The following is a 140,397-nucleotide window of genomic DNA, read 5'->3' on the forward strand; positions in this document are numbered from 1 at the left end:
ATGTGAAACAGAGCAGTGTTTTTTTCTGTACCCTGCAAAAACAATGTACCTCCAGAGGTCATGTCTGAAAGTGTCTATACAGTCCTCAATTAATGAATATTTCAATGTAGAGCACGCTGCTGTCTCACCTGCTGCTGTTCATTATGTTCTCTCCATCATATTCACAGCTTCTCCTCCAGCTGTGTTTCCCTTCTAGTGAAATATTAAATAAAATAATCAAATTACCTTCATCAAGCAAGTATTGTCATCAAGCACTGAACATATAAACAGAGTCAGAACATACACTGTGAAAAAGAGAGAACAAACGTACCTCTGTGGGATTTCTTTTTTTTCCTGTTACAGAAAGAAACAGATGAAAACCCTCTAACTCGATGACATCATGACTTGATGGATTCTTATCATCCATGAGAACATTTTCTTTGATCACACACACATCGTACCTGAATGACATGTTTTCCTCTTCCAGCAAACGAAGGCGATGGCAGATAAAACAAAAAAAAACAAAACCACTGAAGTGATGATTCCCACTGTGACAATTAAACTGGTATTTCCACATTCAGCATCAGTTGAAGTTGTTCCTGGTCGCTTCAGCTGGAGGTTTAGTGGTTCACATCTGGAACGACAGGGGGACATGTTCACAGGACCGTGAGAGACACCACAGATTCACTGCAGGTGTAAGAAACCAGGCACGTCCACGTGTGGTGTGACTCTTCACTTACTGTGTGTGTGCTTGACAAGATGTACGGGTCCCATCAGAAAATGTTCCGTTACTGCAGTCAGAGCATTCAGAGTCTGTGAGGGCTGTTCCTGTACAAACACAAACTATACAGTTACTATTGTACACGTCATATTAGGATTATAGAGCAAAGTGGTATTTGATTATTGAGGTTTTTGATCAGCAAACATTTCCTTGTTCAAATTCCCTCCTTTTGATGTGAGATGTGATGAAATGTAGAGCAGCATGTCACTAAACTTACAAACATATTTCTATTAACTAAGGAACATTGACAGAATTTCAAAGATACAGAAACTATTTGACATTAGTTTCTCTCATCACACCTGGATCACTGCAACAGTCTTTTATGACTATATTCATTATTTGTTTTTATATTTTTTGTGTTGTATAAAGAAAAGACAAGGTCAGATGAGATGCACCTTTAATGATCCTCCATGGAGGAAGTTCAGTCGACGCAGCAGCACAGTGAAAGCAGCAGTGCATGGACACAATGTAGTCAGAATAACAATAAGAATACAACTTTGAAATAACACTGAATATATTAGGCTGTTTATCACAACTGTCCACTTCTTGTAGAATGTGACAGGCTGCCACTCAGCCACATTATTATTATTATTTCTCTTATGATTATGATTATTATCACAGTTGCACAGGAAGATTGGATTTTGATTAGTTTTGTTAAGATAATCAGACTCTCTCAGTCCAATGTGGTGAAATTAAAATCATGAAATCATCAAAATGATCTGGCAGTGATTCTGACTGAACGTTTGATCATTCATAATACAGATGTCATGTGTGAAGCATGAAATGAACAATTTGCCACATATCATCCAAATGCTTCACAATTGACTGGATGACTGAAATAACCTGCTCTGTGTTCTTTTTTTACAGCTGAGAAAACTTCAATCTTAAAGTCAGAATTGGAAAACGCACCTCTATGTTTGATGAACTGCCCTGGTTTACATTGTGTGTGTTTCTTTGCTGCTGCACAGTTGTTCCTTGTGCGGTCTGTACAGTAGAATCCTTCCAGAGGTTCACAAACTGAATCTGTTGTTGCTGTGCATGAAGTGTTTATCTTCAGACCAGAATCTGTGGACACATAGAGGTTACATATGGAGGGAACATATGAAGATACAAACTGCTGTATAAACAACACAGTGGACTGATCTGCTGGTGGCAGGAACAAGGAGATATGGAGTGAACAACTGACTTTTGTAAGAACATTCACTTCTACCATTAATGCAAGTCTCACTGATAGAAACTACAGAGCAAAGCAGTCTCTTATAATTTGATGGCAAAAAAGAAGAACTAAAATATGAACACACAATTTGTGACTTGTGTTTTGTGACACAGAAAACGATTCTAAACAGACAAACACAGTGACGAAGTAAAAACCATCAGAAAAGCTCAGTTCCATCTCAGTCTCAGCTCATACACTGTTGGACTTACTGATTTTAAACCTACAGTAAATGTTTAGACAGAAATCTACCTGGACCACAGGTCGTGCAGGGTAAACAAATTCTACGTGCAGTGGGAAGATTCATGAAGGTGTCCTTCTCACAGGGCAGACAGGAAGTGATCCAGAACACTGTGCAGTGTGTTTCAACACAATTTCCTGTTGAAAAGAAAACAATTGAATTGCATGAAATGTTTCTGTTGAACAAAGACAAATCATCTTGAGAGTTAAACTCACGTTATATGCGAGTTATCGTAACATGCGCTGCAGTTTCATTCTTACTTACAACAAAAGAAGCCAAAACATAAAACAACCCATTCCATCTTATTCTTCTCGTTCAGGATCTTACCAGGTGGACAGAAAGAACAGCATCTGTTCCCTATCAGATACTCAGTTGGATGACAAGTCAGAGTATTCACACAGAAGACTTTGATCAGAAGTATCTGAAGGACAGAGCAAAAGTTTAAACATGTTAACATTGTCATGAACAGAGAGAGGAGAGGAGACGACTGGACACTTAAATGACCAAATGTTTCTTCTTTCCAGTTTCAGTTTTTTGTCATATATTTGTGACAACATTTGAGTTAGTATTCAGATCTTTGTAAGTTCATTCAATGAAAGATGGATGTATATGGGTTTATTTTATAAAAACAATGGATGAGAACCCCAGAGACCTGCTCATCTGTTTAAACAGACTCAACACTGGCTTGATTGTTTCTGGAGTCAGATTGTTAATTAACAGTATCCAGCCCAAATACTCCTCCTCAAGTTAATAGCTGAGTAGTCTGCATCTGTTAAGGTGGAGCTCCACCAGTGAAGATTTTTGTATTTACTGTTTCTTTGATTTACAACTTTGAGGAAATATTACTGAAAGTGCAGCCTGTCACAATTCTGCTAACACTGATCAATTCTGCAGAAGGTAAAATGTGTTTGTTGCTGTTGTGAACTTGTCTGAGCGAGAATCTCCTGCTGTGTTGTGCATGTGTGTGTGTGTGTGTTGTGCATGTGTGTGTGTGCTTCCATTAGCATACTGACACCAAAATACAGAAATAAATAAATGAGGAAATAAATAAATGTGGAAATAAATTTAAGACATTTAATTATTTATGTCCTGTTTAATTACAAACTCTTATTTATTTATTTCTTATTTGTTTGCAGAATATGTCTTCATTTATTCATGTATTTATTTATTGTGTGACAACTTTACCAACAAAGATGCAGCTTCCAAATGTTTACTTCTCAAATTCATCTTGAACGGCAGGTTGGTAGTTTTCTTGAGCTGAAGTCACCATCACTGAGATCTGGGTTGAGGTGAGTTTTTAATCCAAAAAGGAGAAACACATCTGGAGACAAAGACAAAGAAGACTCAGCTGCAGTTGCCACAGTCAATGAGGCGACATTTTCAAAGAAGGCAACAGGATTGGCACATTGTGTGTTGTGTTGTTTTTGTTGACTGGCTTCAGTTTGTTTACCCCCCCACCAAAAAAATAATAAATTCATTTTATGGTCAGCTGCCACTACTCAGCCGTTCACAACAGGCGCGGCGCCAGGATTTCAGTTCTGGGTGGGCCAACGTAATTTTGGATGGGCCTTTAATTACAGAAGTTAATACTAACAGTAATAGAGCTGAACATTATTCCTGCCCAACCTGATTGTCTATGTACTGTAGTGTCTGAAAGCATACACCGTTCATGTTGAGACACGAGCAGTTGCGAAGAGCTTTGACAGCGCAGTGTGCAGCTCTCTCTCCTGTTAAAAGTTAATGTAGCTCACCCAGTATGCGCCAAATGCGCCCTCTCCCTCTCCCTCTCTCTTCCCCGCTACAATCAAATAATAATCCAGCCAGATCATTCAAAAAAATGGTATTTACTAAATACACTTAAAATCTCAGTGAAACGAATGAATGAGATAGTCACATAATTTACAGAAAAAAAGTGATTATTTTTGCGTGTGTGTTAGTTATTCACTGGTCTGACGGACCCGAGGGTCCGGTCGTGAATACAAATGCATGAAAAGCCAAATCCTTTCATTACAGATGCCGTATTTATTTTCAACTCATTGACAGTGACACATTTCGTTCACGTTTGGCATTCTTAATAAAATATCTCATAAACACAAGAAAACCAGTAGGCTGGCTCATTAATCAATAGTTAATTTTAATAATTAGAATTATTTTAAATTAGAAATTCAGAAAAAAATAGATTCTGTCTGTTATTTAGGGTGGGCCATTAGTAAAAGTGGGTGGGCCCAGGCCCGTCAGGCCCAGTCACGCCGCGCCTGGTTCACACCACACAGGCCAGAAGGTGACCTGGCAACATTCCTGCTGCTAGTCTGATCAGGTCTGTGTGTCTTTGACTTTCAGTGAGTGATAACATTCATCATTAAACCTTCTACAGCCCATTGCTCTGCTCAAAGTTCAGGTCTTAGTTCTGTTCCCTTTCAAAGCCCACGTTTCCTACAGTTCAGTGAGATCCTGTTGATTTCAGAATCAGGAATACTTAATTAATCCTCGTAGGGAAATTTAAAAAATAAGTATAGATAAAGTGGTTGAGTGTCAGGAGCACAAGTAACAGGCAGCACTTCGATTAGTGGGCTCATAACAAGGCGTTTCCTACATGTGTCTTTGACTGTTTCAAGATACTGAAACTGAGCTCTGGACAAATACACAACACACCACGGTCACACAGCTAAGAGTTGGTATCATATGTGAGCAGATGGTGGTTTTTTTATGACATGATAACTGATCACATGATTACTGCAGAGGGGAGGAGCGAGTTTTCACCTAAATCCTGATGTGGGTGTGTTCATGTGATTTTAGTTTTTCAGATGATTCAGATTCCACACTTCCTCATCCAAACCTGAAGGTTTAACACAACTCAGACTCAGACCATGTTTGCAGTAGTTCTCTGACAGTGACACTTTGTTGATAACACCAGTACACAGCGAACAACTTATTGGTTCATCTCCACAAACTCACGGTGTCGATTTATCAGCGACATCACAACAATCTACTGGTTCACTCCTGCTCTGTAATATGCAACATTCAGAGGTTCTATAGAAATTCACTCAGCTTACCGTCGTTAACACGATCAGACAAACTTCCATGTTCCGTCTACAGGCAGTGAGCTCTCGGGTTCAAAGTGAGTGTCCTCGGAGCTGGATCAGAAAAATGATGAAACATATTCACTTCATGGAAAAAGATCTCTCGACGCCACACAGCCGCTGAGGGAAGTTGGAAACATATTCACAGATTCGAACTTCGGATCAATAATTCACAAGCGAAACGTTGTTAAAACACAAAAGCCTCTTTCCCAGTGTGGTCAGGTAGAAAACGAGCTCCGAGCAAACTTCAGTATGAATCATCCTCCACGACCGAGAAGAGATATGACAGAACAACCTAATGTTTGGCTGAAGGTTCAGCAGTGGGTGGAGTTATAACCTCTTTATATACAGTCTATGGTTAGAAGGAGAGTGTGATCAGGAAGTATCAGTGTGAGTTGTGGCTGTGACAGCAGCTCGTGTTCAGGGACTCATATTGTGGGTGAATAAAACACTGAGGCAACGACTCGGGCTCTCTCCTTCCTTCACCAGAGGTATTACAGAATCATTCTGGGGATAAGAATTTTCTGGAATGCTCATACTAACAGATCATCTCATGGCTGCCTCATGGACAATGGACTTTAACCCAGACATGTCAAACTCAATGCCCGCAATAAAATATCACATGTCTATCTCAACTGCTCCGCCGGTAAGAAGGAAAAAAAGCTCCATAGGCCGAGCCACGGTGCGCGATGCCCGGCGAGATCCACACGGAGCGAGCGCTGTTTTAAATTAAAATCACTTTTACATGAACATAAAAATGTGTTAAACAATTTAATTGAAAGATATAAGATGTTCTTATTTTCTGCATCATAACATTCATCTGCAGGCATGTGCACAGATAGACCCCTAGTGGTGCTCAAGCACCTGCCCCTTTGCCCTGGATGAGAAAAGTGCCCTTTCTGCTGGAGCCCAACAGTGTTTTGATATCTGATGGCATTTATTTGAGTTCTTGTGAGAATTTTGCTCCTCCCTCCTCCTCCTCCTCCTCCCTCCTCCTCCTCCCTACTCCTCCTCCACTGAGCTCTCGTGCAGAGCTGAGCACTAAACCGCTGCAGCCTGCAGGTCTCCTCTGACCCGCAGCATCAGACAGACAGGTAATGGTAGTGTTTGTGCAAAATGAACCACAATACTTAACATTATAGCTGAAACAGTACGTGGCTACTGGCCCCACGTTTCCTGAACAAACAAACAAACAAACAAAAAAAAAAAACAGTGTTGTGGGGGGGGGTTGCAATGAAGCTACATTGTGATGTGCTGCAAAAAGCATTGGTTTCCTGGAAATGTGCTGATTCAATGCATTGTGTCAGTTGTCTGCTTTTTCTACCTGAAGATATAAAAGCAGAAAGGAGTGGAGAAAAGGGATCAGAAAGGGGAATAGTGCTCTTGAAAAAATCAAGCAGCACTCTGTCACAGAGGTCCACATGACAAGCATGGTGAGGTGGACCAATTACCAAAAGGCTCTCCAGACTTCATCTGATGTTGATGATGATCAGATGTAAAGGGAGTGGAAGCCAGAGAGCGAGAGAGGCCGACAAACAGAGAGATACTGACCAGGTTAATAGATCTCACAGTGTAGATCATAAAGAACAGGCTCAGGAGTCTCTGTGGGGAAGAAAGACTCTCTGACCTTCTCCTCCTGCCATTGAGCAAGACATACAAATAAACCAGAGGTCATAAGAATCTTCCAAGAGATGGCACCAAGGAGGATGCTCCTGTGAAGAAGCTGAACGATCCTGCTCCCCTCACCTCCTCCTTAAATAGATGTATTTTATAGAATATATTGGATGCTTTATTTTTATTTAATTTATTCAGAGCAGAGTTTTGATAAGTTTTAACTGAGAATATTTTTATGATTATTTTTTGCCTGTTATTTATTTATTTAAAAAATTAAAAATATGAGTTTTAATATATCCGACTGTGTTTTTTCTTAATTTTATGAATAATTTTGGCGATGGCTGCCCTTTTTTTTTTTGGCTTGAGCACCTGCTTCCAAAGATGTCTCTGCTCTGTGTATGATAAAAATTACTTATCAAAATGAAGATTCATAATTACTAACAAACTCCAAGTAGCAGATTAAATAACACACAGCATTTTGTAGTAACAGCACTTCAAAAATATTTGATTGTAGAATTTAAACGTACAAGTCACATACACATTACAGAGCCAAAAGATTTTCTAGGTGTTCATCAACTTCAATGAAAGAAAACCCTTTTTCAGATCAGGCTGTATGTAGCAATGGAGTTTGCGCTGGAACACAGTCAATGCATAGACCAATTTTAATATTGATTCTCTGACTGCCATTTTACCATATCTATTAAAACAAAGTTTGAAATGCTTTAGTATTATTTTATTTGTTTGTTTTCACAGCTTGCATCTGAAATTGATCACTCACATGCACAGTCAATGTTCAAAGTTGTTTACATGTATATCAGATATTGAATGGTTGAAAACTGGGATTTCAGCTTCAGAAGACTATACAAATATTTATTTAATTAAAAAATGCATTTTTATTAATATGCATACACTCTTTATTAGTTTTGACATCATTCTTGTGGAATTCAAACCTTGTAAGTCATACCCATATTAGCATAGCTTTTGTAAAACTAGATCTAAATGTTAAATATTATATTAATAAGTATTGTAACTGTTTTCAACAGGACTGATCCAGACGGGAGGTCACCATTCATCCTTGAAAAGCAAAGCTGAATCATGATGCCTTTCAGGAACACCAACCTGTATAAAAAATCACTTTATGTATATAACATATATATTCAAAATAAATCTGTTTAATGTCCCTTTTATTATTACACTTTTCATTACAGTGTTAACTTGTTATATTTGAACAAATATTTATAATGGGAAATGTGAATATATCCATTACAATCAAATTAAAAAGATACAACAGAAGTAATAGTCATAACCCTAATTATATCCTTATACATCTATATGCAGGTGTGTGAATACTTGTGGTACTGTATGAAGCCTTCAGAGGGACAAATACAGCAGCTGGGGATGACAAGATGGGTTCCCTGGCCTAAAGAGCCATGTTGACAATAAATCAAATGTTGATATGCTGAGGTAACAGTGTTGTCATCCCCACGCTCTCTAATGTGGTCTAACACCGTAACATCCTCCTGGTACTGCCTGTGAATATGTAAAAAACTTCTAGGCAGTACTGGGAGAAGTACGGTGGTAGACTCACAGCTTTCAGGACCCTGACCACAGCATTTCCTCTGACTGTCTGAAAGGTGTGTCCCTACAGTTCATAAGAACACCATGACACTCCAGCAGAAGGTGGGTCACCATGTCTGCAGCTGTCAGCTCCTGTGCTGCTCCACACTCATCTCTTCTATAAGTGTCTGAAAACATAAACAAAGGAGAAACTCAGAGAAGGCTTTATTATGAGCTCTATATTATGTTGGTTATATGATAATGCCAGTTATTAGGATGGGTTCAATACAGAAGTCAAATTTCCCCATGTTTGCATGTTGCATGCTGTGTGTGGGACAATGAAGAGGAATCTTAATGTTAAAAAACTAAAATCAATTAAAAGTCTGGCTTTTACCATTTTTGCAAACAAGTAAACCACATCAACATTCACTTCTTCTTCTATTTCTCTTTTACGGCTCACATACACCGCCATCTTTGCCTGAGCTACAACAAAGTTTAAGAGCTGACACTTGTGTTTTCTCTGGCGAGTTTAATTAAAACCACAGATAAAAACTGTCTTCTTGAAAAATCCCTCGCATTAAATAGAGTGGAGAGATGAGAACACTCTAAAAAACTGTGAAACACAGTTTCTCTCTGGCTGCAGAACGGACATTTGTCTTCTACAGCAGAGTTGATGACCGAGATAACAGAGTTCACTGCTACGATTCCTTGTAGGATTCTCCACTGCAGGTCTCTGCGTCTCTTTATTACAGGATGTTTGTTCAAAGACCTCCATGATGGTTTCAGGATCTAGTTTAAAGTAGGCCCTCCATGGATTGTCACTGTGCCCGTTCAGTGTCTTCTGGTTAAGTGTCTTCACCATCAGTCCATAGAGGGTTTTTCTTGAGGCGCCTTTCCGAGAAATACTTACAGGGATGACAAGCTCCAGCAGGGAGCCAGAACAGTTTTTTTTCCAAGACAGGAAGTAATCTGGTAGCAGGGTATGGGTCTGTGGAGTCTGGCAGCAGTGAACCTTCACAGAAGTCTTTTAAAAGAAGGTGTTCATGTCTCGTCAGTTTTGATTTCCAGTGATGAAGGAGCTGATTCATGACCCGCATGGATCTCACTCCCAGTTTAGAGGCTAATCCTGCAGGATCGTCCAGCCAGGGTCCAGCCAGCTTCACCACCTGCTCCAGTGTGGAAATCCCTGCAGCGTGGAGGGTTCTGGACAGAGTAGGTCCACTCAGGTTGGAATAATCCAGACGTTGTCCATACAGTACTGGTTCCTGTAAGAGCCAGTGTAGAGAGGCCATCTGCTCCTGTCTCTGCTTTTTCTGCAAAGACCACACTGAAAAAAGGTTCCGATTAAAGTCTGGCAGAGAAAAGGTGTTCAGCTTCCTAGGTCCATAAAAAACAAGGTTAAGTCCAGTCCCAAACCACCAACATGTCTCAGGATGCAGCAGGACAGAGGTCGCCATGCCAGGTCAGCTGGTCCAGTCAGCAACCTCTGAACAAACCGGAGATGAAAAGCTGCACCTCTGCTGGCCAGGTGAATCAGCCCCTGTCCACGCTCCTCCTTATGAAGGAACAGGACACTCTGTGGTATCCAGTGCAGCTTGTCCCAAACACAATCAAATAAAACCCTCTGGATTTGTGACAACAGAGAGGCTGGGGGGTCAACACAGGCCAACCGATGCCACACAGCAGAAGACACAAGATTGTTAATTATAAGCACTCTGTGTTTGTAGGATATTTAAAAAAAAACCCAGGTCCATTTCACGAGACGACCTCTGACCTTTTCTATCACGTTTTCCTAGTTTTTGCATTGTTTCACTTCAAAAATGTGGATCTGCTTACTTTGTATGTACATGCTCACTTGTCCCAGGGCAGGTATACAATTGTAGGATTTAATCACTTAAGCCTTTTGAGGTTACTGTGTATAAAACAGTCAGTATCTGAGCAGACCCTCACTGTGTTAGAAATACGGATGAGTTATTGGATGTGTTTGCAAGCAAATGACATGGCTCTCACTGTCGGTGCTTCACACACAATACCTCAGAAACCATAGTTCTAATTATGACAGTGTTTAAAGGACGATGTATCTCGCCATTGTGTTGTTAATAATAGATTTAAAGAGATTTGTCTGAAAAAGGCACTTTTATTTTTACCAGGACCATCAAGTCTGACCAGCTAGATGTTCCATCATTTAAACAAGTAGAAAAAACTCCTAATATGAATCTTTCATATTTCTCTGTTTGTATTTCAGTATCACTGGTTACAGATTATATTTGTGGAATTCATGTTCTTGTCCTGCTAATACTTGCAGTGTCAAGATGCATAATAAGTGTTTTACAAGGTTTATTGTTTTATCCCATTTAATGAACATACTGGTAACTGTCATGTTCTGTTATGCATAGCTTGAAATCTCCAACTGTAATGGACAACTTTGTTTCTATCAACAAAAAACAAACAACCTGCTCCTCCACCATGTTCTCTGTCTTTCCAGATCACTGTAAATCCATTCACTCAACTCAGTGAAGGTTTTAACCAAATTTATGAAACACAAACATCTGGATTTATGGACATTTCTTTGATAGACAATATAACAAGCTGTTAAATCACATTGTTAAAAACTAAACCAGTGGTTTTGAAAATGTTTTGCATCTGAAAAAGAAATCTAGTTATTTCAAATGTCTGAAATTTTCAAAAGCTCTCATAATATATCTTACATCGCTCTATACATGACTGTTTATAATGTGTTTTACTGCAGCTTCACTTGCAGCTTACATACCTGCTTCAGTATAATGATCTTATGGTGTCATAGAGCTTAATACAATCATATAATGATCAGTTAACCAAGTTGCTTTACTTTAAACTTGAACTAGTTAACTCACCTATATCTGACAGTGCAGGTGAACTTCAATTTAAATATTTCAGCCCAGAAACTGTAGCTAAATGGTCCAAAAACATTTGGAGTTTAAAAGAGCCCCTGAAAACATTTAACATGCAAGACCAGTTACATACACTGTAAGTATAAACAGGAAGCAGAATGTGTACTCTGCCTTTGGTTGCTTAGTAACAGATACTACTACGAACCAGACTCTGGTACTACATCTACTCTATTTTGTCCATCTGCGCTGAATGTCCCCCAGTGTTACACTCTTCTGTTTAGAAAAGACATCTGTGTTTCAAACAGATGTTTAGAGGTAAAACCCAGAATCTTCACTCAAACACACATTTAGAAAGTTAAATATACAACACTTAGCTATTCCTTATGTATTTTCATAATACAAGTCCAAAGAATGCTTCAACCTAACCGAGCATTAAGATCTGTACAGCTTCATAAACACTGACAACTCCAACATCACACCACTGTGCTGATACCTCACAGTGAAACATACTTACATGGTAACATGCTATTTAATGCTTGTCCTTCCAAGATACAAGTGTCTGTTGTGAAGAAAATAAAACAAAATAAAATATGAAGAGAATAATCTCAGTTCATACACTGAGGGTGGCCATTTGTCCCATCATGCCACTGTGCCAGCACTTAGAAATGATATTCCAGATCCAGCTGTGAGTTATCTCTCCACAGAGGATCATGAAGTCTGAGTGTTGAGGCACGTGCAGCTCACTCACTGTCAGCAGGAGATTCAGGCAGTTTTAATAAACATGCTCCAAGTTTCATATTCCCAGCTCACTGTAGTTTGGGTGCAGTGACATCTGTGAAGTGATGTGAAACAGAGCAGTGGTTTTTTCTGTACCCTGCAAAAACAATGTACCTCCAGAGGTCATGTCTGAAAGTGTCTATACAGTCCTCAATTAATGAATATGTCAATGTAGAGCACGCTGCTGTCTCACCTGCTGCTGTTCATTATGTTCTCTCCATCATATTCAACGTTTCTCCTTCAGCTGTGTTTCCCTTTAAGTGAAATATTAAATAAAATAATCAAATTACCTTCATCAAGCAAGTATTGTCATCAAGCACTGAACATATACACAGAGTCAGAACATACACTGTGAAAAAGAGAGAACAAACGTACCTCTGTGGGATTTCTTCTTTTTCCTGTTACAGAAAGAAACAGATGAAAAACCTCTTACTCGATGACATCATGACTTGATGGATTCTTATCATCCATGAGAACATTTTCTTTGATCACACACTTCGTACCTGAATGACGTGTTTTCCTCTTCCTGTAAACGAAGGCGATGGCAGATATAACTAAAACAAACGAAACCACTGAAGTGATGATTAATACTAATATTGGGACAATAAAACGATTTCCACATTCAGCATCAGTTGAAGTTGTTCCTGGTCGCTTCAGCTGAAGGATTGGTGATTCACATCTGGAACGACAGGGGGACATTTTCACAGGACCGTGAGAGACACCACAGATTCACTGCAGGTGTAAGAAACCAGGCACGTCCACGTGTGGTGTGACTCTTCACTTACTGTGTGTGTGCTTGACAAGATGTACGGGTCCCATCAGAAAATGTTCCGTTACTGCAGTCAGAGCATTCAGAGTCTGTGAGGGCTGTTCCTGTACAAACACAAACTATACAGTTACTATTGTACACGTCATATTAGGATTATAGAGCAAAGTGGTATTTGACATGAGACCTGTCTGATTATTGAGGTTTTTGATCAGCAAACATTTGCTTGTTCAAATTCCCTCCTTTTGATGTGAGATGTGATGAAATGTAGAGCAGCATGTCACTAAACTTACAAACATATTTCTATTAACTAAGGAACATTGACAGAATTTTAAAGATACAGAAACTATTTGACATTAGTTTCTCTCATCACACCTGGATCACTGCAACAGTCTTTTATGACTATATTCATTATTTGTTTTTATATTTTTTGTGTTGCATAAAGAAAAGACAAGGTCAGATGAGATGCACCTTTAATGGTCCTCCATGGAGGAAGTTCAGTCGACGCAGCAGCACAGTGAAAGCAGCAGTGCATGGACACAATGTAGTCAGAATAAAAATAAGAATACAACTTTGAAATAACACTGAATATATTAGGCTGTTTATCACAACTGTCCACTTCTTGTAGAATGTGACAGGCTGCCACTCAGCCACATTATTATGATTATTTCTCTTATGATTATTATCACAGTTGCACAGGAAGATTGGATTTTGATTAGTTTTGTTTTTAGTTAGTGAGTCCTCTTCAAACTGTTCTACAATATACTGTCACTTTTTATTGTTTGTGTGCAGAACTTTTTATAAACAGTCTAAGTGTGTGGTTTATAAACCTCACACATGAAGAGTAACAAAGTAAAATCAGTTTCATTGTGTGAAAAACATTGACTACTCCACTGTAGATAAACCAGGTGGGTGAAACACAAAGTTTTCTAACTTCACTAACGTCACCTTAGAAAAACCATATATATATATATATATATATATATATATATATATATATTATGGTTTGTCACTACTTCAGAAGTCTGTTACGTATATTCAGACCTATGATACAGACCAAAGTTCATTACTTTTCAAAATAAAAGATCTGTAATTTCACTATAAAGGCATTGCAGCAACAAATGTTTTACTTTGAAAACAAATTGGTAAAAAGGAAGTGATTCTCTGACTTCTGTTGCCATGACGGAGATCAGATAATCAGACTCTCTCAGTCCAATGTGGTGAAATTAAAATCATGAAATCATCAAAATGATCTGGCAGTGATTTTGACTGAACGTTTGATCATTCATAATACAGATGTCATGTGTGAAGCATGAAATGAACAATTTGCCACATATCATCCAAATGCTTCACAATTGACTGGATGACTGAAATAACCTGCTCTGTGTTCTTTTTTTACAGCTGAGAAAACTTCAATCTTAAAGTCAGAATTGGAAAACGCACCTCTATGTTTGATGAACTGCCCTGGTTTACATTGTGTGTGTTTCTTTGCTGCTGCACAGTTGTTCCTTGTGCGGTCTGTACAGTAGAATCCTTCCAGAGGTTCACAAACTGAATCTGTTGTTGCTGTGCATGAAGTGTTTATCTTCAGACCAGAATCTGTGGACACATAGAGGTTACATATGGAGGGAACATATGAAGATACAAACTGCTGTATAAACAACACAGTGGACTGATCTGCTGGTGGCAGGAACAAGGAGATATGGAGTGAACAACTGACTTTTGTAAGAACTTTCACTTCTACCATTAATGCACGTCTCACTGATAGAAACTACAGAGCAAAGCAGTCTCTTATAATTTGATAGCAAAAAAGAACTAAAAATGAGACAGAAATCTACCTGGACCACAGGTGCAGGGAAAACACTTTGCATCTGTAGTGGGATGATTCATGAAGGTGTCCTTCTCACAGGGCAGACAGGAAGTGTCACTGAACACTGTGCAGTGTGTTTCAACACGATTTCCTGTTGAAGAGAAAACAATTGAATTGCATGAAATGTTTCTGTTGAACAAAGACAAATCATCTTGAGAGTTAAACTCACGTTATATGTGAGTCATCGTAACATGCGCTGCAGTTTCATTCTTATTACTTACAACAAAAGAAGCCAAAAAATATAAAACAACCCATTCCATCTTATTCTTCTCGTTCAGGATCTTACCAGGTGGACAGAAAGAACAGCATCTGCTCCCTATCTGATACTCAGTTGGATGACAAGTCAGAGTATTCACACAGAAGACTTTGATCAAAAGTATCTGAAGGACAGAGCAAAAGTTTAAACATGTTAACATTGTCATGAACAGAGAGAGGAGAGGAGACGACTGGACACTTAAATGACCAAATGTTTCTTCTTTCCAGTTTCTGTTTTTTGTCATATATTTGTGACAACATTTGAGTTAGTATTCAGATCTTTGTAAGTTCATTCAATGAAAGATGGATGTATATGGGTTTATTTTATAAAAACAATGGATGAGAACCCCAGAGACCTGCTCATCTGTTTAAACAGACTCAACACTGGCTTGATTGTTTCTGGAGTCAGATTGTTAATTAACAGTATCCAGCCCAAATACTCCTCCTCAAGTTAATAGCTGAGTAGTCTGCATCTGTTAAGGTGGAGCTCCACCAGTTAAGATTTTTGTATTTACTGTTTCTTTGATTTACAACTTTGAGGAAATATTACTGAAAGTGCAGCCTGTCACAATTCTGCTAACGCTGATCAATTCTGCAGAAGGTAAAATGTGTTTGTTGCTGTTGTGAACTTGTCTGAGCGAGAATCTCCTGCTGTGTTGTGCATGTGTGAAAGGAAAACTGTGGAGAAAGTCCGGCCCCCAATTCTCTGGAGCTCCTCCACAGGACATGTCTACAAAACGGCTTATGAGTGACAGAGAGAGGAAAGAAGAAGCAGAACTGTAGGTGAAGAGGAGTATGGAGGAGGAAAAATACTTTATTTATTTCCACATTGATTTATTTCCATATTTCTTTGGCCATATGTAAATGAGGTAGGAGGTCCTAACCTCAGTCTGGAGCAGGATTGGTCAACTGAGCGATCCAGACAGAAGCAATGTTTTCCTCGTGAATCTTCACTGTAGTGTAGTTAGCAAACGAGCAACAGAAGCTAGTCCTTGGGTGCATGGTTCTCTACATGGTTAGCTAATGACCTAACCTCATTTGCAATGCCTCATAAAAACTGACATTTATAAACCACTAGTAGATAAAATACAATATGTAAAACTTAGCTACTTAAGCAGGTTTAAGGCAAACAGCCTGTGTTGTGCATGAACACTGTTCATATTTTTCATCAACGATGAACTGAACAAATCACTTTTCATATGATGAACGTGAGTGACATTTACTTTTAAAATCATCATCGTATCAGGCATCAAGTGAAATACCAGGAGCGAGAGAAAATGTGTGTGAGTACACGTGTGTGTGTTTGTGTGTGTGTGTGTGTGTGTGTGCTGCCATAAGCATATTGACACGGAAATACATAAATAAATAAATGAGGAAATAAATTCAAGACATTTAATTATGTATGTCCTGTTTAATTACAAACTCTTATTTATTTATTTCTTATTTGTTTGCAGAATATGTCTTGATTTATTAATGTATTTATTTATTGTGTCACACAACTTTACCAACAAAGATGCAGCTTCCAAATGTTTACTTCTCAAATTCATCTTGAACGGCAGGTTGGTAGTTTTCTTGAGCTGAAGTCACCATCACTGAGATCTGGGTTGAGGTGAGTTTTTAATCCAAAAAGGAGAAACACATCTGGAGACAAAGACAAAGAAGACTCAGCTGCAGTTGCCACAGTCAATGAGGCGACATTTTCAAAGAAGGCACCAGGATTGGCACATTGTGTGTTGTGTTGTTTTTGTTGACTGGCTTCAGTTTGTTTACCCCCCCACCAAAAAAATAATAAATTCATTTTATGGTCAGCTGCCACTACTCAGCCGTTCACACCAGGCGCGGCGCCAGGATTTCAGTTCTGGGTGGGCCAACGTAATTTTGGATGGGCCTTTAATTACAGAAGTTAATACTAACAGTAATAGAGCTGAACATTATTCCTGCCCAACCTGATTGTCTATGTACTGTAGTGTCTGAAAGCATACACCGTTCATGTTGAGACACGAGCAGTTGCGAAGAGCTTTGACAGCGCAGTGTGCAGCTCTCTCTCCTGTTAAAAGTTAATGTAGCTCACCCAGTATGCGCCAAATGCGCCCTCTCCCTCTCTCTGCGTTTTTGGTGTTAGTTATTCACTGGTCTGACGGACCCGAGGGTCCGGTCGTGAATAAAAATGCATGAAAAGCCAAATCCTTTCATTACAGATGCCGTATTTATTTTCAACTCATTGACAGTGACACATTTCGTTCACGTTTGGCATTCTTAATAAAATATCTCATAAACACAAGAAAACCAGTAGGCTGGCTCATTAATCAATAGTTAATTTTAATAATTAGAATTATTTTAAATTAGAAATTCAGAAAAAAATAGATTCTGTCTGTTATTTAGAGTGGGTCATTAGTAAAAGTGGGTGGGCCCAGGCCCGTCAGGCCCAGTCACGCCGCACCTGGTTCACACGCCACAGGCCAGAAGGTGACCTGGCAACATTCCTGCTGCTAGTCTGATCAGGTCTGTGTGTCTTTGACTTTCAGTGAGTGGTAACATTCATCATTAAACCTTCTACAGCCCATTGCTCTGCTCAAAGTTCAGGTCTTAGTTCTGTTCCCTTTCAAAGCCCACGTTTCCTACAGTTCAGTGAGATCCTGTTGATTTGAAATAAGAAGTGACCTCTATGTGTCTTTGACTGTTTCAAGATAATGAAACTGAGCTCTGGACAAATACACAACACACCACGGTCACACAGCTAAGAGTTGGTATCATATGTGAGCAGATGGTGGTTTTTCTGACATGATAACTGATCACAGGATTACTGCAGAGTGGAGGAGCGAGTTTTCACCTAAATCCTGATGTGGGTGTCTTCATGTGATTTTAGTTTTTCAGATGATTCAGATTCCACACTTCCTCATCCAAACCTGAAGGTTTTACACAACTCAGACTCAGACCATGTTTCCAGTAGTTCTCTGACAGTGACACTTTGTTGATAACACCAGTACACAGCGAACAACTTATTGGTTCATCTCCACAAACTCACGGTGTCGATTTATCAGCGACATCACAACAATCTACTGGTTCACTCCTGCTCTGTAATATGCAACATTCAGAGGTTCTATAGAAATTCACTCAGCTTACCGTCGTTAACACGATCAGACAAACTTCCATGTTCCGTCTACAGGCAGTGAGCTCTCGGGTTCAAAGTGAGTGTCCTCGGAGCTGGATAAGAAAAATGGTGACTCATATTCACTTCATGGAAAAAGATCTCTCGACGCCACACAGCCGCTGAGGGAAGTTGGAAACATATTCACAGATTCGAACTTCGGATCAATAATTCACAAGAGAAACGTTGTTAAAACACAAAAGCCTCTTTCCCAGTGTGGTCAGGTAGAAAACGAGCTCCGAGCAAAGTTCAGTATGAATCATCCTCCACGACCGAGAAGAGAAATGACAGAACAACCTAATGTTGTTTGGCTGAAGGTTCAGCAGTGGGTGGAGTTATAACCTCTTTCTATACAGTCTATGAGGAGAGTGTGATCAGGAAGTATCAGTGTGAGTTGTGGCTGTGACAGCAGCTCGTGTTCAGGGACTCATATTGTGGGTGAATAAAACACTGAGGCAACGACTCGGGCTCTCTCCTTCCTTCACCAGAGGTATTACAGAATCATTCTGGGGATAAGAATTTTCTGGAATGCTCATACTAACAGATCATCTCATGGCTGCCTCATGGAAAATGCCTTTAACCCAGACATGTCAAACTCAATGCCCGCAATAAAATATCACATGTCTATCTCAACTGCTCCGCCGGTAAGAAGGAAAAAAAGCTCCATAGGCCGAGCCACGGTGCGCGATGCCCGGCTAGATCCACACGGAGCGAGCGCTCCTCTCCACTCACCCGCAAAGTATTTGATGATATTAAATGAGTTTTCCAGAGTTCCAGAGATCCCAGTTCCAGATACCTCGTCAAGTTCACCGTGTCTCTCAGGCTTATCTCTCTCTCTCTTTCCTTGCGTCTTCCTCTTTCCATGTCGCTCTGGCCAGAGAGTCAGGCGGAGTGCAGGGGCTCCACTGGGGCAGAGTGCGCGATGCCCGGCGAGATCCACACGGAGCGAGCGCTGTTTTAAATTAAAATCACTTTTACATGAACATAAAAATGTGTTAAACAATTTAATTGAAAGATACAAGATGTTCTTATTTTCTGCATCATAACATTCATCTTACCAGGCATGTGCACAGATAGACCCCTAGTGGTGCTCAAGCACCTGCCCCTTTGCCCTGGATGAGAAAAGTGCCCTTTCTGCTGGAGCCCAACAGTGTTTTGATATCTGATGGCATTTATTTGAGTTCTTGTGAGAATTTTGCTCCTCCCTCCTCCTCCTCCTCCTCCTCCCTCCTCCTCCTCCTCCTCCTCCCTACTCCTCCTCCACTTAGCTCTCGTGCAGAGCTGAGCACTAAGCCGCTGCAGCCTGCAGGTCTCCTCTGACCCGCAGTATCAGACAGACAGGTAATGGTAGTGTTTGTGCAAAATGAACCACAATACTTAACATTATAGCTGAAACATTCATGGCTACTGGCCCCACGTTTCCTGAACAAACAAACAAAAAAAGGGGCGGGTTGCAATGAGAGCTACATTGTGATGTGCTGCAAAAAGCATTGGTTTCCTGGAAATGTGCTGATTCAATGCATTGTGTCAGTTGTCTGCTTTTTCTACCTGAAGATATAAAAGCAGAAAGGAGTGGAAAAAAGGGATCAGAAAGGGGAATAGTGCTCTTGAAAAAATCAAGCAGCACTCTGTCACAGAGGTCCACATGACAAGCATGGTGAGGTGGACCAATTACCAAAAGGCTCTCCAGACTTCATCTGATGTTGATGATGATCAGATGTAAAGGGAGTGGAAGCCAGAGAGCGAGAGAGGCAGACAAACAGAGAGATACTGACCAGGTTAATAGATCTCACAGTGTAGATCATAAAGAACAGGCTCAGGAGTCTCTATGGGGAAGAAAGACTCTCTGACCTTCTCCTCCTGCCATTGAGCAAGACATACAAATAAACCAGAGGTCATAAGAATCTTCCAAGAGATGGCACCAAGGAGGATGCTCCTGTGAAGAAGCTGAACGATCCTGCTCCCCTCACCTCCTCCTTAAATAGATGTATTTTACAGAATATATTGGATGCTTTATTTTTATTTCATTTATTCAGAGCAGAGTTTTGATAAGTTTTAACTGAGAATTATTTTTTTGCCTGTTATTTATTTATTAAAAAAATTAAAAACATAAGTTTAATATATCCGACTGTGTTTTTTCTTAATTTTATGAATCATTTTGGCGATGGGTGGCCTTTTTTTTGGCTTGAGCACCTGCTTCCAAAGATGTCTGTGCACATGCCTGGGTATGTGTCTTGAAAAGCAGCACACAATGCTAGCAAAGTATTCTGTGGCCTAGTCACACTGACTTTAGCAGATGAGCTAACAAGACTGTACAAAGTAAATTAAGCATAAACCTACCCCAGTGGCTCCACATCCATAAACTGTCTTATCAAATGAGTGATACAATCCTCCAGGAGATGTCCTGGGTCAGGTGCTGCTGCTCTGGTAGTGTCTCTCCTATTGTGTGAAAGAAGAACAAACTGTCTACTGAGTCACTGGCTGAGCAGGAGGTGGTTTCAAGTGTCACTTCCATCACAAACATTTCATTGTGTCGGGTTGTGCAGTCAATACAGAAGGTGAGTTAATGTCACTTGGCGTGAATGATAAAAATGACTTATCAAAATGAAGATTCATAATTACTAACAAACTCCAAGTAGCAGATTAAATAACACACAGCATTTTGTAGTAACAGCACTTCAAAAATATTTGATTGTAGAATTTAAACGTACAAGTCACATAAACATTACAGAGCCAAAAGATTTTCTCAGTGTTCATCAACTTCAATGAAAGAAAACCCTTTTTCAGATCAGGCTGTATGTAGCAATGGAGTTTGCACTGGAACACAGTCAATGCATAGACCGATTTTAATATTGATTCTCTGACTGCCATTTTACCATATCTATTAAAACAAAGTTTGAAATGCTTTAGTATTATTTTATTTGTTTGTTTTCACAGCTTGCATCTGAAATTGATCACTCACATGCACAGTCAATGTTCAAAGTTGTTTACATGTATATCAGATATTGAATGGTTGAAAACTGGGATTTCAGCTTCAGAAGACTGTACAAATATTTATTTAATTAAAAAATGCATTTTTATTAATACGCATGCACTCTTTATTAGTTTTGACATCATTCTTGTGGAATACAAATCTTGTAAGTCATACCCATATTAGCATAGCTTTTGTAAAACTAGATCTAAATGTTAAATATTATATTAATAAGTATTGTAACTGTTTTCAACAGGACTGATCCAGACGGGAGGTCACCATTCATCCTTGAAAAGCAAAGCTGAATCATGATGCCTTTCAGGAACACCAACCTGTATAAAAAATCACTTTATGTATATAACATATATATTCAAAATAAATCTGTTTAATGTCCCTTTTATTATTACACTTTTCATAACAGTGTTAACTTGTTATATTTGAACAAATATTTATAATGGGAAATGTGAATATATCCATTACAATCAAATTAAAAAGATACAACAGAAGTAATAGTCATAACCCTAATTATATCCTTATACATCTATATGCAGGTGTGTGAATACTTGTGGTACTGTATGAAGCCTTCAGAGGGACAAATACAGCAGCTGGGGATGACAAGATGGGTTCCCTGGCCTAAAGAGCCATGTTGACAATAAATCAAATGTTGATATGCTGAGGTAACAGTGTTGTCATCCCCCCCCCACGCTCTCTAATGTGGTCTAACACCGTAACATCCTCCTGGTACTGCCTGTGAATATGTAAAAAACTTCTAGGCAGTACTGGGAGAAGTACGGTGGTAGACTCACAGCTTTCAGGATCCTGACCACAGCATTTCCTCTGACTGTCTGAAAGGTGTGTCCCTACAGTTCATAAGAACACCATGACACTCCAGCAGAAGGTGGGTCACCACGTCTGCAGCTGTCAGCTCCTGTGCTGCTCCACACTCATCTCTTCTATAAGTGTCTGAAAACATAAACAAAGGAGAAACTCAGAGAAGGCTTTATTATGAGCTCTATATTATGTTGGTTATATGATAATGCCAGTTATTAGGGGCTGTAGGTTTACAGTCAGTGACTGACGTGCACTGCACCGCTAATGTTACAGTAACATTACTCAGTATGTGAACACAGATATGTGGTATGAAAACACTTTGGGAGCCAGAGGGTGGCCGGTTGGAGAGGTGCCAGTTCACATCCTGGGCACTGCTGAGGTGCCCTTGAGCAAGGCACCGAACCACCCAATTGCTCCCCGGGCGCCTTCATGGCTGCCCAGTGTGTTCCGTGTGGTCACTGTGTGGATTGTGTTCTGTGTGTTCAGGCCGTGTGTGAGTTGTTCACATGGATGGGTTCAATACAGAAGTCAAATTTCCCCATGTTTGCATGTTGCATGCTGTGTGTGGGACAATGAAGAGGAATCTTAATGTTAAAAAACTAAAATCAATTAAAAGTCTGGCTTTTACCATTTTTGCAAACAAGTAAACCACATCAACATTCACTTCTTCTTCTATTTCTCTTTTACGGCTCACATACACCGCCATCTTTGCCTGAGCTACAACAAAGTTTAAGAGCTGGCACTTGTGTTTTCTCTGGCGAGTTTAATTAAAACCACAGATAAAAACTGTCTTCTTGAAAAACTCCTCGCATCTGTTAAAAATGGTGTCCAGTGAACTAAATAGAGTGGAGAGATGAGAACACTCTAAAAAACTGTGAAACACAGTTTCTCTCTGGCTGCAGAACAGACATTTGTCTTCTACAGCAGAGTTGATGACCGAGATAAAAGAGTTCACTGCTACGATTCCATGTAGGATTCTCCACTGCAGGTCTCTGCGTCTCTTTATTACAGGATGTTTGTTCAAAGACCTCCATGATGGTTTCAGGATCTAGTTTAAAGTAGGCCCTCCATGGATTGTCACTGTGCCCGTTCAGTGTCTTCTGGTTAAGTGTCTTCACCATCAGTCCATAGAGGGTTTTTCTTGAGGCGTCTTTCCGAGAAATACTTACAGGGGTGACAAGCTCCAGCAGGGAGCCAGAACAGTTTTTTTTCCAAGACAGGAAGTAATCTGGTAGCAGGGTATGGGTCTGTGGAGTCTGGCAGCAGTGAACCATCACAGAATTCTTTTAAAAGAAGGTGTTCATGTCTCGTCAGTTTTGATTTCCAGTGATGAAGGAGCTGATTCATGACCCGCATGGATCTCACTCCCAGTTTAGAGGCTAATCCTGCAGGATCGTCCAGCCAGGGTCCAGCCAGCTTCACCACCTGCTCCAGTGTGGAAATCCCTGCAGCGTGGAGGGTTCTGGACAGAGTAGGTCCACTCAGGTTGGAATAATCCAGACGTTGCCCATACAGTACTGGTTTCTGTAAGAGCCAGTGTAGAGAGGCCATCTGCTCCTGTCTCTGCTTTTTCTGCAAAGACCACACTGAAAAAAGGTTCCGATTAAAGTCTGGCAGAGAAAAGGTGTTCAGCTTCTTAGGTCCATAAAAAACAAGGTTAAGTCCAGTCCCAAACCACCAACACGTCTCAGGATGCAGCAGGACAGAGGTCGCCATGCCAGGTCAGCTGGTCCAGTCAGCAACCTCTGAACAAACCGGAGATGAAAAGCTGCACCTCTGCTGGCCAGGTGAATCAGCCCCTGTCCACGCTCCTCCTTATGAAGGAACAGGACACTCTGTGGTATCCAGTGCAGCTTGTCCCAAACACAATCAACTAAAACCCTCTGGATTTGTGACAACAGAGAGGCTGGGGGGTCAACACAGGCCAACCGATGCCACAGAGCAGAAGACACAAGATTGTTAATTATAAGCACTCTGTGTTTGTAGGATGTTTAAAAAAAAAAAACAGGTCCATTTCAAGAGACGACCTCTGACCTTTTCTATCACGTTTTCCCAATTTTTGCATTGTTTCACTTCAAAAATGTGGATCTGCTTACTTTGTATGTACATGCTCACTTGTCCCAGGGCAGGTATACAATTGTAGGATTTAATCACTTAAGCCTTTTGAGGTTACTGTGTATAAAACAGTCAGTATCTGAGCAGACCCTAATCCTCCGCTTTATTTCACTGTGTTAGAAATACGGATGAGTTATTGGATGTGTTTACTCCATGCATGTCACTTCTTGGTCTTCCATGCAAGCAAATGACATGGCTCTCACTGTCGGTGCTTCACACACAATACCTCAGAAACCATAGTTCTAATTATGACAGTGTTTAAAGGACGATGTATTTCGCCATTGTGTTGTTAAATAATAGATTTAAAGAGATTTGTCTGAAAAAGGCACTTTTATTTTTACCAGGACCATCAAGTCTGACCAGCTAGATGTTCCACCATTTAAACAAGTAGAAAAAACTCCTAATATGAGTCTTTCATATTTCTCTGTTTGTATTTCAGTATCACTGGTTACAGATTATATTTGTGGAATTCATGTTCTTGTCCTGCTAATACTTGCAGTGTCAAGATGCATAATAAGTGTTTTACAAGGTTTATTGTTTTATCCCATTTAATGAACATACTGGTAACTGTCATGTTCTGTTATGCATAGCTTGAAATCTCCAACTGTAATGGACAACTTTGTTTCTATCAACAAAAGACAAACAACCTGCTCCTCCACCATGTTCTCTGTCTTTCCAGATCACTGTAAATCCATTCATTCAACTCAGTGAAGGTTTTAACCAAATTTATGAAACACAAACATCTGGATTTATGGACATTTCTTTGATAGGCAATATAACAGGCTGTTAAATCACATTGTTAAAAACTAAACCAATGGTTTTGAAAATGTTTTGCTTCTGAAAAAGAAATCTAGTTATTTCAAATGTCTGAAATTTTCAAAAGCTCTCATAATATATCTTACATCGCTCTATACATGACTGTTTATAATGTATTTTACTGCAGCTTCACTTGCAGCTTACATACCTGCTTCAGTATAATGATCTAATGGTGTCATAGAGCTTAATACAATCATATAATGATCAGTTAACCAAGTTGCTTTACTTTAAACTTGAACTAGTTAACTCACCTATATCTGACAGTGCAGGTGAACTTCAATTTAAATATTTCAGCCCAGAAACTGTAGCAAAATGGTCCAAAAACATTTGGAGTTTAAAAGAGCCCCTGAAAACATTTAACATGCAAGACCAGTTACATACACTGTAAGTATAAACAGGAAGCAGAATGTGTATTCTGCCTTTGGTTGCTTAGTAACAGATACTACTACGAACCAGACTCTGGTACTACATCTACTCTATTTTGTCCATCTGCACTGAATGTCCCCCAGTGTTACACTCTTCTGTTTAGAAAAGACATCTGTGTTTCAAACAGATGTTTAGAGGTAAAACCCAGAATCTTCACTCAAACACACATTTAGAAAGTTAAATATACAACACTTAGCTATTCCTTATGTATTTTCACAATAAAAGTCCAAAGAATGCTTCAACATAACCAAGCATTAAGATCTGTACAGCTTCATAAACACTGACAACTCCAACATCACACCACTGTGCTGATACCTCACAGTGAAACATACTTACATGGTAAATATGCTATTTAACCCTTGTCCTTCCAAGATACAAGTGTCTGTTGTGAAGAAAATAAAATATGAAGAGAATAATCTCAGTTCATGCACTGAGGGTGGCCATTTGTCCCATCATGCCACTGTGCCAGCACTTAGAAATGATATTCCAGATCCAGCTGTGAGTTATCTCTCCACAGAGGATCATGAAGTCTGAGTGTTGAGGCACGTGCAGCTCACTCACTGTCAGCAGGAGATTCAGGCAGTTTTAATAAACATGCTCCAAGTTTCATATTCCCAGCTCACTGTAGTTTGGGTGCAGTGACATCTGTGAAGTGATGTGAAACAGAGCAGTGGTTTTTTCTGTACCCTGCAAAAACAATGTACCTCCAGGGGTCATGTCTGAAAGTGTCTATACAGTCCTCAATTAATGAATATTTCAATGTAGAGCATGCTGCTGTCTCACCTGCTGCTGTTCATTATGTTCTCTCCATCATATTCACAGCTTCTCCTACAGCTGTGTTTCCCTTTTAGTGAAATATTAAATAAAATAATCAAATGACCTTCATCAACCAAGTATTGTCATCAAGCACTGAACATATACACAGAGTCAGAACATACACTGTGAAAAAGAGAGAACAAACGTACCTCTGTGGAATTTCTTTTTTTCCTGTTACAGAAAGAAACAGATGAAGAACCTCTAACTCGATGACATCATGACTTGATGGATTCTTATCATCCATGAGAACATTTTCTTTGATCACACACACTTCGTACCTGAATGACATATTTTCCTCTTCCAGAAAACGAAGGCGATGGCAGATAAAACAAAAAAAACCAAAACCACTGAAGTGATGATTCCCACTGGGACTTTTAAACTGGTATATTCACATTCAGCATCAGTTGAAGTTGTTCCTGGTCGCTTCAGCTGAAGGGTTAGTGATTCACATCTGGAACGACAGGGGGACATTTTCACAGGACCGTGAGAGACACCACAGATTCACTGCAGGTGTAAGAAACCAGGCACGTCCACGTGTGGTGTGACTCTTCACTTACTGTGTGTGTGCTTGACAAGATGTACGGGTCCCATCAGAAAATGTTCCATCACTGCAGTCAGAGCATTCAGAGTCTGTGAGGGCTGTTCCTGTACAAACACAAACTATACACTTACTATTGTACACGTCATATTAGGATTATAGAGCAAAGTGGTATTTGACATGAGACCTGTCTGATTATTGAGGTTTTTGATCAGCAAACATTTCCTTGTTCAAATTCCCTCCTTTTGATGTGAGATGTGATGAAATGTAGAGCAGCATGTCACTAAACTTACAAACATATTTCTATTAACTAAGGAACATTGACAGAATTTCAAAGAAACTATTTGACATTATTTTCTCTCATCACACCTGGATCACTGCAACAGTCTTTTATGACTATATTCATTATTTGTTTTTATATTTTTTGTGTTGCATAAAGAAAAGACAAGGTCAGATGAGATGCACCTTTAATGATCCTCCATGGAGGAAGTTCAGTCGACGCAGCAGCACAGTGAAAGCAGCAGTGCATGGACACAATGTAGTCAGAATAAAAATACGAATACAACTTTGAAATAACACTGAATATATTAGGCTGTTTATCACAACTGTCCACTTCTTGTAGAATGTGACAGGCTGCCACTCAGCCACATTATTATTATTATTTCTCTTATAAATTATTATCACAGTTGCACAGGAAGATTGGATTTTGATTAGTTTTGTTTTTAGTGAGTGAGTCCTCTTCAAACTGTTCTACAATATACTGTCACTTTTTATTGTTTGTGTGCAGAACTTTTTATAAACAGTCTAAGTGTGTGGTTTATAAACCTCAGACAAACCATATATATATATATATATATACACAACTTTTCAAAATAAAAGATCTGTTCACTATAGGGCATTGCAGCAACAAATGTTTTACTTTGAAAACAAATTGCTAAACAGGAAGTGATTCTCTGACTTCTGTTGCCATGACGGAGATCAGATAATCAGACTCTCTCAGTCCAATGTGGTGAAATTAAAATCATGAAATCATCAAAATGATCTGGCAGTGATTCTGACTGAACGTTTGATCATTCATAATACAGATGTCATGTGTGAAGCATGAAATGAACAATTTGCCACATATCATCCAAATGCTTCACAATTGACTGGATGACTGAAATAACCTGCTCTGTGTTCTTTTTTTACAGCTGAGAAAACTTCAATCTTAAAGTCAGAATTGGAAAACGCACCTCTCTGTTTGATGAACTGCCCTGGTTTACATTGTGTGTGTTTCTTTGCTGCTGCACAGTTGTTCCTTGTGCGGTCTACACAGTAGAATCCTTCCAGAGGTTCACAAAGTGAATCTGTTGTTGCTGTGCATGAAGTGTATATCTTCAGACCAGAATCTGTGGACACATAGAGGTTACATATGGAGGGAACATATGAAGATACAAACTGCTGTATAAACAACACAGTGGACTGATCTGCTGGTGGCAGGAACAAGCAGATATGGAGTGAACAACTGACTTTTGTAAGAACTTTCACTTCTACCATTAATGCAAGTCTCACTGATAGAAACTACAGAGCAAAGGAGATGATGTGCACATCTTGTGACTTGTGGTTTGTGAAACTCAGACAATCACAGTGACGATGTAAAAACCATCAGAAAAGCTCAGTTCCATCTCAGTCTCAGCTCATACACTGTTGGACTTAGTGATTTTAAACCTACAGCAAATGTAAAGACAGAAATCTACCTGGACCACAGGTCGTGCAGGGAAAACACATTCTACGTCCAGTGGGAAGATTCATGAAGGTGTCCTTCTCACAGGGCAGACAGGAAGTGCTCCTGAACCTGCAGTGTGTTTTAACACGATTTCCTGTTGAAAAGAAAACAATTGAATTGCATGAAATGTTTCTGTTGAACAAAGACAAATCATCTTGAGAGTTAAACTCACGTTATATGCGAGTCATCGTAACATGCGCTGCAGTTTCATTCTTATTACAACAAAAGAAGCCAAAACATAAAACAACCCATTCCATCTTATTCTTCTCGTTCAGGATCTTACCAGGTGGACAGAGAGGACAGCATTCATCCCCTATCTGATACTCAGTTGAAGGACAAGTCAGACTATTCACACGGAAGACTTTGATCAAAAGTATCTGAAGGACAGAGCAAAAGTTTAAACATGTTAACATTGTCATGAACAGAGAGAGGAGAGGAGACGACTGGACACTTAAATGACCAAATGTTTCTTCTTTCCAGTTTCTGTTTTTTGTCATATATTTGTGACAACATTTGAGTTAGTATTCAGATCTTTGTAAGTTCATTCAATGAAAGATGGATGTATATGGGTTTATTTTAGAAAAACAATGGATGAGAACCCCAGAGACCTGCTCATCTGTTTAAACAGACTCAACACTGGCTTGATTGTTTCTGGAGTCAGATTGTTAATTAACAGTATCCAGCCCAAATACTCCTCCTCAAGTTAATAGCTGAGTAGTCTGCATCTGTTAAGGTGGAGCTCCACCAGTTAAGATTTTTCTATTTATTGTTTCTTTGATTTACAACTTTGAGGAAATATTACTGAAAGTGCAGCCTGTCAGAATTCTGCTAACACTGATCAATTCTGCAGAAGGTAAAATGTGTTTGTTGCTGTTGTGAACTTGTCTGAGCGAGAATCTCCTGCTGTGTTGTGCATGTGTGAAAGGAAAACTGTGGAGAAAGTCCGGCCCCCAATTCTCTGGAGCTCCTCCACAGGACATGTCTACAAAACAGCTTATGAGTGACAGAGAGAGGAAAGAAGAAGCAGAACTGCAGGTGAAGAGGAGTATGGAGGAGGAAAAATACTTTTATTTATTTCCACATTGATTTATTTCCATATTTCTTTGGCCATATGTTAATGAGGTAGGAGGTCCTAACCTCAGTCTGGAGCAGGATTGGTCAACTGAGCGATCCAGACAGAAGCAATGTTTTCCTCGTGAATCTTCACTGTAGTGTAGTTAGCAAACGAGCAACAGAAGCTAGTCCTTGGGTGCATGGTTCTCTACATGGTTAGCTAATGACCTAACCTCATTTGCAATGCCTCATAAAAACTGACATTTCTAAACCACTAGTAGATAAAATACAATATGTAAAACTTAGCTACTTAAGCAGGTTTAAGGCAAACAGCCTGTGTTGTGCATGAACACTGTTCATATTTTTCATCAACGATGAACTGAACAAATCACTTTTCATATGGTGAACGTGAGTGACATTTATTTTTAAAATCATCATCGTATCAGGCATCAAGTGAAATACCAGGAGTGAGAGAAAATGTGTGTGTGTGTGTGTGTGTTTCCATTAGCATATCGACACGGAAATACATAAATAAATAAATAAGGAAATAAATTCAAGACATTTAATTATTTATGTCCTGTTTAATTACAAACTCTTATTTATTTATTTCTTATTTGTTTGCAGAATATGTCTTCATTTATTTATGTATTTATTTATTGTGTGACAACTTTACCAACAAAGATGCAGCTTCCAAATGTTTACTTCTCAAATTCATCTTGAACGGCAGGTTGGTAGTTTTCTTGAGCTGAAGTCACCATCACTGAGATCTGGGTTGAGGTGAGGTTTTAATCCAAAGAGGAGAAACACATCTGGAGACAAAGACAAAGAAGACTCAGCTGCAGTTGCCACAGTCAATGAGGCGACATTTTCAAAGAAGGCAACAGGATTGGCACATTGTGTGTTGTGTTGTTTTTGTTGACTGGCTTCAGTTTGTTTACCCCCCCCACCCAAAAAAATAATAAATTCATTTTATGGTCAGCTGCCACTACTCAGCCGTTCACACCACACAGGCCAGAAGGTGACCTGGCAACATTCCTGCTGCTAGTCTGATCAGGTCTGTGTGTCTTTGACTTTCAGTGAGTGATAACATTCATCATTAAACCTTCTACAGCCCATTGCTCTGCTCAAAGTTCAGGTCTTAGTTCTGTTCCCTTTCAAAGCCCACGTTTCCTACAGTTCAGTGAGATCCTGTTGATTTCAGAATCAGGAATACTTAATTAATTCCCGTAGGGAAATTTAAAAAATAAGTATAGATAAAGTGGTTGAGTTTCAGGAGCGCAAGTAACAGGCAGCACTTCGATTAGTGGGCTCATAACAAGGCGTTTCCTACACTGTAAAGAATTTCACTGTACAGTGCAACTACTGTTATTTATTTTAACAGTATATTACCATATTTTGGATTACAGTATATGACCGTAGAATAACGGTGGGTGTTGTTGTTATTTTACAGCACATCTACCGTAATTTATCTAACAGTATATTACCGTATTTTGGATTACAGTACATGAAAGTAGGAGAACTGTGGGTTATGGTCATTTTACAGTAGATGCCAGTGTGTTATAAAATCTGCTATTTTTGCACATTATAAATCCTCACCCATTTAAAACCAAAGTATGCAGGGCCTTTTAAATACCCAGCCCTAGGTTACCACATTCATCCCGACAGCCAGTCAACATCCAGAAGTCCTACAATAAACACAAAGCTTGACTTTCCTTGTATTTTAATAATGTTTAGCCTTCTAGTGCTTAGAGCGGATCAGAAACACATTCAGCAACAACATGCATTCATCACTGTTCATCTGTCTGTGCTCAAATGAAGAAGAGTAGCAAGTTAAGCTAGCGGAGGATACATAGGAGGAGAGTAGCAAAGAGTGGACAGTACAAGGAGCGCTTACTCTTTCTGTTTTCAAGAACCAGAACTCACAGAGCAGAGCATTAACTTTAACACCGTTTCCCAGAACCGATAGTATAGAGCTCTCACTTTAATCTTATTCAGCTGATATTTTATTTCACTTAATAACTTATTTCACTTAATAACTTCTACCAAACTGTCTGAGCTGTGTCTGCCTCAGTTTCTATCTAACATAGGGTTTCTATGCATGCTGGCTCAATGAAGAGACATAATCATAAATGAAGTGATTACATTTTGTTGTTTTTGCCAATCATTCCTAACCTCTGACCTTGAATAAAATCAGATGCAGACCTTTAAGTAATAAGTTTGAGAACCCTGGTATAGAACACAAGAAAATATACATTCCATAACATTGCTGTAGTTTATTACAAAGTGCTCATTTGTACAGCAGACTTTGTAAGATTAGTAACATTGAGAATAATGACAAGGTATTGCATTACCATATTTGGAAGAAACTGTCTCCAATTCAATCATTAGTGACAGAATTACTGAACTCAAGAGCATAACCTCAGACGCTGAATTAAAGTACCATCTAGAACAGTGTAACACTGCATTAAAGTACCATCTAGAACAGTGTAACAGTGCATTAAAGTACCATCTAGAACAGTGTAACAGTGCATTAAAGTACCATCTAGAACAGTGTAACAGTGCATTAAAGTACCATCTAGAACAGTGTAACAGTGCATTAAAGTACCATCTAGAACAGTGTAACTGAACAGTCTAGCTTGAAAACAAGTCTTCTGCATGTGAACTATAACAGTGGGAGTGGAGAGAGAAAAGGGGGGGAAAGAAAGAGTCTCCTCAGTCACCAATGACAAGTGCCTGTAAAAAAATAAATGAATACAATTAGCAACACAACTTCTTGCAGAAAATGGTTAAAGACAGGACGAAAAGTTCAAAGAAGAGAAAAGCAAGAGACAGAAAAGAGAGAGGGTAGTTAGTTTAGAGAGGGTTACCTCCCTAAACTAACTAGAGATAGAGAGAGAGAGGCAAGATATCAGACATCCGACATCTTTGTCATATATATATATATATATATTGCTATATTGCTTTAGTTAAATGTCTGTCTTTGACAAAAAAAATGTATTTTCAGCTTTAGTGTGATAAAAGAATAACTTCTGGCACTTAAGAAAAACAAAGTAGGCTACTGTATGTTTGCATAACACAGCAATACTTGGCTAATATGACAATATCATGCAGTTTAAATGTGCAGACTTGCCTATATGATGAAATGATTAAGCAAAGTTAAGGAAGCTGATTTTTTTCCTTCTTCAATTTCACTGAGAAAGACAGACATTACTACAATGGAGTACATAATAAAACGTGTGTGATGTTTTGAATGTTGCTCCTGGCAGGAACAGACACACCTTACTTCTGCATTTGGTGAGACACTTTAGGTCGTCACTCACCCCCTTCAGAAAATCCTCCATTCCTTCCTGTTTGTGTTTGCACAGTCAGCTCTATATACCACAAGTTAACACAAGTTAGTTATATCTTCACAAAATTCGTGATTAACTTTAATAATGTAACAATCTCTGAGATCTTAATGACATGCATTTTACGATTAAAAAAAAACTTTATGAAGGTCAGCAACACCTACAGCTAATTGAGCTCAAGCTAGCTACAGAGCTAGCTTACACTTAGCCAGGCAACCTGAACTAATGAAACAGACCTAATAAAACATCTGAAATGTCAACAGTTCAATAATCATGCAGACAAAGCAACACTGGACACTACCAATTTCAGGAGATAAGCATAACTTTACTTTACCTGCTCTGATGAACTCCACATGGACTTCTCGAATGATATGACGGAGCTGTGCTCTCCAAAGTCGAGTTCGGGAATAGCCAGTTAGTATATTGTCACTCAAAAATGAGGAGTTTGAGGAGTTTGATCAGTAAAGAAGTGCTATCATGAAAATAGAAACATAGGACTGCAATCATCAGTAAGATGCTGATGGATAATGACTGGACTTAAGAAGGGGTGTTTCCACTGCTTGACAGAAAATACTGTTTTATGCTGTTAAATTAAAGTTTAACTGTAATTGTAACTCTAGTTCAACTGTAACTGTCATTTAACTGAGCATTAACTGTTAATTTACATGTTAGCATGAATATTTAACAGTATTTTACAGTTATTTTAAAATACAGTAAGATACTGTTGTAATCCACCGTAAATTTACAGCAATTCATTACAAATACTGTTTTATGCTGTTAAATTACAGTTATCTACTGGTATTGTTAAATTACTGATTTAACTGTTAATTTACATGTGAGGGATGAATAGTTAACAGTATTTTACAATTATTATAAAATACAGTAGGAAACTGTTGTAATCCACCGTAAATATACAGCAATTTGTTACAGTGTACAGTTCAGTGAGATCCTGTTGATTTGAAATAGGAAGTGACCTCTATGTGTCTTTGACTGTTTCAAGATACTGAAACTGAGCTCTGGACAAATACACAACACACCACGGTCACACAGCTAAGAGTTGGTATCATATGTGAGCAGATGGTGGTTTTTCTGACATGATAACTGATCACAGGATTACTGCAGAGAGTGGAGGAGCGAGTTTTCACCTAAATCCTGATGTGATTTTAGTTTTTCAGATGATTCAGATTCCACACTTCCTCATCCAAACCTGAAGGTTTTACACAACTCAGACTCAGACCATGTTTGCAGTAGTTCTCTGACAGTGACACTTTGTTGATAACACCAGTACACAGCGAACAACTTATTGTTTCATCTCCACAAACTCACGGTGTCGATTTATCAGCGACATCACAACAATCTACTGGTTCACTCCTGCTCTGTAATATGCAACATTCAGAGGTTCTATAGAAATTCACTCAGCTTACCGTCGTTAACACGATCAGACGAACTCCCATGTTCCGTCTACAGGCAGTGAGCTCTCGGTTTCAAAGTGAGTGTCCTCGGAGCTGGATAAGAAAAATGGTGAAACTTATTTACTTCATGGAAAAAGATCTCTCGACGCCACACAGCCGCTGAGGGAAGTTGGAAACATATTCACAGATTCGAACTTCGGATCAATAATTCACAAGCGAAACGTTGTTAAAACACAAAAGTCTCTTTCCCAGTGTGATCAGGTAGAAAACGAGCTCCGAGCAAACTTATGAATATGAATCATCCTCCTGAACACATGGCTCTGGTCTTTAGCTGTAGTTACAGTCTGTGCGCGTGCGCAGGGACTGTCTATGATTGGCTGCAGGTTCGGCAGTGGGTGGAGCTAAGGGGTAGGAGAGACAGAGTTATAACCTCTTTATATACAGTCTGTGGTTAGAAGGAGAGTGTGATGAGGAAGTATCAGTGTGAGTTGTGGCTGCCTCATGGACAATGCCTTTAACCCAGACATGTCAAACTCAATGCCCGCAATAAAATAGCACATGTCTATCTCAACTGCTCCGCCGGTAAGAAGGAAAAAAAGCTCCATAGGCCGAGCCACGGTGCGCGATGCCCGGCGAGATCCACACGGAGCGAGCGCTCCTCTCCACTCACCCGCAAAGTATCTGATGATATTAAATGAGTTTTCCAGAGTTCCAGAGATCCCAGTTCCAGATGTCTCGTCAAGTTCACCGTGTCTCAGGCTTCTCTCTCTCTCTTTCACTCTCTCTTTCTCTCTTTCCTTGCGTCTTCCTCTTTCCATGTCGCTCTGGCCAGAGAGTCAGGCGGAGTGCAGGGGCTCCACTGGTGCAGAGTGCGCGATGCCCGGCGAGATCCACACGGAGCGAGCGCTGTTTTAAATTAAAATCGCTTTTACATGAACATAAAAATGTGTTAAACAATTTAATTGAAAGATACAAGATGTTCTTATTTTCTGCATCATAACATTCATCTTACCAGGCATGTGCACAGATAGACCCCTAGTGGTGCTCAAGCACCTGCCCTTTGTTCTGGATGAGAAAAGTGCCCTTTCTGCTGGAGCCCAACAGTGTTTTGCCACTGATGGCATTTATTTGAGTTCTTGTGAGAATTCTGCTCCAACCTCCTCCTTCCTCCTCGCCCGCAAAAAGCAGCACATCACAATGTGGTTTCCTGCAGGAAACCACATTGTGATGTGCTGTGATGTGCTGTGATGTGCTGTGATGTGCTGTGATGTGCTGTGATGTGCTGATGTGCTGATTCAATGCATTGTGTCAGTTGTCTGCTTTTTCTACCTGAAGATATAAAAGCAGAAAGGAGTGGAGAAAAGGGATCAGAAAGTGGAATAGTGCTCTTGAAAAAATCAAGCAGCACTCTGTCACAGAGGTCCACATGACAAGCATGGTGAGGTGGACCAATTACCAAAAGGCTCTCCAGACTTCATCTGATGTTGATGATGATCAGATGTAAAGGGAGTGGAAGCCAGAGAGCGAGAGAGGCAGACAAACAGAGAGATACTGACCAGGTTAATAGATCTCACAGTGTAGATCATAAAGAACAGGCTCAGGAGTCTCTGTGGGGAAGAAAGACTCTCTGACCTTCTCCTCCTGCCATTGAGCAAGACATACAAATAAACCAGAGGTCATAAGAATCTTCCAAGAGATGGCACCAAGGAGGATGCTCCTGTGAAGAAGCTGAACGATCCTGCTCCCCTCACCTCCTCCTTAAATAGATGTATTTTATAGAATATGTTGGATGCTTTATTTTTATTTCATTTATTCAGAGCAGAGTTTTGATAAGTTTTAACTGAGAATATTTTTATGATTATTTTTTGCCTGTTATTTATTTATTTAAAAAATTAAAAATATGAGTTTTAATATATCCGACTGTGTTTTTTCTTAATTTTATGAATAATTTTGGCGATGGCTGCCCTTTTTTTTTTTTGGCTTGAGCACCTGCTTCCAAAGATGTCTGTGCTCTGTGTATGATAAAAATTACTTATCAAAATGAAGATTCATAATTACTAACAAACTCCAAGTAGCAGATTAAATAACACACAGCATTTTGTAGTAACAGCACTTCAAAAATATTTGATTGTAGAATTTAAACGTACAAGTCACATAAACATTACAGAGCCAAAAGATTTTCTAGGTGTTCATCAACTCAAATGAAAGAAAACCCTTTTTCAGATCAGGCTGTATGTAGCAATGGAGTTTGCACTGGAACACAGTCAATGCATAGACCGATTTTAATATTGATTCTCTGACTGCCATTTTACCATATCTATTAAAACAAAGTTTGAAATGCTTTAGTATTATTTTATTTGTTTGTTTTCACAGCTTGCATCTGAAATTGATCACTCACATGCACAGTCAATGTTCAAAGTTGTTTACATGTATATCAGATATTGAATGGTTGAAAACTGGGATTTCAGCTTCAGAAGACTATACAAATATTTATTTAATTAAAAAATGCATTTTTATTAATACGCATGCACTCTTTATTAGTTTTGACATCATTCTTGTGGAATTCAAACCTTGTAAGTCATACCCATATTAGCATAGCTTTTGTAAAACTAGATCTAAATGTTAAATATTATATTAATAAGTATTGTAACTGTTTTCAACAGGACTGATCCAGACGGGAGGTCACCATTCATCCTTGAAAAGCAAAGCTGAATCATGATGCCTTTCAGGAACACCAACCTGTATAAAAAATCACTTTATGTATATAACATATATATTCAAAATAAATCTGTTTAATGTCCCTTTTATTATTACACTTTTCATTACAGTGTTAACTTGTTATATTTGAACAAATATTTATAATGGGAAATGTGAATATATCCATTACAATCAAATTAAAAAGATACAACAGAAGTAATAGTAATAACCCTAATTATATCCTTATACATCTATATGCAGGTTTGTGAATACTTGTGGTACTGTATGAAGCCTTCAGAGGGACAAATACAGCAGCTGGGGATGACAAGATGGGTTCCCTGGCCTAAAGAGCCATGTTGACAATAAATCAAATGTTGATATGCTGAGGTAACAGTGTTGTCATCCCCCCCCCACGCTCTCTAATGTGGTCTAACACCGTAACATCCTCCTGGTACTGCCTGTGAATATGTAAAAAACTTCTAGGCAGTACTGGGAGAAGTACGGTGGTAGACTCACAGCTTTCAGGATCCTGACCACAGCATTTCCTCTGACTGTCTGAAAGGTGTGTCCCTACAGTTCATAAGAACACCATGACACTCCAGCAGAAGGTGGGTCACCATGTCTGCAGCTGTCAGCTCCTGTGCTGCTCCACACTCATCTCTTCTATAAGTGTCTGAAAACATAAACAAAGGAGAAACTCAGAGAAGGCTTTATTATGAGCTCTATATTATGTTGGTTATATGATAATGCCAGTTATTAGGGGCTGTAGGTTTACAGTCAGTGACTGACGTGCACTGCACCGCTAATGTTACAGTAACATTACTAGATTTGAACACAGAGCTGTGGTATAAAAACACTTTGGGAACCAGAGGGTGGCCGGTTGGAGAGGTGCCAGTTCACATCCTGGGCACTGCTGAGGTGCCCTTGAGCAAGGCACCGAACCACCCAATTGCTCCCCGGGCGCCTTCATGGCTGCCCAGTGTGTTCCGTGTGGTCACTGTGTGGATTGTGTTCTGTGTGTTCAGGCCGTGTGTGAGTTGTTCACATGGATGGGTTCAATACAGAAGTCAAATTTCCCCATGTTTGCATGTTGCATGCTGTGTGTGGGACAATGAAGAGGAATCTTAATGTTAAAAAACTAAAATCAATTAAAAGTCTGGCTTTTACCATTTTTGCAAACAAGTATACCACATCAACATTCACTTCTTCTTCTATTTCTCTTTTACGGCTCACATACACCGCCATCTTTGCCTGAGCTACAACAAAGTTTAAGAGCTGGCACTTGTGTTTTCTCTGGCGAGTTTAATTAAAACTACAGATAAAAACTGTCTTCTTGAAAAACTCCTCGCATCTGTTAAAAATGGTGTCCAGTGAACTAAATAGAGTGGAGAGATGAGAACACTCTAAAAAACAGTGAAACACAGTTTCTCTCTGGCTGCAGAACGGACATTTGTCTTCTACAGCAGAGTTGATGACCGAGATAACAGAGTTCACTGCTACGATTCCATGTAGGATTCTCCACTGCAGGTCTCTGTGTCTCTTTATTACAGGATGTTTGTTCAAAGACCTCCATGATGGTTTCAGGATCTAGTTTAAAGTAGGCCCTCCATGGATTGTCACTGTGCCCGTTCAGTGTCTTCTGGTTAAGTGTCTTCACCATCAGTCCATAGAGGGTTTTTCTTGAGGCGTCTTCCGGAGAAATACTTACAAGGGTGACAGGCTCCAGCAGGGAGCCAGAACAGTTTTTTTTCCAAGACAGGAAGTAATCTGGTAGCAGGGTATGGGTCTGTGGAGTCTGGCAGCAGTGAACCTTCACAGAATTCTTTTAAAAGAAGGTGTTCATGTCTCGTCAGTTTTGATTTCCAGTGATGAAGGAGCTGATTCATGACCCGCATGGATCTCACTCCCAGTTTAGTGGCTAATCCTGCAGGATCGTCCAGCCAGGGTCCAGCCAGCTTCAGCACCTGCTCCAGTGTGGAAATCCCTGCAGCGTGGAGGGTTCTGGACAGAGTAGGTCCACTCAGGTTGGAATAATCCAGACGTTGTCCATACAGTACTGGTTCCTGTAAGAGCCAGTGTAGAGAGGCCGTCTGCTCCTGTCTCTGCTTTTTCTGCAAAGACCACACTGAAAAAAGGTTCCGATTAAAGTCTGGCAGAGAAAAGGTGTTCAGCTTCCTAGGTCCATAAAAAACAAGGTTAAGTCCAGTCCCAAACCACCAACACGTCTCAGGATGCAGCAGGACAGAGGTCGCCATGCCAGGTCAGCTGGTCCAGTCAGCAACCTCTGAACAAACCGGAGATGAAAAGCTGCACCTCTGCTGGCCAGGTGAATCAGCCCCTGTCCACGCTCCTCCTTATGAAGGAACAGGACACTCTGTGGTATCCAGTGCAGCTTGTCCCAAACACAATCAACTAAAACCCTCTGGATTTGTGACAACAGAGAGGCTGGGGGGTCAACACAGGCCAACCGATGCCACAGAGCAGAAGAAACAAGATTGTTAATTACAAGCACTCTGTGTTTGTAGGATGTTTAAAAAAAAAACCAGGTCCATTTCACGAGACGACCTCTGACCTTTTCTATCACGTTTTCCTAGTTTTTCTTTAGTGTCATTACTCTAAAAAACTCCCAGATATTTAAGCCCTGTCTTTTTCCAGATTAGACGTCCTGGTAGCCTGAGCTGACCCCTCAGCCTGTCCCCGACCAGCACGGCCTCACTCTTCTCCCAGTTTACCTTGACAGAGCTCTGCTGTTCTGGAGCGTCATCAGGGCAGCGATCTGCTGTAGAATCTGCAAAACCCTGCAATTCTACCACCTGAGTCTCCAGGTCCTTCACAGATCCGGTTAAATCTCTAGTGACATTATGATTGAACTGCTGACACAGCTGTTTTATCTGAGTCTTTCCACCACTGTTGGTCATTGGCAAACTCAGATTTAGTTTGCCTGTGACTGTGCCTGAAGTATTTGAAGGTTTCTCTACAAACCTTATCCTGAAGCAGGTTATTAAAATGCCAGTACGCAGAGTAAACAGACATTCTTTATAAAAACAGAGCAAGAGACAAGGCAGTGGTCAGAGAACCCTACAGGAACAATGTGACAGTTTTTAAAAATGTTGGCGTGATGTTTAAAAGAGTACAGACGGTCCAGCCTGGCCAGAGATAAAGCATTTTGTTTGCAGTGGCTCCAGGTGTACTGCCTGAGCTTCTTATTAAAAAGCCTCCACACGTCTGACAGCTCGTGTGCTTCAGTCAGCTGTCTGAACCTGTGTGAAGAGGCTGGATGAGGTTCGGAGTGAGGTAAAATCAAATATATAAATACGTTAAAACCAATCAGGTTAACTTTAGGAAAGTTGTAATGAAAAGAGCAGTTTTGGGCAGGTTCCACAGAAGGAACAGAACACATCCTTAGAAACTGAAAAAACAAAACAGTAAAAGTACATTACTGTTAAATTAGCAGGAAGTGTTCAACATAATTATTGAGTATTTTGAACAACATCTAAACCTTTCAGAATGTCTTCTGCCATATCTCTTCTTAGGTTTTGAAAAGATTGCTTTGATGAGTCAATGTGAAACACTGTGGTATATTAGGAAATGCCTTCACCATCATCTTGGCCATCTGTACGGAGCACAAAATAACACATGGCAGAGTCTGATCTTACACAGCAAACATGTTTTATCCATCACAAAAAATTACATGTTGCATAGAATCACCTGCATGACAAAAATCCCACAACTGGTGCCATCCTTCTGGAAGGTGTGAGTTATCTCGCCAGGCTTGATGATAACCCAATACTCTATTCCAAGTCTTTTCTGGCACTTCTTGAAATACTGTCTACAGGACAAAATGAAAATCCAGTTTTACATTTGCACTTACTCTGCATGTGTGTGTGTGTAACCAATTTATTTCTCATAATCTATTTAATATCACTCACATCTGTAGCCAGCCTTTCTGGAGTCCTCAACTTCATTTGACCGTTGCAGAGGATCAACCACAAAGATTGTGAAAGGGCATGAAGATACTGTTTGAAAAAGTAACATATCATTAGACTCTTCAAATATGTCAGCAACAACAGCAGCAAGGATGAAATACTTTTTTATGTCAAACTTGAAAACCCCACTTTACAAATTGATACACAGCATTGAACTGACAGACGTACAAGTTTGAGTAAATAAAAGTAAAAAGCTATTTTAGATTTTAACATTCTACTTAGCATTGAGAGAACCGACTGCTGTCAGATCAGTTTGAATTGAGTTCCACAATTTTGGGTCATAGTGAATGAAAGAATACTCCAAACATCAGATGAACAGAAGGGACCAACAATTAGATCCTTTGGGATGATCCGAGTGCTGTTTTCACAATAATTGTAAGTCATTTCACTAAGATAGGGATGAAGACATTGAAAACTAAAGGAGGATCCTGAGGCACTGATAACCAATAAAGTCATTTCTCTCTCATTTTGTAATTCTGTACATGCTACAGCATTGAGGTAGTTATAAATCTTTATTGCAGTTATAAGGCTGATAACCTTTAAATGCACAAACCATAAGCTATACTGTACATAATGCTGTAAAGACATTCAGCACTACATGAGTAGCTGTATACTCAAGGTTCAAGGTTCAAAAGGTTCAAATGTTTTATTGTCATCTGCACAACAGATACAGCGTACATGTTGGCAATGAAAATCTTAAATGCCAGGCACCTCAAGCAGCTCAACATGTAATAGTGTCAGAAAAAAATAAATAAAATAAGAGTAACTAAAAACTCACCACAAAAGTACAGTGCACATTTCTTATATTTACAAATCCAATGGCTCCATCATTTTAATCAAATGTAACCTGAATGAAAAAATCCAATAAAATGATAAAAGAACTGTATTGCCTTTTGAGGTTACTGTGTATAAAACAGTCAGTATCTGAGCAGACCCTAATCCTCCGCTTTATTTCACTGTGTTAGAAATACGGATGAGTTATTGGATGTGTTTACTCCATGCATGTCACTTCTTGGTCTTCCATGCAAGCAAATGACATGGCTCTCACTGTCGGTGCTTCACACACAATACCTCAGAAACCATAGTTCTAATTATGACAGTGTTTAAAGGACGATGTATCTCGCCATTGTGTTGTTAATAATAGATTTAAAGAGATGTGTCTGAAAAAGGCACTTTTATTTTTACCAGGACCATCAAGTCTGACCAGCTAGATGTTCCACCATTTAAACAAGTAGAAAAAACTCATAATATGAATCTTTCATATTTCTCTGTTTGTATTTCAGTATCACTGGTTACAGATTATATTTGTGGAATTCATGTTCTTGTCCTGCTAATACTTGCAGTGTCAAGATGCATAATAAGTGTTTTACAAGGTTTATTGTTTGATCCCATTTAATGAACATACTGGTAACTGTCCAGATCACTGTAAATCCATTCACTCAACTCAGTGAAGGTTTTAACCAAATTTATGAAACACAAACATCTGGATTTATGGACATTTCTTTGATCGACAATATAACAAGCTGTTAAATCACATTGTTAAAAACTAAACCAGTGGTTTTGAAAATGTTTTGCTTCTGAAAAAGAAATCTAGTTATTTCAAATGTCTGAAATTTTCAAAAGCTCTCATAATATATCTTACATCGCTCTATACATGACTGTTTACAATGTATTTTACTGCAGCTTCACTTGCAGCTTACATACCTGCTTCAGTATAATGATCTTATGGTGTCATAGAGCTTAATACAATCATATAATGATCAGTTAACCAAGTTGCTTTACTTTAAACTTGAACTAGTTAACTCACCTATATCTGACAGTGCAGGTGAACTTCAATTTAAATATTTCAGCCCAGAAACTTTAGCAAAATGGTCCAAAAACATTTGGAGTTTAAAAGAGCCACTGAAAACATTTATCATTCAAGACCAGTTACATACACTGTAAGTATAAACAGGAAGCAGAATGTGTAACTCTGCAGTCGGTTGCTTAGTAACAGATACTACTACGAACCAGACTCTGGTACTACATCTACTCTATTTTGTCCATCTGCACTGAATGTCCCCCAGTGTTACACTCTTCTGTTTAGAAAGAGACATCTGTGTTTCAAACAGATGTTTAGAGGTAAAACCCAGAATCTTCACTCAAACACACATTTAGAAAGTTTAATATACAACACTCTGCTATTCCTTATGTATTTTCACAATAAAGGTCCAAAGAATGCTTCAACCTAACTGAGCGTGAAGATCTATACAGCTTCATAAACACTGAACAGTGTTTTTGAATCATTCAAAATTATGAAGTTCAAGTTTCAAAGGATTCATGTTCATATGTGTAAAAGCTTAAACATGTCTATTCTGTCACCTAGCACATGCATTCATTAACTTTCCAACTTTGGATCCCAGTAATACAGTAAACATAAGCATGTAAGATAAACAAATACAGCATTTCACAAAATATTCTCTAACTCGGCTTACTTCTAATATAATGATAATATATTGCAACTCACAATTTAGAACAGTACACTCAGTCAGTAACGCAAACATTTCAGCAAACATAAATATAGAATAGTCTACTTGAAACAACACTGGTCACATAGTTTTTCCACAGACACGAAGAACTACTATTCCACAGAGACACACAGTTAGCATTGCAGGAGATTAATGTGGCTAATGTTAGCTTCATGGTTCGAGTCTTAACGTCATTAGAAAGAGAGGTGACTCTTAATGTTGTTTAAAAGCTCTGTGCTCCCTCTGCTGGATCCCTCTGGTAACTACTCCTGCTCTTAGTGCTGCTTGTGTTAGAATAACTTTTTAAACATAAAACACAAGAATACACAAAAATACTGTTCTCTAACTGCTGCAACTGACAGCAAACATTATAACCATAACATGAATATAACCGCTTCCATGGTAATATGCTATTTAATGCTTGTCCTTCCAAGATACTTCAAACTGATTGATGATTGTGGCGGTGGGGTAGGGTTAGGGCGCCAACTGGTGGACAACAGGGAGGAGTGGCTCAGCCGGTGATCCGACAGCTGTGCAGAATCAGGTGATCAGGGCAATCAATAAAAGCATGCTGGTAACCTGGTTCTGCTCTCTTGTAGTAGGCTGGCGTCCTGGGACCAGAGGAGCGGCAGACGTGTGTGTGTGTGTGGGTTGGAAGACCCCGACAAGATATCTATCTGTACATATATATGTGTGTGTGTGTGAGTGGTTGCCAGGGGAGGCAACTGGAAAAATGACATGCACTGGACTCCAGACAATCTCCTGACATTCTCCAGAGGGGCTGGATGTTTCCCTAAAACTCTACCTAATGTGTCGATACAGCAGGATAGGTGTGCTGATGATGCTTCAAACATGCTACAGACGCAAAAATACAAATACAGAGAGAAAGCAAATATCCCTGCATGAAAAAGAGTAAAGATGAAGATGATGCCAAGAGAGCCTTTGGTGATGTGATCTCTGCAGCAGTTATTATGTTACATCCTGCCTCTGACTATTGGGCCACCCCTCACCTGAACGCTCCAGAGATTTGTGTTGATGTGAACAAGTTCTATAAAAGAATCTCTTGCTGCGTTGTTCATGTGTTAAAGACAAAGCTGGAGAGAGTCTGGACCCAATTCTGCAGACGTTCTCCAGAGGTCATGTCTGAAAGTGTCTATACAGTCCTCAATTAACTAATATTTCAATGTAGAGCACGCTGCTGTCTCACCTGCTGCTGTTCATTATGTTCTCTCCATCATATTCACAGCTTCTCCTCCAGCTGTTTCCCTTTAAGTGAAATATTAAATAAAATAATCAAATGACCTTCATCAAGCAAGTATTGTCATCAAGCACTGAACATATACACAGAGTCAGAACATACACTGTGAAAAAGAGAGAACAAACGTACCTCTGTGGGATTTCTTTTTTTTCCTGTTACAGAAAGAAACAGATGAAAAACCTCTAACTCGATGACATCATGACTTGATGGGTTCTTATCATCCATGAGAACATTTTCTTTGATCACACACACATCGTACCTGAATGACATGTTTTCATCCTGTAAACGAAGGCGATGGCAGATATAACAAATAAAACTAAAACAACCAAAACCACTGAAGTGATGATTCCCACTGTGACAATTAAACTGGTATTTCCACATTCAGCATCAGTTGAAGTTGTTCCTGGTCGCTTCAGCTGAAGGATTGGTGATTCACATCTGGAACGACAGGGGGACATGTTCACAGGACCGTGAGAGACACCACAGATTCACTGCAGGTGTAAGAAACCAGGCACGTCCACGTGTGGTGTGACTCTTCACTTACTGTGTGTGTGCTTGACAAGATGTACGGGTCCCATCAGAAAATGTTCCGTTACTGCAGTCAGAGCATTCAGAGTCTGTGAGGGCTGTTCCTGTACAAACACAAACTATACAGTTACTATTGTACACGTCATATTAGGATTATATAGCAAAGTGGTATTTGACATGAGACCTGTCTGATTATTGAGGTTTTTGATCAGCAAACATTTCCTTGTTCAAATTCCCTCCTTTTGATGTGAGATGTGATGAAATGTAGAGCAGCATGTCACTAAACTTACAAACATATTTCTATTAACTAAGGAACATTGACAGAATTTCAAAGATACAGAAACTATTTGACATTAGTTTCTCTCATCACACCTGGATCACTGCAACAGTCTTTTATGACTATATTCATTATTTGTTTTTATATTTTTTGTGTTGCATAAAGAAAAGACAAGGTCAGATGAGATGCACCTTTAATGATCCTCCATGGAGGAAGTTCAGTCGACGCAGCAGCACAGTGAAAGCAGCAGTGCATGGACACAATGTAGTCAGAATAAAAATAAGAATACAACTTTGAAATAACACTGAATATATTAGGCTGTTTATCACAACTGTCCACTTCTTGTAGAATGTGACAGGCTGCCACTCAGCCACATTATTATTATTATTATTTCTCTTATGATTATGATTATTATCACAGTTGCACAGGAAGATTGGATTTTGATTAGTTTTGTTTTTAGTTAGTGAGTCCTCTTCAAACTGTTCTACAATATACTGTCACTTTTTATTATTTGTGTGCAGAACTTTTTATAAACAGTCTAAGTGTGTGGTTTATAAATCTTAGACAAACCATATATATACACAACTTTTCAAAATAAAAGAACTGTTCACTATAAGGCACTGCAGCAAGAAATGTTTTACTTTGAAAACAAATTGCTAAAGAGGAAGTGATTCTCTGACTTCTGTTGCCATGACGGAGATCAGATAATCAGACTCTCTCAGTCCAATGTGGTGAAATTAAAATCATGAAATCATCAAAATGATCTGGCAGTGATTCTGACTGAACGTTTGATCATTCATAATACAGATGTCATGTGTGAAGCATGAAATGAACAATTTGCCACATATCATCCAAATGCTTCACAATTGACTGGATGACTGAAATAACCTGCTCTGTGTTCTTTTTTTACAGCTGAGAAAACTTCAATCTTGGAAAATTGGAAAACGCACCTCTATGTTTGATGAACTGCCCTGGTTTACATTGTGTGTGTTTCTTTGCTGCTGCACAGTTGTTCCTTGTGCGGTCTGTACAGTAGAATCCTTCCAGAGGTTCACAAACTGAATCTGTTGTTGCTGTGCATGAAGTGTTTATCTTCAGACCAGAATCTGTGGACACATAGAGGTTACATATGGAGGGAACATATGAAGATACAAACTGCTGTATAAACAACACAGTGGACTGATCTGCTGGTGGCAGGAACAAGGAGATATGGAGTGAACAACTGACTTTTGTAAGAACTTTCTACCATTTCTACCATCACTTCTACCATTAATGCAAGTCTCACTGATAGAAACTACAGAGCAAAGGAGATGATGTGCACATCTTGTGACTTGTGGTTTGTGAAACTCAGACAATCACAGTGACGATGTAAAAACCATCAGAAAAGCTCAGTTCCATCTCAGTCTCAGCTCATACACTGTTGGACTTACTGATTTTAAACCTACAGCAAATGTAAAGACAGAAATCTACCTGGACCACAGGTCGTGCAGAGAAAACACATTGTACGTCCAGTGGGAAGATTCATGAAGGTGTCCTTCTCACAGGGCAGACAGGAAGTGCTCCTGAACCCGCAGTGTGTTTCAACACGATTTCCTGTTGAAAAGAAAACAATTGAATTGCATGAAATGTTTCTGTTGAACAAAGACAAATCATCTTGAGAGTTAAACTCACGTTATATGTGAGTCATCGTAACATGCGCTGCAGTTTCATTCTTATTACTTACAACAAAAGAAGCCAAAACATAAAACAACCCATTCCATCTTATTCTTCTCGTTCAGGATCTTACCAGGTGGACAGAAAGAACAGCATCTGTCCGCTACTGCATACGCAGTTGGAGGACAAGTCAGAGTATTCACACAGAAGACTTTGATCAAAAGTATCTGAAGGACAGAGCAAAAGTTTAAACATGTTAACATTGTCATGAACAGAGAGAGGAGAGGAGACGACTGGACACTTAAATGACCAAATGTTTCTTCTTTCCAGTTTCTGTTTTTTGTAATATATTTGTGACAACATTTGAGTTAGTATTCAGATCTTTGTAAGTTCATTCAATGAAAGATGGATGTATATGGGTTTATTTTATAAAAACAATGGATGAGAACCCCAGAGACCTGCTCATCTGTTTAAACAGACTCAACACTGGCTTGATTGTTTCTGGAGTCAGATTGTTAATTAACAGTATCCAGCCCAAATACTCCTCCTCAAGTTAATAGCTGAGTAGTCTGCATCTGTTAAGGTGGAGCTCCACCAGTGAAGATTTTTGTATTTACTGTTTCTTTGATTTACAACTTTGAGGAAATATTACTGAAAGTGCAGCCTGTCACAATTCTGCTAACACTGATCAATTCTGCAGAAGGTAAAATGTGTTTGTTGCTGTTGTGAACTTGTCTGAGCGAGAATCTCCTGCTGTGTTGTGCATGTGTGTGTGTGCTTCCATTAGCATACTGACACAAAATACAGAAATAAATAAATGAGGAAATAAATAAATGTGGAAATAAATTTAAGACATTTAATTATTTATGTCCTGTTTAATTACAAACTCTTATTAATTTATTTCTTATTTGTTTGCAGAATATGTCTTCATTTATTTATGTATTTATTTATTGTGTGACAACTTTACCAACAAAGATGCAGCTTCCAAATGTTTTCTTCTCAAATTCATCTTGAACGGCAGGTTGGTAGTTTTCTTGAGCTGAGCACCATCACTGAGATCTGGGTTGAGGTGAGGTTTTAATCCAAAAAGGAGAAACACATCTGGAGACAAAGACAAAGAAGACTCAGCTGCAGTTGCCACAGTCAATGAGGCGACATTTTCAAAGAAGGCAACAGGATTGGCACATTGTGTGTTGTGTTGTTTTTGTTGACTGGCTTCAGTTTGTTTACCCCCCCACCCCAAAAAAATAATAAATTAATTTTATGGTCAGCTGCCACTACTCAGCCGTTCACACCAGGCGCGGCGCCAGGATTTCAATTCTGGGTGGGCCAACGTAATTTTGGATGGGCCTTTAATTACAGAAGTTAATACTAACAGTAATAGAGCTGAACATTATTCCTGCCCAACCTGATTGTCTATGTACTGTAGTGTCTGAAAGCATACACCGTTCATGTTGAGACACGAGCAGTTGCGAAGAGCTTTGACAGCGCAGTGTGCAGCTCTCTCTCCTGTTAAAAGTTAATTTAGCTCACCCAGTATGCGCCAAATGCGCCCTCTCCCTCTCTCTCTCTCTTCCCCGCTACAATCAAATAATAATCCAGCCAGATCATTCAAAAAAATGGTATTTACTAAATACACTTAAAATCTCAGTGAAACGAATGAATGAGATGGTCACATAATTTACAGAAAAAAAGTGATTATTTTTGCGTGTGTGTGTTATTCACTGGTCTGACGGACCCGAGGGTCCGGTCGTGAATAAAAATACATGAAAAGCCAAATCCTTTCATTACAGATGCCGTATTTATTTTCAACTCATTGACAGTGACACATTTCGTTCACGTTTGGCATTCTTAATAAAATATCTCATAAACACAAGAAAACCAGTAGGCTGGCTCATTAATCAATAGTTAATTTTAATAATTAGAATTATTTTAAATTAGAAATTCAGAAAAAAATAGATTCTGTCTGTTATTTAGGGTGGGCCATTAGTAAAAGTGGGTGGGCCCAGGCCCGTCAGGCCCAGTCACGCCGCGCCTGGTTCACACCACACAGGCCAGAAGGTGACCTGGCAACATTCCTGCCGCTAGTCTGATCAGGTCTGTTTGTCTTTGACTTTCAGTGAGTGGTAACATGCATCATTTAACCCTCTACAGCCCATTGCTCTGCTCAAAGTTCAGGTCTTAGTTCTGTTCCCTTTCAAAGCCCACGTTTCCTACAGTTCAGTGAGATCCTGTTGATTTCAGAATCAGGAATACTTAATTAATCCTCGTAGGGAAATTTTAAAAAGAAGTATAGATAAAGTGGTTGAGTGTCAGGAGCGCAAGTAACAGGCAGCACTTCGATAAGTGGGCGTTTCCAACGGTTCAGTGAGATCCTGTTGATTTGAAATAAGAAGTGATCTCTATGTTTCTTTGACTGTTTCAAGATACTGAAACTGAGCTCTGCACAAATACACAACACACCACGGTCACACAGCTAAGAGTTGGTATCATATGTGAGCAGATGGTGGTTTTTCTGACATGATAACTGATCACAGGATTACTGCAGAGTGGAGGAGCGAGTTTTCACCTAAATCCTGATGTGATTTTAGTTTTTCAGATGATTCAGATTCCACACTTCCTCATCCAAACCTGAAGGTTTTACACAACTCAGACTCAGACCATGTTTCCAGTAGTTCTCTGACAGTGACACTTTGTTGATAACACCAGTACACAGCGAACAACTTATTGTTTCATCTCCACAAACTCACGGTGTCGATTTATCAGCGACATCACAACAATCTACTGGTTCACTCCTGCTCTGTAATATGCAACATTCAGAGGTTCTATAGAAATTCACTCAGCTTACCGTCGTTAACACGATCAGACGAACTTCCATGTTCCGTCTACAGGCAGTGAGCTCTCGGTTTCAAAGGGAGTGTCCTCGGAGCTGGATAAGAAAAATGGTGAAAGTTATTCACTTCCTGAAAAAAGATCTCTCGACGTCACACAGCCGCTGAGGGAAGTTGGAAACATATTCACAGATTCGAACTTCGGATCAATAATTCACAAGCGAAACGTTGTTAAAACACAAAAGTCTCTTTCCCAGTGTGATCAGGTAGAAAACGAGCTCCGAGCAAACTTATGAATATGAATCATCCTCCTGAACACATGGCTCTGGTCTTTAGCTGTAGTTACAGTCTGTGCGCGTGCGCAGGGACTGTCTATGATTGGCTGCAGGTTCGGCAGTGGGTGGAGCTAAGGGGTCGGAGAGACAGAGTTATAACCTCTTTATATACAGTCTGTGGTTAGAAGGAGAGTGTGATGAGGAAGTATCAGTGTGAGTTGTGGCTGCCTCATGGACAATGCCTTTAACCCAGACATGTCAAACTCAATGCCCGCAATAAAATAGCACATGTCTATCTCAACTGCTCCGCCGGTAAGAAGGAAAAAAAGCTCCATAGGCCGAGCCACGGTGCGCGATGCCCGGCGAGATCCACACGGAGCGAGCGCTCCTCTCCACTCACCCGCAAAGTATCTGATGATATTAAATTAGTTTTCCAGAGTTCCAGAGATCCCAGTTCCAGATGTCTCGTCAAGTTCACCGTGTCTCTCAGGCTTATCTCTTTCTCTCTTTCCTTGCGTCTTCCTCTTTCCATGTCGCTCTGGCCAGAGAGTCAGGCGGAGTGCAGGGGCTCCACTGGTGCAGAGTGCGCGATGCCCGGCGAGATCCACACGGAGCGAGCGCTGTTTTAAATTAAAATCACTTTTACATGAACATAAAAATGTGTTAAACAATTTAATTGAAAGATACAAGATGTTCTTATTTTCTGCATCATAACATTCATCTTACCAGGCATGTGCACAGATAGACCCCTAGTGGTGCTCAAGCACCTGCCCCTTTGCCCTGGATGAGAAAAGTGCCCTTTCTGCTGGAGCCCAACAGTGTTTTGATATCTGACGGCATTTATTTGAGTTCTTGTGAGAATTCTGCTCCTCCCTCCTCCTCCTCCCTCCTCCTCCTCCTCCTCCTCCTCCACTTAGCTCTCGTGCAGAGCTGAGCACTAAACCGCTGCAGCCTGCAGGTCTCCTCTGACCCGCAGCATCAGACAGACAGGTAATGGTAGTGTTTGTGCAAAATGAACCACAATACTTAACATTATAGCTGAAAACAGTACGTGGCTACTGGCCCCACGCATTGGTTTGCTGGAAATGTGCTGATTCAATGCATTGTGTCAGTTGTCTGCTTTTTCTACCTGAAGATATAAAAGCAGAAAGGAGTGGAGAAAAGGGATCAGAAAGTGGAATAGTGCTCTTGAAAAAATCAAGCAGCACTCTGTCACAGAGGTCCACATGACAAGCATGGTGAGGTGGACCAATTACCAAAAGGCTCTCCAGACTTCATCTGATGTTGATGATGATCAGATGTAAAGGGAGTGGAAGCCAGAGAGCGAGAGAGGCAGACAAACAGAGAGATACTGACCAGGTTAATAGATCTCACAGTGTAGATCATAAAGAACAGGCTCAGGAGTCTCTGTGGGGAAGAAAGACTCTCTGACCTTCTCCTCCTGCCATTGAGCAAGACATACAAATAAACCAGAGGTGATAAGAATCTTCCAAGAGATGGCACCAAGGAGGATGCTCCTGTGAAGAAGCTGAACGATCCTGCTCCCCTCACCTCCTCCTTAAATAGATGTATTTTATAGAATATGTTGGATGCTTTATTTTTATTTCATTTATTCAGAGCAGAGTTTTGATAAGTTTTAACTGAGAATATTTTATGATTATTTTTTGCCTGTTATTTATTCATTTAAAAAATTAAAAATATAAGTTTAATATATCCGACTGTGTTTTTTCTTAATTTTATGAATAATTTTGGTGATGGCTGCCCTTTTGTTTTTTTAGCTTGAGCACCTGCTTCCAAAGATGTCTGTGCTCTGTGTATGATAAAAATGACTTATCAAAATGAAGATTCATAATTACTAACAAACTCCAAGTAGCAGATTAAATAACACACAGCATTTTGTAGTAACAGCACTTTAAAAATATTTGATTGTAGAATTTAAACGTACAAGTCACATACACATTACAGAGCCAAAAGATTTTCTACGTGTTCATCAACTTCAATGAAAGAAAACCCTTTTTCAGATCAGGCTGTATGTAGCAATGGAGTTTGCACTGGAACACAGTCAATGCATAGACCGATTTTAATATTAATTCTCTGACTGCCATTTTACCATATCTATTAAAACAAAGTGCAGTAGCCGTTTGTCAAAAATAAAAGTTTCAAATCAAACCTTTAAATTAGAAAAATCAAAGGGCCACTGTTGCACCATGGGTTGTGGTGTACGCGGACGGGAAAAACAGCTGTCCAAACAAGTATCCAATTTCAGTAGAAAACCGTGGTTTATTTGACCAGAAAAGCGAGCAAACATTAACAAAGACAAATTCTCCGTTTCTCTCCCGCTCCGGTAAAAACCACATGCCCACCCCGGTGCATCCTGGTCCAGTACCGGGATTCTAAATATAATCTTACGTGCCCCCTAACGTGCCCAAATGAAACAAAACACAAATAGTAAACACCAAAAAAACACCTAACCTAAACAAATAATAGAACAAAATACTAACAGAAATGAAATCAAATAAATTGCTTCAGAATAATCAAATCTAAATACTTACTAAACTAAATACTAAACTAAACAACACTAAAAAATGCATTTTTATTAATATGCATACACTCTTTATTAGTTTTGACATCATTCTTGTGGAATTCAAACCTTGTAAGTCATACCCATATTAGCATAGCTTTTGTAAAACTAGATCTAAATGTTAAATATTATATTAATAAGTATTGTAACTGTTTTCAACAGGACTGATCCAGACAGGAGGTCACCATTCATCCTTGAAAAGCAAAGCTGAATCATGATGCCTTTCAGGAACACCAACCTGTATAAAAAATCACTTTATGTATATAACATATATATTTGAAATTAATACAGCAAATCTGTTTAATGTCCCTTTTATTATTACACTTTTCATTACAGTGTTAACTCAATTTAACAAATATTTATAATGGAAAATATGAATATATCCATTACAATCAAATTAAAAAGATACAACAGAAGTAATAGTAATAACCCTAATTATATCCTTATACATCTATATGCAGGTGTGTGAATACTTGTGGTACTGTATGAAGCCTTCAGAGGGACAAATACAGCAGCTGGGGATGACAAGATGGGTTCCCTGGCCTAAAGAGCCATGTTGACAATAAATCAAATGTTGATATGCTGAGGTAACAGTGTTGTCATCCCTACGCTCTCTAATGTGGTCTAACACCGTAACATCCTCCTGGTACTGCCTGTGAATATGTAAAAAACTTCTAGGCAGTACTGGGAGAAGTACGGTGGTAGACTCACAGCTTTCAGGATCCTGACCACAGCATTTCCTCTGACTGTCTGAAAGGTGTGTCCCTACAGTTCATAAGAACACCATGACACTCCAGCAGAAGGTGGGTCACCACGTCTGCAGCTGTCAGCTCCTGTGCTGCTCCACACTCATCTCTTCTATAAGTGTGTGAAAACATAAACAAAGGAGAAACTCAGAGAAGGCTTTATTATGAGCTCTATATTATGTTGGTTATATGATAATGCCAGTTATTAGGGGCTGTAGGTTTACAGTCAGTGACTGACGTGCACTGCACCGCTAATGTTACAGTAACATTACTCAGTAAGATGTGAACACAGAGCTGTGGTATAAAAACACTTTGTGTTGTGTTGTTCTTGTTGGTGTCAAGCAGACCATGTAGTAATATAAGAAAAATACAAACCTGTAGCTTCATTCTGCTCCCAGTGGTTCAGTCTCTCCTCCTCCTCACTGCTGCAGCTCCAGGATCTCCCCCTCTTCTCTTGCTCTCCTCAGTACAGCTCTCAGATGTTTCAGTGTGTAAACGGAGAAGACATGTGTCTCCCGCATATTTTTATAATATATATATATTTTAAACTTTGTGTGTAGAGTTGCGTTGATGATTGTTGCTGATGGTTTTATTTGTATTTCATGTAGGGCCTGCCACTGAGGAGTTGCCCCTAATTTCAGCTGTGTGATGATAATAAAGGCATTCAGTTCTATTCTATAATACAAGTGTCCCAAACTACAGACGATTAGGGCTGCACGATATTAGGAAAATGTGTGATATGTGATAATGTTGTGTAATATTGCGATGAAGATATGATTGTTTTACTCAAACTGAGTTTATACACACGTCGGATCACAGTGTGTAAACAATAGCGAGTCAGAGACGTCAGCTGAGAGAGAGATTTAATTTTTATTTTTAAAACCATCCTTTATTTGTCACTATTTACACTGTATAAAAAACGTAATAAATTACATTTATACATTTTTTTTCTCAGAGAAATTATAAATTTATTATATCTCCGTAGACCAGCTGTTGGTCTATGACGGAGCAGAGAACCTCTGTGTCCCCACATCAGCCTGAAACTCTCCAGGGCATGGGTGGCTCTGAAAAAACTAAAATCAATTAGAAGTCTGGCTTTTACCATTTTTGCAAACAAGTAAATCACATCAACGTTCACTTCTTCTTCTATTTGTCTTTTACGGCTCACATACACCGCCATCTTTGCCTGAGCTAAAACAAAGTTTAAGAGCTGACACTTGTGTTTTCTCTGGCGAGTTTAATTAAAACCACAGATAAAAACTGTCTTCTTGAAAAACTCCTCGCATCTGTTAAAAATGGTGTCCAGTGAACTAAACAGAGTGGAGAGATGAGAACACTCTAAAAAACAGTGAAACACAGTTTCTCTCTGGCTGCAGAACGGACATTTGTCTTCTACAGCAGAGTTGATGACCGAGATAACAGAGTTCACTGCTACGATTCCTTGTAGGATTCTCCACTGCAGGTCTCTGTGTCTCTTTATTACAGGATGTTTTAAAGACAGGAAGTAATCTGGTAGCAGGGTATGGGTCTGTGGAGTCTGGCAGCAGTGAACCTTCACAGAAGTCTTTTAAAGTGTTCATGTCTCATCAGTTTTGATTTCCAGTAGAGATGTGATTTATGGCTCTTTGGAGGGAGCCGGATCTTTGGGATCCGTTCATTTCAAAGAGCCCTTCAAAAGACTGGCTCATTTGGCTCATTTTTATATTTATTCACTTTTAAGAAGTAAGAATAATAATTTCGAACTCAGATTTCCCACCAATATTTGAGTTTGAATTATTCTGAAATATTGATTATAGCTTCATTTGACATGTGTGGACAAGATTTTAAAGTCTGATATGGATTCATTGTAAATATTCCACTGCCATATCCCTCTGAGTTGACAGTGAGATCACTATTTATTTCACTAAGTGTGTGTAAAACTACTTTGACTTATATTATTCATGCAACACCGAAACACTTAGAAATACACAATAAAAAACTAAGCAGGCTACAAAAAACTCAAAACAATATTTTAATAAAGGCTTATAATCAAGATTAAAGGTGCTGTAAAAAAATACTAAGTTGTTGGTCAGTAACATATTGTCTTGTTTTAGTGCAAATTTTAGAGAAAAACGTGTCACACAAGTTTTAACAGTGGGGTGTTGAGTTTGAAAATGCCTGTGCAAATTGTTTGTGGAGCCAGATTAAATGAAATGATCTTCTGGCAAATACTGCACTTAGCCTCACTGTCTGCCTCAAGCGAAAAGTGCTCCTTTTGCTTTGGCTCATTTTGCAGAATGATGACGGACAGCCCCCCCCCCTCTCCTTCAGGCTGCTGTTGACTGCACTGCCGACTCTGAGGCGCTTTTTTTTTTTTTCTTTGCTTTTCACTGTGGCACTCCCGTGAAGGGAGCGTGCAAATATTGCAGTTGTTGTCTCATGCAAATATTTGCATTACGCAATGCATATGAAACAAGCGCTCCTCCCCGTTCTCTCTCCGTCTCACTCAGTGGAGGAGCAAGGAGGACCTTGTGTGAGCATCTGTGTGAACCATAGGTGTAAACTCAGGGAGAGAAAAAAAAAAAGAACGGCTCCCAACCAAACGCTGCCAGACTCCACAGACCCATACCCTGCTACCAGATTACTTCCTGTCTTTAAAACATCCTGTAATAAAGAGACGCAGAGACCTGCAGTGGAGAATCCTACATGGAATCGTAGCAGTGAACTCTGTTATCTCGGTCATCAACTCTGCTGTAGAAGACAAATGTCCGTTCTGCAGCCAGAGAGAAACTGTGTTTCACTGTTTTTAGAGTGTTCTCATCTCTCCACTCTGTTTAGTTCACTGGACACCATTTTTAACAGATGCGAGGAGTTTTTCAAGAAGACAGTTTTTATCTGTGGTTTTAATTAAACTCGCCAGAGAAAACACAAGTGCCAGCTCTTAAACTTTGTTGTAGCTCAGGCAAAGATGGCGGTGTATGTGAGCCGTAAAAGAGAAATAGAAGAAGAACTGAATGTTGATGTGATTTACTTGTTTGCAAAAATGGTAAAAGCCAGACTTCTAATTGATTTTAGTTTTTTCAGAGCCACCCATGACCTGGAGAGTTTCAGGCTGATGTGGGGACACAGAGAGGTTCTCTGCTCCGTCATAGACCAACAGCTGGTCTACGGAGATATAATACATTTATAATTTCTCTGAGAAAAAAAATGTATAAATGTAACTTATTACGTTTTTTATACAGTGTAAATAGTGATAAATAAAGGATGGTTTTAAAAATAAAAAATAAATATCTCTCTCAGCTGACGTCTCTGACTCGCTATTGTTTACATTGTCGGGGCAGCACGAGCAAAAACGGTTTTCTATTTCTTTTACAGCCGCTGCTGACAGAGGGTGTACTGTTTGAGGATGTGTCAGCGTATCTTCAGTATGGTTTCATATGCCTGCTTCAATGTTTCCTCTGTCGCAGCAAAATCAACATGTTAACACTTTACTGTCTGAAGAAAAAGTTTTAGATGTCATTTAAATAAATAATGCAAATCCTACTGTCTACATTATAAGTGCTATGTTCATAAACTAAATAACGTACAGTTAGATGCACATATTAAAAGCAATATTCTTAAAGAAACTTGTTGATTAAATTACTATTTTTTGGAGTGTTATCTGTTCACACAATTGGACTTGAGGTCCTAATGAAACTCTGCAGACATGAGTCAGCATTTCAGGGGATTGCCCTCCTCTAAGCTGTACAACGTATGATGTCATGACTTGAGTTGTGGTTTAGACCCTTGAACCACAGGATGTTAGAAAAGCCACGGTTCACTCTTCTAACCACACATGCGTTTTATGACTCCGCTCCTTGATCTCCTGATGCAGCTGTTTTTAAGTTTTCATTCTTTCTCTGCAAGATTTTAAGTCCTTCTCTGGTTTTTGGAAACTTGTAGAAACAACGAGAAAATAACCAAGTATATAGGAGAGAACCAACAAATGATTAATGAAATACAAGTGTTATTGTCAATTGGTAATTATCAAGCGGGTCTCGCCAGTAACTCAATGTATCCCGGGACAGACAGACGTGCAATGGATGTCACGTGTACAGAACAACGCAACAGAAACATATTGTACAATTACAATGAAAGAAAATGATTACTGTAGTAGTGGTTAGCAGTGGTGGTAATATATATAGTGGTGGGTCATAACAATGCTACAATGATATAAAAGTTAATATTAATGTCATAGAATTATGACTAATAGTAATAACTAGAGTGGATGTCAGGCAGGGCCATGGCAGTAGAGGAAACCATGATTCATTACCAGGAGCAGCCATGATCCATGAGAACCTGCTGGACGAGAGAGCACAGAAACTCCTACGAGGGCTGTACCTGTTGGGTTCATTCATTTGATTGGAGGGAGGCAACGCTTCAAGTGTGCTGCATCAGACCACGGTCGGTCCCTGCCCTCTTTATATACAGTCTATGGTCCCTGCGCACAGGAGAGAGCTCTGCCATGTGCTCCGCTCGCAGGTTGATTCATACTGAACTTTGCTCGGAGCTCGTTTTCTACCTGACCACACTGGGAAAGAGACTTTTGTGTTTTAACAACGTTTCGCTTGTGAATTATTGATCCGAAGTTCGAATCTGTGAATGTGTTTCCAACTTCCCTCAGCGGCTGTGTGGCGTCGAGAGATCTTGTTCCATGAAGTGAATGAGTGTTCACCATTTTTCTTATCCAGCTTCGAGGACACTCACTTTGAACCCGAGAGCTCACTGCCTGTAGACGGAACATGGAAGTTCGTCTGATCGTGTTAACGACGGTAAGCTGAGTGAATTTCTATAGAACCTCTGAATGTTGCATATTACAGAGCAGGAGTGAACCAGTAGATTGTTGTGATGTCGCTGATAAATCGACACCGTGAGTTTGTGGAGATGAACCAATAAGTTGTTCGCTGTGTACTGGTGTTATCAACAAAGTGTCACTGTCAGAGAACTACTGGAAACATGGTCTGAGTCTGAGTTGTGTAAAACCTTCAGGTTTGGATGAGGAAGTGTGGAATCTGAATCATCTGAAAAACTAAAATCACATGAACACACCCACATCAGGATTTAGGTGGAAACTCGCTCCTCCACTCTGCAGTAATCCTGTGATCAGTTATCATGTCAGAAAAACCACCATCTGCTCACATATGATACCAACTCTTAGCTGTGTGACCGTGGTGTGTTGTGTATTTGTGCAGAGCTCAGTTTCAGTATCTTGAAACAGTCAAAGAAACATAGAGATCACTTCTTATTTCAAATCAACAGGATCTCACTGAACCGTTGGAAACGCCTTTTTATGAGTCCACTAATCGAAGTGCTGCCTGTTACTTGCGCTCCTGACACTCAACCACTTTATCTATACTTCTTTTTTTAATTTCCCTACGGGGATTAATTAAGTATTCCTGATTCTGAAATCAACAGGATCTCACTGAACGGTAGGAAACGTGGGCTTTGAAAGGGAACAGAACTAAGACCTGAACTTTGAGCAGAGCAATGGGCTGTAGATTGATCAGTGTTAGCAGAATTGTGACAGGCTGCACTTTCAGTAATATTTCCTCAAAGTTGTAAATCAAAGAAACAGTAAATACAAAAATCTTAACTGGTGGAGCTCCACCTTAACAGATGCAGACTACTCAGCTATTAACTTGAGGAGGAGTATTTGGGCTGGATACTGTTAATTAACAATCTGACTCCAGAAACAATCAAGCCAGTGTTGAGTCTGTTTAAACAGATGAGCAGGTCTCTGGGGTTCTCATCCATTGTTTTTATAAAATAAACCCATATACATCCATCTTTCATTGAATGAACTTACAAAGATCTGAATACTAACTCAAATGTTGTCACAAATATATGACAAAAAACAGAAACTGGAAAGAAGAAACATTTGGTCATTTAAGTGTCCAGTCGTCTCCTCTCCTCTCTCTGTTCATGACAATGTTAACATGTTTAAACTTTTGCTCTGTCCTTCAGATACTTTTGATCAAAGTCTTCTGTGTGAATACTCTGACTTGTCATCCAACTGAGTATCTGATACGGAATGAATGCTGTCCTCTCTGTCCACCTGGTAAGATCCTGAACGAGAAGAATAAGATGGAATGGGTTGTTTTATGTTTTGGCTTCTTTTGTTGTAATAAGAATGAAACTGCAGCGCATGTTACGATAACTCACATATAACGTGAGTTTAACTCTCAAGATGATTTGTCTTTGTTCAACAGAAACATTTCATGCAATTCAATTGTTTTCTTTTCAACAGGAAATCGTGTTAAAACAGACTGCACAGAGTTTAGGAGCACTTCCTGTCTGCCCTGTGAGAAGGACACCTTCATGAATCTTCCCACTGAACGTACAATGTGTTTTCCCTGCACGACCTGTGGTCCAGGTAGATTTCTGTCTAAACATTTGCTGTAGGTTTAAAATCAGTAAGTCCAACAGTGTATGAGCTGAGACTGAGATGGAACTGAGCTTTTCTGATGGTTTTTACATCGTCACTGTGTTTGTCTGTTTAGAATCGTTTTCTGTGTCACAAAACACAAGTCACAAATTGTGTGTGTTCATATTTTAGTTCTTCTTTTTTGCCATCAAATTAGGAGACTCTCCTTTGCTCTGTAGTTTCTATCAGTGGGACTTGCATTAATGGTAGAAGTGAAAGTTCTTACAAAAGTCAGTTGTTCACTCCATATCTCCTTGTTCCTGCCACCAGCAGATCAGTCCACTGTGTTGTTTATACAGCAGTTTGTATCTTCATATGTTCCCTCCATATGTAACCTCTATGTGTCCACAGATTCTGGTCTGAAGATAAACACTTCATGCACAGCAACAACAGATTCACTTTGTGAACCTCTGGAAGGATTCTACTGTATCAAACACACAAGGAACAACTGTGCAGCAGCAAAGAAACACACACAATGTAAACCAGGGCAGTTCATCAAACAGAGAGGTGCGTTTTCCAATTCTGACTTTAAGATTGAAGTTTTCTCAGCTGTAAAAAAAGAACACAGAGCAGGTTATTTCAGTCATCCAGTCAATGTGAAGCATTTGGATGATATGTGGCAAATTGTTCATTTCATGCTTCACACATGACATCTGTATTATGAATGATCAAACGTTCAGTCAGAATCACTGCCAGATCATTTTGATGATTTCATGATTTTAATTTCACCACATTGGACTGAGAGAGTCTGATTATCTGATCTCCGTCATGGCAACAGAAGTCAGAGAATCACTTCCTGTTTAGCAATCTGTTTTCAAAGTAAAACATTTGTTGCTGCAGTGCCTCATAGTGAACAGTTCTTTTATTTTGAAAAGTTGTGTATATATATGGTTTGTCTAAGGTTTATAAACCACACACTTAGACTGTTTATAAAAAGTTCTGCACACAAACAATAAAAAGTGACAGTATATTGTAGAACAGTTTGAAGAGGACTCACTCACTAAAAACAAAACTAATCAAAATCCAATCTTCCTGTGCAACTGTGATAATAATCATAATCATAAGAGAAATAATAATAATAATAATGTGGCTGAGTGGCAGCCTGTCACATTCTACAAGAAGTGGACAGTTGTGATAAACAGCCTAATATATTCAGTGTTATTTCAAAGTTGTATTCTTATTTTTATTCTGACTACATTGTGTCCATGCACTGCTGCTTTCACTGTGCTGCTGCGTCGACTGAACTTCCTCCATGGAGGATCATTAAAGGTGCATCTCATCTGACCTTGTCTTATCTTTATACAACACAAAAAATATAAAAACAATAATGAATATAGTCATAAAAGACTGTTGCAGTGATCCAGGTGTGATGAGAGAAACTAATGTCAAATAGTTTCTGTATCTTTGAAATTCTGTCAATGTTCCTTAGTTAATAGAAATATGTTTGTAAGTTTAGTGACATGCTGCTCTACATTTCATCACATCTCACATCAAAAGGAGGGAATTTGAACAAGGAAATGTTTGCTGATCAAAAACCTCAATAATCAGACAGGTCTCATGTCAAATACCACTTTGCTATATAATCCTAATATGACGTGTACAATAGTAACTGTATAGTTTGTGTTTGTACAGGAACAGCCCTCACAGACTCTGAATGCTCTGACTGCAGTAACGGAACATTTTCTGATGGGACCCGTACATCTTGTCAAGCACACACACAGTAAGTGAAGAGTCACACCACACGTGGACGTGCCTGGTTTCTTACACCTGCAGTGAATCTGTGGTGTCTCTCACGGTCCTGTGAAAATGTCCCCCTGTCGTTCCAGATGTGAATCACCAAAACCTCAGCTGAAGCGACCAGGAACCACTTCAACTGATGCTGAATGTGGAAATACCAGTTTAATTGTCACAGTGGGAATCATCGCTTCAGTGGTTTTGGTTGTTTTAGTTTTATCTGCCATCGCCTTAGTTTACAGGAAGAGGAAAACATGTCATTCAGGTACGATGTGTGTGTGATCAAAGAAAATGTTCTCATGGATGATAAGAATCCATCAAGTCATGATGTCATCGAGTAAGAGGTTTTTCATCTGTTTCTTTCTGTAACAGGAAAAAGAAGAAATCCCACAGAGGTACGTTTGTTCTCTCTTTTTCACAGTGTATGTTCTGACTCTGTGTATATGTTCAGTGCTTGATGACAATACTTGCTTGATGAAGGTCATTTGATTATTTTATTTAATATTTTACTAGAAGGGAAACACAACTGAAGGAGAAGCTGTGGATATGATGGAGAGAACATAATGAACAGCAGCAGGTGAGACAGCAGCGTGCTCTACATTGAAATATTAGTTAATTGAGGACTGTATAGACACTTTCAGACATGACCTCTGGAGGACGTCTGCAGAATCGGGTCCAGACTCTCTCCAGCTTTGTCTTTAACACATGAACAACGCAGCAAGAGATTCTTTTATAGAACTCGTTCACATCAACACAAATCTCTGGAGCGTTCAGGTGAGGGGTGGCCCAATAGTCAGAGGCAGGATGTAACATAATAACTGCTGCAGAGATTAAACCACCAAAGGCTCTCTTGGCATCATCTTCATCTTTACTCTTTTTCCTGCAGGGATATTTGCTTTCTCTTTGTATTTGTATTTTTGCGTCTGTAGCATGTTTGAAGCATCATCAGCACACCTATCCTGCTGTATCGACACATTAGGTAGAGTTTTAGAGAAACATCCAGCCCCTCTGGAGAATGTCAGGAGATTGTCTGGAGTCCAGTGCATGTCTGAAAGTGGCCTAAGATTGATCTGACTTTACTCTGTGAAGTCTGTACACATGTACAAGAGGTTTCCATTTTAATTCAACATATTTCTTTCCTCAGCAAAAGAGATGAACCTGCAGAGAACCAGTAAACTGTCTGTGCACTGCAGAGTGAATGTGCTCTAGAATCCAGGTATATCCCTCTGGGTTCTGGTAAATTGTTTTTGCAGGGTACAGAAAAAAACTCTGTTTCACATCACTTCACAGATGTCACTGCACCCAAACTACAGTGAGCTGGGAATATGAAACTTGGAGCATGTTTATTAAAACTGCCTGAATCTCCTGCTGACAGTGAGTGAGCTGCACGTGCCTCAACTACCAGTCACCTCACTGCCATCTACAAAAGTTCTCTGACAACTCTGCTGTTATCGGCCTCATCAGGGACGGGGACGACAGAGCCTACAGAGAGCTCATTAAGGACTTTGTGGTCTGGTGCCAGTTGAACCACCTCCAGCTCAATGCCGGGAAGACCAAAGAGCTGGTGCTGGATTTCCACAGGCACAAACAACCCTGCACACAGGTGATCATCCAGGGAACGGATATAGAGATGGTGACATCTTACAAGTACCTGGGTGTTCACATGAACAATAAACTGGATTGGACTGATCACACTGCAGCTACACTGAGTAACTCAATGTATCCCGCTACTGTCTATGGACTCCTCCTCATCACTGCAGAGAAGTCAGCTCAGTGAGGTCATTCGGCCTTTTGACGCATCGATGTTCTCCTCACGCTCAGGAAAGGAGGGAGGAGTGAGGAGCAAGTCTGATACGACGTTACCAGCTTGTTACACACTGAACCTTTAACACATTATTTATTTTTATAATATATATATTTTAAACTTTGTGTGTAGAGTTGCGTTGATGATTGTTGCTAATGGTTTTATTTGTATTTCATGTAGGGCCTGCCACTGAGGAGTTGCCCCTAATTTCAGCTGTGTGATGATAATAAAGGCATTCAGTTCTATTCCATAACACAAGTGTCCCAAACTACGGACGATTAGGGCTGCACGATATTAGGAAAATGTGTGATGTGCGATAACGTTGTGTAATATTGCTTTTATTAGTTTTTTTAGCCAGTTCATGAATGTTTGGGGTTAGGTTCTGTGGAAACCCTCAAGATGGAGTGAATGTGTGCATCAGTGAGACGACTCCTGTGTGGGTTTTTGTTCATCTTCATCTCAGAGAAAAGCGTGTGGGTGAACTTGACAGGGCACAGACAGCAGCACACAGGCACTGGGATCTCTGGATCTCTGGAAAGATAATTTAATATCATCAATACTCAGTGAGTGAGTGGAGAGGAGCGCTGTGTGTGTAGCCGGGCATTGAGCACCCTGGCTCGGGCTATGGAGCTTTTTTTTTACCGAAAAAAGATATGATATGTTTACCTTGAGTTTGACGTCTCTGGACTAGAATATTGAGCCACACATCTATTCCGTCTTTCACATCAGCGCTGTATAATCACAAGGGAGCGATCATTTTATTATTATCATAGTCTTCAGTCAGAGGGGGGCCACAGGGGGGTCCAGGCTCAGTGTTGGACCCCTGTTGGACCCCCCCCCCCAAGACTGCCACAGCTCACAACACATCTAACATCGCTGTATATAAAACAGCTTGCAATGATCACCTGTCTTTCCTAAATGTACCACAAATGTCACAATAATCAAATTGTTTGTGTTATTGTTTTTTTGCATTTGAAGAAGGTACAAAAGGAAATCAGAGAAATGACATCACACGGCCAGAGGTGTAACGTGGACTATGTGTTTTTGTATAGGTATTTATTATCTAAGCTAATGTTATAAAGGGGTGAGGGAGGAAGTAACAGGAAGTGCGGCGAGCGAGGAGCGAGGAACAAACTCTCATCCGATAACCAGATCGCGGAGCCCGGATGCTGAACGGATGGGGTGAGATCGTGAGGTGTTCCAACAGAGGGTGGACCGTCACGTTTCGCCATTGTTGTCCCCTGTTAATATTATGTATCCTTAATTTAGACACACCTTCAGTGGACTTTTCACTTTGTAGGTGTTGTTCTGTGCACTCTGTCATCCCGGGAGAACTACTGTTTACTTGTTGTGGTGACCATGTTGGTATACTGCCGCCGCGGTCGTGGTTTGATATTTAATTCGTTTGGGCCTTAAATACACGGTGTTTTCCCCTCAAACTGTGTTTCTTGTTGATGATAATTTGCTTTTTAGTCAATGCGTGTTTAACGCGGATGTTTTCAGCGTTCTTCTGGCGCTATTAATCATTTTGTGTAGCCCGACCAGTTATTTGGAAGCAACTGGAGTCTGGTGAAATGAGCGTATTGTACTTTTCCTTAGAGCTGTCTGAGATAAGGTGAATTGGTACAAGCTTACACAGCTGATCAGTATTACTGATCTGATGGCGTCATAGAGCTTAATAGAATCATTTAATAATCAGTTAAACATGTTGATTTACTTTAAACTTGAACTAGTTAACTCACCTATATCTGACAGTGCAGGTGAACTGCTCCAAGAAAACGACCACATTCTGACAGTAACATTCTGTTTTCCATTAAAACAGTACTGTGCTGTAAAGAACAATGTATTCTGGGAAATATTTATGAGCTGTTTTCCTTAAGATATTGCAATACACTGTAAACAGCATTGCATTCTGGGGGTGATGTCAGAATCAACGGCAGAGAGGTCCTGCAAAAACGGAAAACTACTATTTTTCTAGAAGACACATGTGGAACACAAATTGGTGAAGCCAACTCTGGATCTTTTTTAGAGGATTATCATCTGAATCCTGCATTTTATGAACAAGTCTTTAAGTTGAAATCAACTTTTTCTGCCTTGCATCGTTTGCTTACCTTTGTGGTCTTTAAACAACCTCACACTAGAACTGTCACTTAGCTATAGCTTGCAGCATAAGCTTGTGGTCCTCTGAATTAGCCATGTGGTGACTTGTGAGTACAGCAGAAAAGCTCATTTTTAAATCGTTATTTTGTAGGTTAGGCCAATTTCTTATCAGTGCTTAAAAGTTATTCTTATTGGCTTTTGTATGGTCAGTTGGTTCACAGCTAGGTGCATTATTATGAGTTTCTCATCTTCTGTACATTTTCACCATAACCTTAACTCCACTAAAGCTTTAGTAATGTTAAAGTTTATTTGGTGTTGAAGTTGAACTAATATTATTTTGTAATTTTACTATGTTGTCCAGCTGCTGAAGGCCCACTTGACAAAGATTTGAGATGGACTCACTCGTCTAGTTTGTTTCTTTTCTCTTTTCATTTATACTGCAATGACTTGTTGCCATCTTAATCCTCATCTAATAGAGCTAATATCCTAACCACAGTTTTTTGTCTGTGCTACAGCTGTCTTCCACAGTGGTGGCGAAAGGACACTCAACCTACTTTTGACTCCTCGTCTAATATTGCTCGATATGTATTCAGAACATCTTCTATTGCATATCAGATGGGTTTTGTTATAAGTTAATAAAGGTTATCTGTATTAATAATTAATAAAGCATACACTTCTTCCTCTTAGATATATTTGCAAAAGTCAAGATACTTTTTGAGATGACTCTTGATTCCTGTTTCTCGGGGAAAGAGCCTTTGACAGTTGGACACTGGAGGATCAGCCTTGAGGATCGTCTGTGGGACATCCTCTCACCTGTTGTGACAGGGCTTGCTGCTCTGTTTACAGACTGAACATGTTTAACTGGGACGCTGTCTATACAAGCTGAGGCTTGTGCTGTCTATCTGTTATTTTCTCATTTTTTCAAAATGTTTCATTATTATTATTTTTAACCTTTACTTCATAAACACTTTATTATAGACATCATATATTCTAGACTTCATATCTGTTCAACCTCTCATCTCTTGTGTTCCTCTGTGTTTTGTAGATGCTTCTTTTGAATCAACCCAGAATGAGGAACAAAAGCTGAGGGAATCGTCTCCAAGAGAAATGTGTCACATCAACCTTGTAGACTTTGAGTGGAATTTCATAGGTCAGCGAGAGCTCTCTCCTCAGGCACTTCACATCAATGCAACCATGGTTATTTGTCCATTTTTGTCTTTAATTCTGTACATGTGATCATATTCTTGCATTGTTTCACTTCAAAAATGTGGATCTGCTTACTTTGTATGTACATGCTCACTTGTCCCAGGGCAGGTATACAATTGTAGGATTTAATCACTTAAGCCTTTTGATGTTACTGTGTATAAAACAGTCAGTATCTGAGCAGACCCTAATCCTCCACTTTATTTCACTGTGTTAGAAATACTGATGAGTTATTGGATGTGTTTACTCCATGCATGTCACTTCTTGGTCTTCCATGCAAGCAAATGACATGGCTCTCACTGTCGGTGCTTCACACACAATACCTCAGAAACCATAGTTCTAATTATGACAGTGTTTAAAGGACGATGTATCTCGCCATTGTGTTGTTAAATTAATAGATTTAAAGAGATTTGTCTGAAAAAGGCACTTTGTTTTTACCAGGACCATCAAGTCTGACCAGCTAGATGTTCCACCATTTAAACAAGTAGAAAAAACTCAATAATATGAGTCTTTCATATTTCTCTGTTTGTATTTCAGTATCACTGGTTACAGATTATATTTGTGGAATTCATGTTCTTGTCCTGCTAATACTTGCAGTGTCAAGATGCATAATAAGTGTTTTACAAGGTTTATTGTTTTATCCCATTTAATGAACATACTGGTAACTGTCATGTTCTGTTATGCATAGCTTGAAATCTCCAACTGTAATGGACAACTTTGTTTCTATCAACAAAAGACAAACAACCTGCTCCTCCACCATGTTCTCTGTCTTTCCAGATCACTGTAAATCCATTCATTCAACTCAGTGAAGGTTTTAACCAAATTTATGAAACACAAACATCTGGATTTATGGACATTTCTTTGATCGACAATATAACAAGCTGTTAAATCACATTGTTAAAAACTAAACCAGTGGTTTTGAAAATGTTTTGCTTCTGATAAAGAAATCTAGTTATTTCAAATGTATGAAATTTTCAAAAGCTCTCATAATATATCTTACATCGCTCTATACATGACTGTTTACAATGTATTTTACTGCAGCTTCACTTGCAGCTTACATACCTGCTTCAGTATAATGATCTAATAGAGCTTAATACAATCATATAATAATCAGTTAACCAAGTTGCTTTACTTTAAACTTGAACTAGTTAACTCACCTATATCTGACAGTGCAGGTGAACTTCAATTTAAATATTTCAGCCCAGAAACTGTAGCTAAATGGTCCAAAAACATTTGGAGTTTAAAAGAGCCACTGAAAACATTTATCATTCAAGACCAGTTACATACACTGTAAGTATAAACAGGAAGCAGAATGTGTACTCTGCAGTTGGTTGCTTAGTAACAGATACTACTACGAACCAGACTCTGGTACTACATCTACTCTATTTTGTCCATCTGCGCTGAATGTCCCCCAGTGTTACACTCTTCTGTTTAGAAAAGACATCTGTGTTTCAAACAGATGTTTAGAGGTAAAACCCAGAATCTTCACTCAAACACACATTTAGAAAGTTAAATATACAATACTAGGTTATTTTAGCTATTCCTTATGTATTTTCACAATAAAAGTCCAAAGAATGCTTTAACCTTACTGAGCTTGAAGATCTATACAGCTTCATAAACACTGAACAGTGTTTTTGAATCATTAAAACGAATGCAGTTCAAGTTTCAAGGGTTTTATTGTCATATGTGTAAAAGCCCTGACAAAGGGAGTATTTGAGTGAACGATACATGGACATAAACTGTTCTCAGATCAGAGAGGTGTCTCTTAATGTTATTTAAAAACTCTGTGCTCCCTCTGCTGGAACCATCTGGTAACTACTCCTGCTCTTAATGCTGCTCGTGTTAGAATAACTTTTTGAACATAAAACACAAGAATACACAAAAATACTGTTCTCTAACTGCTGCAACTGACAGCAAACATTATAACCATAACATAAATATAACCGCTTACATGGTAAATATGCTATTTAATGCTTGTCCTTCCAAGATACAAGTGTCTGCTGTGAAGAAAATAAAACACAATAAAAGATGAAGAGAATAATCTCAGTTCATACACTGAGGGTGGCCATTTGTCCCATCATGCCACTGTGCCAGCACTTAGAAATAATATTCCAGTTTCAGCCAGATGTCCAGATCCAGCTGTGAGTTATCTCTCCACAGAGGATCATGAAGTCTGAGTGTTGAGGCACGTGCAGCTCACTCACTGTCAGCAGGAGATTCAGGCAGTTTTAATAAACATGCTCCAAGTTTCATATTCCCAGCTCACTGTAGTTTGGGTGCAGTGACATCTGTGAAGTGATGTGAAACAGAGCAGTGGTTTTTTCTGTACCCTGCAAAAACAATGTACCAGAACCCAGAGGGATATACCTGGATTCTAGAGCACATTCACTCTGCAGTGAACAGACAGTTTATTGGTTCTCTGCAGGTTCATCACTTTTGCTGAGGAAAGAAATATGTTGAATTAAAATGGAAACCTCTTGTACATGTGTACAGACTTCACAGAGTAAAGTCAGATCAATCTTAGGCCACTTTCAGACATGCACTGGACTCCAGACAATCTCCTGACATTCTCCAGAGGGGCTGGATGTTTCCCTAAAACTCTACCTAATGTGTCGATACAGCAGGATAGGTGTGCTGATGATGCTTCAAACATGCTACAGACGCAAAAATACAAATACAAAGAGAAAATCTCTGCAGCAGTTATTATGTTACATCCTGCCTCTGACTATTGGGCCACCCCTCACCTGAACGCTCCAGAGATTTGTGTTGATGTGAACGAGTTCTATAAAAGAATCTCTTGCTGCGTTGTTCATGTGTTAAAGACAAAGCTGGAGAGAGTCTGGACCCAATTCTGCAGACGTCCTCCAGAGGTCATGTCTGAAAGTGTCTATACAGTCCTCAATTAATGAATATTTCAATGTAGAGCACGCTGCTGTCTCACCTGCTGCTGTTCATTATGTTCTCTCCATCATATTCACAGCTTCTCCTCCAGCTGTGTTTCCCTTTTAGTGAAATATTAAATAAAATAATCAAATTACCTTCATCAAGCAAGTATTGTCATCAAGCACTGAACATATACACAGAGTCAGAACATACACTGTGAAAAAGAGAGAACAAACTTACGTCTGTGGAATTTCTTTTTTTCCTGTTAGAGAAAGAAACAGATGAAAAACCTCTTACTCGATGACATCATGACTTGATGGATTCTTATCATCCATGAGAACATTTTCTTTGATCACACACACATCGTACCTGAATGACATGTTTTCCTCTTCCAGCAAACGAAGGCGATGGCAGATAAAACAAAAAAAACCAAAACCACTGAAGTGATGATTCCCACTGTGACAATTAAACTGGTATATTCACATTTAGCATCAGTTGAAGTTGTTCCTGGTCGCTTCAGCTGAAGGATTGGTGATTCACATCTGGAACGACAGGGGGACATGTTCACAGGACCGTGAGAGACACCACAGATTCACTGCAGGTGTAAGAAACCAGGCACGTCCACGTGTGGTGTGACTCTTCACTTACTGTGTGTGTGCTTGACAAGATGTACGGGTCCCATCAGAAAATGTTCCATCACTGCAGTCAGAGCATTCAGAGTCTGTGAGGGCTGTTCCTGTACAAACACAAACTATACACTTACTATTGTACACGTCATATTAGGATTATAGAGCAAAGTGGTATTTGACATGAGACCTGTCTGATTATTGAGGTTTTTGATCAGCAAACATTTCCTTGTTCAAATTCCCTCCTTTTGATGTGAGATGTGATGAAATGTAGAGCAGCATGTCACTAAACTTACAAACATATTTCTATTAACTAAGGAACATTGACAGAATTTCAAAGATACAGAAACTATTTGACATTAGTTTCTCTCATCACACCTGGATCACTGCAACAGTCTTTTATGACTATATTCATTATTTGTTTTTATATTTTTTGTGTTGCATAAAGAAAAGACAAGGTCAGATGAGATGCACCTTTAATGATCCTCCATGGAGGAAGTTCAGTCGACGCAGCAGCACAGTGAAAGCAGCAGTGCATGGACACAATGTAGTCAGAATAACAATAAGAATCCAACTTTGAAATAACACTGAATATATTAGGCTGTTTATCACAACTGTCCACTTCTTGTAGAATGTGACAGGCTGCCACTCAGCCACATTATTATTATTATTTCTCTTATGATTATTATCACAGTTGCACAGGAAGATTGGATTTTGATTAGTTTTGTTTTTAGTTAGTGAGTCCTCTTCAAACTGTTCTACAATATACTGTCACTTTTTATTGTTTGTGTGCAGAACTTTTTATAAACAGTCTAAGTGTGTGGTTTATAAACCTCAGACAAACCATATATATATATATATATATATATACACAACTTTTCAAAATAAAAGATCTGTTCACTATAAGGCATTGCAGCAACAAATGTTTTACTTTGAAAACAGATTGCTAAACAGGAAGTGATTCTCTGACTTCTGTTGCCATGACGGAGATCAGATAATCAGACTCTCTCAGTCCAATGTGGTGAAATTAAAATCATCAAATCATCAAAATGATCTGGCAGTGATTCTGACTGAACGTTTGATCATTCATAATACAGATGTCATGTGTGAAGCATGAAATGAACAATTTGCCACATATCATCCAAATGCTTCACAATTGACTGGATGACTGAAATAACCTGCTCTGTGTTCTTTTTTTACAGCTGAGAAAACTTCAATCTTAAAGTCAGAATTGGAAAACGCACCTCTCTGTTTGATGAACTGCCCTGGTTTACATTGTGTGTGTTTCTTTGCTGCTGCACAGTTGTTCCTTGTGCGGTCTGTACAGTAGAATCCTTCCAGAGGTTCACAAAGTGAATCTGTTGTTGCTGTGCATGAAGTGTTTATCTTCAGACCAGAATCTGTGGACACATAGAGGTTACATATGGAGGGAACATATGAAGATACAAACTGCTGTATAAACAACACAGTGGACTGATCTGCTGGTGGCAGGAACAAGGAGATATGGAGTGAACAACTGACTTTTGTAAGAACTTTCACTTCTACCATTAATGCAAGTCTCACTGATAGAAACTACAGAGCAAAGGAGATGATGTGCACATCTTGTGACTTGTGGTTTGTGAAACTCAGACAATCACAGTGACGATGTAAAAACCATCAGAAAAGCTCAGTTCCATCTCAGTCTCAGCTCATACACTGTTGGACTTACTGATTTTAAACCTACAGCAAATGTAAAGACAGAAATCTACCTGGACCACAGGTCGTGCAGGAAAAACACATTGTACGTCCAGTGGGAAGATTCATGAAGGTGTCCTTCTCACAGGGCAGACAGGAAGTGCTCCTGAACCTGCAGTCTGTTTCAACACGATTTCCTGTTGAAAAGAAAACAATTGAATTGCATGAAATGTTTCTGTTGAACAAAGACAAATCATCTCGAGAGTTAAACTCACGTTATATGTGAGTCATCGTAACATGCGCTGCAGTTTCATTCTTATTACTTACAACAAAAGAAGCCAAAACATAAAACAACCCATTCCATCTTATTCTTCTCGTTCAGGATCTTACCAGGTGGACAGAAAGAACAGCATCTGCTCCCTATCTGATACTCAGTTAGATGACAAGTCAGAGTATTCACACAGAAGACTTTGATCAAAAGTATCTGAAGGACAGAGCAAAAGTTTAAACATGTTAACATTGTCATGAACAGAGAGAGGAGAGGAGACGACTGGACACTTAAATGACCAAATGTTTCTTCTTTCCAGTTTCTGTTTTTTGTCATATATTTGTGACAACATTTGAGTTAGTATTCAGATCTTTGTAAGTTCATTCAATGAAAGATGGATGTATATGGGTTTATTTTATAAAAACAATGGATGAGAACCCCAGAGACCTGCTCATCTGTTTAAACAGACTCAACACTGGCTTGATTGTTTCTGGAGTCAGATTGTTAATTAACAGTATCCAGCCCAAATACTCCTCCTCAAGTTAATAGCTGAGTAGTCTGCATCTGTTAAGGTGGAGCTCCACCAGTTAAGATTTTTGTATTTACTGTTTCTTTGATTTACAACTTTGAGGAAATATTACTGAAAGTGCAGCCTGTCAGAATTCTGCTAACGCTGATCAATTCTGCAGAAGGTAAAATGTGTTTGTTGCTGTTGTGAACTTGTCTGAGCGAGAATCTCCTGCTGTGTTGTGCATGTGTGAAAGGAAAACTGTGGAGAAAGTCCGGCCCCCAATTCTCTGGAGCTCCTCCACAGGACATGTCTACAAAACGGCTTATGAGTGACAGAGAGAGGAAAGAAGAAGCAGAACTGTAGGTGAAGAGGAGTATGGAGGAGGAAAAATCCTTTTATTTATTTCCACATTGATTTATTTCCATATTTCTTTGGCCATATGTAAATGAGGTAGGAGGTCCTAACCTCAGTCTGGAGCAGGATTGGTCAACTGAGCGATCCAGACAGAAGCAATGTTTTCCTCGTGAATCTTCACTGTAGTGTAGTTAGCAAACGAGCAACAGAAGCTAGTCCTTGGGTGCATGGTTCTCTACATGGTTAGCTAATGACCTAACCTCATTTGCAATGCCTCATAAAAACTGACATTTATAAACCACTAGTAGATAAAATACAATATGTAAAACTTAGCTACTTAAGCAGGTTTAAGGCAAACAGCCTGTGTCGTGCATGAACACTGTTCATATTTTTCATCAACGATGAACTGAACAAATCACTTTTCATATGATGAACGTGAGTGAAGTTTATTTTTAAAATCATCATCGTATCAGGCATCAAGTGAAATACCAGGAGCGAGAGAAAATGTGTGTGAGTACACGTGTGTGTGTTTGTGTGTGTGTGTGTGTGTGTGTGCTGCCATTAGCATATCGACACGGAAATACATAAATAAATAAATAAGGAAATAAATTCAAGACATTTAATTATTTATGTCCTGTTTAATTACAAACTCTTATTTATTTATTTCTTATTTGTTTGCAGAATATGTCTTCATTTATTAATGTATTTATTTATTGTGTGACAACTTTACCAACAAAGATGCAGCTTCCAAATGTTTACTTCTCAAATTCATCTTGAACGGCAGGTTGGTAGTTTTCTTGAGCTGAAGTCACCATCACTGAGTTCTGGGTTGAGGTGAGGTTTTAATCCAAAGAGGAGAAACACATCTGGAGACAAAGACAAAGAAGACTCAGCTGCAGTTGCCACAGTCAATGAGGCGACATTTTCAAAGAAGGCAACAGGATTGGCACATTGTGTGTTGTGTTGTTTTTGTTGACTGGCTTCAGTTTGTTTACCCCCCCCACCCAAAAAAATAATAAATTCATTTTATGGTCAGCTGCCACTACTCAGCCGTTCACACCACACAGGCCAGAAGGTGACCTGGCAACATTCCTGCTGCTAGTCTGATCAGGTCTGTGTGTCTTTCACTTTCAGTGAGTGATAACATTCATCATTAAACCTTCTACAGCCCATTGCTCTGCTCAAAGTTCAGGTCTTAGTTCTGTTCCCTTTCAACGCCCACGTTTCCTACAGTTCAGTGAGATCCTGTTGATTTCAGAATCAGGAATACTTAATTAATTCCCGTAGGGAAATTTAAAAAAGAAGTATAGATAAAGTGGTTGAGTGTCAGGAGCGCAAGTAACAGGCAGCACTTCGATTAGTGGGCTCATAACAAGGCGTTTCCTACACTGTAAAGAATTTCACTGTACAGTGCAACTACTGTTATTTATTTTAACAGTATATTACCATATTTCGGATTACAGTATATGACCGTAGAATAACGGTGGGTGTTGTTGTTATTTTACAGCACATCTACCGTAATTTATCTAACAGTATATTACCGTATTTTGGATTACAGTACATGAAAGTAGGAGAACTGTGGGTTATGGTCATTTTACAGTAGATGCCAGTGTGTTATAAAATCTGCTATTTTTGCACATTATAAATCCTCACCCATTTAAAACCAAAGTATGCAGGGCCTTTTAAATACCCAGCCCTAGGCTACCACGTTCATCCCGACAGCCAGTCAACATCCAGAAGTCCTACAATAAACACAAAGCTTGACTTTCCTTGTATTTTAATAATGTTTAGCCTTCTAGTGCTTAGAGCGGATCAGAAACACATTCAGCAACAACATGCATTCATCACTGTTCATCTGTCTGTGCTCAAATGAAGAAGAGTAGCAAGTTAAGCTAGCGGAGGATACATAGGAGGAGAGTAGCAAAGAGTGGACAGTACAAGGAGCGCTTACTCTTTCTGTTTTCAAGAACCAGAACTCACAGAGCAGAGCATTAACTTTAACACCGTTTCCCAGAACCGATAGTATAGAGCTCTCACTTTAATCTTATTCAGCTGATATTTTATTTCACTTAATAACTTATTTCACTTAATAACTTCTACCAAACTGTCTGAGCTGTGTCTGCCTCAGTTTCTATCTAACATAGGGTTTCTATGCATGCTGGCTCAATGAAGAGACATAATCATAAATGAAGTGATTACATTTTGTTGTTTTTGCCAATCATTCCTAACCTCTGACCTTGAATAAAATCAGATGCAGACCTTTAAGTAATAAGTTTGAGAACCCTGGTATAGAACACAAGAAAATATACATTCCATAACATTGCTGTAGTTTATTACAAAGTGCTCATTTGTACAGCAGACTTTGTAAGATTAGTAACATTGAGAATAATGACAAGGTATTGCATTACCATATTTGGAAGAAACTGTCTCCAATTCAATCATTAGTGACAGAATTACTGAACTCAAGAGCATAACCTCAGACGCTGAATTAAAGTACCATCTAGAACAGTGTAACACTGCATTAAAGTACCATCTAGAACAGTGTAACAGTGCATTAAAGTACCATCTAGAACAGTGTAACAGTGCATTAAAGTACCATCTAGAACAGTGTAACTGAACAGTCTAGCTTGAAAACAAGTCTTCTGCATGTGAACTATAACAGTGGGAGTGGAGAGAGAAAAGGGGGGGAAAGAAAGAGTCTCCTCAGTCACCAATGACAAGTGCCTGTAAAAAAATAAATGAATACAATTAGCAACACAACTTCTTGCAGAAAATGGTTAAAGACAGGACGAAAAGTTCAAAGAAGAGAAAAGCAAGAGACAGAAAAGAGAGAGGGTAGTTAGTTTAGAGAGGGTTACCTCCCTAAACTAACTAGAGATAGAGAGAGAGAGGCAAGATATCAGACATCCGACATCTTTGTCATATATATATATATATATATATTGCTATATTGCTTTAGTTAAATGTCTGTCTTTGACAAAAAAAATGTATTTTCAGCTTTAGTGTGATAAAAGAATAACTTCTGGCACTTAAGAAAAACAAAGTAGGCTACTGTATGTTTGCATAACACAGCAATACTTGGCTAATATGACAATATCATGCAGTTTAAATGTGCAGACTTGCCTATATGATGAAATGATTAAGCAAAGTTAAGGAAGCTGATTTTTTTCCTTCTTCAATTTCACTGAGAAAGACAGACATTACTACAATGGAGTACATAATAAAACGTGTGTGATGTTTTGAATGTTGCTCCTGGCAGGAACAGACACACCTTACTTCTGCATTTGGCTATGCACTTTAGGTCGTCACTCACCCCCTTCAGAAAATCCTCGTTTCCTTCCTGTTTGTGTTTGCACAGTCAGCTCTATAAACCACAAGTTAACACAAGTTAGTTATATCTTCACAAAATTCGTGATTAACTAATAATGTAACAATCTCTGAGATCTTAATGACATGCATTTTACGATTAAAAAAAAACTTTATGAAGGTCAGCAACACCTACAGCTAATTGAGCTCAAGCTAGCTACAGAGCTAGCTTACACTTAGCCAGGCAACCTGAACTAATGAAACAGACCTAATAAAACATCTGAAATGTCAACAGTTCAATAATCATGCAGACAAAGCAACACTGGACACTACCAATTTCAGGAGATAAGCATAACTTTACTTTACCTGCTCTGATGAACTCCACATGGACTTCTCGAATGATATGACGGAGCTGTGCTCTCCAAAGTCGAGTTCGGGAATAGCCAGTTAGTATATTGTCACTCAAAAATGAGGAGTTTGAGGAGTTTGATCAGTAAAGAAGTGCTATCATGAAAATAGAAACATAGGACTGCAATCATCAGTAAGATGCTGATGGATAATGACTGGACTTAAGAAGGGGTGTTTCCACTGCTTGACAGAAAATACTGTTTTATGCTGTTAAATTAAAGTTTAACTGTAATTGTAACTCTAGTTCAACTGTAACTGTCATTTAACTGAGCATTAACTGTTAATTTACATGTTAGCATGAATATTTAACAGTATTTTACAGTTATTTTAAAATACAGTAAGATACTGTTGTAATCCACCGTAAATTTACAGCAATTCATTACAAATACTGTTTTATGCTGTTAAATTACAGTTATCTACTGGTATTGTTAAATTACTGATTTAACTGTTAATTTACATGTGAGGGATGAATAGTTAACAGTATTTTACAATTATTATAAAATACAGTAGGATACTGTTGTAATCCACCGTAAATATACAGCAATTTGTTACAGTGTACAGTTCAGTGAGATCCTGTTGATTTGAAATAAGAAGTGACCTCTATGTTTCTTTGACTGTTTCAAGATACTGAAACTGAGCTCTGGACAAATACACAACACACCACGGTCACACAGCTAAGAGTTGGTATCATATGTGAGCAGATGGTGGTTTTTCTGACATGATAACTGATCACAGGATTACTGCAGAGTGGAGGAGCGAGTTTTCACCTAAATCCTGATGTGATTTTAGTTTTTCAGATGATTCAGATTCCACACTTCCTCATGACCTCATCATACCTGAATTACACAACTCAGACTCAGACCATGTTTGCAGTAGTTCTCTGACAGTGACACTTTGTTGATAACACCAGTACACAGCGAACAACTTATTGTTTCATCTCCACAAACTCACGGTGTCGATTTATCAGCGACATCACAACAATCTACTGGTTCACTCCTGCTCTGTAATATGCAACATTCAGAGGTTCTATAGAAATTCACTCAGCTTACCGTCGTTAACACGATCAGACAAACTTCCATGTTCCGTCTACAGGCAGTGAGCTCTCGGGTTCAAAGGGAGTGTCCTCGGAGCTGGATCAGAAAAATGATGAAACATATTCACTTCATGGAAAAAGATCTCTCGACGCCACACAGCCGCTGAGGGAAGTTGGAAACACATTCACAGATTCGAACTTCGGATCAATAATTCACAAGAGAAACGTTGTTAAAACACAAAAGTCTCTTTCCCAGTGTGGTCAGGTAGAAAACGAGCTCCGAGCAAACTTCAGTATGAATCATCCTCCTGAACACATGGCTCTGGTCTTTAGCTGTAGTTACAGTCTGTGCGCGTGCGCAGGGACTGTCTATGATTGGCTGCAGGTTCGGCAGTGGGTGGAGCTAAGGGGTCGGAGAGACAGAGTTATAACCTCTTTATATACAGTCTGTGGTTAGAAGGAGAGTGTGATGAGGAAGTATCAGTGTGAGTTGTGGCTGTGACAGCAGCTCGTGTTCAGGGACTCATATTGTGGGTGAATAAAACACTGAGGCAACGACTCGGGCTCTCTCCTTCCTTCACCAGAGGTATTACAGAATCATTCTGGGGATAAGAATTTTCTGGAATGCTCATACTAACAGATCATCTCATGGCTGCCTCATGGACAATGGACTTTAACCCAGACATGTCAAACTCAATGCCCGCAATAAAATAGCACATGTCTATCTCAACTGCTCCGCCGGTAAGAAGGAAAAAAAGCTCCATAGGCCGAGCCACGGTGCGCGATGCCCGGCGAGATCCACACGGAGCGAGCGCTCCTCTCCACTCACCCGCAAAGTATTTGATGATATTAAATGAGTTTTCCAGAGTTCCAGAGATCCCAGTTCCAGATACCTCGTCAAGTTCACCGTGTCTCTCAGGCTTCTCTCTCTCTCTCTCTCTCTCTCTCTCTTTCACTCTCTCTCTCTCTCTTTCCTTGCGTCTTCCTCTTTCCATGTCGCTCTGGCCAGAGAGTCAGGCGGAGTGCAGGGGCTCCACTGGTGCAGAGTGCGCGATGCCCGGCGAGATCCACACGGAGCGAGCGCTGTTTTAAATTAAAATCACTTTTACATGAACATAAAAATGTGTTAAACAATTTAATTGAAAGATACAAGATGTTCTTATTTTCTGCATCATAACATTCATCTTACCAGGCATGTGCACAGATAGACCCCTAGTGGTGCTCAAGCACCTGCCCCTTTGCCCTGGATGAGAAAAGTGCCCTTTCTGCTGGAGCCCAACAGTGTTTTGATATCTGATGGCATTTATTTGAGTTCTTGTGAGAATTTTGCTCCTCCCTCCTCCTCCTCCTCCTCCTCCCTCCTCCTCCTCCTCCTCCTCCCTACTCCTCCTCCACTTAGCTCTCGTGCAGAGCTGAGCACTAAACCGCTGCAGCCTGCAGGTCTCCTCTGACCCGCAGTATCAGACAGACAGGTAATGGTAGTGTTTGTGCAAAATGAACCACAATACTTAACATTATAGCTGAAACATTCATGGCTACTGGCCCCAGGTTTCCTGAACAAACAAACAAAAAAAGGGGCAGGTTGCAATGAGAGCTACATTGTGATGTGCTGCAAAAAGCATTGGTTTCCTGGAAATGTGCTGATTCAATGCATTGTGTCAGTTGTCTGCTTTTTCTACCTGAAGATATAAAAGCAGAAAGGAGTGGAGAAAAGGGATCAGAAAGGGGAATAGTGCTCTTGAAAAAATCAAGCAGCACTCTGTCACAGAGGTCCACATGACAAGCATGGTGAGGTGGACCAATTACCAAAAGGCTCTCCAGACTTCATCTGATGTTGATGATGATCAGATGTAAAGGGAGTGGAAGCCAGAGAGCGAGAGAGGCCGACAAACAGAGAGATACTGACCAGGTTAATAGATCTCACAGTGTAGATCATAAAGAACAGGCTCAGGAGTCTCTGTGGGGAAGAAAGACTCTCTGACCTTCTCCTCCTGCCATTGAGCAAGACATACAAATAAACCAGAGGTCATAAGAATCTTCCAAGAGATGGCACCAAGGAGGATGCTCCTGTGAAGAAGCTGAACGATCCTGCTCCCCTCACCTCCTCCTTAAATAGATGTATTTTACAGAATATATTGGATGCTTTATTTTTATTTCATTTATTCAGAGCAGAGTTTTGATAAGTTTTAACTGAGAATTATTTTTTTGCCTGTTATTTATTTATTAAAAAAATTAAAAACATAAGTTTAATATATCCGACTGTGTTTTTTCTTAATTTTATGAATCATTTTGGCGATGGGTGGCCTTTTTTTTGGCTTGAGCACCTGCTTCCAAAGATGTCTGTGCACATGCCTGGGTATGTGTCTTGAAAAGCAGCGCAAGCTAAGCTAATGCTTGCAAAGTATTCTGTGGCCTAGTCACACTGACTTTAGCAGATGAGCTAACAAGACTGTACAAAGTAAATTAAGCATAAACCTACCCCAGTGGCTCCACATCCATAAACTGTCTTATCAAATGAGTGATACAATCCTCCAGGAGATGTCCTGGGTCAGGTGCTGCTGCTCTGGTAGTGTCTCTCCTATTGTGTGAAAGAAGAACAAACTGTCTATTGAGTCACTGGCTGAGCAGGAGGTGGTTTCAAGTGTCACTTCCATCACAAACATTTCATTGTGTCGGGTTGTGCAGTCAATACAGAAGGTGAGTTAATGTCACTTGGCGTGAATGATAAAAATGACTTATCAAAATGAAGATTCATAATTACTAACAAACTCCAAGTAGCAGATTAAATAACACACAGCATTTTGTAGTAACAGCACTTCAAAAATATTTGATTGTAGAATTTAAACGTACAAGTCACATAAACATTACAGAGCCAAAAGATTTTCTAGGTGTTCATCAACTCCAATGAAAGAAAACCCTTTTTCAGATCAGGCTGTATGTAGCAATGGAGTTTGCACTGGAACACAGTCAATGCATAGACCAATTTTAATATTGATTCTCTGACTGCCATTTTACCATATCTATTAAAACAAAGTTTGAAATGCTTTAGTATTATTTTATTTGTTTGTTTTCACAGCTTGCATCTGAAATTGATCACTCACATGCACAGTCAATGTTCAAAGTTGTTTACATGTATATCAGATATTGAATGGTTGAAAACTGGGATTTCAGCTTCAGAAGACTATACAAATATTTATTTAATTAAAAAATGCATTTTTATTAATATGCATACACTCTTTATTAGTTTTGACATCATTCTTGTGGAATTCAAACCTTGTAAGTCATACCCATATTAGCATAGCTTTTGTAAAACTAGATCTAAATGTTAAATATTATATTAATAAGTATTGTAACTGGTTTCAACAGGACTGATCCAGACGGGAGGTCACCATTCATCCTTGAAAAGCAAAGCTGTATCATGATGCCTTTCAGGCACACCAACCTGTATAAAAAATCACTTTATGTATATAACATATATATTCAAAATAAATCTGTTTAATGTCCCTTTTATTATTACACTTTTCATTACAGTGTTAACTTGTTATATTTGAACAAATATTTATAATGGGAAATGTAAATATATCCATTACAATCAAATTAAAAAGATACAACAGAAGTAATAGTCATAACCCTAATTATATCCTTATACATCTATATGCAGGTGTGTGAATACTTGTGGTACTGTATGAAGCCTTCAGAGGGACAAATACAGCAGCTGGGGATGACAAGATGGGTTCCCTGGCCTAAAGAGCCATGTTGACAATAAATCAAATGTTGATATGCTGAGGTAACAGTGTTGTCATCCCCACGCTCTCTAATGTGGTCTAACACCGTAACATCCTCCTGGTACTGCCTGTGAATATGTAAAAAACTTCTAGGCAGTACTGGGAGAAGTACGGTGGTAGACTCACAGCTTTCAGGATCCTGACCACAGCATTTCCTCTGACTGTCTGAAAGGTGTGTCCCTACAGTTCATAAGAACACCATGACACTCCAGCAGAAGGTGGGTCACCATGTCTGCAGCTGTCAGCTCCTGTGCTGCTCCACACTCATCTCTTCTATAAGTGTCTGAAAACATAAACAAAGGAGAAACTCAGAGAAGGCTTTATTATGAGCTCTATATTCAACCCAGGCTCATCTGAAAACGTGTAATAGCTACGTTGGTCCACTTGGAAAAACGTAGACATCTCACAATTTGACAGGCCAAATTGTGAGATGTCTACGTTTTTGTCTTCCCATAGATTAGCATTGGCCTGTGCGCACGTCACGTGACTCTCAGGTTCCCGTCTGCGAAAACGAAAACATGGCCGAGATTCCTTGCATTTTCAGATAAGAATGTCATTTTCTAACATAGTTTGGGCATTAAAATGACTTTTGATAAAATTTCTAGCGAGAAATGTGGCCTTTACTTTCACAATCTTCCACCAGTTCATGCTTATGGACTGTATCTTATTAGTTATCGCGGATGTTTTTTCGGATCACGCCAGAAAATTGTAGAAGTGTTTTAATCGTCGCTATGGAGTTGCTACGGACTCTGCGATCCCGGAAACGGCGTAGTCGCGTGTTGTTTGAATCATCGGCGTTGTGATCTTTATATACAGTCTATGGTTGTGACCTGTTAGCCTGCGGTCTGCTCGGCTTCACCTGAGCTAACAGGCTAATACCCGTCACCGAGCACGAGCGGAGTCTGTGGAGGAGTTTTCACTCATATGTGAATATTATCGTTTGTTGTTCGGCTGATGTCCTGACGGAGAAGTGGACGACGTCTGTGCTGCAGTGTCTGTGGTGAGTAAAGTACTGTCTTTGATTTACGTGTCAGTGGTGATGAGCAGGTATCATTGTGTCTTTTCCTCCCTGGTTTCCTCTACTCTTCCACCTTTATCCACCTTCTCCTCACTAGATCTCAATGATGCCACAGAATCTCTCTGCTCCACTCTAAGCTCATGCTTGGACAGTTTGTGTCCACTTTCTACTAGACCTGCGCGAGCTACCCAGTCTCATTCATGGCTGAGTGATACCCTCCGAACGCAGCGCTCCAATCTCAGAGCGGCTGAGAGAAAGTGGCACAAATCTGCAGCACAGGACGATCTTGCAAGCTACCAGACACTGCTGGCCTCCTTCTCATCCAGCATCACTGCTGCTAAGAAAACTTTTTTCAATGACAAAATCAACAGTGCAACTGATGCTCGGAAACTATTCTCCACCTTCAAAACTCTGCTCTACCCTCCACCCCCTCCCCCAGCTACTAACCTCACACCCGATAACTTTGCTTCCGTCTTCACAGAGAAAGTGGCAGCCATTGGGAAACAATTCAACCAACTGTCTTCCCCCCCTAAGGGCGCTACCATCAATAACTCATCGTTTCCCTCTTTCACCCCTCTCACTGAGAGTGAGGTCTCCAAAATCCTAGCAGGTAGCCGTCCAACTACATGCCCGCTGGACCCTATCCCATCCAACATCCTTCAAGCCATTTCCCCTGCCGTCCTACCGGCAATAACACAGGTGATTAATGCCTCTTTTAATTCTGCAACATTTCCTTCCTCATTCAAAGTGGCTCGGGTAACGCCGCTGCTCAAAAAGCCGTCTCTCGATCCCACTAAGGTGGAAAACTATCGACCGGTCTCACTTCTCACTCTCCTATCTAAAACACTTGAGAGGGCAGCCTCCAAACAGGTCACAGAGTTCCTGTCAACAAACAATCTCCTCGATCCAAACCAGTCTGGATTCAAAAGCGGTCACTCCACCGAAACAGCCCTGCTATCTGTGACAGAGGCCTTAAAAACAGCTAGAGCAGCAGCTCAATCCTCAGTTCTCGTCCTGCTTGACCTATCAGCTGCGTTTGATACAGTCAACCACCGCATCCTTCTGTCCATACTATCAAGTATGGGCATCTCAGGCAAGGCGCACTCCTGGTTTGAATCGTACCTCTCTGGGCGCTCATTCAAGGTGTCATGGCAAGGTCATCTATCTGTACCCCACCACCTCACCACTGGGGTGCCCCAGGGGTCGGTAATGGGACCACTTCTCTTTGCCATCTACACCACCTCGCTAGGCCCTATCATCCGCTCGCATGGTTTTTCCTACCACTGTTATGCCGATGATACTCAACTGGTTCTGTCCTTCCCTCCTGAGGACAACACTGTTTCGGCACGGATCTCAGACTGTCTTGCTGATATATCCACATGGATGAAAAACCACCACCTTCAGCTGAACCTGGCCAAAACAGAACTGATGGTCTTCCCAGCCAAACAGCTCATCCACCACAACATCAACATCACGACTGACTCCTTATCTCTGGCTCCATCCAAAACAGCAAGAAACCTTGGGGTCATTATTGACGACCAACTAACCTTCACAGCCCACATCGCCTCTGTCCCGAGGTCATGCCGCTTTGCGCTCTACAACATCCGCAAAATCAGGCCGTACCTAACCCAGTATGCCACCAAGCTGCTGGTGCAAACCTTGGTGAGCTCCCGCCTCGACTACTGCAACGCCCTCCTAACGGGCCTGCCGGCATGCGTGGTAATACCACTACAGATGATCCAGAATGCGGCGGCGCGCCTGGTGTTCAACCAACCAAAGAGGGCACATGTCACCCCGCTTCTCACTGAGCTCCACTGGCTGCCGGTAGCTGCTCGCATCAAATTCAAGTCACTTATGATGGCCCACAAAGTGCTTAATGGGTCTGCCCCCACCTACCTAAATGCTCTTGTAAGGGCATATGTTACACCCAGGACGCTGCGCTCATCCAGTGAGCGTCGTCTGGCACTGCCCCCGATGCAAGCAAGGCAATCCAGACTATTCTCAGTTGTAGTTCCACGTTGGTGGAACGACCTGCCTAGCACTACCAGAGCAGGAGCGTCCCTCTCTACCTTTAAGAAGCGCTTGAAGACCCAACTCTTCAAAGAGCACCTCCCTTCCTAACTGGCACCTTGGCTTAACCTGCACTTAAGCAGTAACAGGCCCGCACTTCTTTTTTATTCTTTCTATGTCGTTTTATAAGCAGTATTTTATTGTTACACCAGGTTTTTAATGCTCTTAGCTTGATTGTTCTCTCCCTTGTACGTCGCTTTGGACAAAAGCGTCTGCTAAATGACTAAATGTAATGTAAATGTAAATGTAAATGTGTCTGTACCTGGCTGGTTAGCTTAGCTCCGCTAACCTCCAGGCAAGATACCAGCAGTAACGGCGATGCTAACGGGAGGGATGGGAGTTAACCCGACATGAAGCGTCCACACAGCGGAGAGAGGAGTGTTAGAGTTTATGGTGATAAATCTTTTAAACTGAAGGCGACTGTGTGTTTAGTGAATATCATCAAGTTAGATATCTAACGTTATGTAAAGTTGTTCAGCTCCCCAACCTATTTGGCTTGACTACGTTACTGTGAGTAACTTCAGTAATAATGTTTTATTAGATTATTGTTTCAGAAATAACGTTAGTGCAGCTGCTGCAGTGTGAAACTTATTGAGCTGAACTTTATTTATGAATGAACAGTTTACCTACCAGGTATAGACCTGTTTTCATAACTTACTAACAATTAAAGCAAATTATTGCACATGATGCATTACATTATATATGCAATACTTTTAATGTGAAATAACTCCATACTGCACATTCATTGTAGTACACTGTTTAATCCCAAACCATATTCAGATACATACTTGAATATCCACAGAATATAAGGACACAGACTTTGTTTGAAAGTAACACATATCTCTGCAATAATGCCATACTTTTATGTTTCCTGTCATTTTATTAGGGACGGACGAACCTGAGGGACACAGCTGTGCTGACCGTGTTCTGTCTCTTATGGCAAAAAAGAAACGACAACACTTTTTATCTAAGGTTTATCAAATCAGAAAGTAAAAGATGAACATTGTTGTGATAGTGTTAATTTTACCAACCATAATGGATATAGAAATTGACTCAATATTATTAACATGTTGACCAGTCTGAAGCTGCTGATATCCACCATGTTGCTGCTGCCACAGTGGATTCTGAGGACATCAGGTGTTGCAGTGCTTCATGAAATGAAAAAGTCATATTAAAGGATGTTTTATGCTAAAATCATTGTCACATCTGTAGATATTAAGGAACAGAGGAGAAACATGATAATTTACAGATACTGTTGAAGACAAAAATTACAATAATTTTGACACATGTAATATCAGCTGTGTTAAGCAGCCAAGACGGGTACCTACAGTTTATTCTGTGTTCAGCAGGTGGAAGCACCACAGATTTCAGCCAAATTGATGTACTAAAAGAAATAAACATTGTACAAATATATAAAATGTCTTTCTACCACATCTGTAATATTCAAGGGTGATAATCTCTCACAGTGCTGTTGATAACAGTCCACTTCAAGTCCCTCAACTTCTCGCAGTGTTAAAACAGATACATATATAATAAATATGAGCACTGTTTACAACAGTGGTGTGTGGAGATTATAATCACATCTAAACTGTCATATAATTACACATCTGCACTGAGTCTAATTCACTGTGAATTCATAACAGGCTAAAAAAAGAGGTTGTAATAGTAATGGCGGTTATACAAGTCTGTATCACATGCAGCTCATTAATATTAACTTATTAAAATTACAATCAAATGACAAAACACAACTCTTTACTAAAGCTAGTTAACTGGCTTCAAACTTCATTAGACGTGTTCAATAAACGGTGAATTACCACAATAACATCAAAAACCACTTGAGGCTTGTAAGTATATGTGGTGTGATAATGATAATAGATAAATCAATAGGTTTTGTTGTTGCAAAGTTTCTGGGTAACTTACCTCTGTTCTCTCTCCGTCTCACTCAGTGGAGGAGCAAGGAGGAGCTTGTGTGAGCATCTGTGTGAACCATAGGTGTAAACTCAGGGAGAGAAAAAAAAAAGAACGGCTCCCAACCAAACGCTGCCAGACTCCACAGACCCATACCCTGCTACCAGATTACTTCCTGTCTTTAAAAACTGTTCTGGCTCCCTGCTGGAGCTTGTCATCCCTGTAAGTATTTCTCCGAAAGGCGCCTCAAGAAAAACCCTCTATGGACTGATGGTGAAGACACTTAACCAGAAGACACTGAACGGGCACAGTGACAATCCATGGAGGGCCTACTTTAAACTAGATCCTGAAACCATCATGGAGGTCTTTGAACAAACATCCTGTAATAAAGAGACACAGAGACCTGCAGTGGAGAATCCTACAAGGAATCGTAGCAGTGAACTCTGTTATCTCGGTCATCAACTCTGCTGTAGAAGACAAATGTCCGTTCTGCAGCCAGAGAGAAACTGTGTTTCACTGTTTTTTAGAGTGTTCTCATCTCTCCACTCTATTTAGTTCACTGGACACCATTTTTAACAGATGCAAGGAGTTTTTCAAGAAGACAGTTTTTATCTGTGGTTTTAATTAAACTCGCCAGAGAAAACACAAGTGCCGACTCTTAAACTTTGTTGTAGCTCAGGCAAAGATGGCGGTGTATGTGAGCCGTAAAAGAGAAATAGAAGAAGAAGTGAACGTTGATGTGGTTTACTTGTTTGCAATAATGGTAAAAGCCAGACTTCTAATTGATTTTAGTTTTTTCAGAGCCACCCATGACCTGGAGAGTTTCAGGCTGATGTGGGGACACAGAGAGGTTCTCTGCTCCGTCATAGACCAACAGCTGGTCTACGGAGATATAATACATTTATAATTTCTCTGAGAAAAAAAACTGTATAAATGTAATTTATTACATTTTTTTATACAGTGTAAATAGTGACAAATAAAGGATGGTTTAAAAAATAAAAAATAAATCTCTCTCTCAGCTGACGTCTCTGACTCGCTATTGTTTACACACTGTGATCCGACGTGTGTATAAACTCAGTTTGAGTAAAACAATCATATCTTCATCCCAATATTACACAACATTATCACATCACACATTTTCCTAATATCGTGCAGCCCTAATCGTCTGTAGTTTGGGACACTTGTATTATAGAATAGAACTGAATGCTTTTATTATCATCACACAGCTGAAATTAGGGGCAACTCCTCAGTGGCAGGCCCTACATAAAATACAAATAAAACCATCAGCAACAATCATCAACGCAACTCTATACACAAAGTTTAAAATATATATATATTATAAAAATATGCGGGAGACACATGTCTTCTCCGTTTACACACTGAAACATCTGAGAGCTGTACTGAGGAGAGCAAGAGAAGAGGGGGAGATCCTGGAGCTGCAGCAGTGAGGAGGAGGAGAGACTGAACCACTGGGAGCAGAATGAAGCTACAGGTTTGTGTTTTTCTTATATTACTACATGGTCTGCTTGACACCAACAAGAACAACACAACACAAAGTGTTTTTATACCACAGCTCTGTGTTCACATCTTACTGAGTAATGTTACTGTAACATTAGCGGTGCAGTGCACGTCAGTCACTGACTGTAAACCTACAGCCCCTAATAACTGGCATTATCATATAACCAACATAATATAGAGCTCATAATAAAGCCTTCTCTGAGTTTCTCCTTTGTTGATGTTTTCACACACTTATAGAAGAGATGAGTGTGGAGCAGCACAGGAGCTGACAGCTGCAGACATGGTGACCCACCTTCTGCTGGAGTGTCATGGTGTTCTTATGAACTGTAGGGACACACCTTTCAGACAGTCAGAGGAAATGCTGTGGTCAGGATCCTGAAAGCTGTGAGTCTACCACCGTACTTCTCCCAGTACTGCCTAGAAGTTTTTTACATATTCACAGGCAGTACCAGGAGGATGTTACGGTGTTAGACCACATTAGAGAGTGTGGGGATGACAACACTGTTACCTCAGCATATCAACATTTGATTTATTGTCAACATGGCTCTTTAGGCCAGGGAACCCATCTTGTCATCCCCAGCTGCTGTATTTGTCCCTCTGAAGGCTTCATACAGTACCACAAGTATTCACACACCTGTATATAGATGTATAAGGATATAATTAGGGTTATGACTATTACTTCTGTTGTATCTTTTTAATTTGATTGTAATGGATATATTCACATTTCCCATTATAAATATTTGTTCAAATATAACAAGTTAACACTGTAATGAAAAGTGTAATAATAAAAGGGACATTAAACAGATTTATTTTGAATATATATGTTATATACATAAAGTGATTTTTTATACAGGTTGGTGTTCCTGAAAGGCATCATGATTCAGCTTTGCTTTTCAAGGATGAATGGTGACCTCCGGCTGGATCAGTCCTGTTGAAAACAGTTACAATACTTATTAATATAATATTTAACATTTAGATCTAGTTTTACAAAAGCTATGCTAATATGGGTATGACTTACAAGGTTTGAATTCCACAAGAATGATGTCAAAACTAATAAAGAGTGCATGCGTATTAATAAAAATGCATTTTTTAATTAAATAAATATTTGTATAGTCTTCTGAAGCTGAAATCCCAGTTTTCAACCATTCAATATCTGATATACATGTAAACAACTTTGACTGTGCATGTGAGTGATCAATTTCAGATGCAAGCTGTGAAAACAAACAAATAAAATAATACTAAAGCATTTCAAACTTTGTTTTAATAGATATGGTAAAATGGCAGTCAGAGAATCAATATTGGTGACCCACCTTCTGCTGGAGTGTCATGGTGTTCTTATGAACTGTAGGGACACACCTTTCAGACAGTCAGAGGAAATGCTGTGGTCAGGATCCTGAAAGCTGTGAGTCTACCACCGTACTTCTCCCAGTACTGCCTAGAAGTTTTTTACAAATTCACAGGCAGTACCAGGAGGATGTTACGGTGTTAGACCACATTAGAGAGCGTGGGGATGACAACACTGTTATATCAACATTTCATATTCATATTTCCCATTATAAATATTTGTTCAAATATTACAAGTGAACACTGTAATGAAAAGTGTAATAATATAAAGGACATTAAACAGATTTGCTGTATTTATTTTGAATATATATATATATATATATATATATATATATATATATATTATATACATAAACTGATTTTTTACACAGGTTGGTGTGCCTTTGATGATTCAGCTTTGCTTTTCAAGGATGAATGGTGACCTCCCGTCTGGATCATTCCTGTTGAAAAACTAATAAAGAGTGCATGCGTATTAATAAAAATGCATTTTTTAATTAAATAAATATTTGTTTGTAAACAACTTTGAACATTGACTGTGCATGTGAGTGATCAATTTCAGATGCAAGCTGTGAAAACAAACAAATAAAATAATACTAAAGCATTTCAAACTTTGTTTTAATAGATATGGTAAAATGGCAGTCAGAGAATCAATATTAAAATTGGTCTATGCATTGACTGTGTTCCAGTGCAAACTCCATTGCTACATACAGCCTGATCTGAAAAAGGGTTTTCTTTCATTGAAGTTGATGAACACCTAGAAAATCTTTTGGCCCTGTAATGTTTATGTGACTTGTACGTTTAAATTCTACAATCAAATATTTTTGAAGTGCTGTTACTACAAAATGCTGTGTGTTATTTAATCTGCTACTTGGAGTTTGTTAGTAATTATGAATCTTCATTTTGATAAGTCATTTTTATCATACACGCCAAGTGACATTAACTCACCTTCTGTATTGACTGCACAACCCGACACAATGAAATGTTTGTGATGGAAGTGACACTTGAAACCACCTCCTGCTCAGCCAGTGACTCAATAGACAGTTTGTTCTTCTTTCACACAATAGGAGAGACACTACCAGAGCAGCAGCACCTGACCCAGGACATCTCCTGGAGGATTGTATCACTCATTTGATAAGACAGTTTATGGATGTGGAGCCACTGGGGTAGGTTTATGCTTAATTTACTTTGTACAGTCTTGTTAGCTCATTTGCTAAAGTCAGTGTGTGACTAGGCCACAGAATACTTTGCTAGCATTAGCTTAGCTTGCGCTGCTTTTCAAGACACATACCCAGGCATGTGCACAGACATCTTTGGAAGCAGGTGCTCAAGCCAAAAAAACAAAAGGGCAGCCATCGCCAAAATTATTCATAAAATTAAGAAAAAACACAGTACGATATATTAAACTTTTATTTTTAATTTTTTTAATAAATAAATAACAGGCAAAAAATAATCATAAAAATATTCTCAGTTAAAACTTATCAAAACTCTGCTCTGAATAAATTAAATAAAAATAAAGCATCCAATATATTCTGTAAAATACATCTATTTAAGGAGGAGGTGAGGGGAGCAGGATCGTTCAGCTTCTTCACAGGAGCATCCTCCTTGGTGCCATCTCTTGGAAGATTCTTATGACCTCTGGTTTATTTGTATGTCTTGCTCAATGGCAGGAGGAGAAGGTCAGAGAGTCTTTCTTCCCCACAGAGACTCCTGAGCCTGTTCTTTATGATCTACACTGTGAGATCTATTAACCTGGTCAGTATCTCTCTGTTTGTCTGCCTCTCTCGCTCTCTGGCTTCCACTCCCTTTACATCTGATCATCATCAACATCAGATGAAGTCTGGAGAGCCTTTTGGTAATTGGTCCACCTCACCATGCTTGTCATGTGGACCTCTGTGACAGAGTGCTGCTTGATTTTTTCAAGAGCACTATTCCCCTTTCTGATCCCTTTTCTCCACTCCTTTCTGCTTTTATATCTTCAGGTAGAAAAAGCAGACAACTGACACAATGCATTGAATCAGCACATTTCCAGGAAACCAATGCTTTTTGCAGCACATCACAATGTAGCTTCATTGCAACCCGCCCCTTTTTTTGTTTGTTTGTTCAGGAAACGTGGGGCCAGTAGCCATGAATGTTTCAGCTATAATGTTAAGTATTGTGGTTCATTTTGCACAAACACTACCATTACCTGTCTGTCTGATGCTGCGGGTCAGAGGAGACCTGCAGGCTGCAGCGGTTTAGTGCTCAGCTCTGCACGAGAGCTAAGTGGAGGAGGAGGAGGAGGAGGAGGAGGAGGGGGAGGAGGGAGGAGGAGGGAGGAGCAGAATTCTCACAAGAACTCAAATAAATGCCATCAGATATCAAAACACTGTTGGGCTCCAGCAGAAAGGGCACTTTTCTCATCCAGGGCAAAGGGCAGGTGCTTGAGCACCACTAGGGGTCTATCTGTGCACATGCCTGGTAAGATGAATGTTATGATGCAGAAAATAAGAACATCTTGTATCTTTCAATTAAATTGTTTAACACATTTTTATGTTCATGTAAAAGTGATTTTAATTTAAAACAGCGCTCGCTCCGTGTGGATCTCGCCGGGCATCGCGCACTCTGCACCAGTGGAGCCCCTGCACTCCGCCTGACTCTCTGGCCAGAGCGACATGGAAAGAGAAAGACGCAAGGAAAGAGAGAGAGAGAGAAGCCTGAGACACGGTGAACTTGACGAGACATCTGGAACTGGGATCTCTGGAACTCTGGAAAACTCATTTAATATCATCAAATACTCGGCGGGTGAGTGGAGAGGAGCGCCCTGAACACGAGCTGCTGTCACAGCCACAACTCACACTGATACTTCCTGATCACACTCTCCTTATAACCATAGACTGTATAGAAAGAGGTTATAACCATAGACTGTATATAAAGAGGTTATAACCATAGACTGTATATAAAGAGGTTATAACCATAGACTGTATATAAAGAGGTTATAACCATAGACTGTATAGAAAGAGGTTATAACCATAGACTGTATATAAAGAGGTTATAACCATAGACTGTATATAAAGAGGTTATAACCATAGACTGTATAGAAAGAGGTTATAACCATAGACTGTATATAAAGAGGTTATAACCATAGACTGTATAGAAAGAGGTTATAACCATAGACTGTATATAAAGAGGTTATAACCATAGACTGTATAGAAAGAGGTTATAACCATAGACTGTATATAAAGAGGTTATAACCATAGACTGTATATAAAGAGGTTATAACTCTGTCTCTCCGACCCCTTCACTCCACCCACTGCTGAACCTGCAGATAAGCCAATCATAGACGGTCCCTGCGCACGCGCATAGACTGTAAATAGAGATAGAGACCAGAGCCATGTGTTCAGGAGGATGACTCTCTGAACTTTGGAAAGAGGCTTTTGTGTTTTAACAACGTTTCGCTTGTGAGTTATTGATCCGAAGTTCGAATCTGTGAATATGTTTCCAACTTCCCTCAGCGGCTGTGTGGCGTCGAGAGATCTTTTTCCATGAAGTGAATATGTTTCACCATTTTTCTTATCCAGCTCCGAGGACACTCCCTTTGAAACCGAGAGCTCACTGCCTGTAGACGGAACATGGAAGTTCGTCTGATCGTGTTAACGACGGTAAGCTGAGTGAATTTCTATAGAACCTCTGAATGTTGCATATTACAGAGCAGGAGTGAACCAGTAGATTGTTGTGATGTCGCTGATAAATCGACACCGTGAGTTTGTGGAGATGAACCAATAAGTTGTTCGCTGTGAACTGGTGTTATCAACAAAGTGTCACTGTCAGAGAACTACTGGAAACATGGTCTGAGTCTGAGTTGTGTAAAACCTTCAGGTTTGGATGAGGAAGTGTGGAATCTGAATCATCTGAAAAACTAAAATCACATGAAGACACCCACATCAGGATTTAGGTGAAAACTCGCTCCTCCACTCTGCACTAATCATGTGATCAGTTATCATGTCAGAAAAACCACCATCTGCTCACATATGATACCAACTCTTAGCTGTGTGACCGTGGTGTGTTGTGTATTTGTCCAGAGCTCAGTTTCAGTATCTTTTAACAGTCAAAGACACATAGAGGTCACTTCTTATTTCAAATCAACAGGATCTCACTGAACCGTTGGAAACGTGGGCTTTGAAAGGGAACAGAACTAAGACCTGAACTTTGAGCAGAGCAATGGGCTGTAGAAGGTTTAATGATGAATGTTATCACTCACTGAAAGTGAAAGACACACAGACCTGATCAGACTAGCAGCAGGAATGTTGCCAGGTCACCTTCTGGCCTGTGTGGTGTGAACGGCTGAGTAGTGGCAGCTGACCATAAAATGAATTTATAATTTTCTTTGGGTGGGGGGGTAAACAAACTGAAGCCAGTCAACAAAAACAACTGGTGGAGCTCCACCTTAACAGATGCAGACTACTCAGCTATTAACTTGAGGAGGAGTATTTGGGCTGGATACTGTTAATTAACAATCTGACTCCAGAAACAATCAAGCCAGTGTTGAGTCTGTTTAAACAGATGAGCAGGTCTCTGGGGTTCTCATCCATTGTTTTTATAAAATAAACCCATATACATCCATCTTTCATTGAATGAACTTACAAAGATCTGAATACTAACTCAAATGTTGTCACAAATATATGACAAAAAACAGAAACTGCAAAGAAGAAACATTTGGTCATTTAAGTGTCCAGTCGTCTCCTCTCCTCTCTCTGTTCATGACAATGTTAACATGTTTAAACTTTTGCTCTGTCCTTCAGATACTTTTGATCAAAGTCTTCTGTGTGAATACTCTGACTTGTCATCTAACTGAGTATCAGATAGGGGATGAATGCTGTCCTCTCTGTCCAACTGGTAAGATCCTGAACGAGAAGAATAAGATGGAATGGGTTGTTTTATGTTTTGGCTTCTTTTGTTGTAAGTAATAAGAATGAAACTGCAGCGCATGTTACGATGAATCACATATAACGTGAGTTTAACTCTCAAGATGATTTGTCTTTGTTCAACAGAAACATTTCATGCAATTCAATTGTTTTCTTTTCAACAGGAAATCGTGTTAAAACAGACTGCACAGAGTTTAGGAGCACTTCCTGTCTGCCCTGTGAGAAGGACACCTTCATGAATCTTCCCACTGGACTTACAATGTGTTTTCCCTGCACGACCTGTGGTCCAGGTAGATTTCTGTCTTTACATTTACTGTAGGTTTAAAACTGTCAAATTCATTGCCTAAAGATGTAACAAGAACTAAAGATTAGTTTTAATGATATTTTGTCAGACAAAAATAAATACTTGCTTTCTCATATATTAAATAAATTGTTCGAGTTTTGTATCTTCATATGTTCCCTCCATATGTAACCTCTATGTGTCCACAGATTCTGGTCTGAAGATATACACTTCATGCACAGCAACAACAGATTCAGTTTGTGAACCTCTGGAAGGATTCTACTGTACAGACCGCACAAGGAACAACTGTGCAGCAGCAAAGAAACACACACAATGTAAACCAGGGCAGTTCATCAAACAGAGAGGTGCGTTTTCCAATTCTGACTTTAAGATTGAAGTTTTCTCAGCTGTAAAAAAAGAACACAGAGCAGGTTATTTCAGTCATCCAGTCAATTGTGAAGCATTTGGATGATATGTGGCAAATTGTTCATTTCATGCTTCACACATGACATCTGTATTATGAATGATCAAACGTTCAGTCAGAATCACTGCCAGATCATTTTGATGATTTCATGATTTTAATTTCACCACATTGGACTGAGAGAGTCTGATTATCTGATCTCCGTCATGGCAACAGAAGTCAGAGAATCACTTCCTTTTTACCAATTTGTTTTCAAAGTAAAACATTTGTTGCTGCAGTGCCTTATAGTGAACAGATCTTTTATTTTGAAAAGTTGTGTATATATATGGTTTGTCTGAGGTTTATGAACAAAAGACAACAACTTAGACTGTTTATAAAAAGTTCTGCACACAAACAATAAAAAGGGACAGTATATTGTAGAACAGTTTGAAGAGGACTCACTAACTAAAAACAAAACTAATCAAAATCCAATCTTCCTGTGCAACTGTGATAATAATCATAATCATAAGAGAAATAATAATAATAATGTGGCTGAGTGGCAGCCTGTCACATTCTACAAGAAGTGGACAGTTGTGATAAACAGCCTAATATATTCAGTGTTATTTCAAAGTTGTATTCTTATTTTTATTCTGACTACATTGTGTCCATGCACTGCTGCTTTCACTGTGCTGCTGCGTCGACTGAACTTCCTCCATGGAGGATCATTAAAGGTGCATCTCATCTGACCTTGTCTTTTCTTTATACAACACAAAAAATATAAAAACAATAATGAATATAGTCATAAAAGACTGTTGCAGTGATCCAGGTGTGATGAGAGAAACTAATGTCAAATAGTTTCTGTATCTTTGAAATTCTGTCAATGTTCCTTAGTTAATAGAAATATGTTTGTAAGTTTAGTGACATGCTGCTCTACATTTCATCACATCTCACATCAAAAGGAGGGAATTTGAACAAGGAAATGTTTGCTGATCAAAAACCTCAATAATCAGACAGGTCTCATGTCAAATACCACTTTGCTCTATAATCCTAATATGACGTGTACAATAGTAACTGTATAGTTTGTGTTTGTACAGGAACAGCCCTCACAGACTCTGAATGCTCTGACTGCAGTGATGGAACATTTTCTGATGGGACCCGTACATCTTGTCAAGCACACACACAGTAAGTGAAGAGTCACACCACACGTGGACGTGCCTGGTTTCTTACACCTGCAGTGAATCTGTGGTGTCTCTCACGGTCCTGTTAAAATGTCCCCCTGTCGTTCCAGATGTGAATCACCAATCCTTCAGCTGAAGCGACCAGGAACAACTTCAACTGATGCTGAATGTGAAAATACCAGTTTAATTGTCACAGTGGGAATCATCACTTCAGTGGTTTTGGTTGTTTTAGTTTTATCTGCCATCGCCTTCGTTTGCTGGAAGAGGAAAATATGTCATTCAGGTACAATGTGTGTGTGATCAAAGAAAATGTTCTCATGGATGATAAGAATCCATCAAGTCATGATGTCATCGAGTTAGAGGTTCTTCATCTGTTTCTTTCTGTAACAGGAAAAAGAAGAAATCCCACAGAGGTACGTTTGTTCTCTCTTTTTCACAGTGTATGTTCTGACTCTGTGTATATGTTCAGTGCTTGATGACAATACTTGCTTGATGAAGGTCATTTGATTATTTTATTTAATATTTCACTAAAAGGGAAACACAGCTGGAGGAGAAGCTGTGAATATGATGGAGAGAACATAATGAACAGCAGCAGGTGAGACAGCAGCGTGCTCTACATTGAAATATTCATTAATTGAGGACTGTATAGACACTTTCAGACATGACCTCTGGAGGACGTCTGCAGAATTGGGTCCAGACTCTCTCCAGCTTTGTCTTTAACACATGAACAACGCAGCAAGAGATTCTTTTATAGAACTCGTTCACATCAACACAAATCTCTGGAGCGTTCAGGTGAGGGGTGGCCCAATAGTCAGAGGCAGGATGTAACATAATAACTGCTGCAGAGATTTTCTCTTTGTATTTGTATTTTTGCGTCTGTAGCATGTTTGAAGCATCATCAGCACACCTATCCTGCTGTATCGACAATTTAGGTAGAGTTTTAGGGAAACATCCAGCCCCTCTGGAGAATGTCAGGAGATTGTCTGGAGTCCAGTGCATGTCTGAAAGTGGCCTAAGATTGATCTGACTTTACTCTGTGAAGTCTGTACACATGTACAAGAGGTTTCCATTTTAATTCAACATATTTCTTTCCTCAGCAAAAGAGATGAACCTGCAGAGAACCAGTAAACTGTCTGTGCACTGCAGAGTGAATGTGCTCTAGAATCCAGGTATATCCCTCTGGGTTCTGGTAAATTGTTTTTGCAGGGTACAGAAAAAACCACTGCTCTGTTTCACATCACTTCACAGATGTCACTGCACCCAAACTACAGTGAGCTGGGAATATGAAACTTGGAGCATGTTTATTAAAACTGCCTGAATCTCCTGCTGACAGTGAGTGAGCTGCACGTGCCTCAACTACCAGTCACCTCACTGCCATCTACAAAAGTTCTCTGACAACTCTGCTGTTATCGGCCTCATCAGGGACGGGGACGACAGAGCCTACAGAGAGCTCATTAAGGACTTTGTGGTCTGGTGCCAGTTGAACCACCTCCAGCTCAATGCCGGGAAGACCAAAGAGCTGGTGCTGGATTTCCACAGGCACAAACAACCCTGCACACAGGTGATCATCCAGGGAACGGATATAGAGATGGTGACATCTTACAAGTACCTGGGTGTTCACATGAACAATATACTGGATTGGACTGATCACACTGCAGCTACACTGAGTAACTCAATGTATCCCGCTACTGTCTATGGACTCCTCCTCATCACTGCAGAGAAGTCAGCTCAGTGAGGTCATTCGGCCTTTTGACGCATCGATGTTCTCCTCACGCTCAGGAAAGGAGGGAGGAGTGAGGAGCAAGTCTGATATGACGTTACCAGCTTGTTACACACTGAACCTTTAACACATTATTTATTTTTATAATATATATATTTTAAACTTTGTGTGTAGAGTTGCGTTGATGATTGTTGCTGATGGTTTTATTTGTATTTCATGTAGGGCCTGCCACTGAGGAGTTGCCCCTAATTTCAGCTGTGTGATGATAATAAAAGCATTCAGTTCTATTCCATAACACAAGTGTCCCAAACTACGGACGATTAGGGCTGCACGATATTAGGAAAATGTGTGATGTGCAATAACGTTGTGTAATATTGCTTTTATTATTTTTTTAGCCAGTTCATGAATGTTTGGGGTTAGGTTCTGTGGAAACCCTCAAGATGGAGTGAAGGTGTGCATCACTGAGACGACTCCTGTGTGGGTTTTTGTTCATCTTCATCTCAGAGAAAAGCGTGTGGGTGAACTTGACAGGGCACAGACAGCAGCACACAGGCACTTGTGGTGATTCTGGTGTTGGTGTGTTGTGTTTGTCTCCCCCTTCTGTTCTGATCCTGCAGGTGGTGTGTGTGGCAGGGGGTGTGGCTGGCTGCAGCTAACAAGGCACACCTGCAATCATTCACCCATCATCCCCTCCATAAAAGCCTGGTCCTGACTCCACTACTCTGCCAGTTAATTCCGTCTAGTCCGGTAGCGTAAAGCAATGCCAACCGTGGATTCTTGCTTCTCGTTTTCTTTGTGTGTTTTGCATTTAACCCGTTTTATTTTCTTTTTCTACACAGACTCCTCGGTGTGCCTTGTTGCTGCTCTTCAGTTTTTGTTTTCCCTCGTGCTTGTTGTCCGGTGGATAGTTTGGCCAGCCAGCACCCTGCCTCCACAGCCTGCCCGTTTTTGTTTTTGGTGAAAATAAACTTTTCATTAACATTGTAACTATTCTCAGTGTCTGCTTTGGGGTCCAACAAAGAACCACCCCGTAACAGAATTAACTGGCCAAAATGGACCCCGCAGATGCTGAGAAAGTTAAACAGGCTCTTTCGAACCAAGGAGTTCGCATGGGTCAGCACGAGACAGCTCTAAAAGAGATTATGGAGGCGCTCCAGAATCTCTCCTCCAATATGGCACAAGTCGGTGGCCGCTTGGACCAGCTGTCTACTCACCTCGCCACGACGACGGTTCCCGTCCACACTCCAGCTCCGGTTCCAGCTCCAGTTCCAGCACCACCACCACTTCCCATCGCTCATTCTGCACAACCCCGGGAACCCTTCATCCCCACGCCCGTCAGGTATTCAGGAGAATTAGGGTCATGTAGACAGTTTCTTCACCAGTGCAGTCTTGTTTTTGATCAGCAACCACTCACATATTCCTCAGACCAGTCGCGGACCGCCTTTGTAATGAGTCTCCTGTCGGAGCGCGCCGCGGCTTGGTCTGTTGCCATTTCACACGCTAACTCACCCATCTGCGATTCCTTTCAGTCATTCTCCGCCGAATTTCTCAGGGTCTTCGACCATCCCCTACGTAGCAAGGAGGCTAGTAGTCGGCTCCTTTCGCTACGCCAAGGACAGAATTCAGTCGCGACTCATTCCATCGATTTCCGCATTCTCGCAATCGAGAGCGGGTGGGATGAGCGAGCCCTACAGGCGGTTTTCCTCCGGGGTTTGCGGGAGGAGTTAAGGGATGAATTAGCGGTTCGGGACGAGACCGCCTCTCTGGATGACTTAATTTCTTTAGCCATTCGCTTAGATAGTCGGCTCCGTGAGAGACGTAGGGAGAGATCAGAGAGAGAGAGACACGCACCTCCCGTGAGACAGACAATGAGCTCTCACCATCGGGGTTCTCCGGAATCTTCTCGTCCGCCATCTCCTCCCCACGGGACTCCTCCGCGGACAACCTCTTCTCCTCTCTGCCCCGAGGAGCCCATGCAACTGGGGCGGATGAGGCTCACTCAGACGGAACGTCAGCGTCGTCGCCTCCAGAGGCTCTGCATGTACTGTGGTCAGGGGGATCATCAGATGGCTCATTGCCCTGTTTTGCCAAAAGGGGGGGCTCATCAGCCACAGGAGGAGCGCTGGTGAGCCACTCATCTGTTATGTTGTCTCCTCCTCGCCTGCTACTTAAGGGCACTGTTTCATGGTCGCAGGTTTCCTTACCCCTGTCTGTCCTTATTGACTCCGGTGCAGATGACAATTTTATTGACTCTGACTTTATTATTCAATCCAACATTCCTTCTGAGCCCCTTCCTCAGCCTAAGGATGTGTTTGCACTTGATGGTAGGCTCCTGGCTCGTGTTACTCACCGCACTGTTTCCATGTCACTACTACTCTCCGGTAACCATCACGAAACTATATCCCTTTACATTATCCCATCTCCCACGTCTCCGCTAGTGTTAGGTCTCCCCTGGCTAAAACTCCATAACCCACACATTGACTGGTCTACCTCCTCCATAACCAATTGGAGTCTTTTTTGTCACTCCCATTGTTTACATTCTGCCATTCCCTCCAGAGGAGCAACCACACCATCTCCACCCAAGCCGGTCGATCTTACCTCTGTTCCCTCTGTTTACCATCATCTCCAAGATGTATTTAATAAGGATCATGCCTTGTCCCTTCCCCCTCATAGACCCTATGATTGCAGTATCAATTTGCTTTCTGGTGCCCCCTATCCGTCCAGCAAACTGTACAATTTGTCTAAACCGGAGAGAGATGCCATGGAGGCATATATCACGGATTCTCTCAAGACCGGTCTCATTCGACCCTCCTCTTCACCAATGGGAGCTGGCTTCTTCTTCGTAGCCAAGAAGGACAAGTCGCTCCGCCCCTGTATTGACTATCGAGGGTTAAATGACATAACTATCAAGAATAAATATCCCCTCCCTCTGATTGACTCAGCCTTCGGGCCCTTACACGAAGCGACCATCTTCACAAAATTGGATCTTCGTAATGCATATCATTTGGTCAGAGTCAAGGAGGGGGATGAGTGGAAGACCGGTTTTAACACTCCTTTAGGACATTTCGAGTATCTGGTTATGCCTTTCGGTCTTACAAACGCACCTGCTGTTTTCCAAACACTTATTAATGATGTATTGCGGGATATGTTGAATAGGTTTGTTTTTGTTTATCTGGATGACATTTTGATTTTCTCACGCAATATCAAGGAACATGTTCAGCACGTTGCACTGGTGCTGAAAAGACTACTGGAGAACAAACTGTATGTTAAGGCAGAAAAATGTACCTTTCATGTTCCATCAGTAAGTTTTCTGGGTTTTATTGTGGAGAAGGGACAAATTAAGACCGACCCTGCCAAGGTTCAGGCAGTGGCCGAATGGCCCACTCCAACATCTAGGAAGCAACTTCAGAGGTTTTTAGGATTTGCAAATTTTTACCGTAGATTTATCCGGGACTATAGCAAAGTTGCCACACCTCTGACCAAGTTGACTTCAGTCAAGATCCCTTTTGAATGGTCACCGGCAGCAGAGGCAGCGTTTTCGAGACTGAAATTTTTGTTTTCCTCTGCACCTGTACTAATACATCCTGACTCTGCAGTTCAGTTCGTGGTGGAGGTGGATGCTTCGGACTCCGGTGTGGGGGCGGTTCTTTCCCAGCGAACCGCCTCCGACCAGAAGCTGCACCCCTGTGCCTTTTTCTCCCGCCAGCTCTCCTCTGCGGAGAAGAATTATGATGTTGGAAACCGGGAGCTTTTAGCGGTCGTCCTGGCCCTCCAGGAGTGGAGGCACTGGCTTGAGGGCTCTATTCACCCATTTATAGTCTGGTCTGACCATAAGAATCTCTCATACCTCCGCTCTGCCCGTAGGCTTAACTCACGCCAGGCTCGGTGGGCCCTGTTCCTGGGACGTTTTAACTTCACTCTCACCTTCAGACCCGGCACCAGGAACATCAAACCGGATGCCTTGTCCCGTCAGTTCGCCCCTCCGGTGGAGGATTCTGCGGGGAGTACCATCTTGCCTTCCTCCTGTGTGGTCGGAGCAGCTGGGTGGGAGATCGAGGGAGTGGTCCAGGGAGCCCAGAAGGACCAACCAGTTCCTCATGGGTGTCCACCCAACCGTCTGTTTGTTCCTCCAGCTGCCAGATCCTCAGTTCTCCAGTGGGGGCATTCCTCCAGGATTTCATGCCACCCTGGTTCCCACCGGACTCTGACCCTCATACAACAACGTTTTTGGTGGCCCTCGATGGCTGCAGACACCAAGCTGTTTGTTTCCGCCTGTTCTGTCTGCGCCCGGAGTAAGGCTTCCCATCAGGCTCCTGCCGGCCTGCTCCGTCCCCTGCCCATTCCCCACCGGCCATGGTCCCACATCGCGGTGGACTTCATCACAGGCCTGCCGCCTTCGGAGGGGAACACTGTTGTACTTACCATCGTCGACCGCTTCTCCAAGGCGGCACATTTCATTCCCCTGTCTAAGCTGCCATCCGCCCTCGAGACGGCCATTCTTCTGGTCCAGCATGTGTTCCGTCTCCACGGAATCCCGGTGGACATTGTATCGGACAGGGGTCCGCAGTTCTCCGCCCGTGTATGGAGAGCCTTTTGCCAGGCATTGGGGGCGTCGGCCAGCCTATCGTCTGGTTACCACCCTCAGACGAACGGTCAGACGGAACGGGCAAATCAGGACCTAGGGGCGGCCCTGCGTTGCGTCTCATCCTGCCATCCGGCTTCCTGGTCCACCCACCTCCCCTGGGTAGAATACGCCCACAACTCCCTGGTCTGCTCCGCCACAGGTATGTCCCCGTTTATGGCTGCTAACGGATACCAACCTCCACTCTTCCCAGCTCAGGAGACGGACGTGGCGGTACCCTCGGTGCAGGGTCATCTCCGGCGTGCTCGTCGAGTCTGGCGTGAGGCCCGGGCAGCCCTCATCCGTACCGCTGCTCGCAATCAGAGAGTAGCGGACCGTCATCGCACCCCGGCCCCTAATTACCAGCCTGGTCAGAGAGTATGGTTATCTTCCCGGGACTTACCACTTCAAACAGAATCCCGGAAACTGACACCCAAATTTATTGGCCCGTACGAGATTGACCGGGTCATCAACCCCTGTGTTATGAGGCTTAAGCTTCCCCCCTCACTTAATATCCACCCAGCTTTCCATGTCTCTCTCCTCAAGCCAGTGTCTACCAGCCCGCTAAGCCCTCCGGCCGAGCCCCCGCCACCCACCCGGAGTATTGATGACCACCCTGCCTATACGGTAACTAAGATATTGGACGTACGTCGGCGAGGCAGGGGGTTTCAGTATCTGGTGGATTGGGAGGGTTATGGGCCGGAGGAGCGGCAGTGGATTTCCCGCTCCCTCATTCTGGACCCCACACTCCTCCATGACTTTTATTCTCAGTTCCCGGACAAGCCTGGTAGGCCACCAGGAGGTGTCCCTTGAGGGGGGGGTACTGTGGTGATTCTGGTGTTGGTGTGTTGTGTTTGTCTCCCCCTTCTGTTCTGATCCTGCAGGTGGTGTGTGTGGCAGGGGGTGTGGCTGGCTGCAGCTAACAAGGCACACCTGCAATCATTCACCCATCATCCCCTCCATAAAAGCCTGGTCCTGACTCCACTACTCTGCCAGTTAATTCCGTCTAGTCCGGTAGCGTAAAGCAATGCCAACCGTGGATTCTTGCTTCTCGTTTTCTTTGTGTGTTTTGCATTTAACCCGTTTTATTTTCTTTTTCTACACAGACTCCTCGGTGTGCCTTGTTGCTGCTCTTCAGTTTTTGTTTTCCCTCGTGCTTGTTGTCCGGTGGATAGTTTGGCCAGCCAGCACCCTGCCTCCACAGCCTGCCCGTTTTTGTTTTTGGTGAAAATAAACTTTTCATTAACATTGTAACTATTCTCAGTGTCTGCTTTGGGGTCCAACAAAGAACCACCCCGTAACAGCACTGGGATCTCTGGATATCTGGAAAGATAATTTAATATCATCAATACTCAGTGAGTGAGTGGAGAGGAGCGCTGTGTGTGTAGCCGGGCATTGAGCACCCTGGCTCGGGCTATGGAGCTTTTTTTTCACCGAAAAAAGATATGATATGTTTACCTTGAGTTTGACGTCTCTGGACTAGAATATTGAGCCACACATCTATTCCGTCTTTCACATCAGCGCTGTATAATCACAAGGGAGCGATCATTTTATTATTATCATAGTCTTCAGTCAGAGGGGGGCCACAGGGGGGTCCAGGCTCAGTGTTGGACCCCTGTTGGACCCCCCCCCCAAGACTGCCACAGCTCACAACACATCTAACATCGCTGTATATAAAACAGCTTGCAATGATCACCTGTCTTTCCTAAATGTACCACAAATGTCACAATAATCAAATTGTTTGTGTTATTGTTTTTTTGCATTTGAAGAACGTACAAAAGGAAATCAGAGAAATGACATCACACGGCCAGAGGTGTAACGTGGACTATGTGTTTTTGTATTGGTATTTATTATCTAAGCAAATGTTATAAAGGGGTGAGGGAGGAAGTAACAGGAAGTGCGGCGAGCGAGGAGCGAGGAACAAACTCTCATCCGATAACCAGATCGCGGAGCCCGGATGCTGAACGGATGGGGTGAGATCGTGAGGTGTTCCAACAGAGGGTGGACCGTCACGTTTCGCCATTGTTGTCCCCTGTTAATATTATGTATCCTTAATTTAGACACACCTTCAGTGGACTTTTCACTTTGTAGGTGTTGTTCTGTGCACTCTGTCATCCCGGGAGAACTACTGTTTACTTGTTGTGGTGACCATGTTGGTATATTGCCGCCGCGGTCGTGGCTTGATATTTAATTCGTTTGGGCCTTAAATACACGGTGTTTTCCCCTCAAACTGTGTTTTTTCGTTGATGATAATTTGCTTTTTAGTCAATGCGTGTTTAACGCGGATGTTTTCAGCGTTCTTCTGGCGCTATTAATCATTTTGTGTAGCCCGACCAGTTATTTGGAAGCAACTGGAGTCTGGTGAAATGAGCGTATTGTACTTTTCCTTAGAGCTGTCTGAGATAAGGTGAATTGGTACAAGCTTACACAGCTGATCAGTATTACTGATCTGATGGCGTCATAGAGCTTAATAGAATCATTTAATAATCAGTTAAACATGTTGATTTACTTTAAACTTGAACTAGTTAACTCACCTATATCTGACAGTGCAGGTGAACTGCTCCAAGAAAACGACCACATTCTGACAGTAACATTCTGTTTTCCATTAAAACAGTACTGTGCTGTAAAGAACAATGTATTCTGGGAAATATTTATGAGCTGTTTTCCTTAAGATATTGCAATACACTGTAAACAGCATTGCATTCTGGGGGGGATGTCAGAATCAACGGCAGAGAGGTCCTGCAAAAACGGAAAACTACTATTTTTCTAGAAGACACATGTGGAACACAAATTGGTGAAGCCAACTCTGGATCTTTTTTAGAGGATTATCATCTGAATCCTGCATTTTATGAACAAGTCTTTAAGTTGAAATCAACTTTTTCTGCCTTGCATCGTTTGCTTACCTTTGTGGTCTTTAAACAACCTCACACTAGAACTGTTACTTAGCTATAGCTTGCAGCATAAGCTTGTGGTCCTCTGAATTAGCCATGTGGTGACTTGTGAGTACAGCAGAAAAGCTCATTTTTAAATCGTTATTTTGTAGGTTAGGCCAATTTCTTATCAGTGCTTAAAAGTTATTCTTATTGGCTTTTGTATGGTCAGTTGGTTCACAGCTAGGTGCATTATTATGAGTTTCTCATCTTCTGTACATTTTCACCATAACCTTAACTCCACTAAAGCTTTAGTAATGTTAAAGTTTATTTGGTGTTGAAGTTGAACTAATATTATTTTGTAATTTTACTATGTTGTCCAGCTGCTGATGGCCCACTTGACAAAGATTTGAGATGGACTCACTCGTCTAGTTTGTTTCTTTTCTCTTTTCATTTATACTGCAATGACTTGTTGCCATCTTAATCCTCATCTAATAGAGCTAATATCCTAACCACAGTTTTTTGTCTGTGCTACAGCTGTCTTCCACAGTGGTGGCGAAAGGACACTCAACCTACTTTTGACTCCTCGTCTAATATTGCTCGATATGTATTCAGAACATCTTCTATTGCATATCAGATGGGTTTTGTTATAAGTTAATAAAGGTTATCTGTATTAATAATTAATAAAGCATACACTTCTTCCTCTTAGATATATTTGGTAAAGTCAAGATACTTTTTGAGATGACTCTTGATTCCTGTTTCTCGGGGAAAGAGCCTTTGACAGTTGGACACTGGAGGATCAGCCTTGAGGATCGTCTGCTGGGACATCCTCTCACCTGTTGTGACAGGGCTTGCTGCTCTGTTTACAGACTGAACATGTTTAACTGGGACGCTGTCTATACAAGCTGAGGCTTGTGCTGTCTATCTGTTATTTTCTCTTTTTTCAAAATGTTTCATTATTATTATTTTTAGCCTTTACTTCATAAACACTTTATTATAGACATCATATATTCTAGACTTCATATCTGTTCAACCTCTCATCTCTTGTGTTCTTCTGTGTTTTGTAGATGCTTCTTTTGAATCAACCCAGAATGAGGAACAAAAGCTGAGGGAATCGTCTCCAAGAGAAATGTGTCACATCAACCTTGTAGACTTTGAGTGGAATTTCATAGGTCAGTGAGAGCTCTCTCCTCAGGCACTTCACATCAATGCAACCATGGTTATTTGTCCATTTTTGTCTTTAATTTTGTACATGTGATCATATTCTTGCATTGTTTCACTTCAAAAATGTGGATCTGCTTACTTTGTATGTACATGCTCACTTGTCCCAGGGCAGGTATACAATTGTAGGATTTAATCACTTAAGCCTTTTGAGGTTACTGTGTATAAAACAGTCAGTATCTGAGCAGACCCTAATCCTCCGCTTTATTTCACTGTGTTAGAAATACGGATGAGTTATTGGATGTGTTTACTCCATGCATGTCACTTCTTGGTCTTCCATGCAAGCAAATGACATGGCTCTCACTGTCGGTGCTTCACACACAATACCTCAGAAACCATAGTTCTAATTATGACAGTGTTTAAAGGACGATGTATCTCGCCATTGTGTTGTTAAATAATAGATTTAAAGAGATTTGTCTGAAAAAGGCACTTTTATTTTTACCAGGACCATCAAGTCTGACCAGCTAGATGTTCCACCATTTAAACAAGTAGAAAAAACTCCTAATATGAATCTTTCATATTTCTCTGTTTGTATTTCAGTATCACTGGTTACAGATTATATTTGTGGAATTCATGTTCTTGTCCTGCTAATACTTGCAGTGTCAAGATGCATAATAAGTGTTTTACAAGGTTTATTGTTTTATCCCATTTAATGAACATACTGGTAACTGTCATGTTCTGTTATGCATAGCTTGAAATCTCCAACTGTAATGGACAACTTTGTTTCTATCAACAAAAAACAAACAACCTGCTCCTCCACCATGTTCTCTGTCTTTCCAGATCACTGTAAATCCATTCACTCAACTCAGTGAAGGTTTTAACCAAATTTATGAAACACAAACATCTGGATTTATGGACATTTCTTTGATCGACAATATAACAAGCTGTTAAATCACATTGTTAAAAACTAAACCAGTGGTTTTGAAAATGTTTTGCATCTGAAAAAGAAATCTAGTTATTTCAAATGTCTGAAATTTTCAAAAGCTCTCATAATATATCTTACATCGCTCTATACATGACTGTTTATAATGTATTTTACTGCAGCTTCACTTGCAGCTTACATACCTGCTTCAGTATAATGATCTTATGGTGTCATAGAGCTTAATACAATCATATAATGATCAGTTAACCAAGTTGCTTTACTTTAAACTTGAACTAGTTAACTCACCTATATCTGACAGTGCAGGTGAACTTCAATTTAAATATTTCAGCCCAGAAACTGTAGCAAAATGGTCCAAAAACATTTGGAGTTTAAAAGAGCCACTGAAAACATTTAACATGCAAGACCAGTTACATACACTGTAAGTATAAACAGGAAGCAGAGTGTGTACTCTGCCTTTGGTTGCTTAGTAACAGATACTACTACAAACCAGACTCTGGTACTACATCTACTCTATTTTGTCCATCTGCACTGAATGTCCCCCAGTGTTACACTCTTCTGTTTAGAAAGAGACATCTGTGTTTCAAACAGATGTTTAGAGGTAAAACCCAGAATCTTCACTCAAACACACATTTAGAAAATTAAATATACAATACTAGGTTATTTTAGCTATTCCTTTTGTATTTTCACAATAAAAGTCCAAAGAATGCTTTAACCTTACTGAGCTTGAAGATCTATACAGCTTCATAAACACTGAACAGTGTTTTTGAATCATTAAAACGAATGCAGTTCAAGTTTCAAGGGTTTTATTGTCATATGTGTAAAAGCCCTGACAAAGGGAGTATTTGAGTGAACGATACATGGACATAAACTGTTCTCAGATCAGAGAGGTGTCTCTTAATGTTATTTAAAAACTCTGTGCTCCCTCTGCTGGAACCATCTGGTAACTACTCCTGCTCTTAATGCTGCTCGTGTTAGAATAACTTTTTGAACATAAAACACAAGAATACACAAAAATACTGTTCCCTAACTGCTGCAACTGACAGTAAACATTATAACCATAATTTGAATATAACCGCTTACATGGTAAATATGCTATTTAATGCTTGTCCTTCCAAGATACAAGTGTCTGTTGTGAAGAAAATAAAACACAATAAAAGATGAAGAGAATAATCTCAGTTCATACACTGAGGGTGGCCATTTGTCCCATCATGCCACTGTGCCAGCACTTAGAAATGATATTCCAGTTTCCGCTGTGAGTTATCTCTCCACAGAGGATCATGAAGTCTGAGTGTTGAGGCACGTGCAGCTCATTCAATGTCAGCAGGAGATTCAGGCAGTTTTAAATAACATGCTCCAAGTTTCATATTCCCAGCTCACTGTAGTTTGGGTGCAGTGACATCTGTGAAGTGATGTGAAACAGAGCAGTGTTTTTTTCTGTACCCTGCAAAAACAATGTACCAGAACCCAGAGGGATATACCTGGATTCTAGAGCACATTCACTGCAGGTTCATCTCTTTTGCTGAGGAAAGAAATATGTTGAATTAAAATGGAAACCTCTTGTACATGTGTACAGACTTCACAGAGTAAAGTCAGATCAATCTTAGGCCACTTTCAGAGATGCACTGGACTCCAGACAATCTCCTGACATTCTCCAGAGGGGCTGGATGTTTCCCTAAAACTCTACCTAATGTGTCGATACAGCAGGATAGGTGTGCTGATGATGCTTCAAACATGCTACAGACGCAAAAATACAAATACAAAGAGAAAATCTCTGCAGCAGTTATTATGTTACATCCTGCCTCTGACTATTGGGCCACCCCTCACCTGAACGCTCCAGAGATTTGTGTTGATGTGAACGAGTTCTATAAAAGAATCTCTTGCTGCGTTGTTCATGTGTTAAAGACCAAGCTGGAGAGAGTCTGGACCCAATTCTGGAGACGTCCTCCAGAGGTCATGTCTGAAAGTGTCTATACAGTCCTCAATTAATGAATATTTCAATGTAGAGCACGCTGCTGTCTCACCTGCTGCTGTTCATTATGTTCTCTCCATCATATTCACAGCTTCTCCTCCAGCTGTGTTTCCCTTTTAGTGAAATATTAAATAAAATAATCAAATTACCTTCATCAAGCAAGTATTGTCATCAAGCACTGAACATATACACAGAGTCAGAACATACACTGTGAAAAAGAGAGAACAAACGTACCTCTGTGGAATTTCTTTTTTTCCTGTTACAGAAAGAAACAGATGAAGAACCTCTTACTCGATGACATCATGACTTGATGGATTCTTATCATCCATGAGAACATTTTCTTTGATCACACACACATCGTACCTGAATGACGTGTTTTCCTCTTCCAGCAAACTAAGGCGATGGCAGATAAAACAAAAAAAACCAAAACCACTGCAGCGATGATTCCCACTGTGACATTTAAACTGGTATTTTCACATTCAGCATCAGTTGAAGTTGTTCCTGGTCGCTTCAGCTGAAGGATTGGTGATTCACATCTGGAACGACAGGGGGACATGTTCACAGGACCGTGAGAGACACCACAGATTCACTGCAGGTGTAAGAAACCAGGCACGTCCACGTGTGGTGTGACTCTTCACTTACTGTGTGTGTGCTTGACAAGATGTACGGGTCCCATCAGAAAATGTTCCATCGCTGCAGTCAGAGCATTCAGAGTCTGTGAGGGCTGTTCCTGTACAAACACAAACTATACAGTTACTATTGTACACGTCATATTAGGATTATAGAGCAAAGTGGTATTTGACATGAGACCTGTCTGATTATTGAGGTTTTTGATCAGCAAACATTTCCTTGTTCAAATTCCCTCCTTTTGATGTGAGATGTGATGAAATGTAGAGCAGCATGTCACTAAACTTACAAACATATTTCTATTAACTAAGGAACATTGACAGAATTTCAAAGATACAGAAACTATTTGACATTAGTTTCTCTCATCACACCTGGGTCACTGCAACAGTCTTTTATGACTATATTCATTATTTGTTTTTATATTTTTTGTGTTGCATAAAGAAAAGACAAGGTCAGATGAGATGCACCTTTAATGATCCTCCATGGAGGAAGTTCAGTCGACGCAGCAGCACAGTGAAAGCAGCAGTGCATGGACACAATGTAGTCAGAATAAAAATAAGAATACAACTTTGAAAAAACACTGAATATATTAGGCTGTTTATCACAACTGTCCACTTCTTGTAGAATGTGACAGGCTGCCACTCAGCCACATTATTATTATTATTTCTCTTATGATTATGATTATTATCACAGTTGCACAGGAAGATTGGATTTTGATTAGTTTTGTTTTTAGTTAGTGAGTCCTCTTCAAACTGTTCTACAATATACTGTCACTTTTTATTGTTTGTGTGCAGAACTTTTTATAAACAGTCTAAGTGTGTGGTTTATAAACCTCAGACAAACCATATATATATATATATATACACAACTTTTCAAAATAAAAGATCTATTCACTATAGGGCATTGCAGCAACAAATGTTTTACTTTGAAAACAAATTGCTAAACAGGAAGTGATTCTCTGACTTCTGTTGCCATGACGGAGATCAGATAATCAGACTCTCTCAGTCCAATGTGGTGAAATTAAAATCATGAAATCATCAAAATGATCTGGCAGTGATTCTGACTGAACGTTTGATCATTCATAATACAGATGTCATGTGTGAAGCATGAAATGAACAATTTGCCACATATCATCCAAATGCTTCACAATTGACTGGATGACTGAAATAACCTGCTCTGTGTTCTTTTTTTACAGCTGAGAAAACTTCAATCTTAAAGTCAGAATTGGAAAACGCACCTCTATGTTTGATGAACTGCCCTGGTTTACATTGTGTGTGTTTCTTTGCTGCTGCACAGTTGTTCCTTGTGCTGTTTACACAGTAGAATCCTTCCAGAGGTTCACAAAGTGAATCTGTTGTTGCTGTGCATGAAGTGTTTATCTTCAGACCAGAATCTGTGGACACATAGAGGTTACATATGGAGGGAACATATGAAGATACAAACTGCTGTATAAACAACACAGTGGACTGATCTGCTGGTGGCAGGAACAAGGAGATATGGAGTGAACAACTGACTTTTGTAAGAACTTTCACTTCTACCATTAATGCAAGTCTCACTGATAGAAACTACAGAGCAAAGGAGATGATGTGCACATCTTGTGACTTGTGGTTTGTGAAACTCAGACAATCACAGTGACGATGTAAAAACCATCAGAAAAGCTCAGTTCCATCTCAGTCTCAGCTCATACACTGTTGGACTTACTGATTTTAAACCTACAGCAAATGTAAAGACAGAAATCTACCTGGACCACAGGTCGTGCAGGAAAAACACATTGTACGTCCAGTGGGAAGATTCATGAAGGTGTCCTTCTCACAGGGCAGACAGGAAGTGTTCCTGAACACTGTGCAGTCTGTTTTAACACGATTTCCTGTTGAAAAGAAAACAATTGAATTGCATGAAATGTTTCTGTTGAACAAAGACAAATCATCTCGAGAGTTAAACTCACGTTATATGTGAGTCATCGTAACATGCGCTGCAGTTTCATTCTTATTACTTACAACAAAAGAAGCCAAAACATAAAACAACCCATTCCATCTTATTGTTCTCGTTCAGGATCTTACCAGGTGGACAGAAAGAACAGCATCTGCTCCCTATCTGATACTCAGTTAGATGACAAGTCAGAGTATTCACACAGAAGACTTTGATCAAAAGTATCTGAAGGACAGAGCAAAAGTTTAAACATGTTAACATTGTCATGAACAGAGAGAGGAGAGGAGACGACTGGACACTTAAATGACCAAATGTTTCTTCTTTCCAGTTTCTGTTTTTTGTCATATATTTGTGACAACATTTGAGTTAGTATTCAGATCTTTGTAAGTTCATTCAATGAAAGATGGATGTATATGGGTTTATTTTATAAAAACAATGGATGAGAACCCCAGAGACCTGCTCATCTGTTTAAACAGACTCAACACTGGCTTGATTGTTTCTGGAGTCAGATTGTTAATTAACAGTATCCAGCCCAAATACTCCTCCTCAAGTTAATAGCTGAGTAGTCTGCATCTGTTAAGGTGGAGCTCCACCAGTTAAGATTTTTGTATTTACTGTTTCTTTGATTTACAACTTTGAGGAAATATTACTGAAAGTGCAGCCTGTCAGAATTCTGCTAACGCTGATCAATTCTGCAGAAGGTAAAATGTGTTTGTTGCTGTTGTGAACTTGTCTGAGCGAGAATCTCCTGCTGTGTTGTGCATGTGTGAAAGGAAAACTGTGGAGAAAGTCCGGCCCCCAATTCTCTGGAGCTCCTCCACAGGACATTTCTACAAAACGGCTTATGAGTGACAGAGAGAGGAAAGAAGAAGCAGAACTGTAGGTGAAGAGGAGTATGGAGGAGGAAAAATACTTTTATTTATTTCCACATTGATTTATTTCCATATTTCTTTGGCCATATGTAAATGAGGTAGGAGGTCCTAACCTCAGTCTGGAGCAGGATTGGTCAACTGAGCGATCCAGACAGAAGCAATGTTTTCCTCGTGAATCTTCACTGTAGTGTAGTTAGCAAACGAGCAACAGAAGCTAGTCCTTGGGTGCATGGTTCTCTACATGGTTAGCTAATGACCTAACCTCATTTGCAATGCCTCATAAAAACTGACATTTATAAACCACTAGTAGATAAAATACAATATGTAAAACTTAGCTACTTAAGCAGGTTTAAGGCAAACAGCCTGTGTTGTGCATGAACACTGTTCATATTTTTCATCAACGATGAACTGAACAAATCACTTTTCATATGATGAACGTGAGTGACATTTATTTTTAAAATCATCATCGTATCAGGCATCAAGTGAAATACCAGGAGCGAGAGAAAATGTGTGTGAGTACACGTGTGTGTGTTTGTGTGTGTGTGTGTGTGTGTGTGCTGCCATTAGCATATCGACACGGAAATACATAAATAAATAAATAAGGAAATAAATTCAAGACATTTAATTATTTATGTCCTGTTTAATTACAAACTCTTATTTATTTATTTCTTATTTGTTTGCAGAATATGTCTTCATTTATTAATGTATTTATTTATTGTGTGACAACTTTACCAACAAAGATGCAGCTTCCAAATGTTTACTTCTCAAATTCATCTTGAACGGCAGGTTGGTAGTTTTCTTGAGCTGAAGTCACCATCACTGAGATCTGGGTTGAGGTGAGGTTTTAATCCAAAAAGGAGAAACACATCTGGAGACAAAGACAAAGAAGACTCAGCTGCAGTTGCCACAGTCAATGAGGCGACATTTTCAAAGAAGGCAACAGGATTGGCACATTGTGTGTTGTGTTGTTTTTGTTGACTGGCTTCAGTTTGTTTACCCCCCCCACCCAAAAAAATAATAAATTCATTTTATGGTCAGCTGCCACTACTCAGCCGTTCACACCACACAGGCCAGAAGGTGACCTGGCAACATTCCTGCTGCTAGTCTGATCAGGTCTGTGTGTCTTTCACTTTCAGTGAGTGATAACATTCATCATTAAACCTTCTACAGCCCATTGCTCTGCTCAAAGTTCAGGTCTTAGTTCTGTTCCCTTTCAACGCCCACGTTTCCTACAGTTCAGTGAGATCCTGTTGATTTCAGAATCAGGAATACTTAATTAATTCCCGTAGGGAAATTTAAAAAAGAAGTATAGATAAAGTGGTTGAGTGTCAGGAGCGCAAGTAACAGGCAGCACTTCGATTAGTGGGCTCATAACAAGGCGTTTCCTACACTGTAAAGAATTTCACTGTACAGTGCAACTACTGTTATTTATTTTAACAGTATATTACCATATTTCGGATTACAGTATATGACCGTAGAATAACGGTGGGTGTTGTTGTTATTTTACAGCACATCTACCGTAATTTATCTAACAGTATATTACCGTATTTTGGATTACAGTACATGAAAGTAGGAGAACTGTGGGTTATGGTCATTTTACAGTAGATGCCAGTGTGTTATAAAATCTGCTATTTTTGCACATTATAAATCCTCACCCATTTAAAACCAAAGTATGCAGGGCCTTTTAAATACCCAGCCCTAGGCTACCACGTTCATCCCGACAGCCAGTCAACATCCAGAAGTCCTACAATAAACACAAAGCTTGACTTTCCTTGTATTTTAATAATGTTTAGCCTTCTAGTGCTTAGAGCGGATCAGAAACACATTCAGCAACAACATGCATTCATCACTGTTCATCTGTCTGTGCTCAAATGAAGAAGAGTAGCAAGTTAAGCTAGCGGAGGATACATAGGAGGAGAGTAGCAAAGAGTGGACAGTACAAGGAGCGCTTACTCTTTCTGTTTTCAAGAACCAGAACTCACAGAGCAGAGCATTAACTTTAACACCGTTTCCCAGAACCGATAGTATAGAGCTCTCACTTTAATCTTATTCAGCTGATATTTTATTTCACTTAATAACTTATTTCACTTAATAACTTCTACCAAACTGTCTGAGCTGTGTCTGCCTCAGTTTCTATCTAACATAGGGTTTCTATGCATGCTGGCTCAATGAAGAGACATAATCATAAATGAAGTGATTACATTTTGTTGTTTTTGCCAATCATTCCTAACCTCTGACCTTGAATAAAATCAGATGCAGACCTTTAAGTAATAAGTTTGAGAACCCTGGTATAGAACACAAGAAAATATACATTCCATAACATTGCTGTAGTTTATTACAAAGTGCTCATTTGTACAGCAGACTTTGTAAGATTAGTAACATTGAGAATAATGACAAGGTATTGCATTACCATATTTGGAAGAAACTGTCTCCAATTCAATCATTAGTGACAGAATTACTGAACTCAAGAGCATAACCTCAGACGCTGAATTAAAGTACCATCTAGAACAGTGTAACAGTGCATTAAAGTACCATCTAGAACAGTGTAACAGTGCATTAAAGTACCATCTAGAACAGTGTAACTGAACAGTCTAGCTTGAAAACAAGTCTTCTGCATGTGAACTATAACAGTGGGAGTGGAGAGAGAAAAGGGGGGGAAAGAAAGAGTCTCCTCAGTCACCAATGACAAGTGCCTGTAAAAAAATAAATGAATACAATTAGCAACACAACTTCTTGCAGAAAATGGTTAAAGACAGGACGAAAAGTTCAAAGAAGAGAAAAGCAAGAGACAGAAAAGAGAGAGGGTAGTTAGTTTAGAGAGGGTTACCTCCCTAAACTAACTAGAGATAGAGAGAGAGAGGCAAGATATCAGACATCCGACATCTTTGTCATATATATATATATATATATATATATATTGCTATATTGCTTTAGTTAAATGTCTGTCTTTGACAAAAAAAATGTATTTTCAGCTTTAGTGTGATAAAAGAATAACTTCTGGCACTTAAGAAAAACAAAGTAGGCTACTGTATGTTCGCATAACACAGCAATACTTGGCTAATATGACAATATCATGCAGTTTAAATGTGCAGACTTGCCTATATGATGAAATGATTAAGCAAAGTTAAGGAAGCTGATTTTTTTCCTTCTTCAATTTCACTGAGAAAGACAGACATTACTACAATGGAGTACATAATAAAACGTGTGTGATGTTTTGAATGTTGCTCCTGGCAGGAACAGACACACCTTACTTCTGCATTTGGCTATGCACTTTAGGTCGTCACTCACCCCCTTCAGAAAATCCTCGTTTCCTTCCTGTTTGTGTTTGCACAGTCAGCTCTATAAACCACAAGTTAACACAAGTTAGTTATATCTTCACAAAATTCGTGATTAACTAATAATGTAACAATCTCTGAGATCTTAATGACATGCATTTTACGATTAAAAAAAAACTTTATGAAGGTCAGCAACACCTACAGCTAATTGAGCTCAAGCTAGCTACAGAGCTAGCTTACACTTAGCCAGGCAACCTGAACTAATGAAACAGACCTAATAAAACATCTGAAATGTCAACAGTTCAATAATCATGCAGACAAAGCAACACTGGACACTACCAATTTCAGGAGATAAGCATAACTTTACTTTACCTGCTCTGATGAACTCCACATGGACTTCTCGAATGATATGACGGAGCTGTGCTCTCCAAAGTCGAGTTCGGGAATAGCCAGTTAGTATATTGTCACTCAAAAATGAGGAGTTTGAGGAGTTTGATCAGTAAAGAAGTGCTATCATGAAAATAGAAACATAGGACTGCAATCATCAGTAAGATGCTGATGGATAATGACTGGACTTAAGAAGGGGTGTTTCCACTGCTTGACAGAAAATACTGTTTTATGCTGTTAAATTAAAGTTTAACTGTAATTGTAACTCTAGTTCAACTGTAACTGTCATTTAACTGAGCATTAACTGTTAATTTACATGTTAGCATGAATATTTAACAGTATTTTACAGTTATTTTAAAATACAGTAAGATACTGTTGTAATCCACCGTAAATTTACAGCAATTCATTACAAATACTGTTTTATGCTGTTAAATTACAGTTATCTACTGGTATTGTTAAATTACTGATTTAACTGTTAATTTACATGTGAGGGATGAATAGTTAACAGTATTTTACAATTATTATAAAATACAGTAGGATACTGTTGTAATCCACCGTAAATATACAGCAATTTGTTACAGTGTACAGTTCAGTGAGATCCTGTTGATTTGAAATAAGAAGTGACCTCTATGTTTCTTTGACTGTTTCAAGATACTGAAACTGAGCTCTGGACAAATACACAACACACCACGGTCACACAGCTAAGAGTTGGTATCATATGTGAGCAGATGGTGGTTTTTCTGACATGATAACTGATCACAGGATTATTGCAGAGTGGAGGAGCGAGTTTTCACCTAAATCCTGATGTGATTTTAGTTTTTCAGATGATTCAGATTCCACACTTCCTCATGACCTCATCATACCTGAATTACACAACTCAGACTCAGACCATGTTTGCAGTAGTTCTCTGACAGTGACACTTTGTTGATAACACCAGTACACAGCGAACAACTTATTGTTTCATCTCCACAAACTCACGGTGTCGATTTATCAGCGACATCACAACAATCTACTGGTTCACTCCTGCTCTGTAATATGCAACATTCAGAGGTTCTATAGAAATTCACTCAGCTTACCGTCGTTAACACGATCAGACAAACTTCCATGTTCCGTCTACAGGCAGTGAGCTCTCGGGTTCAAAGGGAGTGTCCTCGGAGCTGGATCAGAAAAATGATGAAACATATTCACTTCATGGAAAAAGATCTCTCGACGCCACACAGCCGCTGAGGGAAGTTGGAAACACATTCACAGATTCGAACTTCGGATCAATAATTCACAAGAGAAACGTTGTTAAAACACAAAAGTCTCTTTCCCAGTGTGGTCAGGTAGAAAACGAGCTCCGAGCAAACTTCAGTATGAATCATCCTCCTGAACACATGGCTCTGGTCTTTAGCTGTAGTTACAGTCTGTGCGCGTGCGCAGGGACTGTCTATGATTGGCTGCAGGTTCGGCAGTGGGTGGAGCTAAGGGGTAGGAGAGACAGAGTTATAACCTCTTTATATACAGTCTGTGGTTAGAAGGAGAGTGTGATGAGGAAGTATCAGTGTGAGTTGTGGCTGTGACAGCAGCTCGTGTTCAGGGACTCATATTGTGGGTGAATAAAACACTGAGGCAACGACTCGGGCTCTCTCCTTCCTTCACCAGAGGTATTACAGAATCATTCTGGGGATAAGAATTTTCTGGAATGCTCATACTAACAGATCATCTCATGGCTGCCTCATGGACAATGAACTTTAACCCAGACATGTCAAACTCAATGCCCGCAATAAAATAGCACATGTCTATCTCAACTGCTCCGCCGGTAAGAAGGAAAAAAAGCTCCATAGGCCGAGCCACGGTGCGCGATGCCCGGCGAGATCCACACGGAGCGAGCGCTCCTCTCCACTCACCCGCAAAGTATTTGATGATATTAAATGAGTTTTCCAGAGTTCCAGAGATCCCAGTTCCAGATACCTCGTCAAGTTCACCGTGTCTCTCAGGCTTCTCTCTCTCTCTCTCTCTCTCTCTCTCTCTCTCTCTTTCACTCTCTCTCTCTCTCTTTCCTTGCGTCTTCCTCTTTCCATGTCGCTCTGGCCAGAGAGTCAGGCGGAGTGCAGGGGCTCCACTGGTGCAGAGTGCGCGATGCCCGGCGAGATCCACACGGAGCGAGCGCTGTTTTAAATTAAAATCACTTTTACATGAACATAAAAATGTGTTAAACAATTTAATTGAAAGATACAAGATGTTCTTATTTTCTGCATCATAACATTCATCTTACCAGGCATGTGCACAGATAGACCCCTAGTGGTGCTCAAGCACCTGCCCCTTTGCCCTGGATGAGAAAAGTGCCCTTTCTGCTGGAGCCCAACAGTGTTTTGCCACTGATGGCATTTATTTGAGTTCTTCTGAGAATTCTGCTCCTCCCTCCTCCTCCTCCTCCTCCTCGCCCGCAAAAAGCAGCACATCACAATGTGGTTTCAACCACATTGTGATGTGCTGCTTTTTGCATTTCCATGGAAATGTGCTGATTCAATGCATTGTGTCAGTTGTCTGCTTTTTCTACCTGAAGATATAAAAGCAGAAAGGAGTGGAGAAAAGGGATCAGAAAGTGGAATAGTGCTCTTGAAAAAATCAAGCAGCACTCTGTCACAGAGGTCCACATGACAAGCATGGTGAGGTGGACCAATTACCAAAAGGCTCTCCAGACTTCATCTGATGTTGATGATGATCAGATGTAAAGGGAGTGGAAGCCAGAGAGCGAGAGAGGCAGACAAACAGAGAGATACTGACCAGGTTAATAGATCTCACAGTGTAGATCATCAAGAACAGACTCAGGAGTCTCTGTGGGGAAGAAAGACTCTCTGACCTTCTCCTCCTGCCATTGAGCAAGACATACAAATAAACCAGAGGTCATAAGAATCTTCCAAGAGATGGCACCAAGGAGGATGCTCCTGTGAAGTAGCTGAACGATCCTGCTCCCCTCACCTCCTCCTTAAATAGATGTATTTTATAGAATATGTTGGATGCTTTATTTTTATTTCATTTATTCAGAGCAGAGTTTTGATAAGTTTTAACTGAGAATTATTTTTTTGCCTGTTATTTATTTATTAAAAAAATTTAAAACATAAGTTTAATATATCCGACTGTGTTTTTTCTTAATTTTATGAATCATTTTGGCGATGGCTGCCCTTTTTTATGGCTTGAGCACCTGCTTCCAAAGATGTCTGTGCACATGCCTGGGTATGTGTCTTGAAAAGCAGCACACAATGCTTGCAAAGTATTCTGTGGCCTAGTCACACTGACTTTAGCAGATGAGCTAACAAGACTGTACAAAGTAAAGCATAAACCTACCCCAGTGGCTCCACATCCATAAACTGTCTTATCAAATGAGTGATACAATCCTCCAGGAGATGTCCTGGGTCAGGTGCTGCTGCTCTGGTAGTGTCTCTCCTATTGTGTGAAAGAAGAACAAACTGTCTACTGAGGCACTGGCTGAGCAGGAGGTGGTTTCAAGTGTCACTTCCATCACAAACATTTCATTGTGTCGGGTTGTGCAGTCAATACAGAAGGTGAGTTAATGTCACTTGGCGTGAATGATAAAAATGACTTATCAAAGTGAAGATTCATAATTACTAACAAACTCCAAGTAGCAGATTAAATAACACACAGCATTTTGTAGTAACAGCACTTCAAAAATATTTGATTGTAGAATTCAAACGTACAAGTCACATACACATTACAGAGCCAAAAGATTTTCTAGGTGTTCATCAACTCCAATGAAAGAAAACCCTTTTTCAGATCAGGCTGTATGTAGCAATGGAGTTTGCACTGGAACACAGCCAATGCATAGACCGATTTTAATATTGATTCTCTGACTGCCATTTTACCATATCTATTAAAACAAAGTTTGAAATGCTTTAGTATTATTTTATTTGTTTGTTTTCACAGCTTGCATCTGAAATTGATCACTCACATGCACAGTCAAAGTTGTTTACATGTATATCAGATATTGAATGGTTGAAAACTGGGATTTCAGCTTCAGAAGACTATACAAATATTTATTTAATTAAAAAATGCATTTTTATTAATACGCATACACTCTTTATTAGTTTTGACATCATTCTTGTGGAATACAAATCTTGTAAGTCATACCCATATTAGCATAGCTTTTGTAAAACTAGATCTAAATGTTAAATATTATATTAATAAGTATTGTAACTGTTTTCAACAGGACTGATCCAGACGGGAGGTCACCATTCATCCTTGAAAAGCAAAGCTGAATCATGATGCCTTTCAGGAACACCAACCTGTATAAAAAATCACTTTATGTATATAACATATATATTCAAAATAAATCTGTTTAATGTCCCTTTTATTATTACACTTTTCATAACAGTGTTAACTTGTTATATTTGAACAAATATTTATAATGGGAAATGTGAATATATCCATTACAATCAAATTGCAGGTGTGTGAATACTTGTGGTACTGTATGAAGCCTTCAGAGGGACAAATACAGCAGCTGGGGATGACAAGATGGGTTCCCTGGCCTAAAGAGCCATGTTGACAATAAATCAAATGTTGATATGCTGAGGTAACAGTGTTGTCATCCCCACGCTCTCTAATGTGGTCTAACACCGTAACATCCTCCTGGTACTGCCTGTGAATATGTAAAAAACTTCTAGGCAGTACTGGGAGAAGTACGGTGGTAGACTCACAGCTTTCAGGACCCTGACCACAGCATTTCCTCTGACTGTCTGAAAGGTGTGTCCCTACCGTTCATAAGAACACCATGACACTCCAGCAGAAGGTGGGTCACCATGTCTGCAGCTGTCAGCTCCTGTGCTGCTCCACACTCATCTCTTCTATAAGTGTCTGAAAACATAAACAAAGGAGAAACTCAGAGAAGGCTTTATTATGAGCTCTATATTATGTTGGTTATATGATAATGCCAGTTATTAGGGGCTGTAGGTTTACAGTCAGTGACTGACGTGCACTGCACCGCTAATGTTACAGTAACATTACTCAGTAAGATGTGAACACAGATATGTGGTATGAAAACACTTTGTGTTGTGTTGTTCTTGTTGGTATCAAGCAGACCATGTAGTAATATAAGAAAAACACAAACCTGTAGCTTCATTCTGCTCCCAGTGGTTCAGTCTCTCCTCCTCCTCACTGCTGCAGCTCCAGGATCTCCCCCTCTTCTCTTGCTCTCCTCAGTACAGCTCTCAGCTGTTTCAGTGTGTAAACGGAGAAGACATGTGTCTCCTGCTAACGCATATTTTTATAATATATATATATTTTAAACTTTGTGTGTAGAGTTGCGTTGATGATTGTTGCTGATGGTTTTATTAGTATTTCATGTAGGGCCTGCCACTGAGGAGTTGCCCCTAATTTCAGCTGTGTGATGATAATAAAAGCATTCAGTTCTATTCTATAATACAAGTGTCCCAAACTACAGACGATTAGGGCTGCACGATATTAGGAAAATGTGTGATGTGTGATAACGTTGTGTAATATTGGGATGAAGATATGATTGTTTTACTCAAACTGAGTTTATACACACGTCGGATCACAGTGTGTAAACAATAGCGAGTCAGAGACGTCAGCTGAGAGAGAGATTTATTTTTTATTTTTTAAACCATCCTTTATTTGTCACTATTTACACTGTATAAAAAAATTTAATAAATTACATTTATACAGTTTTTTTTCTCAGAGAAATTATCAATTTATTATATCTCCGTAGACCAGCTGTTGGTCTATGACGGAGCAGAGAACCTCTCTGTGTCCCCACATCAGCCTGAAACTCTCCAGGTCATGGGTGGCTCTGAAAAAACTAAAATCAATTAAAAGTCTGGCTTTTACCATTTTTGCAAACAAGTAAATCACATCAACGTTCAGTTCTTCTTCTATTTCTCTTTTACGGCTCACATACACCGCCATCTTTGCCTGAGCTACAACAAAGTTTAAGAGCTGGCACTTGTGTTTTCTCTGGCGAGTTTAATTAAAACCACAGATAAAAACTGTCTTCTTGAAAAACTCCTCGCATCTGTTAAAAATGGTGTCCAGTGAACTAAACAGAGTGGAGAGATGAGAACACTCTAAAAAACAGTGAAACACAGTTTCTCTCTGGCTGCAGAACGGACATTTGTCTTCTACAGCAGAGTTGATGACCGAGATAACAGAGTTCACTGCTACGATTCCATGTAGGATTCTCCACTGCAGGTCTCTGCGTCTCTTTATTACAGGATGTTTTAAAGACAGGAAGTAATCTGGTAGCAGTCTAGTTTGTTTCTTTTCTCTTTTCATTTATACTGCAATGACTTGTTGCCATCTTAATCCTCATCTAATAGAGCTAATATCCTAACCACAGTTTTTTGTCTGCGCTACAGCTGTCTTCCACAGTGGTGGCGAAAGGACACTCAACCTACTTTTGACTCCTCGTCTAATATTGCTCGATATGTATTCAGAACATCTTCTATTGCATATCAGATGGGTTTTGTTGTAAGTTAATAAAGGTTATCTGTATTAATAATTAATAAAGCATACACTTCTTCCTCTTAGATATATTTGGTAAAGTCAAGATACTTTTTGAGATGACTCTTGATTCCTGTTTCACGGGGAAAGAGCCTTTGACAGTTGGACACTGGAGGATCAGCCTTGAGGATCGTCTGCTGGGACATCCTCTCACCTGTTGTGACAGGGCTTGCTGCTCTGTTTACAGACTGAACATGTTTAACTGGGACGCTGTCTATACAAGGTGAGGCTTGTGCTGTCTATCTGTTATTTTCTCTTTTTTCAAAATGTTTCATTATTATTATTTTTAGCCTTTACTTCATAAACACTTTATTATAGACATCATATATTATAGACTTCATATCTGTTCAACCTCTCATCTCTTGTGTTCTTCTGTGTTTTGTAGATGCTTCTTTTGAATCAACCCAGAATGAGGAACAAAAGCTGAGGGAATCGTCTCCAAGAGAAATGTGTCACATCAACCTTGTAGACTTTGAGTGGAATTTCATAGGTCAGTGAGAGCTCTCTCCTCAGGCACTTCACATCAATGCAACCATGGTTATTTGTCCATTTTTGTCTTTAATTTTGTACATGTGATCATATTCTTGCATTGTTTCACTTCAAAAATGTGGATCTGCTTACTTTGTATGTACATGCTCACTTGTCCCAGGGCAGGTATACAATTGTAGGATTTAATCACTTAAGCCTTTTGAGGTTACTGTGTATAAAACAGTCAGTATCTGAGCAGACCCTAATCCTCCGCTTCATTTCACTGTGTTAGAAATACGGATGAGTTATTGGATGTGTTTACTCCATGCATGTCACTTCTTGGTCTTCCATGCAAGCAAATGACATGGCTCTCACTGTCGGTGCTTCACACACAATACCTCAGAAACCATAGTTCTAATGATGACAGTGTTTAAAGGACGATGTATCTCGCCATTGTGTTGTTAAATAATAGATTTAAAGAGATTTGTCTGAAAAAGGCACTTTGTTTTTACCAGGACCATCAAGTCTGACCAGCTAGATGTTCCACCATTTAAACAAGTAGAAAAAACTCATAATATGAATCTTTCATATTTCTCTGTTTGTATTTCAGTATCACTGGTTACAGATTATATTTGTGGAATTCATGTTCTTGTCCTGCTAATACTTGCAGTGTCAAGATGCATAATAAGTGTTTTACAAGGTTTATTGTTTTATCCCATTTAATGAACATACTGGTAACTGTCATGTTCTGTTATGCATAGCTTGAAATCTCCAACTGTAATGGACAACTTTGTTTCTATCAACAAAAAAACAAACAACCCGCTCCTCCACCATGTTCTCTGTCTTTCCAGATCACTGTAAATCCATTCACTCAACTCAGTGAAGGTTTTAACCAAATTTATGAAACACAAACATCTGGATTTATGGACATTTCTTTGATAGACAATATAACAGGCTGTTAAATCACATTGTTAAAAACTAAATCAGTGGTTTTGAAAATGTTTTGCATCTGAAAAAGAAATCTAGTTATTTCAAATGTATGACATTTTCAAAAGCTCCCATAATATATCTTACATCGCTCTATACATGACTGTTTACAATGTATTTTACTGCAGCTTCACTTGCAGCTTACATACCTGCTTCAGTATAATGATCTTATGGTGTCATAGAGCTTAATACAATCATATAATGATCAGTTAACCAAGTTGCTTTACTTTAAACTTGAACTAGTTAAGTCACCTATATCTGACAGTGCAGGTGAACTTCAATTTAAATATTTCAGCCCAGAAACTGTAGCTAAATGGTCCAAAAACATTTGGAGTTTAAAAGAGCCACTGAAAACATTTATCATGCAAGACCAGTTACATACACTGTAAGTATAAACAGGAAGCAGAATGTGTACTCTTCCTTTGGTTGCTTAGTAACAGATACTACTACAAACCAGACTCTGGTACTACATCTACTCTATTTTGTCCATCTGCACTGAATGTCCCTCAGTGTTACACTCTTCTGTTTAGAAAGAGACATCTGTGTTTCAAACAGATGTTTAGAGGTAAAACCCAGAATCTTCACTCAAACACACATTTAGAAAGTTAAATATACAACATTTAGCTATTCCTTATGTATTTTCACAATAAAAGTCCAAAGAATGCTTCAACCTTACTGAGCTTGAAGATCTATACAGCTTCATAAACACTGAACAGTGTTTTTGAATCATTAAAACGAATGCAGTTCAAGTTTCAAGGGTTTTATTGTCATATGTGTAAAATCCCTAACAAAGGGAGTATTTGAGCTCAGTGCTCTCTCTGCTGGAAACATCTGGTAACTAATCAAGAATAACTTTTTGAACATAAAACACAAGAATACACAAAAATACTGTTCTCTAACTGCTGCAACTGACAGCAAACATTATAACCATAACATAAATATAACCGCTTACATGGTAAATGTGCTATTTAATGCTTGTCATTCCAAGATACAAGTGTCTGTTGTGAAGAAAATAAAACAAAATAAAATATGAAGAGAATAATCTCAGTTCATACACTGAGGGTGGCCACTTGTCCCATCATGCCACTGTGCCAGCACTTAGAAATGATATTCCAGTTTCAGCCAGATGTCCAGATCCAGCTGTGAGTTATCTCTCCACAGAGGATCATGAAGTCTGAGTGTTGAGGCACGTGCAGCTCACTCACTGTCAGCAGGAGATTCAGGCAGTTTTAATAAACATGCTCCAAGTTTCATATTCCCAGCTCACTGTAGTTTGGGTGCAGTGACATCTGTGAAGTGATGTGAAACAGAGCAGTGGTTTTTTCTGTACCCTGCAAAAACAATGTGCCAGAACCCAGAGGGATATACCTGGATTCTAGAGCACATTCACTCTGCAGTGCACAGACAGTTTACTGGTTCTCTGCAGGTTCATCTCTTTTGCTGAGGAAAGAAATATGTTGAATTAAAATGGAAACCTCTTGTACATGTGTACAGACTTCACAGAGTAAAGTCAGATCAATCTTAGGCCACTTTCAGACATGCACTGGACTCCAGACAATCTCCTGACATTCTCCAGAGGGGCTGGATGTTTCCCTAAAACTCTACCTAATGTGTCGATACAGCAGGATAGGTGTGTTGATGATGCTTCAAACATGCTACAGACGCAAGAATACAAATACAGAGAGAAAGCAAATATCCCTGCAGGAAAAAGAGTAAAGCTGAAGACGATGCCAAGAGAGCCTTTGGTGATGTGATCTCTGCAGCAGTTATTATGTTACATCCTGCCTCTGACTATTGGGCCACCCCTCACCTGAACGCTCCAGAGATTTGTGTTGATGTGAACGAGTTCTATAAAAGAATCTCTTGCTGCGTTGTTCATGTGTTAAAGACAAAGCTGGAGAGAGTCTGGACCCAATTCTGCAGACGTCCTCCAGAGGTCATGTCTGAAAGTGTCTATACAGTCCTCAATTAATGAATATTTCAATGTAGAGCACGCTGCTGTCTCACCTGCTGCTGTTCATTATGTTCTCTCCATCATATCCACAGCTTCTCCTCCAGCTGTGTCTCCCTTCTAGTGAAATATTAAATAAAATAATCAAATGACCTTCATCAAGCAAGTATTGTCATCAAGCACTGAACATATACACAGAGTCAGAACATACACTGTGAAAAAGAGAGAACAAACATACCTCTGTGGAATTTCTTTTTTTTCCTGTTACAGAAAGAAACAGATGAAAAACCTCTTACTCGATGACATCATGACTTGATGGGTTCTTATCATCCATGAGAACATTTTCTTTGATCACACACACATCGTACCTGAACGACATGTTTTCCTCTTCCAGCAAACGAAGGCGATGGCAAATAAAACTAAAACAACCAAAACCACTGAAGCGATGATTAATACTAATATTGGGACAATAAAATCATTTCCACATTCAGCATCAGTTGAAGTTGTTCCTGGTCGCTTCAGCTGAAGGATTGGTGATTCACATCTGGAACGACAGGGGGACATTTTCACAGGACCGTGAGAGACACCACAGATTCACTGCAGGTGTAAGAAACCAGGCACGTCCACGTGTGGTGTGACTCTTCACTTACTGTGTGTGTGCTTGACAAGATGTACGGGTCCCATCAGAAAATGTTCCATCACTGCAGTCAGAGCATTCAGAGTCTGTGAGGGCTGTTCCTGTACAAACACAAACTATACAGTTACTATTGTACACGTCATATTAGGATTATAGAGCAAAGTGGTATTTGACATGAGACCTGTCTGATTATTGAGGTTTTTGATCAGCAAACATTTGCTTGTTCAAATTCCCTCCTTTTGATGTGAGATGTGATGAAATGTAGAGCAGCATGTCACTAAACTTACAAACATATTTCTATTAACTAAGGAACATTGACAGAATTTCAAAGATACAGAAACTATTTGACATTAGTTTCTCTCATCACACCTGGATCACTGCAACAGTCTTTTATGACTATATTCATTATTTGTTTTTATATTTTTTGTGTTGCATAAAGAAAAGACAAGGTCAGATGAGATGCACCTTTAATGATCCTCCATGGAGGAAGTTCAGTCGACGCAGCAGCACAGTGAAAGCAGCAGTGCATGGACACAATGTAGTCAGAATAAAAATAAGAATACAACTTTGAAATAACACTGAATATATTAGGCTGTTTATCACAACTGTCCACTTCTTGTAGAATGTGACAGGCTGCCACTCAGCCACATTATTATTATTATTATTTCTCTTATGATTATGATTATTATCACAGTTGCACAGGAAGATTGGATTTTGATTAGTTTTGTTTTTAGTTAGTGAGTCCTCTTCAAACTGTTCTACAATATACTGTCACTTTTTATTATTTGTGTGCAGAACTTTTTATAAACAGTCTAAGTGTGTGGTTTATAAACCTTAGACAAACCATATATATATATATATATATATATATATACACAACTTTTCAAAATAAAAGATCTGTTCACTATAGGGCATTGCAGCAACAAATGTTTTACTTTGAAAACAGATTGCTAAACAGGAAGTGATTCTCTGACTTCTGTTGCCATGACGGAGATCAGATAATCAGACTCTCTCAGTCCAATGTGGTGAAATTAAAATCATGAAATCATCAAAATGATCTGGCAGTGATTCTGACTGAACGTTTGATCATTCTTAATACAGATGTCATGTGTGAAGCATGAAATGAACAATTTGCCACATATCATCCAAATGCTTCACAATTGACTGGATGACTGAAATAACCTGCTCTGTGTTCTTTTTTTACAGCTGAGAAAACTTCAATCTTAAAGTCAGAATTGGAAAACGCACCTCTATGTTTGATGAACTGCCCTGGTTTACATTGTGTGTGTTTCTTTGCTGCTGCACAGTTGTTCCTTGTGCGGTCTGTACAGTAGAATCCTTCCAGAGGTTCACAAACTGAATCTGTTGTTGCTGTGCATGAAGTGTTTATCTTCAGACCAGAATCTGTGGACACATAGAGGTTACATATGGAGGGAACATATGAAGATACAAACTGCTGTATAAACAACACAGTGGACTGATCTGCTGGTGGCAGGAACAAGGAGATATGGAGTGAACAACTGACTTTTGTAAGAACGTTCACTTCTACCATTAATGCAAGTCCCACTGATAGAAACTACAGAGCAAAGCAGTCTCTTATAATTTGATGGCAAAAAAGAACTAAAAATGAGACAGAAATCTACCTGGACCACAGGTGCAGGGAAAACACTTTGCATCTGTAGTGGGAAGATTCATGAAGGTGTCCTTCTCACAGGGCAGACAGGAAGTGTCACTGAACACTGTGCAGTGTGTTTCAACACGATTTCCTGTTGAAGAGAAAACAATTGAATTGCATGAAATGTTTCTGTTGAACAAAGACAAATCATCTTGAGAGTTAAACTCACGTTATATGTGAGTCATCGTAACATGCGCTGCAGTTTCATTCTTACTTACAACAAAAGAAGCCAAAACATAAAACAACCCATTCCATCTTATTGTTCTCGTTCAGGATCTTACCAGGTGGACAGAAAGAACAGCATCTGTTCCCTATCGGATACTCAGTTGGATGACAAGTCAGAGTATTCACACAGAAGACTTTGATCAAAAGTATCTGAAGGACAGAGCAAAAGTTTAAACATGTTAACATTGTCATGAACAGAGAGAGGAGAGGAGACGACTGGACACTTAAATGACCAAATGTTTCTTCTTTCCAGTTTCTGTTTTTTGTCATATATTTGTGACAACATTTGAGTTAGTATTCAGATCTTTGTAAGTTCATTCAATGAAAGATGGATGTATATGGGTTTATTTTATAAAAACAATGGATGAGAACCCCAGAGACCTGCTCATCTGTTTAAACAGACTCAACACTGGCTTGATTGTTTCTGGAGTCAGATTGTTAATTAACAGTATCCAGCCCAAATACTCCTCCTCAAGTTAATAGCTGAGTAGTCTGCATCTGTTAAGGTGGAGCTCCACCAGTTAAGATTTTTGTATTTGCTGTTTCTTTGATTTACAACTTTGAGGAAATATTACTGAAAGTGCAGCCTGTCAGAATTCTGCTAACACTGATCAATTCTGCAGAAGGTAAAATGTGTTTGTTGCTGTTGTGAACTTGTCTGAGCGAGAATCTCCTGCTGTGTTGTGCATGTGTGAAAGGAAAACTGTGGAGAAAGTCCGGCCCCCAATTCTCTGGAGCTCCTCCACAGGACATGTCTACAAAACGGCTTATGAGTGACAGAGAGAGGAAAGAAGAAGCAGAACTGTAGGTGAAGAGGAGTATGGAGGAGGAAAAATCCTTTATTTATTTCCACATTGATTTATTTCCATATTTCTTTGGCCATATGTAAATGAGGTAGGAGGTCCTAACCTCAGTCTGGAGCAGGATTGGTCAACTGAGCGATCCAGACAGAAGCAATGTTTTCCTCGTGAATCTTCACTGTAGTGTAGTTAGCAAACGAGCAACAGAAGCTAGTCCTTGGGTGCATGGTTCTCTACATGGTTAGCTAATGACCTAACCTCATTTGCAATGCCTCATAAAAACTGACATTTCTAAACCACTAGTAGATAAAATACAATATGTAAAACTTAGCTACTTAAGCAGGTTTAAGGCAAACAGCCTGTGTTGTGCATGAACACTGTTCATATTTTTCATCAACGATGAACTGAACAAATCACTTTTCATATGATGAACGTGAGTGAAGTTTATTTTTAAAATCATCATCGTATCAGGCATCAAGTGAAATACCAGGAGCGAGAGAAAATGTGTGTGAGTACACGTGTGTGTGTTTGTGTGTGTGTCTGTGTGTGTGTGTGTGTGCTGCCATAAGCATATTGACACGGAAATACATAAATAAATAAATGAGGAAATAAATTCAAGACATTTAATTATGTATGTCCTGTTTAATTACAAACTCTTATTTATTTATTTCTTATTTGTTTGCAGAATATGTCTTGATTTATTAATGTATTTATTTATTGTGTCACACAACTTTACCAACAAAGATGCAGCTTCCAAATGTTTTCTTCTCAAATTCATCTTGAACGGCAGGTTGGTAGTTTTCTTGAGCTGAAGTCACCATCACTGAGATCTGGGTTGAGGTGAGGTTTTAATCCAAAAAGGAGAAACACATCTGGAGACAAAGACAAAGAAGACTCAGCTGCAGTTGCCACAGTCAATGAGGCGACATTTTCAAAGAAGGCAACAGGATTGGCACATTGTGTGTTGTGTTGTTTTTGTTGACTGGCTTCAGTTTGTTTACCCCCCCACCAAAAAAATAATAAATTCATTTTATGGTCAGCTGCCACTATCAGCCGTTCACAACAGGCGCGGCGCCAGGATTTCAATTCTGGGTGGGCCAACGTAATTTTGGATGGGCCTTTAATTACAGAAGTTAATACTAACAGTAATAGAGCTGAACATTATTCCTGCCCAACCTGATTGTCTATGTACTGTAGTGTCTGAAAGCATACACCGTTCATGTTGAGACACGAGCAGTTGCGAAGAGCTTTGACAGCGCAGTGTGCAGCTCTCTCTCCTGTTAAAAGTTAATGTAGCTCACCCAGCATGTGCCAAATGCGCCCTCTCCCTCTCTCTGCGTTTTTGGTGTGTGTGTTAGTTATTCACTGGTCTGACGGACCCGAGGGTCCGGTCGTGAATAAAAATGCATGAAAAGCCAAATCCTTTCATTACAGATGCCGTATTTATTTTCAACTCATTGACAGTGACACATTTCGTTCACGTTTGGCATTCTTAATAAAATATCTCATAAACACAAGAAAACCAGTAGGCTGGCTCATTAATCAATAGTTAATTTTAATAATTAGAATTATTTTAAGTCACGCCGCACCTGGTTCACACGCCACAGGCCAGAAGGTGACCTGGCAACATTCCTGCTGCTAGTCTGATCAGGTCTGTGTGTCTTTGACTTTCAGTGAGTGATAACATTCATCATTAAACCTTCTACAGCCCATTGCTCTGCTCAAAGTTCAGGTCTTAGTTCTGTTCCCTTTCAAAGCCCACGTTTCCTACAGTTCAGTGAGATCCTGTTGATTTGAAATAAGAAGTGACCTCTATGTTTCTTTGACTGTTTCAAGATACTGAAACTGAGCTCTGGACAAATACACAACACACCACGGTCACACAGCTAAGAGTTGGTATCATATGTGAGCAGATGGTGGTTTTTCTGACATGATAACTGATCACAGGATTACTGCAGAGTGGAGGAGCGAGTTTCCACCTAAATCCTGATGTGGGTGTCTTCATGTGATTTTAGTTTTTCAGATGATTCAGATTCCACACTTCCTCATCCAAACCTGAAGGTTTAACACAACTCAGACTCAGACCATGTTTCCAGTAGTTCTCTGACAGTGACACTTTGTTGATAACACCAGTACACAGCGAACAACTTATTGGTTCATCTCCACAAACTCACGGTGTCGATTTATCAGCGACATCACAACAATCTACTGGTTCACTCCTGCTCTGTAATATGCAACATTCAGAGGTTCTATAGAAATTCACTCAGCTTACCGTCGTTAACACGATCAGACAAACTTCCATGTTCCGTCTACAGGCAGTGAGCTCTCGGGTTCAAAGTGAGTGTCCTCGGAGCTGGATAAGAAAAATGATGAAACATATTCACTTCATGGAAAAAGATCTCTCGACGTCACACAGCCGCTGAGGGAAGTTGGAAACATATTCACAGATTCGAACTTCGGATCAATAATTCACAAGCGAAACGTTGTTAAAACACAAAAGTCTCTTTCCCAGTGTGGTCAGGTAGAAAACGAGCTCCGAGCAAAGTTCAGTATGAGTCATCCTCCACGACCGAGAAGTGATATGACAGAACAACCTAATGTTGTTTGGCTGCAGGTTCAGTGGGTGGAGTGAAGGACTCATATTGTGGGTGAATAAAACACTGAGGCAACGACTCGGGCTCTCTCCTTCCTTCACCAGAGGTATTACAGAATCATTCTGGGGATAAGAATTTTCTGGAATGCTCATACTAACAGATCATCTCATGGCTGCCTCATGGACAATGCCTTTAACCCAGACATGTCAAACTCAATGCCCGCAATAAAATATCACATATATATATATATATATATATATATATATATATAATATCAACTGCTCCGCCGGTAAGAAGGAAAAAAAGCTCCATAGGCCGAGCCACGGTGCGCGATGCCCGGCGAGATCCACACGGAGCGAGCGCTCCTCTTCACTCACCCGCCGAGTATTTGATGATATTAAATGAGTTTTCCAGAGTTCCAGAGATCCCAGTTCCAGATACCTCGTCAAGTTCACCGTGTCTCAGGCTTCTCTCTCTCTCTCTCTCTCTTTCACTCTCTCTTTCTCTCTTTCCTTGCGTCTTCCTCTTTCCATGTCGCTCTGGCCAGAGAGTCAGGCGGAGTGCAGGGGCTCCACTGGTGCAGAGTGCGCGATGCCCGGCGAGATCCACACGGAGCGAGCGCTGTTTTAAATTAAAATCACTTTTACATGAACATAAAAATGTGTTAAACAATTTCATTGAAAGATACAAGATGTTCTTATTTTCTGCATCATAACATTCATCTTACCAGGCATGTGCACAGATAGACCCCTAGTGGTGCTCAAGCACCTGCCCCTTTGCCCTGGATGAGAAAAGTGCCCTTTCTGCTGGAGCCCAACAGTGTTTTGATATCTGATGGCATTTATTTGAGTTCTTGTGAGAATTCTGCTCCTCCCTCCTCCTCCTCCTCCTCCCTACTCCTCCTCGCCCGCAAAAATCACAATGTGGTTTCCTGCAGGAAACCACATTGTGATGTGCTGCTTTTTGCATTTCCATGGAAATGTGCTGATTCAATGCATTGTGTCAGTTGTCTGCTTTTTCTACCTGAAGATATAAAAGCAGAAAGGAGTGGAGAAAAGGGATCAGAAAGTGGAATAGTGCTCTTGAAAAAATCAAGCAGCACTCTGTCACAGAGGTCCACATGACAAGCATGGTGAGGTGGACCAATTACCAAAAGGCTCTCCAGACTTCATCTGATGTTGATGATGATCAGATGTAAAGGGAGTGGAAGCCAGAGAGCGAGAGAGGCAGACAAACAGAGAGATACTGACCAGGTTAATAGATCTCACAGTGTAGATCATAAAGAACAGGCTCAGGAGTCTCTGTGGGGAAGAAAGACTCTCTGACCTTCTCCTCCTGCCATTGAGCAAGACATACAAATAAACCAGAGGTCATAAGAATCTTCCAAGAGATGGCACCAAGGAGGATGCTCCTGTGAAGAAGCTGAACGATCCTGCTCCCCTCACCTCCTCCTTAAATAGATGTATTTTATAGATTATATTGGATGCTTTATTTTTATTTCATTTATTCAGAGCAGAGTTTTGATAAGTTTTAACAGAGAATATTTTATGATTACTTTTTGCCTGTTATTTATTCATTTAAAAAATTAAAAATATAAGTTTAATATATCCGACTGTGTTTTTTCTTAATTTTATGAATCATTTTGGCGATGGCTGCCCTTTTGTTTTTTTAGCTTGAGCACCTGCTTCCAAAGATGTCTGTGCACATGCCTGGGTATGTGTCTTGAAAAGCAGCACACAATGCTTGCAAAGTATTCTGTGGCCTAGTCACACTGACTTTAGCAGATGAGCTAACAAGACTGTACAAAGTAAATTAAGCATAAACCTACCCCAGTGGCTCCACATCCATAAACTGTCTTATCAAATGAGTGATACAATCCTCCAGGAGATGTCCTGGGTCAGGTGCTGCTGCTCTGGTAGTGTCTCTCCTATTGTGTGAAAGAAGAACAAACTGTCTACTGAGTCACTGGCTGAGCAGGAGGTGGTTTCAAGTGTCACTTCCATCACAAACATTTCATTGTGTCGGGTTGTGCAGTCAATACAGAAGGTGAGTTAATGTCACTTGGCGTGAATGATAAAAATGACTTATCAAAATGAAGATTCATAATTACTAACAAACTCCAAGTAGCAGATTAAATAACACACAGCATTTTGTAGTAACAGCACTTCAAAAATATTTGATTGTAGAATTTAAACGTACAAGTCACATAAACATTACAGAGCCAAAAGATTTTCTAGGTGTTCATCAACTCCAATGAAAGAAAACCCTTTTTCAGATCAGGCTGTATGTAGCAATGGAGTTTGCACTGGAACACAGTCAATGCATAGACCAATTTTAATATTGATTCTCTGACTGCCATTTTACCATATCTATTAAAACAAAGTTTGAAATGCTTTAGTATTATTTTATTTGTTTGTTTTCACAGCTTGCATCTGAAATTGATCACTCACATGCACAGTCAATGTTCAAAGTTGTTTACATGTATATCAGATATTGAATGGTTGAAAACTGGGATTTCAGCTTCAGAAGACTATACAAATATTTATTTAATTAAAAAATGCATTTTTATTAATACGCATGCACTCTTTATTAGTTTTGACATCATTCTTGTGGAATTCAAACCTTGTAAGTCATACCCATATTAGCATAGCTTTTGTAAAACTAGATCTAAATGTTAAATATTATATTAATAAGTATTGTAACTGTTTTCAACAGGACTGATCCAGACGGGAGGTCACCATTCATCCTTGAAAAGCAAAGCTGAATCATGATGCCTTTCAGGAACACCAACCTGTATAAAAAATCACTTTATGTATATAACATATATATTCAAAATAAATCTGTTTAATGTCCCTTTTATTATTACACTTTTCATTACAGTGTTAACTTGTTATATTTGAACAAATATTTATAATGGGAAATGTGAATATATCCATTACAATCAAATTAAAAAGATACAACAGAAGTAATAGTAATAACCCTAATTATATCCTTATACATCTATATGCAGGTGTGTGAATACTTGTGGTACTGTATGAAGCCTTCAGAGGGACAAATACAGCAGCTGGGGATGACAAGATGGGTTCCCTGGCCTAAAGAGCCATGTTGACAATAAATCAAATGTTGATATGCTGAGGTAACAGTGTTGTCATCCCCCCCCCACGCTCTCTAATGTGGTCTAACACCGTAACATCCTCCTGGTACTGCCTGTGAATATGTAAAAAACTTCTAGGCAGTACTGGGAGAAGTACGGTGGTAGACTCACAGCTTTCAGGATCCTGACCACAGCATTTCCTCTGACTGTCTGAAAGGTGTGTCCCTACAGTTCATAAGAACACCATGACACTCCAGCAGAAGGTGGGTCACCATGTCTGCAGCTGTCAGCTCCTGTGCTGCTCCACACTCATCTCTTCTATAAGTGTCTGAAAACATAAACAAAGGAGAAACTCAGAGAAGGCTTTATTATGAGCTCTATATTATGTTGGTTATATGATAATGCCAGTTATTAGGGGCTGTAGGTTTACAGTCAGTGACTGACGTGCACTGCACCGCTAATGTTACAGTAACATTACTAGATTTGAACACAGAGCTGTGGTATAAAAACACTTTGGGAACCAGAGGGTGGCCGGTTGGAGAGGTGCCAGTTCACATCCTGGGCACTGCTGAGGTGCCCTTGAGCAAGGCACCGAACCACCCAATTGCTCCCCGGGCGCCTTCATGGCTGCCCAGTGTGTTCCGTGTGGTCACTGTGTGGATTGTGTTCTGTGTGTTCAGGCCGTGTGTGAGTTGTTCACATGGATGGGTTCAATACAGAAGTCAAATTTCCCCATGTTTGCATGTTGCATGCTGTGTGTGGGACAATGAAGAGGAATCTTAATGTTAAAAAACTAAAATCAATTAAAAGTCTGGCTTTTACCATTTTTGCAAACAAGTATACCACATCAACATTCACTTCTTCTTCTATTTCTCTTTTACGGCTCACATACACCGCCATCTTTGCCTGAGCTACAACAAAGTTTAAGAGCTGGCACTTGTGTTTTCTCTGGCGAGTTTAATTAAAACCACAGATAAAAACTGTCTTCTTGAAAAACTCCTCGCATCTGTTAAAAATGGTGTCCAGTGAACTAAACAGAGTGGAGAGATGAGAACACTCTAAAAAACAGTGAAACACAGTTTCTCTCTGGCTGCAGAACGGACATTTGTCTTCTACAGCAGAGTTGATGACCGAGATAAAAGAGTTCACTGCTACGATTCCATGTAGGATTCTCTACTGCAGGTCTCTGCGTCTCTTTATTACAGGATGTTTGTTCAAAGACCTCCATGATGGTTTCAGGATCTAGTTTAAAGTAGGCCCTCCATGGATTGTCACTGTGCCCGTTCAGTGTCTTCTGGTTAAGTGTCTTCACCATCAGTCCATAGAGGGTTTTTCTTGAGGCGCCTTTCGGAGAAATACTTACAGGGATGACAAGCTCCAGCAGGGAGCCAGAACAGTTTTTTTTCCAAGACAGGAAGTAATCTGGTAGCAGGGTATGGGTCTGTGGAGTCTGGCAGCAGTGAACCATCACAGAAGTCTTTTAAAAGAAGGTGTTCATGTCTCGTCAGTTTTGATTTCCAGTGATGAAGGAGCTGATTCATGACCCGCATGGATCTCACTCCCAGTTTAGTGGCTAATCCTGCAGGATCGTCCAGCCAGGGTCCAGCCAGCTTCACCACCTGCTCCAGTGTGGAAATCCCTGCAGCGTGGAGGGTTCTGGACAGAGTAGGTCCACTCAGGTTGGAATAATCCAGACGTTGTCCATACAGTACTGGTTCCTGTACGAGCCAGTGTAGAGAGGCCATCTGCTCCTGTCTCTGCTTTTTCTGCAAAGACCACACTGAAAAAAGGTTCCGATTAAAGTCTGGCAGAGAAAAGGTGTTCAGCTTCCTAGGTCCATAAAAAACAAGGTTAAGTCCAGTCCCAAATCACCAACACGTCTCAGGATGCAGCAGGACAGAGGTCGCCATGCCAGGTCAGCTGGTCCAGTCAGCAACCTCTGAACAAACCGGAGATGAAAAGCTGCACCTCTGCTGGCCAGGTGAATCAGCCCCTGTCCACGCTCCTCCTTATGAAGGAACAGGACACTCTGTGGTATCCAGTGCAGCTTGTCCCAAACACAATCAAATAAAACCCTCTGGATTTGTGACAACAGAGAGGCTGGGGGGTCAACACAGGCCAACCGATGCCACACAGTAGAAGACACAAGATTGTTAATTATAAGCACTCTGTGTTTGTAGGATGTTTAAAAAAAAAACCAGGTCCATTTCACGAGACGACCTCTGACCTTTTCTATCACGTTTTCCTAGTTTTTCTTTAGTGTCATTACTCTAAAAAACTCCCAGATATTTAAGCCCTGTCTTTTTCCAGATTAGACGTCCTGGTAGCCTGAGCTGACCCCTCAGCCTGTCCCCGACCAGCACGGCCTCGCTCTTCTCCCAGTTTACCTTGACAGAGCTCTGCTGTTCTGGAGCGTCATCAGGGCAGCGATCTGCTGTAGAATCTGCAAAACCCTGCCATTCTACCACCTGAGTCTCCAGGTCCTTCACAGATCCGGTTAAATCTCTAGTGACATTATGATTGAACTGCTGACACAGCTGTTTTATCTGAGTCTTTCCACCACTGTTGGTCACAGGCAAACTCAGATTCAGTTTGCCTGTGACTGTGCCTGAAGTATTTGAAGGTTTCTCTACAAACCTTATCCTGAAGCAGGTTATTAAAATGCCAGTACGCAGAGAAAACAGACATTCTTTATAAAAACAGAGCAAGAGACAAGGCAGTGGTCAGAGAACCCTACAGGAACAATGTGACAGTTTTTAAAAATGTTGGCGTGATGTTTAAAAGAGTTCAGACGGTCCACCCTGGCCAGAGATAAAACATTTTGTTTGCAGTGGCTCCAGGTGTACTGCCTGAGCTTCTTATTAAAAAGCCTCCACACGTCTGACAGCTCGTGTGCTTCAGTCAGCTGTCTGAACCTGTGTGAAGAGGCTGGATGAGGTTCGGAGTGAGGTAAAATCAAATATATAAATACGTTAAAACCAATCAGGTTAACTTTAGGAAACTTGTAATGAAAAGAGCAGTTTTGGGCAGGTTCCACAGAAAGAACAGAACACATCCTTAGAAACTGAAAAAACAAAACAGTAAAAGTACATTACTGTTAAATTAGCAGGAAGTGTTCAACATAATTATTGAGTATTTTGAACAACATCTAAACCTTTCAGAATGTCTTCTGCCATATCTCTTCTTAGGTTTTGAAAAGATTGCTTTGATGAGTCAATGTGAAACACTGTGGTATATCAGGAAATGCCTTCACCATCATCTTGGCCATCTGTACGGAGCACAAAATAACACATGGCAGAGTCTGATCTTACACAGTAAACATGTTTTATCCATCACAAAAATGTTGCATAGAATCACCTGCATGACAAAAATCCCACAACTGGTGCCATCCTTCTGGAAGGTGTGAGTTATCTCGCCAGGCTTGATGATAACCCAATACTCTATTCCAAGTCTTTTCTGGCACTTCTTGAAATACTGTCTACAGGACAAAATGAAAGTCCAGTTTTACATTTGCACTTACTCTGCATGTGTGTGTGTGTAACCAATTTATTTCTCATAATCTATTTAATATCACTCACATCTGTAGCCAGCCTTTCTGGAGACCTCAACTTCATTTGACCGTTGCAGAGGATCAACCACAAAGATTGTGAAAGGGCATGAAGATACTGTTTGAAAAAGTAACATATCATTAGACTCTTCAAATATGTCAGCAACAACAGCAACAAGGATGAAATACTTTTTTATGTCAAACTTGAAAACCCCACTTTACAAATTGATACACAGCATTGAACTGACAGACGTACAAGTTGAGTAAATACAAGTAAAAAGCTATTTGAGATTTTAACATTCTACTTAGCATTGAGAGAACCGACTGCTGTCAGATCAGTTTGAATTGAGTTCCACAATTTTGGGTCATAGTGAATGAAAGAATACTCCAAACATCAGATGAACAGAAGGGACCAACAATTAGATCCTTTGGGATGATCCGAGTGCTGTTTTCACAATAATTGTAAGTCATTTCACTAAGATAGGGATGAAGACATTGAAAACTAAAGGAGGATCCTGAGGCACTGATAACCAATAAAGTCATTCCTCTCTCATTTTGTAATTCTGTACATGCTACAGCATTTAGGTAGTCAAATCTAATGGCTCCATCATTTTAATCAAATGTAACCTGAATGAAAAAATGCAATAAAATGATAAAAGAACTGTATTTCTTTTGTAATATACACACTTCTGTAATACTATTTAATGGAAGAAAGACTCAAGCAGAACTGTGACCTAGGTTGAACAAACCTAGGGTGTGAATATAGCTGCCTCACTTTTGCTTAATGTTTCTTATTGTTTCCTTAACAATGTATTTATAGATCTGGAAAGTGTTCAGTGGTTTCAGGCCGTCCAAATGACAATGACTTGTTTAGAGCATACATTTTATCCAACTTATCAGCAAATAAGAACCTCTGTTGCAGACTCGGACCCTTTACTTGTGAGGTCATTGCTGCTGTTCTTCTCATCTGTGCTCTTCTGAAGATCTGTGTCAGAGTTTAGAGTTGACTCTGCTCTCTTTGGAACTGGAACAGTGTTTGGACCTTTCTGTCTCTCTTTGCCCAACCCTCCTGGGATTGAGTGATGTCTTGTCAGCGTGGGTTTAAGGAGTAACTGCTCAGAGAAGTTATGAGACATGATGTTTTCTCTGTTTCCTTTTTTAACTCTTCCCATTGTCTTCAAATTGCCTCTCACCTAGGAAA

The 140,397-nt window shown here is 40.0% G+C and overlaps 9 protein-coding genes and 1 long non-coding RNA gene across 42 annotated transcripts in view; 3 read left to right on the forward strand and 7 right to left on the reverse strand.

Moving 5' to 3' along the window:
• The window catches only part of LOC138410498 (tumor necrosis factor receptor superfamily member 14-like), a 7,947-nt gene extending 1,944 nt beyond the window's left edge, over positions 1–6,003 (reverse strand). Inside the window, exons 1-10 of one of the 3 annotated variants that reach the window (XM_069526834.1) lie at positions 5,268–6,002; positions 3,400–3,535; positions 2,542–2,635; positions 2,226–2,351; positions 1,670–1,825; positions 720–807; positions 441–613; positions 311–333; positions 129–192; positions 1–32 (exon numbers count right to left, since the gene is read on the reverse strand). The exon at positions 1–32 is cut by the window's left edge and continues 1,944 nt beyond it. In XM_069526834.1, the coding sequence (XP_069382935.1) occupies positions 142–192; positions 311–333; positions 441–613; positions 720–807; positions 1,670–1,825; positions 2,226–2,351; positions 2,542–2,635; positions 3,400–3,441 (753 nt within the window). In that variant the 5' untranslated portion in view covers positions 3,442–3,535; positions 5,268–6,002 and the 3' untranslated portion in view covers positions 1–32; positions 129–141. The other 2 variants (XM_069526835.1, XM_069526836.1) reach the window with 2 other exon arrangements.
• Positions 6,004–8,689: 2,686 nt separating this feature from the next.
• Positions 8,690–19,309, reverse strand: LOC138410501 (tumor necrosis factor receptor superfamily member 14-like). 3 transcript variants are annotated; one of them, XM_069526846.1, is made up of 11 exons: positions 19,210–19,309; positions 18,884–19,103; positions 16,509–16,644; positions 15,035–15,128; positions 14,717–14,839; positions 14,322–14,477; positions 12,898–12,985; positions 12,616–12,791; positions 12,488–12,510; positions 12,306–12,366; positions 8,690–9,792 (listed from the first exon to the last, which is right to left on the reverse strand). In XM_069526846.1, exons 3-10 carry the CDS (start codon positions 16,548–16,550, stop codon positions 12,319–12,321), a joined length of 750 nt encoding a protein of 249 aa, XP_069382947.1. In that variant the 5' UTR covers positions 16,551–16,644; positions 18,884–19,103; positions 19,210–19,309; the 3' UTR covers positions 8,690–9,792; positions 12,306–12,318. The 3 variants fall into 3 exon arrangements, with proteins under 3 accessions (XP_069382947.1, XP_069382946.1, XP_069382945.1); XM_069526845.1 differs by lacking the exons at positions 8,690–9,792; positions 18,884–19,103; positions 19,210–19,309 and adding exons at positions 10,802–12,167; positions 18,127–18,870; XM_069526844.1 differs by lacking the exons at positions 8,690–9,792; positions 18,884–19,103; positions 19,210–19,309 and adding exons at positions 10,802–12,209; positions 18,127–18,870.
• A 5,289-nt stretch (positions 19,310–24,598) lies between these two features.
• Positions 24,599–35,447, reverse strand: LOC109646135 (tumor necrosis factor receptor superfamily member 14-like). Of its 6 annotated transcripts, none has more exons than XM_069526857.1 (12): positions 35,254–35,447; positions 34,912–35,147; positions 34,254–34,334; positions 30,156–30,291; positions 28,713–28,806; positions 28,401–28,523; positions 27,897–28,052; positions 26,684–26,771; positions 26,405–26,577; positions 26,276–26,297; positions 26,094–26,154; positions 24,599–25,955 (listed from the first exon to the last, which is right to left on the reverse strand). In XM_069526857.1, exons 4-11 carry the CDS (start codon positions 30,195–30,197, stop codon positions 26,139–26,141), a joined length of 714 nt encoding a protein of 237 aa, XP_069382958.1. In that variant the 5' UTR covers positions 30,198–30,291; positions 34,254–34,334; positions 34,912–35,147; positions 35,254–35,447; the 3' UTR covers positions 24,599–25,955; positions 26,094–26,138. The 6 variants fall into 6 exon arrangements, with proteins under 6 accessions (XP_069382958.1, XP_069382955.1, XP_069382959.1 ...); XM_069526854.1 differs by having other exon boundaries at positions 24,599–25,997; XM_069526858.1 differs by having other exon boundaries at positions 34,912–35,166.
• A 2,779-nt stretch (positions 35,448–38,226) lies between these two features.
• On the reverse strand, positions 38,227–50,790 carry LOC138410494 (tumor necrosis factor receptor superfamily member 14-like). Of its 4 annotated transcripts, XM_069526814.1 has the most exons (13): positions 50,654–50,671; positions 49,996–50,076; positions 48,115–48,248; positions 47,281–47,374; positions 46,965–47,087; positions 46,445–46,600; positions 45,234–45,321; positions 44,949–45,127; positions 44,819–44,841; positions 44,639–44,697; positions 40,868–40,954; positions 40,647–40,767; positions 38,227–40,551 (listed from the first exon to the last, which is right to left on the reverse strand). In XM_069526814.1, exons 3-11 carry the CDS (start codon positions 48,154–48,156, stop codon positions 40,921–40,923), a joined length of 798 nt encoding a protein of 265 aa, XP_069382915.1. In that variant the 5' UTR covers positions 48,157–48,248; positions 49,996–50,076; positions 50,654–50,671; the 3' UTR covers positions 38,227–40,551; positions 40,647–40,767; positions 40,868–40,920. The 4 variants fall into 4 exon arrangements, with proteins under 4 accessions (XP_069382915.1, XP_069382916.1, XP_069382914.1 ...); XM_069526815.1 differs by lacking the exon at positions 48,115–48,248 and having other exon boundaries at positions 50,654–50,790; XM_069526813.1 differs by lacking the exon at positions 50,654–50,671 and having other exon boundaries at positions 49,996–50,358.
• Positions 50,791–58,029: 7,239 nt separating this feature from the next.
• On the forward strand, positions 58,030–69,197 carry LOC109639650 (tumor necrosis factor receptor superfamily member 14-like). 9 transcript variants are annotated; one of them, XR_011243209.1, is made up of 9 exons: positions 58,032–58,370; positions 59,563–59,656; positions 59,846–59,971; positions 60,374–60,529; positions 61,655–61,742; positions 61,849–62,021; positions 62,129–62,151; positions 62,273–62,333; positions 62,901–63,176. XR_011243209.1 is itself a non-coding variant. In XM_069526803.1 (8 exons), exons 1-7 carry the CDS (start codon positions 59,443–59,445, stop codon positions 62,318–62,320), a joined length of 831 nt encoding a protein of 276 aa, XP_069382904.1. In that variant the 5' UTR covers positions 59,110–59,442; the 3' UTR covers positions 62,321–62,333; positions 66,706–69,197. The 9 variants fall into 9 exon arrangements, 4 of the variants coding, with proteins under 4 accessions (XP_069382906.1, XP_069382904.1, XP_069382902.1 ...); XR_011243211.1 differs by having other exon boundaries at positions 63,047–63,176; XR_011243207.1 differs by having other exon boundaries at positions 58,030–58,370; positions 62,129–62,333.
• On the reverse strand, positions 68,521–78,281 carry LOC138410502 (tumor necrosis factor receptor superfamily member 14-like). Of its 4 annotated transcripts, XM_069526848.1 has the most exons (10): positions 77,943–78,279; positions 73,910–74,045; positions 72,437–72,530; positions 72,121–72,243; positions 71,617–71,772; positions 70,395–70,482; positions 70,116–70,288; positions 69,987–70,008; positions 69,805–69,865; positions 68,521–69,302 (listed from the first exon to the last, which is right to left on the reverse strand). In XM_069526848.1, exons 2-9 carry the CDS (start codon positions 73,949–73,951, stop codon positions 69,838–69,840), a joined length of 726 nt encoding a protein of 241 aa, XP_069382949.1. In that variant the 5' UTR covers positions 73,952–74,045; positions 77,943–78,279; the 3' UTR covers positions 68,521–69,302; positions 69,805–69,837. The 4 variants fall into 4 exon arrangements, with proteins under 4 accessions (XP_069382949.1, XP_069382950.1, XP_069382948.1 ...); XM_069526849.1 differs by lacking the exon at positions 73,910–74,045 and having other exon boundaries at positions 77,943–78,281; XM_069526847.1 differs by having other exon boundaries at positions 68,521–69,865.
• A 3,863-nt stretch (positions 78,282–82,144) lies between these two features.
• On the forward strand, positions 82,145–86,218 carry LOC138410508 (uncharacterized). Its single transcript, XR_011243218.1, has 2 exons — positions 82,145–82,711; positions 85,686–86,218. It is a non-coding gene; the product is annotated as an uncharacterized lncRNA (long non-coding RNA).
• A 5,721-nt stretch (positions 86,219–91,939) lies between these two features.
• LOC138410493 (tumor necrosis factor receptor superfamily member 14-like) lies at positions 91,940–108,288 on the forward strand. 6 transcript variants are annotated; one of them, XM_069526812.1, is made up of 10 exons: positions 91,940–92,026; positions 92,133–92,350; positions 93,127–93,207; positions 94,348–94,441; positions 94,635–94,760; positions 94,960–95,115; positions 96,245–96,332; positions 96,439–96,611; positions 96,719–96,741; positions 96,863–99,035. In XM_069526812.1, the coding sequence occupies exons 3-10, from the start codon at positions 93,178–93,180 to the stop codon at positions 96,908–96,910; spliced, it is 738 nt and encodes a 245-aa protein (XP_069382913.1). In that variant the 5' UTR covers positions 91,940–92,026; positions 92,133–92,350; positions 93,127–93,177; the 3' UTR covers positions 96,911–99,035. The 6 variants fall into 6 exon arrangements, with proteins under 6 accessions (XP_069382913.1, XP_069382912.1, XP_069382908.1 ...); XM_069526811.1 differs by lacking the exons at positions 91,940–92,026; positions 92,133–92,350; positions 93,127–93,207 and adding an exon at positions 106,607–108,288 and having other exon boundaries at positions 93,959–94,441; positions 96,863–96,923; XM_069526807.1 differs by lacking the exons at positions 91,940–92,026; positions 92,133–92,350; positions 93,127–93,207 and having other exon boundaries at positions 93,959–94,441; positions 96,863–96,923; positions 97,426–99,035.
• Positions 108,289–108,429: 141 nt separating this feature from the next.
• LOC138410495 (tumor necrosis factor receptor superfamily member 14-like) lies at positions 108,430–119,024 on the reverse strand. 5 transcript variants are annotated; one of them, XM_069526818.1, is made up of 10 exons: positions 117,779–118,109; positions 113,773–113,908; positions 112,300–112,393; positions 111,981–112,106; positions 111,477–111,632; positions 110,255–110,342; positions 109,976–110,148; positions 109,847–109,868; positions 109,665–109,725; positions 108,430–109,042 (listed from the first exon to the last, which is right to left on the reverse strand). In XM_069526818.1, the coding sequence occupies exons 2-9, from the start codon at positions 113,812–113,814 to the stop codon at positions 109,698–109,700; spliced, it is 729 nt and encodes a 242-aa protein (XP_069382919.1). In that variant the 5' UTR covers positions 113,815–113,908; positions 117,779–118,109; the 3' UTR covers positions 108,430–109,042; positions 109,665–109,697. The 5 variants fall into 5 exon arrangements, 4 of the variants coding, with proteins under 4 accessions (XP_069382919.1, XP_069382918.1, XP_069382920.1 ...); XM_069526817.1 differs by having other exon boundaries at positions 108,430–109,162; XR_011243212.1 differs by lacking the exon at positions 113,773–113,908 and adding an exon at positions 118,592–119,024 and having other exon boundaries at positions 108,430–109,162; positions 109,665–109,868; positions 117,779–117,859.
• A 6,393-nt stretch (positions 119,025–125,417) lies between these two features.
• LOC138410499 (tumor necrosis factor receptor superfamily member 14-like) lies at positions 125,418–132,796 on the reverse strand. The gene is made up of 10 exons (XM_069526837.1): positions 132,234–132,796; positions 130,698–130,833; positions 129,218–129,311; positions 128,905–129,027; positions 128,510–128,665; positions 127,275–127,362; positions 126,993–127,168; positions 126,863–126,885; positions 126,681–126,744; positions 125,418–126,113 (listed from the first exon to the last, which is right to left on the reverse strand). The coding sequence occupies exons 2-9, from the start codon at positions 130,737–130,739 to the stop codon at positions 126,694–126,696; spliced, it is 753 nt and encodes a 250-aa protein (XP_069382938.1). The 5' UTR covers positions 130,740–130,833; positions 132,234–132,796; the 3' UTR covers positions 125,418–126,113; positions 126,681–126,693.
• Between the last annotated feature and the right edge of the window lie 7,601 nt (positions 132,797–140,397).

The sequence above is a fragment of the Paralichthys olivaceus genome, chromosome 6 (assembly GCF_024713975.1).
Source record: "Paralichthys olivaceus isolate ysfri-2021 chromosome 6, ASM2471397v2, whole genome shotgun sequence".
Classification (NCBI taxonomy): Eukaryota; Metazoa; Chordata; class Actinopteri; order Pleuronectiformes; family Paralichthyidae; genus Paralichthys; species Paralichthys olivaceus.

What these genes read in the sequence shown, in the direction of transcription:
- LOC138410501 (XM_069526846.1), bottom strand. Translation starts at nt 16,550, where the DNA reads ATGAATTTGAGAAGTAAACATTTGGAAGCTGCATCTTTGTTG. An exon ending in TGGAAGCTGCATCTTTGTTG is followed by an intron (nt 15,129 to 16,508) that starts GTAAAGTTGTGT and finishes TCTGTCCTTCAG; the next exon opens with ATACTTTTGATCAAAGTCTT. An exon ending in GCAGTTCATCAAACATAGAG is followed by an intron (nt 12,986 to 14,321) that starts GTGCGTTTTCCA and finishes GTGTTTGTACAG; the next exon opens with GAACAGCCCTCACAGACTCT.
- LOC109646135 (XM_069526857.1), bottom strand. Translation starts at nt 30,197, where the DNA reads ATGAATTTGAGAAGTAAACATTTGGAAGCTGCATCTTTGTTG. An exon ending in CTGTCCTCTCTGTCCACCTG is followed by an intron (nt 28,524 to 28,712) that starts GTAAGATCCTGA and finishes TCTTTTCAACAG; the next exon opens with GAAATCGTGTTAAAACACAC. An exon ending in GAGGAAAATATGTCATTCAG is followed by an intron (nt 26,298 to 26,404) that starts GTACGAAGTGTG and finishes TTTCTGTAACAG; the next exon opens with GAAAAAAAGAAATTCCACAG.
- LOC138410494 (XM_069526814.1), bottom strand. Translation starts at nt 48,156, where the DNA reads ATGAATTTGAGAAGAAAACATTTGGAAGCTGCATCTTTGTTG. An exon ending in GATGAAAACATGTCATTCAG is followed by an intron (nt 44,842 to 44,948) that starts GTACGATGTGTG and finishes TTTCTGTAACAG; the next exon opens with GAAAAAAAAGAAATCCCACA. An exon ending in AAAAAAGAAATCCCACAGAG is followed by an intron (nt 44,698 to 44,818) that starts GTACGTTTGTTC and finishes TTTCACTTAAAG; the next exon opens with GGAAACAGCTGGAGGAGAAG.
- LOC109639650 (XM_069526803.1), top strand. Translation starts at nt 59,443, where the DNA reads ATGACAAAAAACAGAAACTGGAAAGAAGAAACATTTGGTCATTTAAGT. An exon ending in CTGTCCTCTCTGTCCACCTG is followed by an intron (nt 59,657 to 59,845) that starts GTAAGATCCTGA and finishes TCTTTTCAACAG; the next exon opens with GAAATCGTGTTAAAACAGAC. An exon ending in GCAGTTCATCAAACAGAGAG is followed by an intron (nt 60,530 to 61,654) that starts GTGCGTTTTCCA and finishes GTGTTTGTACAG; the next exon opens with GAACAGCCCTCACAGACTCT.
- LOC138410502 (XM_069526848.1), bottom strand. Translation starts at nt 73,951, where the DNA reads ATGAATTTGAGAAGTAAACATTTGGAAGCTGCATCTTTGTTG. An exon ending in TGGAAGCTGCATCTTTGTTG is followed by an intron (nt 72,531 to 73,909) that starts GTAAAGTTGTCA and finishes TCTGTCCTTCAG; the next exon opens with ATACTTTTGATCAAAGTCTT. An exon ending in AAAAAAGAAATTCCACAGAC is followed by an intron (nt 69,866 to 69,986) that starts GTAAGTTTGTTC and finishes TTTCACTAAAAG; the next exon opens with GGAAACACAGCTGGAGGAGA.
- LOC138410493 (XM_069526811.1), top strand. Translation starts at nt 94,228, where the DNA reads ATGACAAAAAACAGAAACTGCAAAGAAGAAACATTTGGTCATTTAAGT. An exon ending in CTGTCCTCTCTGTCCAACTG is followed by an intron (nt 94,442 to 94,634) that starts GTAAGATCCTGA and finishes TCTTTTCAACAG; the next exon opens with GAAATCGTGTTAAAACAGAC. An exon ending in GCAGTTCATCAAACAGAGAG is followed by an intron (nt 95,116 to 96,244) that starts GTGCGTTTTCCA and finishes GTGTTTGTACAG; the next exon opens with GAACAGCCCTCACAGACTCT.
- LOC138410495 (XM_069526818.1), bottom strand. Translation starts at nt 113,814, where the DNA reads ATGAATTTGAGAAGTAAACATTTGGAAGCTGCATCTTTGTTG. An exon ending in CTGCACGACCTGTGGTCCAG is followed by an intron (nt 111,633 to 111,980) that starts GTAGATTTCTGT and finishes ATGTGTCCACAG; the next exon opens with ATTCTGGTCTGAAGATAAAC. An exon ending in AAAAAAGAAATTCCACAGAG is followed by an intron (nt 109,726 to 109,846) that starts GTACGTTTGTTC and finishes TTTCACTAAAAG; the next exon opens with GGAAACACAGCTGGAGGAGA.
- LOC138410499 (XM_069526837.1), bottom strand. Translation starts at nt 130,739, where the DNA reads ATGAATTTGAGAAGAAAACATTTGGAAGCTGCATCTTTGTTG. An exon ending in TCCCTGCACCTGTGGTCCAG is followed by an intron (nt 128,666 to 128,904) that starts GTAGATTTCTGT and finishes ATGTGTCCACAG; the next exon opens with ATTCTGGTCTGAAGATAAAC. An exon ending in GCAGTTCATCAAACATAGAG is followed by an intron (nt 127,363 to 128,509) that starts GTGCGTTTTCCA and finishes GTGTTTGTACAG; the next exon opens with GAACAGCCCTCACAGACTCT.